The following is a 144179-nucleotide window of genomic DNA, read 5'->3' as shown; positions in this document are numbered from 1 at the left end:
AAACATTTTGTTCTGCCTTCCCCTTCTTTTTGAATCACTACATTTTGTGATACTGCCTACACTGAGACCCCTAATCTCTTCTTGCATCTCCCTACTGCTTTTATTTGTTCAGGCTTTTCTTACTATTTCCATTGTCTAGAACTGGGTGCTTTCATCTAATGTCTTTACATTATTTATCCATTTATCCTATGTCTACACTGAATTTGAAGATGTAATTGATGTACACAGAGGCATGCCCCTGCAGGCCTTAGTATACATGATTCTGTTATATTTCCCTTCAGTGCAAGCCTGCCAGTAACTTGAGTGAGCTCAAGATGTGAGTCTCTTCACCCTGAAAGCTGAGTCTGCTTCTCCCCTACACTGCTCCAAAATTACCTGGTTTAGTGCTACCCTAAAGTGTGCCAGTCATCTTAATTCTGGCAGCATAAATCCATTTATAGTGAACTTTAAACCCAGAGCAACATGTGTCATATTTCATTGGAATGGTTGTGTTCCTCACCCAGAGAATAATTTTTCTCTGTGTCCTGCTTCCACACAATTCCAGACTATGGTTTCTTTGTCTAAGATTTCCTCCACTTCCTATACACACTTCTGAAAAACCTTACTTTTGTAATTTGCTGACAAAATAAGGTTTATTTCTATTCTCAGAAGAAAGCAGGTAATGCACACTACTCACTGATGTCCCATGCTTCTGAGTTTCAAAGCATTTGGGAGCTGAAGACAGGTGTGAACTTAACCACTTCACCACTGCTGGGTTCACCACTGCTCTGATGAGTTCTGTAGACAGCAAGTTGTGCTCCACCTTCTCCCAGTTATTGGTATGGGAACAAGGGCATGGGAGTATTTTCATGCAGAAATGTAAAACAATAAATCAAAATAAATTTATATTTGATTTACTATAAGGGCTGATTTCCCAATGCAATGTGAAGTCTGAGAGACTAAGATTATGGGCTTTTTTTTTTTATTTCTACTAAACAAGTCATGCAGTATTGGTTTTGGACTTTTCTCCATTATATAACTCATATTCCCAGGGGCTCCAGCTCCTCCCAAGTGTTCTACATCCTTTCAGATATTTTAAATGATAATATTTACAGTAAATGACATACCATGGACTAGGAAGAATTTTCAGAGATGGATATAGGCTTCCAATGAACTAGCTGGGAACCACTTACATATGGAATGTTTTTGTACTCACTGATTTTAAGAATCCTTGTGAGCTTGTAAAATGGAAAAAACAATACGAAGAAACCCTTTCCATTTTCTCTAGGGGCAAAACTAGAGAAGAGTGAGAGTGCCAGTCTCCAAGACCCCCGCTAACTATTATTATCAAAATAATAGTTTGAGATATTTACTCCATTTTGGGTAATGCTTGCTTCCCATATAGACTGAAAGTCTTATGTATTTAGAGAGCTCCTCTGCGCTGAATATGGCTCATTTCTGTTGCTGCAAATGGTCTGCAGTTTTAAGCAGCAGTTTTCACACTGCTGAAAAGAGGATTGTGCTAATAGTCCCTTTGGAGTCATCTGTAGATAACTGAAATTGTTCTTCCCAGTGTTGTTCCTGACCACTGCTGCTTCCTCAAGGAACTTCTTCAGCTTCTTTTATTTTGTGGCAAGGCTTCCATTTAATGTTCACAGTCCAGAGCAGCATTCTCAGATCACTGTGCTGAGTAGATAGATTAGGTGCACTTCCTACAAGGTATATTACACTAAGGGATATTTGCTGAAGCAAAAGTATTACCAATGGCAACAGCTGTGCTCCCTGTTACTCCTAGGCTTTCTTCTCTTGGGGAGATCTTTGTCCTTTGTACACTTTGCTTTATAGAATTAGCCATGCAATACCCAGGCCTGTTTTGGTCATTATTATTTACAAGTACCACTTCTGGCAGCACACTCTTTTCTGTATCAGCGTGCAGCTTAAAATCATTTAATAACCTATTTCCTTCCAGTTTTTAATGGAGAATTTGACTGTGGTGTTATTGAGTATTCACAATTTTGCACATTTTATACAAGCCCTTGCAAACTCTTGCAAAATGATGTCACTACATTTCTTGCAAAATTTATATAGAAGCTGAGCTTTGTCTTGGCTCCAGGATCTTTCCGAGCAGTTGTTAGAGCTCTATCTTTCTAAATTAGGTTCATTTGCATGAGATAGTTCAGATTAATTTATTTATTTATTTAAATAATTCTTTTTGCTCTGGAGCAGTGCCCACATTTTATATACCTCGTCCTGGTCTGGACTATTTCAGATAACAGCCAAATTTCTTTGTCAAAATCAGACAAGGATTTTTGGGCTTTTCTTTCATTTCCTTTCCCCTCCCCCATTTCTTTTGTTCCATACCTAATCAAGGTTAGATCCTCTTTCTAGGATATTGATCATCTCTTAATACTTTAATAAAGTCATTGGGTTCTGCAGTTTCATTATTTTTAAATACAACACACCCAAAGTCTTTACTATTACAAGAAATTAAAAAAAATTCCTTGAACTTTTTCTGTGGCTTCAGCTAGCTTCCTGTTGAATTTAAGTGCTGTGTATCACAGTTAGACATTCAGTAGTAATATGATTAATAATCAAAATATATTTTGATTCTTGCAGACACAAAATGAAATACTGCAAATACCAGTAACACTTTTCTATCCTCTGTACCTCTATGGATTTTATGGCTATTGAGCTCTTCGGCCTTTTGTTCTGGCTCCATTTCATGGCCCTGTGGGATTCAGCAGCTGCACAGTGTTTCTAGCACTTAATCCTCTGTGGGCTAATCTTTAGGTCTGGAACCAGGATGACAATTCTGCACTCAAACCACCCAGTTTGAGTGCATTCCCCTTGCTGCTGTAGAAACTCTTACCTTTGAAGTGGTAGTGAAGAGCAAGCTACCATCTTCAGGCAGGGCTATCAACTGGTGCCACACCTATCTCAGTGCTGTGCACTAAAAGGTTCAGAAATTTCCCAGTATTCTTCCCTGCTGCATGTAACATAGAAGGATCTCACCTGGGACATCAGCAACCCACATCAGCTCATTCATAAGGAGAAAATGCATCCAACATATTTCTCTGCAGAGATGGTCTCTTTGGTATCTTGTACATTGGTTTTGGATACAAAATAAAAATTAACAGCTTTTAAAAAACAACCACATTAAACAACCATGATTAAATCAAAATAAATACAAATTGCCTGCTTCTTTACAGACTGGAAGCTGGAAGCTGGTAGGTAGGAAAACAATTACATATTATCTAGATCGCTGAATCAGCATAAAGATATATTCTTCCTCAAGAACCCTTTTTGACTCTGTTTCTGTATTTCAAATATTTGCAGAAATAAGAAAGAAGATATTTTTCTTGTCTAGAGTGAGTAATTACATAAAAAAAGATCCAGGGAATATTACCTCATTTATAAGATATGAGACAAGTTTGTCTATAAATTTCAAACTATAACTTAAATGTCAAGTTGAAATCAGTGAAATTTGATTGAGTATACCATGAGATCTTTTTTTAGTCACACTTATTTTGGGGCTTAGAGTGCCACTGACTCACTCTGCTACAGGAAATCCTTTACATAAGATAAAAAAAAAAAAGGTTAACATGTCCTTATCAGGCAATAGATCTGATCTTATAAAGTCCATGAGAAGTACCTACATTTTTGCTTCAGCAAATTTCTCTACATGTAAGAATATTTTTCTTTTTTTCTTTTTGTTCAAGCATATTATTTAAAGTAAAATATATCTTCTTTAAAAATAAGATTTTTACCTTCTTGCACAATATATTGGTAAAGTTTTAAAAAGTTAGGTTCTGATTTTAAAATCAGTTTCTACGAATTGGAGCAGAACATAAACCGATTTTCTGTTCAAACCTTAGAAAAAATAGCTCTTAATAAAAAATTATCACTTTTTATGTAAGTTAAGATGCAACCAGCCTCCGCCACATTCCTCCTACAAAATGTTTCGTTTAGATTTTGCCAATTACTTGCACTCTAATTTGAAGAATTCCATCTATGCACAGAAGAATCCCCCAGTTTTCAAGGCACTATTTTCAGCACAAACTGCACAACTACCAGCCAAAGCTGAGAAGTTTCTGGTATGGTTTTGCTTATAATTACATCTCCAAGTGTTTATACATATGTGCACAGAAAGGAATACTTTCTTATGTTTAGTGTTTTACATAAAGCCATTCATTATTCCATGAATTTGGGACTGGGGCTCACAGTCCTTTATTAAATGATTGACAAATAATTGAAGGATATGGAACAGAAACATTAATATAAAGACTAATCTCTTTCCCATAAAACTTCCATTTACAAGGTCTTCCCTTCTTCAAATAGTCTCCATGAATTCATTGTTTAATGTATAACCAGTCTTGAACTTGTTCTTCTCTTCCTAATGGGAAAATTAGAGTTAATTTTTTGTGCTTATGTTGAACATTTATCAAATGGTGATACTTTCAAAACCTGTACGGTACCTTCTCCCCAGAAGTATACAGAAGTTATCTTTATTTATAAGCATGCAGACTCCTACCCTGTTTCCTATGAATAGAAAAGCCCCAAACATCTCCATCAATATAAGATTTTTCCCTCATGTCTGTAGGAATTATGTTGTCATGTGCTTCATTAAAGTAGGCTAAAACATATCACTTAGCTTGGAAGGTCTACGCTTCTGGCAAAAAGGGATAGAAAACCACGAACAAAGGATTATTTTCCTGTAGAAGGCACACAGAAAGAACAGATGTAAAGGTCTGTGATCTGTTTATTTGCTACAGGAGTAACCAGGTAGCACAGTATCTATGCCATGCAGTTATTTGAAATGTGTCTGAACTATACCTCGAGGAATTTTGGGAATACATTACAAAATCACCCTTTGTTAGTGCCCTAGTTCAAGACCTACATTTTTCTAAGGGAATTTTGCTCTATAAAGGTGAGAAGGATAGAGTCATTCAGAATATAGTTGCAGCTTATGTATTTGACTTTCACTGACTTTCAACCAATTTTTAGTAAAAAGTTTAGCAAATACTAAGTTTAGAAGTTATATTTAGTATGCTGGAGCTGTAAAGCAAAATGAAGGGATAAATGTGAAAGTACTCATATAAACAATATCAAGTCTTTGTTATAAAATCAACTACACAGGAGCTGCAAATTCTCATCTACAGACAAATACAGATTGCTGATCATATGTAGAGTTATAACATAGCTGCTAAGACAGTGCCTAAGAAATACCATACATTCACACTATTGCACCAATTTTGACAGGATTTTTTTTCCCCAGACATGCCCTATCCATATCCCTCCAAGCCTACCAGGATCACTTCAGTCACTCATAGCATTTTTTTTTCATGCACCAATGCCATAGGTTTGTTTCACTTGATAAGGTGGAGAGGGAATTTGCCTCTCTCTCCTGTGCCACCTTTGTTTTGGGCCCCAAGGCATTGCAGAGTTCATGTGTCAGCAGAAGGATGGAAGAGATGAAGTTCTGTTCACTCAAGTTTACCCACAATATTATTCAAATGTTCTGAGAACTGGGCTTCTGATGTCCCAGTCTCTAATCTTGACTACTTTGTGGCAAGTAGGCAATTTCATTAACTATAATGGACTATATTTTGTGAATTTCCTCTCATTTGAAGAATAGAGAAGTGGCTTTTTTTCTCTTCCTTCTTTTGCTTTACTAGTGAAGATTTTTAGCAATTACTAACTGGTTATATTCAGTGTAGTTAAATCCCTTGACATGCATGCTCAAGCAGCATAGCAGTCTTGTGGCTTAACATACCACAAAGAAGCTTTTCTCATAATTTGGGGATAGAAAAGTAAGTATCAGTGTATAAACATCTATAATAGATGAAATTAAACAGCCTGGAAGTACACAATGTTAGTGAGCACTGGGAATTAATATGTGAACTTAAAAAAAATCATTGAGGAACTGCCTGAAAGGGAGATGGCAAGGAGCTCTGAAGAAAGAAGAGCTAGTATTCTGGAGAAAGGCAATTAGGAAATTTTTCAAGTATTGGTTTTAGAACTGATGGTATTTAAATATTTTCATCCATGACCTTGGCAAACAGAGAAGGAGTAGGCTGCTGCAATGTGCCAGTGCCATGTATTCCATGTTTTATCAGGTCATGGCTGCATTCCAGTTAAAATATATAAAAGGCCATATGGATGTCTTTCCATTGCATGATAATCTGCTACTGCCAAAACAGCTTGGCTTTTGGCCCACTCTACACCACTGTTCTTCCCAAGCATGTGGAAAGAGAGCGGGACAATTTTCAAAAAGTGAGAGAACACAAACCTGATGAGTGTTTTGGGAAGGCTGAGTGTATATCCTGGAAAAGCTGCAGCCTCTTCCCTGTTATTAGCTTTTCCATGGGGCTCTTGCTGTCCTCATATTGACATGACCAGGTGTCTGTACCATGTAAATAAGCTCAGTTGCTTAATTATTGCTGGTTACATACCAAACACACCAGTTAAGGAATGGGAGCATGCATGGATTCAGGACACGTGGGTTTAAAGAGCATAGGATTCCTGATTTATAACCTACAGACGGGCAAGGGAAAGATGTTCACGTCAAGGCAAAGGCAAAGGAAGAAATCCTGTGTTAGTCTGAACTGCCTCTGTTGCCAAGAATTAACTAAGTTAAGCTACCTAGTAAGACTTAAGGGGATACCTGAGGACCCAAGAAAAACATAGTGCATTTTTTCAGATGATTGTTTTCAAGTCTCCAAGTTTAAAATTATTAATAGTCAGAAACAGGAAGGGGAAAAAACAGTCGTTCCTTCTTTCAGGCATTAAAAATAAACACTTTCCCCCCCCCTGCATTTTTAGGCTTTTCATTTTCTTTACATCAAAGATTCAGAAGTATCTGGAGCAGTATCTTTGTTCTGCAAACTATTGTTTGTACTTATCCCAAACTTCAATGGCAGCTGAGTGAGGCTGACTGATATGATACACAATGTGGTTATACTACACCACTTCTCTTCTGCTTATAATTTTTTATCCATGTTTCTGAACTGCACCTATTTTCTTACAAGCACGATTTCAGTAGATTCTTGCCTGAGAATTATTCTGCATAGTTCTGGATAAATGGATGCTGTTGATAAGAATAGTCTTACAGTGGTCTGGGGAGAGAAATAAATTATTTACACCTTGTGTAAACAACTTTGAACAATAATTGATCAGATTGGTCAGATTTGGACTGTATGTGCTGTAACAGTGACCAATATATTATTTTTAACAAGAGTACAGGACCACTATTAAATAATCCCTACCTGAATTTACTCTCCTGTCTTCCAAAAACCTAAGGCTCAGGAATTCCCAGAACTGTGGATTTGCTCAGGTTCTTGTTTTTAACAGCCACCAGATTCCTTTCTGAATATGTCTGACATCTTTGTGAAAATATGTCATCTCTTTTTTTTTTTTTTGTTTGGTTTGGTTTTTTGGTAGTTTTTTTTTTTTTTTTTTGGTTGGTTGGGGTTTTTGCGGGTTTTTTTTGTTTGTTTGTTTGTTTTTGGGGGTTTTTTTGTGGGTTTTTTTTTGAGGTTTTTTTTTGTTTGTTTGTTTGTTTTGTTGGATTTTCTGTTTTTTTTTTTTATTGATTAGTCTCAGCTTTTCACTCTTTCCTCATATAGAAGCCATTCTAATCTTCTCTGTTCTGGACGCATTATTTTTTCTAGTTTTCGCATAATATCTGAAAGATTAAATAATTAGAACTATTGACAATATTCAATTCAGGGACAAAATGTTGATTTGTACAAATTCTCATTAATATTTTCTGGTATGTTTGATGTGGTTTGCTTTTGTTTTCCTTATCTCTCCTTCTACAAATATAGTCCAGTGCTGTGATTTTTTTCTTACCTGTTACTGAGCACTGAATCTGACATTTTCAGAGACAGGTACAATTTTTTTTTTTTCAGTAATAGCTACTTTACAGCCCATAATTTTATATACATATATAAGTTTCCATATTCTAAAATTAATTTCACAGTCCATTTGTCTTTTCTCTTGTGTATGTATTGCAACGCCTAAGCCTGAAAAGTATGATTGGTGCCAAAAGAACATAAACCCATAAAAATTAAAGAAAAAACTACAGTAGATATACATATCCAGAATTAAAGACATGTTCCTGAATAGAGGCATTTCCATCCTCTGCCCCTGAACTGAGAGGGACGTGCGAGCCACCCTGAGAAACACAGGGTACCTGGCACAGCCACTGTTTCCCTGGCCTCCCACCTCCTGCTCAATACCCTGGCTCTGGCAGTTGTGTGCAGGCTGACAGAGCACCTTCCCTGCATCTCTTTAAGCCAGTTGCTGCTTCCCCAATTTTGCATTCTGACCCCCCCAATCCCCAAAATGGCAGCGACCACATGGCCAGGGGCCAAGATGGCAACGGCCACGTGGCTGGCCCTCCCCCCTACCCTTCTTCTTCCCACAATCCCTTTTCTCCACTTATCCCCTCCCCCAACCCCCTCCGGATCCACAACCCCTTCCTTCCTTTGGACCCTCCCCGCCACTCCATGTTCCCGCCCTGCATGATGTCATCCTGCAACCTTGCCCCTGGTTCCCATGGTTGCTCCGCCTCCCTGCACAGCTCCACGCCCCTGCCCGTTCCTGTTTCCCACGCCTCCCTGTCCAGGTCCCACAGGGGTGGCAGGGGTGGGCCCCTGCCTGGCTCCCACAGGGATGTGGCTGGGGGAGGGGGTGGTCCCCCATGCGGTCACCACAGGGGGAGTAGTCCCTCTGCTGGGTCCCATGGGTGTGGGGCTGAAAGGGAAAACCCCAGGGGGGGGGAAGCAATTCCCTCAGGAGTTCCTGTCCTATATACTGGTGATAGAAGCAGCCCTAGAAACTATTAGCCCCTCTCCTACCAAACAAAGAGAGAATTGTGCAAAGCTCAGTTAGATTTCGGTAGACACAGTGAAATTTTTAGAAGTATGATAAGAGCTGCTTTAACACCCCTTGAGTTTGTTCCAACTGACCTCTGAGATATTTTCCAGTGCCTGCTTACCCAGTCAGAGTTTGATCTATGGGAAGGCTCCTGGAAGAGATCCCTGAAGGGACTCCTGGTAGAACTTCATCAAAGCACCCAGGGTGCAAAAGATTTAGAAAATAGAGACATCACATATGAATATCAATGTGGTGAGGGCACATGGGCTAACCCCAATGACCAAACTTGGGTGTTATCTAAATTCATCCTAGATAAAATCTCAAAAGCTGCAGAAAAGGCTTTTAACCAGCTACCAGCTGTTGAAGTTAGGGGTAGTTACCTTAACATTAAACAGTCTGCTTCAGAGAGTTTCTTTCAGTTTGTCGACCAGCTGCATGCGTAAGTTGAGAGACAAGTACAAGACCCCGTGACACAGGTGGACATAGTTAAAGAGATGGCGCAGAAAAATGCCAATGAGGTCTGCAGCAGGGTGCTCCTGGGACTGCCTCTCAACCCTCCACCTACACTGGCAGAGATGATCAAGGCGTGTGCTAGGAAGGCAGAGCTGTTTGCTGCACAGGAGGCGTGGGCAAGGCCGACAAACTCAAGGACAGTGGCAGCTGTGTCTCCAGGAGTGAGGAGGCAACAGATGTCACTTGGGCAGCCCCAACATGTCATCTGCTTCCACTGCAAAAAGCCAGAACATTTTGCCCGAGACTGCCCCCAAAGCCAGCAGCAGAAAAAGAAAACCATCAAACAAAAAAACTAGGACAGGAGTGTGAGCCCGCCCCGCGCCAAGACATAAATGCAGGGCTTCCCTAAGGGGAAAACCTCCCTCAAAACAGAAAAGGGGGAGGAAGGGAGGAGGGGTGCAGGACAACAAAAGAAATGTTTATGTGACAAAATCTGGTGGCCTCACAAGCACTTCAAGCTTGTGGCCACCAAAGCTTTTGTTTTCAGGTCTACCCAGTGGACAGTCATTGGAGTGGACCTGCCGAAGGACTCACAGGACTTGACATTAGATCACTGTCTTCGTTTGAAAAGACAGGAGTCTGTGAAAGAAGGCAAGGACCTCCCGTGAAATGGAAAAGGTAAACTCCCTCCCTCCAAATTACTACAATTTCAAAATAAAAAGGCTCTCAGGTAAAGATATGGGAATGGGAATAACAGTTCTTTACTAGGAAAAGAACTAAATTTAAAAAACAGAATAAATTTAATTAGTACAAATAAAACTACTGATAGAGTCAGAAACCTGACACCCTGAGGAGTCAGGGTGTTGGTGATAGTCCAGTTAAATGGTGGCTGCTCCTCCTGCTCCTGGAGTGGCAGATGAAATGCTGCTGAAGTGATGATCCAGTAGAAGGGTGTAGTTTTCTCTGAAGGTCTGGTGATAGAGTAGATGGGCCTGGTCTTCCTCTGGGAATCCAGTGAAGAGGCTGAGGCTGAGTTGCTGTCTCAAGAAATGCTGATTTTATGCAGGTAGGGATGCTTGGCTCCTCCCTCTGGGTGGAGCATCTTACAATGGGATGATATAACTTTCTCAGTCATGCAGTGAGCCATTCAATGGCGTATTAACAGAAGATATCTCCCCGGAGGGAGACATTGTTCTTGGAAAAGATAAGAAAACTGCCTAGAGGGCAAATAGAATATATGCTTATCTTACAAGCCAGGACAATTGCACAGGACTGGAGAGTGAGTACTTCGTTACTGGGGACACTGCACACACACCCATGGAAATTGAGGTGGCTCCCATGACCTTCACGCATTCTCCTGGTGTGCTGTCTTCAGCTACCCTTCTATTTGGCCAAGGGGCAAATCATCACCCAGGCCATTCCAGTTCCAGCAGAAATTCCAGTAGATGACAAATCACCAGGCGTCTGCTGGGCAGAAGTGGTTGGTGAGGACAAACCCATTATGGGGTGCAACCTAACGCGTGGAGCAGACCATCTCCATGTGGAAGGTTTGCTTGAGATGAGAGCAGATGTGACAATCATACTGTGGCTGTCACACTGGGATTTGCAACCCCTGGCTGACAAAATCCAAGATGTAGGAGGAGTCACAATGGCAAAGATCTCAAAGAGCATCGTGCAAATACAGGGGCCGGACAGAAAATTAGCCAGTGTCCGTCCGTTTGTCACCAGTTATTAAGCTCCCTTGTGGGGGGTCAAATTGATGTCCCAGTGGGGGGTCAAATTGATCATCCCTAAGACACCCCAGGATTTTTAGAAGTAGCCATTGTGGAGCGCCCTGCCCACATGTTAACATGGCTGGATGATAATCCAGTCTGGGTAAATCAGCAGCCATTCAGCAAAGAAAAGCTGAAGGTGCTCGAGGAGCTTGTAGAGGACCAGTTGGCTAAAGGTCACATTGAAGAGACAACCAGCCCTTGGAATTCCCCGGTCTTTGTAATAAAAAAAAACAGGGAAGGATAAGTAGCGGCTCCTCCATGATTTAAGAGAAATAAATAAGGTAATTGAGGACATGGGGTCACTGCAACCAGGGATGCCTTCCCCAATGATGCTTCCCCAAAACTGGCAATTGGCTTTCCTGGATATCAAGGACTATTTTTTCCTTATTGCCCTACACCTGGAAGATGCACCACAGTTTGCCTTCTCGGTTCCTACCATCAATTGAGAAGTCCCAGTGAAGCACTACCACTGGAGAGTATTGCCCCAGGGCATGAAATGCATTTCTTCTATCTGCCAGTGGTACGTGGCTTCATTGCTGTCCCCAGTGCGCACCCAGAAAAGGGAGGCAATCATCCTACACTACATGGATGATGTGCTTGTGTGTGCCCCTGATGACACAATACTCCAAGACACACTTAACCTAGTGGTTAAAGTTTTAACCTCTGCTGGATTCCAACTGCAGGAAGACAAGGTACAGAGGATGCCACCTTGGAAGTACCTGGGCTCGGAGATCACTGCACAGACCGTTGTTCTGCAGAAATTGTAAATCAAGAGTGATCCCAAAACCCTAGCAGATCTCCATTCACTGTGTGGGTCTTTGAACTGGGTCAGGCCTTGGCTAGGTCTCACCAATGAGGACCTCAATTTATTGAAAGGGGAGAGAGAACTGGCTTGTCCCAGAGAACTGAGCCCAGAGGCAAAAACCGCCATCCAAAAAGTGCAGAAAGCATTGGCCAAGAGGCAGGCTTATCGTTATCTGCCCGAGCTGCCTTTCAAATTCATTGTTTTGGGGAAGTTACCACACTTACATGGGTTGATATTCCAATGGATCAAAGGGCAGAAGGATTCACTCTTAATCATAGAGTGGGTTTTCCTCTTCCACCAGCAATCCAAAATCATCACACAGCCACAAGAGCTGATAGCTCATCTGGAAGGCCAGGGTGAGACTGTGTGAGCTGGCTGGTTGTGACTTTCAGCATATTCACCTCCCGGTCAAACTTTCTAAGGAGGGAAGGAAATGTTTGAGCACCTGCTCCAGGGCAGTGCCAGCCTCCAGCTATTTCTGGACAGCTACAGTGGACAAATATCAGTCCACACCCCATCACACAAGCTGTTTCATGAGGAATTCTACCTCATTCCTCATGAGAAAAGGAGTCGTAGGCCACTCAAGGCTCTTACAGTGTTCACTGATGTGTCTGGGGCATCCCACAAGTCAGTGATGACTTGGAGAAATCCCCAGACTCAGCATTGGGAAGCTGATGTTGAGTTTGTGGAGGGGTCGCCCCAGGTCGCTGAACTGGCTGCAGTCATGAGAGCCTTTGAGAAGTTCTTGGAGCCAATTAATTTGGTCACTGATTCAGCCTACGTGGTGGGAGTAGTGTCCAGGGCGGAGCAGGCAGTTTTCAAAGACATTGAGAACGAGCATCTCTTCAGGTTGCTCTCAAAACTAATTTATTTCGTTTCACAGTGGGAGCATCTATTCTATGTGATGCATGTGAGGTCACATACCAATTTGCCAGGCAAAATTGCAGAAGGTAATTGCAAAGCAGACTCCTTTGTTGCCCCAGCAATGGCATGGCTTCCAGACGTCTTCCAACAGGCAAAGCTAAGTCACCAGCAATACCATTAAAATGTGCCAGGTCTAATCCATCAGTTCCAACTCACATGGAGTCAGGCTTGAGCCATTGTGGCCACCTGTCCCAGCTGCCAGCTCCAGGCAGTGCCATCACTGGGGATTGGGGTTAACCCCTGAGGCCTTGGAAGCTGTGAAGTGTGGCAAACAGACATCACATACATTCCCAGTTTTGGTTGCCTGAAATATGTGCATGCAAGCATAGATACATATTCAGGTGCAGTTTATGCCTCTGCCCACGCACAAGAAAGGGCTGTGCATGCCAAACAACACCTGGTGCAAGCCTTTTCAGTGCTGGGGATCCCTAGGGAAATTAAGACTGACAGTGGCCCAGCGTATGCCTGCAAGGAGTTCGTAGATTTTGTCCAGCAGTGGAGGGTGGAGCCTAAGACCAGCATTCCCCACTCCCCCACAGGTCAAGCTGTGATTGAGCGTGCCCACCATACGCTCAAGCAAGTCCTGGCTAGGCAGAGCAGTTCAACAGCGTGGATGTCACCACAGCAAAAGCTCTGCAAAGCCCTGTTCACCATTAACTTTCTAAATTGTTCATTTGAAAACATGAGTCCTCCGGTGGTACCACATTTCGACAGTAACAATTGTTTCAAGTTGTCACAGCGTCCGCCAGTCCTCATTAAGGACACAGAAACTTGGGAAACCAAGGGTCCTTATGAGCTCATTACCTGGGGGCCTGGCTACGCATGTGTGTCCTCCCCCACAGGCCTGCGATGGATACCCCAAAAGTGGGTAAAACCTTTCGTCCCCAAAAATCCAGCTCCAGCAGATGGGGATGAGAAGCAAGCAGCCATCGCCTCAAAAAAAAGATGACGCTGAGAAGTGGAAGAAAATCTTCTCAAGAAATCTAGTTAAGTTCCAACAGAACCCTACCCTTTAATGCGCTTTAAAATGTTTGTTTTTCCTTTTAGAAAAGAAAATTACCTCCCTCTCAACCTCAGGATGAGCCCTGTCTGAGTTGTCATCCTGTTAGCGCTGAGCAGTCTGACAGCTGCGTGGATCATCCCTCAGCCACGTCAGAACATCTGGGTGACTCTGGCACAGACACCTCAGAAAGCCTGTCCACTGCAGCAGCAGGAGACCCTACTTCCTCCTGCTGCTGCATGGACATGAGTGCCAGGAATTTGAAGGACTTTGTTGCTTGAATTTAACGTCGAAAGCACCCAACATCCACGCAGCTCTCCAAGAAGTGGAAAGCCTGATCAGATAAGTCAAGCAAGAATCCGAGGTCTAGCTCAGCAGACTGTTCAGGGACTGGGGACTCTTTGGGGAGGGGGTGCATAGCTTATATGGTTAAAACAATCCTGTTGTTTTGTTATTTTACGCTTTTCTTTTAATTTTATTTTAATAGTTTATTCAATTATTGTTGTTTTGCACTGGGTGTTTGGTATCACATGGTCTCCCACCCCCCCTAAGCCTCAGGTGTGGTGGCCTCTCCCTAGTCTGCTCCTCCCCTCTCCCTCTCCTCACTGTATCCCAATGGATGTGGCCCCTTGGCTCTGCCCCCCTTTTCCCTGGGCTCAAAACCCCCCTGGATGACACCTTCAGTCTCTTTCCTTTCCTGGATGCCACCAGACGCCTCGGCCTCTGTTACCCCCTGAGGCGTCGCCTGGATCCAAGGTGGCTCTTAAATAAGCAAGATTTTGAGAAGGAGAAGAGGAGAAGAGCACCTTTCATCTCTTACTTTTGTCCTATGTAAGATCACACCTGCATTCAGGGGATCCAATTTTACACATGCCAATAGAGAAGACATGTTTGAGGGAAGATACTGAAGCATCAAGTCTACTAAAATTGTTGAAACATCAGTTGACGTCTGGACAAAGTGTTACAGCAAATGCCAGAATTATTTCACAGAAGAGACTATAGTCTCAAAGATATCCAAAGACTATGGAAATACCAATAGAATTTTAATCTTTGTGCAGGCCTGAAGCTACTGAACACCAAGAACATTTAAATAAGAATGATTCAATACCAGAGGAATAACACCAAATCAGAAAAAAGAGGGAAAGGTATTTTCATTTTCAAGACAATACAGAGAATTTCTTGTACCAGAAGAGCTAGTTTAAAAGAAAATCTTTCAAACAAGTTACAATCAGAAGGGATCAATTCCCTCAAACTTTAATCTGCATATAAGGAAGTAAGTGCACCATCATCAAAACCATTAACTTTGCAGTCTCTCTGTTGGTCAGGTGATTCAAATGTTGATATGAATTATGCAGGAAGCCTTCAGGAAAACTAATGAATGTTTCATATAATAAATAAGGTATTACCCTTTCTCTTCTTTCAGATCTTTTCCTGAGACTAATTGCTAGATAGATGCCTAAAAAAACATTAGCAGATATGTTTTGCTAGGTTATAGATCAGTCATAGACAAGTGCTTTTGCTTATTTATGACTCTAAAAGGATGAACTCAGAAATAACCAGTTATGAATCAAACAGAAATAGAACAACTCTGTAATAATTTCTGAATATGATTAATTTGGTACTAGGGTCTTTTCTTTTTTAATATACAGGTATTGTCTAATGATAAATAGACACAGATGTTGAAAGAAACAGGAGAAAAAGAAAAGGAAAAAAATCAAAATAACTTCTTCCCATCTCATTAGAAATAAGCAGTTAAGAGAAAATCTTATGAAAATCAAGGAGGAGGGGGGTGATAAAACAGAAGAGAAAGACTACCATAATTCTTTACGTTTTCTAAAAGAGAAGTTAACTGCTGTTAGTAGCTTTGATAACAGACTGGACGAATGAACAGACACCTCTTGGAGGATCTGAAGATAGTAAAAAATTACCAGGGAATAGGAGTATAGATGTATATACAAGTCTCTGTGCTTTGTCCTTACTGGTAAAATAAGCCAAACCTTGTATTTGTATCCCTTTATATACATTTGTGCTGTGGGTATAAGTGTAAAGATACTGTTGAGCAGAGAGTTTTACACTCCCATCCTGAAGCAATCCAAGCCTTCTGCTCTTATTTCCAATGTATATAGAACTTATTATAAATGAGTAGATTTCCCAATCACTTCCTCTCAGTCCAAGAAACTGGAGTTGGGACTCTGAAGAAGAAAGACAGATAAGTTATATACGTACATATTGTAAATATCTCTAAAGAGAGAGCAACAATTCTTTTTATTTTCTTGCTCTGAGTGATCATCTCTGGATGTATTCACATCAGGGAAGATCCCAGAAACTCCTAGGTAGAGCCCCCAGAAACTGATACTGGGGGATTATTTGTGGCAAAAAGACAGGCACCCTCTCTTCAACAGCTTGATCTTATTGATGATCTGATCTATTACAACAAGCTGTTGGCAAGTATAAAATTGAGAAAAAAAGAACTACTAAGAAATTTAAAAATTAGGAAAACCTGAAGAAAGCAAAAAAACGTATGGCATCTATTGCAGTACTGATGATAGAGTGAGTTTCAAACAAATATCTAAGGAAAACTAAAGGATGTCACAGTGCAAGGTCACAATTTTAAATTATGCATTCTCTGGCAAAAAAGGCAGGCCAGACATATAGGCAACTGATCCCACGCTGATATGCAGCAGCTAGCTTTTGGGTGTTAATCATGCCCCAACAAGTCAGGATCAACTGTGCTCAGTAGCAGCTCAGAGAAAGCCACTTGTAGAAGTCATCCACATTTGAGTGTATTAAAGAATAATTTTACACCACAACTCAAGCAGACTATCAGATCTAGCAACAAAGGTAAGTGTTGGGCACTGGGCCTCTCTGGGTGGAACCCCTTTGGCACCAGAGATTAGCAATATTTTGTCATTTTTACCTATAGAAAAACCCTACTCACCAGTCTAGTAGAAGGTAAATAAGAATTATCCATTATACATATCTTAATATACCATCATCAGATTCTGTCATTGTCTCAGACTCAAACATTCAAGAACCTGCAACACAAACATTCCAACTAAATTGGATAGTTGGAAAACAAGTGCAGATCTCAGCAATCCATGTAACATCAGCTAAAATCATAGTAAATATAGATGATAGCCAAGGGATACTTGGGGCTACTGAAGAGGATAGTCTTCTTGTACATTTATAAATTTATTTTAGCTGACATTCATTTTCTAAAATATATCCTACTTATTCTATTCCACCACCACCATCATGCTGGCCAGCACAAATTGTCATAGAACACAGTTTTTAATAGTATATTAATATCGAATAAAAAAGCCTTCCTGAGAGACATAAAGCTGGCTGCTATTTCCGTCCATGCTCATGTAATTTTTTGTATTTCATTGTTTTCAACAGCTGCAAGACAAAATGAAGTAAGGACATTGAGACATTATTTACATTTTTAAATTTTATATACTTTGATATTCAATCCCAGGAAAATAGTCTTGAAACAAGTATCTCTTTTGCATAATCATCTAGATGTAAGAAAATTTGCAAATATGGATCTCTGGCCCAGCCATTTGAGCCAGAATGCCTCCCACAGTTGTTCTACATCTGCACACATTTGTTTGTTATATTACCACCTTTCCCCTGCAAGCCTAAAACATTCCTGTGTATTCCCAGCTAAGGAACAGATGTGGTTTATCAACTACAACAGGCAATATTCTAACTTGAACTGATAAAAAATTAAGGCTCCACTGTCTAACAGCTTAATATTAATAGATATTATTTTAAAAGGGAGTAAGAAAAAAAAAACGACCCAAGGTTTGCAAGAGATGTCAAATACATCTGGTTCTACAAAGCCAAAAGCTACTCTATTTTGGAAAGTAGGATACTCCAAGAAAACGAGGAGTCAATTGAATCTCCAAAATCATCAGTACTTTCTAATTTCTGTGCAGTTGTTTTCTGGTACCAGACAGGCCAACAGAGGTGTTAGAACTTTGTATACTGGAATCGGAATGAAATTTTATTGATGTGTAGAGAGGAACCTTAACATTCACAGTCAAACAGCTTTTCTCCTAACACTGGAAACCGACTTCCTCTTAGTGTGGCATTTCTGTTATCTTGCTTATCTTAATGTAAATTAGTAGCTGTATAAGAATGTTTATTAGGTAATTATTATTACTTGTATCAACAATGAGTTCTTCATAAAATCTAAAAATATATTCTGAATCTAATGTATACCATAAAGATATTACTTCTTGCTAAAAAATATTCCTTTGGAAAACACTAAAGCAGTTTTATAGTGTGATTTCCTTTGGTTTTCATTAAGGAGATTAGCAGAATTAGGCTTACTGTAAAGCACACAGAAAAGCAGAATGAATTAAGAGAGAATTAAGTTAGTGAGACACCTAAACTGAATTGTAGGGTTTTACTGTTTATTTACCCCTACAGCCCTTAAAGTTAAGAGTGTCCACTTGTAAATCCCTAGAAATTCCATCAGGTATTTTGAGAGGAAATTAAATACCACATTTCTGTTTCAAGACCAATGCAGACAGTCTTGTCAGTCTGCAGCTAGAGAATCCTAAAATCACAAAGGATTTGTTGAAATAGGTGAACACTTTCAATTTATACTTACCACTGACTGACGTGAATATCAAACAGAAGAACCCCTCTGGAAAGTGACCTGATGCTTCTCACAAAAAACCCCAAACCACAGAGTGTATGCTTTTTAGGGTAAGGAAAAGCAGGCATATTCTCCTCAGACCACTTCCCTAATGACCCAACCCCACAGTCTAACCTCCTGCAGAGCTGTCAATGCCAGCACATGAACTTTACATAGCTTGAAAAGACAGTAATGGAGGCTGCACCATCATGAAAGACTGGGACCTGTAAGAGACAACAAATCTAAAATTAGGGAAAGCCAAGAAAACCTTAATGCTAAAAGAGCAAGGGTGTCAGCCTCTCATTTCTTTGAGGGACAGCATATTCCATTCCACAGTTTGTAATGGATCACATCAGACTTAATTTTGGAGAGAAAAGTATAACTAGCCATCCCAATATAACATTTTTCCAACACAGGAAATGACAGAACAGTTTGCAGGACACTGCATGAATGTGCCAAATGCTCCCAACTATCTTTGAACCGTAACTGACTCATTATAATGCAAGTAATGCAAGTGGATATGATCATAATGCACAGGGCCTTTCTGGCTTTATTGTGGCAAGCTATAGGTTTTAGTTATATTTTCACTTCTAGGCAATCAGATAAAGCAATATAAAAATGATTTGGAAGCCAGATTCTTCTGTTTCTGTTGGAAGTGAACAGAAAGTTAATGGCATTATTTTTACACTGCATATTCTCTCTCTGAATCCAGTGTCTCATGGTGATAGCTGCAAGAACTGATTAATAAATTCTCAAACAATTTCTAGTATTATTTATACCTAAACTAGGTGAAATTTTTTTACATAGATGGTTTAACATGTAAAACTTTCTTATGAAAGTTTTGGCAATTGTTAATAAAAAATTGGATAGTTGTCTTTGTTTGCTGGTAGAATAATTGGTAACAGACAAGATGTGGATGTGGTCCACAGCTGCAAGAATTGCCATTATTTGCTGCTGAAAGGTCACTAATAGTGTTACATGTACTGAATGCTATTATTGAGAAGAGACTCAGAGACTTCTACCAGTGAAATGTTACACCATTTGCTAAAAGGTAGAGGTCTCTGAAATAAAAAACTCTTCAGACAATAAAGAAGAAATGGTGACACTTTCTCTCCTAAACTTAAAATTGTATTTACAGCCTTGGAGTAAACAGCATGGAAATAATTTTGGACATGTTTTTTTTTCTGATGCAGTGATGATGCACTAAAAGATTGCTTGTGCAGAGGAACAGAGGTATTTAAAGAGTGAACAATGGAGAAAATTAGCTGCAATAGCAAATCTCTCTCTTGTCTGAAGTGACAAGACACTGACTTTAGAGCTTCAGGAATGTAAATGACATTTTATTTTGACCTGCTGTCTTCAGACACAAACCTCATCATGTCCAAAATTATGGTGAAAACTGTATCAAAATTCACCCATCCTCTTCTCAGCTGTATTAGTTTTCTTACAAAAGAAGAGATGTATAGTCAGACAAGCTTGACCATGTGTAGGCCTTTGCTTAAAGAAACTTTGAATTCATAACTTTCCCTCAATTGTATTTGAAGGCATACTTACAATCACACGTGTTTTCTTATCTTGTTTGTTGTTAGTCTTCTATTAGCCTTATCTTATCTTTCTTCATTTAAGGAATTTGGAGCAGCTGAGCATCAGGCTTGGAAAAAGAAAGCAAGCCCTTCCATGCAACAAAGAGGGACTAAAGCCATTGTCATGGCAACAGGAATCAGCTGTAAATGCTCTGGTTGCCTATATTCTAGTAAATAGGTAAAGATAGTATAAGTTGAGACTGAAAGTGCAATATTCCTTGATTCCAATTTTAAATTATAGATTAAGTAATATAAATTTCAAGGAAAAAACATTTAAACTGATTTGTGCACTAATTAATCTAAAGATCTTAAATCTTTCAAAAATTTGAAACACTACAGAAGTGTTATATAGAAATCCATATTTTAAATTTATGAACAGTTGTCTCACAATATTTTATGTTGAGAAAATATTCTATTTTCCAGAGAGTCTGTCCTAAATAAAATTATTTCCTGAAATTCAAAATATAAACCAAAAATATATTACCTTGCATCCTATAGCATGCAAACCCATAAATTGAAATAAGATCACTGCATTCACTAAATCAAAATGTACATGATTTGTAATTGTGTTTTCTCCATTTGTTATTATAAAAGAGGATTACATACATTTGAAAAGGCTTTGAGAAGAGCAGAGATTCAGTAGTCTTGTACTATAATCAATATCTGCAGAGCACATGAATATCATCCTTACTTGTACACCTGTGCATCAGCTGGGAAAGCATTGTGTGTAAACAAATGTATTGGAATTCTTACACACAGACTATCTTCTAGCATTGATCTTACAGCTGTTATTGACACTAAATTGTTAGATCACAACTTCCAAAATATATATTTTTGAATTTGCCTTTATATCCTGTTACATTTCTTTTAATTTAAATTCTTTTTTTTTTTAGACATCCTTTTGGCTCCAGGACTGCTGTGTAAAATCTGTTTGATGTCTTGATGTGAGATCATATTCCAATGATAAAGCTGAGCCCCAAATGGTTAATCTCCATATAAGCACCTTGGAAAGGGCTATGCAGGGAACGTTTCAGTGCACCTAAGAACACAATTCTCTGAGTCACTCTGAAGAGTTGTTTGCTCTCCTTGAACACAGAAAAACAACAGAAAAAGCCTCCTATGGCTACTGTTTCCCTTTCCACACTGGTTTGCATGTTTGCTGCCATTGACTATCCTCCTACATGAGATTATTGAATGCTTTTAATATTTCTGATTTTTTGACACAGTCTGCTAAAAACACATCCAAACACCAAATATTTCACCTTGCCAAGGAACTGTAGGTTCATATTTCTCCCTTGGTCTCTAACAGATGAAATATGTATTCACTATGAACTTTTCTTTATTCTTGTTAGTTTCAGTCCTCATACATGTATATATCTGTGTATTGTATATATCTGTGACATATCCAAGTCACAGATATGTTGACACTAATGTGCTTTGCTGTTCTCCCAGTAATCTCGTCTTGGCTAGATGCTCTTTCAGTCCCACTATTTGGACATTTCCCACTGCCAAATTTCCCTTTCCCCCTGTTTCATTCTATTTTACCTTGACTGAAGTTTCTAGAACTGTAAAATACCCACAAGTTTAAAATAATGAAATAATCTTAAGAGATTCCTCTGCCTGTGATGAGCAGTGGAGCCATGCTCTGATCATCGTGCATTTTTCTCTCCCCTGTCAAACATTTTTGACATTCAAGCATTCTCTGTGTGATCAGGAACAATTCATCATGAGTTTGAAAGTGAACAATATTTCTAGAATACATGATTTCCTATTGATTTTCCAATCCCATAAATCCACTTAGTTTTCTCTTTTCTTTAAAAAAATCATCTATCTTTGAGTGCAAGGCATCTTATAGCTTTTTACCATCAGTAGAAACTTAAATATTTATATTTCTTCTAATCAGTGGACCATAGACATAGATCTCCCAGAGCAAAGCAGTTCTTTTTCAGGAAATATGTTGCTGTTTTCCAAAGTAATTCAACAAAGACTGAATTGAAAATGAAAACAGCAGAATTTCAGATTTGCTGATTAGCAAATATTTACTTGTTCATTAGATTCATTAGAACCTAAAAACTCTGCTCTAACTGCAGACTTTCTCCCATAGTAACAGCAATACACACAATAGGGAAAATTACTATATACTTGATTCTCTCAATAAGTTCTTAAAATAAGTTCTGTGTCCTTAAACCTATGTCCAGTGTGAAAAAAAAAATAGGTAGATAAGTATATGAACAGCCACTGTAATTTTTCCAGCCTTGACCACTAGAATAAACATTGGTGTTTCTTCTAGAAAATTGGCAAATCCATAAGCAGGTGATGTATGAAGCAAAGTCCAACAAAACTCCTTTCATTTATGTCTCTCTGAAAAATTCTAGGGCTGTCTGCTTTCTCACTTCCGTTTCTGTCCATGGAAATTTCTCTTTGTGGATTTTAATTTTTAAAATATTACTCCCATTTCTTCCTATTTGCTCATACTGACAACCTTGTATTTTCACAGGTCAATAAAACTTCATTAATTCTTATTCAGACTGCAACATGCCAAGACAACGCCTTTCAGCAAACAAACAAGAGCCTTCAAACATGGTTTGAAGCATAATTTCAGGCAAGAGAAATCCCTTTGTTCTATCAAAGCTCTGTCATTATGACAAAATTGTTTTCCCTTTGCTCTTTGGATTCATCTCAATTTACCAGTATCTACTTTTAAAGCCAAGTTTAGAACATCAAATTAAACAAAACACTGGTGCCAAGTTACTATGCATCAATGCCAATTGTTAAAAATTCTTTTAATCTCAATTTTCAACTTGATCCATATGTAAGGCAGCATTACATTACTGATTGCTCTCACTTTTAGAGGAACTGTAAACTCACACCCTGACCACCCACAGTTCCACACCTCCCATCACAATACAGCCAGCATCTTTTCAACCTTGTTCCTTGGTGACCTGCATATCCAAAATACAGCCTGTCACCACAGTCACCAGGCTTTGGGCACATAATGCTTTAGGCAGCGCCATTGTGAAAACACTGTGACTAGAAAGCCCAATAAAACTTGTATTTTGATCACAGTTTGCAACAGAAAATTGAACTGGAATTATATAGACACTATGTTGCCAAACTCTAAAAGCCATGACAGAGATGACATGGCATTCTCAGAGTGTGGATGCATGTTGGGGGTGGTGAGATGGGGGCTTGTTTGGCGTTTTTAATTTTTTAATTGAAACAAGGGAAAATGAGGAGGGCTGCTGTAAGATTCCACACAGATTTTAACAAAGTTCTGTGGAATGAGATCTCAGTGCCTCTTCATTTCTTTAGCTGTTGATGCTTATTTAGATGGTGCTTCTGTCACACTTACCACTTACACCTCTACCAAACTCTCACTAGGTCAGTAAAAAACATACTTTTTTTTTTTCTTGGATTTCGAAGAATGCTCTTGAATCCTATCTTGGAAGAGCTGTTTTTTTCTCCCCAATTAAGTGTATATCATCATCAAGGAATGCTCTTCAGCATTCAAGGACAAAACACTTTTCCTTCTTGCCTAGCACATATTTGATTCACTGTTTCATATATTATGTATTAAAACCAAAATATCTTACCATCTGGGTAAGAGTTATAAAAAAAATTCAGAAAATGAACAGAGATCCATTTCGAATCTGCAGGAGCTTTAGTAACTAAAACTTTTCAAACTACAGTTTTCCCATTTCAGCTACACCTCATGTGTTCTCTCTGGAAAGCTACCAAGAGCTACAAATCATGAGTTTTGCATAGAGTGTATCTTTAAAAATGAACTTCCAAAAACTCAATACCTTTCCTATCAGCAATTACACATTGATTAGCTATTTTAAAACCCAACACAATGTAATTATTACCATCTTGACTTATCTTTCAAAGGCCCAATATTTAATTAATGAAAATTGCCAACTCATTTTGTGTATTTGAATTCCAATTAGGCTAAAAGGTTGTGAATCCCTGTGTCAAAACCCATTTGAATAAGTTTGCCATTTGAGCTTTAGCAGATTCTTTCCCATGTCTACTAGCCAAGTCAGTAGATTTCACTTACTAAGATACAAGAAAAAGCAATGAGACTGATTTGGTCACTGTCAAAACAAATTCCTTTTGCCATGCAAACCTTAATTCTTTATCTGGTTGAAGGACTTTCACTAACATGCTCCATTAAGAATGTTTGTAACAGCTGTATTCATTTTTTTGACACCATCACTATCAATCTGAATTGCTTCCATTAAACTCATATTGCTTGTTTTAGCTTGTAAAATAAAGGTTTAAATCATTCAAAACAAAAGAGAACACAGATAATGCATCTTTTCACTGTCACAGATATTAAAGTGTTCTGTGAAAATGGTCATCTTGTGTTTGCAAAGCTGTGTGTCTCTATACTACTGCAAGTGATTCTGACAGCACGGCTTACTTAGGATCTATTTTGTCTTCATTAGACATTTTTATCTGCAAGATAGTTAATTATTCATTTTGAAAATAAGCAGGACTTCTGGAAGGTAGGTTACAGGATGACCAAAAGGTCCTGAAATGGTGTGTTATATGATGAAATTCAGGAAGAGAAAAAGGGAGAATGGCACTGAAACTTGTTCAGATGGATTTGAGAAACAAAGATGTGTATTCCTGAGTAGCAGGCCAGTGATGCGAGGCAGTTCTGGAAAGCAAGTATGGCATGCACAGCACTAGCATGATCATTGATGTAGACTTAAAATATATAATTCTTGAAGAATCTATCACACCCCAGGCTCTGGCTGACACTGCAGATAGCCCAGCTCCAGAAAGTTCTATCATGTGCAATGGGCAGAGCTGGAAGGCTATGTGGAAGCTGGAGCCTACAAATGCCCATACCTTTAGCTGGCATGCCAAGAAAGGAGAAAAGACAAAAGGAGTAAGTTAAGATAGAAATAAAAATAGACTGGGGAGACCATGAGAGTTTGCAGGTCATGCTTTGAAAGGAACAAAGCCATTGTTCTTTGCTTTCCTGTATGATGGATGTCTCTGATGCAAAGGGAGTGGCAATGGTGGAGGTAAAACTGTGACTGAAGTCTCCAGTCTACTAATACCCATAATATGAATGATTTTTGTAGATGGGGCATCACATTAACAGGCACTGCATATGAGGAAGAATGTGCTATATTGAAAACCTGAAGCTCTGGAATGTGTAATTAAAAATGTCTTTGCCTTTACAGTCCAAATAGCACAATTTTATATAAATTATGGATATTTTAAAAAATCATTTATTTTCTTACTACTCTTAGTGCTATTAAATTATTTACCTAAAGGAAGTGGAGTAATGGAAATCATGCACTACTGATGCTCCACAGAAATTCTGGTGTACAAAGACTAGGTGATGCAATATAGATTTTAAATATCTATTAGTTCCTAAAATATGTATACTGAAAGACTTACGGTTCACAATTTAATATTTTAATTTATAGAGAAATTGGACACAGACAAATTTTTGTCAGGAACAGAACTGTCTGAAAAATCCTAATAATTCTCCATTCACCTGAGCTTATTCTAGACCATATATTATTTTTATGTTTCCTCTTTTAGAAGACAAAATTAATGCCTTTGAATGATTTTTGAAATATTATGACAGAATAGTTATCCTAAAATAACAACAGTCTATGACTGAATCCATGTTTTATATTTTATCACAGATATATATAACACATTACAAGTCAAATAACCCACTTAATCTGAGCAATAGTGTTACTATCAGTAAAGATGTATAGAGAGATCCTGCATGGTTTTTTTAAACACAATGTACAGGCATACATCAAATATAGTTAGTACATTTTCATATAGTAAAATAATATAATATTGATTACTGGAATTAATAGAATACGTTCTATCCACATGGGCATGCTGATATTAATTGATTCCAAAATAGGATGACCTTAAAATGGAGAAGGGCTTCTTTAAATTAGACCCATACCCATTGTTGCCTTTCAGGTTTTATCTGGAAAGATCAGCTTTGAAATTATGGATATTTACTTTGTGTGTGTGTATGCTTTCATATTTATAGTTAAGACTATACAGACGAACATCAAATAGCCTCAGGCATTGACTAAAATTTATACTTTATTGTCTTTGCAAGTCATTATGTTCAAGTTCCACCACCACTTTGGGAAGCAAACCCATAAAATATTTTGCTTGTTCAACTTGCCCTGTGCAATTACAGAACATTCTACTAGCGTTATATAATTTTTTTAAAAAGTGTTTATTTAGTCTAATTACAGTTGAACTGTTGTTTTGACTTGCTATGTTCTAATGGTGTGTTTGTTAATTTACAAGAACAGCTTCCATTTCATTGCTCCCAAATGCTTCAAAGATAAACATTAATTCAAGTAAAAAAAATTCTAGAATTTGAAAACTTCTAAAATGTTCTATTAAGTCAGTGCACAACTTCCTTTGCAAAAGAGCTGCCCATTTTCTTTCCATACAGTGCAATCTCACATGTTTACATCTCTGAAGTTACCATCTTATCTCCTCTTCTCTTTGGCAGCTGTGAAATAGATTGTACCTTTGATCTCACTGCAGATAACTGTCATTCCCAACAGATACTGACATATGAAGCTTTTCAAAGAAGTTATGTTTGTTGTTTCTCTCATTAAAAAGAAAAATTAAAATTTGTTAAAGCCAAGGCATTAATGACACTGACCACATCTCACAATAACATTACCTTTTATTAGAGATCTTATTTTACATATCCCCATAAGATATAAAACCTTCCAAGAGAAAATATCAAAAACCTTCAGCTGAAATCAGTTCGTTTCAGACAATATGAGCAAGTGAACCAAAGAAAATTAAGATAAAGGAATGTAAAAAAACCCCAAACCATAAAATCAGAACAGGTACAACTCTTGTATGGAAAGTAATTACAAGGTTTTAAACCATTTCTTACACAGCATTGTACTTAAAATCATACTGGCAAGGTAAAGATGCTTGCTTCTCTTAACCAATGGCTACAAACCCAGCAGCTATAAAAACAAGAAAAAAAACCCCCAAATTATAGAATTTAATTATATAGCCAATTCACAAAAAAAAAAAAAAAAAAAAAAAAAAAAAAAAAAAAAAAAAAAAAAAAACCATAAGAATTCATTAAGACTTGTGCAAAACAAAAATCCAACAAAAACCCAAACCAAGGAAAATACAACCTCATTGACAGCAACATACTGAACCAATTCAAGTAAAATTATTTTTGAGACTTTGACTGGAGTTTTGATTTAGTAAGGGATTTCAGGAAAGGATCTTGATTTGAAAGCTGTCATAACACACACAAAAAAAAGCAAAGGAACAAGGATTACATCTGCTGGTTAAGGAAGATTCAGGCACCATGATTGTACAGCTGATAATTTAAAGTAAAGAACCAATGCTATATGAAGAATCTTTCAAAGCAATTCCAAGAGGCAAAATACTTCAAAATTTTATTGCATCAAAATTTTCCTTTTCTGCCTAGCAAAACTGAAACAATATTTTGTATGTTTTCCTGCACAGAACACATAAAAGTATTTTAAATATTTTAATTTCGAAGAAGCAAAAAAAATAAGTGTTATGAGAAATTTCTGCTGACAAGTCTACTAAGCTTTGAGTTCCAACAAAAACCAGCATTTTCAAATACTTTTTCTAAGAAGTTACAGTACATGTTTATTGCATGAAAACATCCATTTATTGGATTTATCAGACTCTTCCATTTGTGGTTAGTGGTTCCTATATTCTTGATGTAACTTGCACCAGATCCTACTAAAGTATTCCCATTATTACAAAACACACAGTAGATTGAATTAAGAAAATCTACACAATCTCAACAGAGATCCAAGCTGTGACAATGCATAAAATCTAAATATGACTTTCACTTTCTTTTTAGATAGCCTGTAGCTACATGAAATAATTTCATAGACTTTGATATTTGATATAATTGTTGAACAACAATAACGAAATTAAATACAGGAGGCAATATTAGAGCTAGCACATCTTTTTACCAGTTATGATGACTTTTCATGCATTAGTATTGAGGATAAGCAACGGGGTATGGAAAAGTAGAGCATAAGCAAGAGATAGAAGAACAAGTTATGAAAATAAATGATGACTATAAAATGGGATCATATTCAAATGAATGTTTATGTATATTAACTGTAAACAGCAGCTCTACTTAGAGAAATACTTCCCACACTTGAATGACTTAAACACTAAATATGAATTAATATGGGAAAAAGCAAAGTCTCCATTCTTCAGTAACATGAACACTGGCAATATAAGTGAGGTTGCAAGTTTGTAAAATGTTGTTTAAAATATAGGCACATGATTTGGAATTAACAGGTCACCACAGTCCGTGACATGCAAGCACATGTTTTGATGGGTTTGCAAACTATACCTTGCTTACTATCAACTCTTTGCATCAAGTTGCAATTTTCTTGAAAGCAGCTGAATTTAGCTTCTACAGTAATTCTTTTTTTGTTGGTGTTTCACGTCATGACATCATATTAATACATTCAAATAGTCAAATTTTTCAGAATAAGGTAGCACAAACTTGGTGCAGGAGTACGTAGATCAGTGTGGCCAGCATTGTCAAATAGGAGATACACAGCTTAAGTATTATATAAACTACCTTTTCCCCAAAAACATTAACATAGACACCAAAATTGTAACAAGACATATCAAAAATAAGGCACATTTATTTTGATATGGTAATCTTGAAATAGAAAACTCATTTCAGAGAACACTGGTATCTAAATGAGTTTTATAAAAAATCTTGTATTCATGATAATTATGGACATTTCTCATCATGGTAATGGAATAATTGCACATATCCCAGTGTGTCAAGTAACAAAATGGGAGTTTTATTAAACGTTTCCATTTCAAAATTACTTTGTAGGTTCAGGTTTTTCTATTTACATAACTCAGGTGAATGGTAGAAGTATTAAAATCTACCATCACTTATCACAAGTACTGCAGGCTTTCATCTTACCACAATTAATAATCCCCGTTGTGTTTAATAAACTGAAATTAATTGCAGAATACATTGAGATTATTGTAGTTTATATAAATGATTGCAAATATTTGGACATTAGCTACTACACAGGAACATTTTATTCCATTTTATTTCCAAGCTGCATCAGGACTTTCTACACTGAGTTATTCACACATAAATCATCAAGAATCAGGAAAAGAAGGCTGTTTAAAATTTAATCCCCTGTTTATGAAAATTAAAACACCAGAAACATCATTAATTAGCATTGAACCTGAGATTTAATCTGTTGAGAGGTTAACATCCATAGAAATTTCTTGTTGTATTAACTGATAATGATGTTGCTATTTTATGGGGGGAAAATCTAAACAAAAAAAAAGTTGCTTGTAACATGGCTTTTCATTGTGTTGGTCAAAAAATAATTATAGAATGTATCTTTTTCTCACAGTATCCAGAAGCTGGAATAACATTAATGTGCCTCTTATTGCACATGAAACTCAGAGGAGATACAATTGCAGATTCTTTATCTGAGTATTAAAGCAGGATTTCATCTCAGCCGAATCCGGAACGTATTTATCTCCATAGAACTCATATTTATTTCACTTATATTTTGGACATCTGGAGGTGAATACATCAAAGATAAAGATGTGGGTGTAAGACTTTCCACTCTGAATTTGCTAAAGAGTTTATGCACCTTTATCTGGAGGGAAAAAAACAAAACAAAACAAAAAAAATACATTTAGAAAAAGCAGTAAATACCTCAAAATTGTACAGCTCCTTGCAAGAACCAGAAATTCTCATGATTTTGAATTATTTTTAAATAATATTTAAATAACCTTTTTAAATATCATAGATTAAATACTGTACAATAATTTAGATCTTTTTAGACTGTATTCACTCACTATGTTTCAATGTAATTTAATTAGTATATTCAAAATTACTAGAAATATTTGGATTTGAACTCTTCTTATTTCCAAATAAAATGGTATTTACTCTTCCACCCAAAAGAAAATCCCAAACCTATTTTAAATTTTATTTAAAAATTCCTACAGATTAATAACCATACCTTTCCCTGAGTGGTAGAACACAGCAGACCTGTGTCTCTGTTTGAAAATCTACAATCAAATCCCTTTCTGTGAAGAATCAGAGCAGCTTCATCAGATGGTTTGGTGTCTACCTACGAACAAACACTACAGAAGATTATTCACAAAGTATCAGTCAGGAAGACATTTTAGGGCACCAAAAATTATCCTTATCATACAGTGGATAGAGACATTTTCACCTTAGAAAATGTTTAGTCTAGATTGAACTGTTATGTCTTTTTGAAAATTTTTATAAAGCTAAACATAGAAAGAAGTAAATGGCAAAGAGTTGAAACATATAATGTACTACAGAATATAAATATAAGTCACTGAATTTAAAGGTCAACAGATGCACATGTACTCATGACTCAGGACTGAAGAGTAGCTATTGTACCTGTATTAAATGGTTTCCCACAAAAATTACATGGCAAATCAGAAAACAAACAAGAAATCATATGTTAACTGTAATACTCAGTTTTACATATTCAATGGCAATATATTGAACAAACTTTCATGTAGCAAAACTACTCTCTAACTCAGCTTAAGGTGTACAGAAAAATGTACACTGAAATACACATCTAAAATAAATATTATGTTTATCTCTAAGATATTCAATGCTTTTGAGCCTCAAGAGACATTAAAGAGTAAGCTGCTCCTCACTGGATTTGTGCTCCTGACCCTTCTCCAGATCCATTGCCCACCCCTGGACATGTTCCAGCCCCTCAATATCTTTCTTGTGGCCGCACACCTAGACTCACTGTAGTCACTTATGTAATATGATGCATTACTTTATTTCTTTATTTATTGTTGTTTTACATTCTTCAGCTCTTAATCTTATTATATATATAATAAGAGCATAAAAAAGATGGTTCTATCCAAAGCCATGCCAGTTCTTCAGGCTATTTTTCTCATTTATTTCTGGTTTTCTTGTTCTTATACTAATGCTTTTTCACAAAAGCATCTGCCATGAATTAGGTTCATTTCTGGTACTTCAGAATGTATATATTGCTTGGAGAAACCAGTGCCAACAAGCATTCGGCACTCTGTGATGCATTAGCTCTTGAAGGTGTACCAAACAAGAGGTCTTAATCTAACAGATCCAAATTTCTTTCCATAAAGGTGATCATGGATCAGCTTGTACCAGCTTCTTTGAAACCCAGCATGACAAAGATTCAAAGTACAATAAATTTATAGTATAAAGTATTCGTTCATGTAATAAAAAAATAAAAAAAACCAACTTTGTGGGCTTAGGTTCCTCACATAAAATAATAAAAATGGACTCAATAGTATTTGGAGTTGAATTTAGATACTTTTTTAGTAAAACACTAACAGTTAGAAACTTTGCATAGTTTACAAATCACAAATAAAACTCAGCTTGAAAAGATTTTGTGAACTATAGCTTATAACCACCTAAAATAAACTTTTTAATTTATGAATAGTGCCTACATTCAGCATATGAAGCCAAGTTTCCTGTATTTATTAACATTGATGGCTAAAGAAGTTCTTATCCTGTTCACTGGGACAGAAGTACCACTTTCTATATGAAGTAAGGTAATAGCTGTGATATTTTCCCCCTCCTACTATGAAACACCTGACTTGGTTTTCATTGTCACTGATCTGACAGTGTTGCACTTAAAAGTAGATATTTTTATGCACACAAAATAATACTGTCTGCTTAAACATCAGATTAGTGAAACATTAAAATTCATACTGAAAAAGCCCGACTTCCTATGGGGTAAATTAATGTTAGAAATGACAAGCCAGTAATGGGTATCAACACTTCCTCTAATTCACTTAAATTACCTTCTAGTAATCTGCATAAAAAAATGTATGCATTTCAAATGATGGCATGAATATTTCATCTCCCAATTTTTTTAGAATTAAATATTATCCTTATTAAGAGTCAAAAGATTTAAAACAGAAAGGTAACACACAATTAATGATACCCTGAGTAAAAGTGTTTTGGTCAGTATAAATATCTATGATTTAGTACTCCATCTTCTACCACACACATAGCAACCCTGTGTAAAAAAATAAAGCTGTTCTAACCCATTATCAAAGCAGGTGGAAGATTAAGTTGTCACAGCCGCCACATCTACTTTAATTTACCTGTTCTTATATAATCTCTAGGAAAATTAGATTAAATACATTTAAGGTTAATGAATGTCTTGAGCAAGGATGAACTTAATTTACACCAAATACACCTTCTAAACATGACCATGCTAACTGCATGAAAATCCGTAACAATCTCCTCAATTTTCCACAAGTTACAACATTCTTAACCTTGTGAAACTTCACAGCGCTATTATTCAACAGAAAAGCCCTAAACACTGTGCTATTAAATCTCTAACAAACTTTCTTAGAAGAGCTGCCAAAGTTTGATTTGATTTTGATCTCTGAGAATTAAAACACGACCTTATAAGAAAATTAAAAAAAAAAAATTGTTAGGCTTTCTCATAACCAGTATCCCAGGGCAATGCTGCTAAAATTTTGATGAGAAAGAAAAAACATTTAAACTCTTTTAAAATTCAATTACTGTAAGCTAATAGACATACAATGAAAAGTTTAGGTAATATGGCAAATTTATGTATTTATGCCCAGTATAAAGGGACAAATCTACTGTGTTCTAGATCTTCGTTTGCATAAAGTAAAATATGTGTCTTCTGAAAAACTGGAGTTCTGTTAAGGAAAAAAATCTTTAAATGTTGTAATCGTAATGGGTTGGACTCTTCCATGTCAAGATGAGATATCTTACAACAAAAACAATATTCTTTCTGATTTCTACCTTAAATCCTAACAATTATTTTAATTTGGTACCCTCTCATCTGTAACTGTAATGGATTTTGTAAAATCAACTTCAACAGTTTAAGCAATGGAGACGTGCAAATTTCTGAAAAAAAATACATTGTGTCATTTAGCCAGAATAATGTCACTTGTCATTCAAATTCTTGGAAGCGAGAGAAAGGAAGCAGAAAATTAGGAGATTTACACAATTATTTGCAAGGCATAGTACCATTTTTGCTGTGGGGAAGAACATTCTGCATCTCTAATAACAGTGTTCCTATCCTATGACTGCTGCAAGCTCTTACTTTCAAGTGGACACATTAATGCTGCAAGCTCAAGAGCTGTTGATCAGTAATCAATGAAACACACAGCTGTGGACAGGGAAGAGATCAGAGCCTCTAACAGTCCTGTATCACTTGGGACAGTTGGGCCTGAACAGCCCAGATAAAACCAGAGAATTCACTTAGAAGTAGTAACATTGAATTCAAAAAGCAGACACTGAACAAGCCTGTCTTCTCACAGTTTTCATACACGGATCCTACAAACAAGGGGATGGATTTACACCTCAAAAAGAGAGGGAAGATGTTCATGAAGGTCTGCCCCTGAACTTGATATGTTGAAGTAAACCTGTGATGCTGAGCTGGTTGAAGTAAACAAAAATATACACAATGAAGAATGAAATATTCACGTCATGTGAAGATTTAATTTTGTAACAGGGTCTTCCTAACTTTTCAAAGGCAGAAGACCCACAAAATCGAGACATTTTCCACTTTGAAATTCAAAATAAGAATCAGTCACAGCTGAAGGGGCATACACAAGATTGAACTATTTACAGAGAAAGCAAACATTGTTTAAATTTTAAAATACAGATTAAGACAGAATGAAGATCAGATTAAACAGAATATAATCTCATGTTAATACAGACAAGCCCAGCCATCATGGAGACTCTCGAGAAAAAGGGATAAATAGTTTCTATCTCAGTATGACAGAATTGAAAAGGCATTGCACTGTGGTAGCAGCACTGGTGAATTGCACTGCAATACAACATAAAGTTAACATAATCACATTTTAAAAGGAGCTGAAAAACTGAAAATAATTTATAGAACAGTTGGCAGGAAAAGAATGCAAAACGAGTTCCAATCCTTCAGTTAATCAAAGGGAAAATTAAATTCTGTCTGGTGGTTACATACCTTTCTATCCTTTGAAGGAGAAAAACACTGAGTACAGAAGAGACTTTTTTTGTTTGAATTTTTTGTTGGTATTTTGTTTGGTGTGTTTTGTTGTTTTTTTTTTTTTTTGGTGTTGGCTAGATGTTTGGGTTTTGTTTGGTTTAGTTTTGGTTTGCTTACCAGAGAATGCTTTCACAGGAACCAATCATGAGATGCTCTTAGAAAAACTAAATTAGATCTTGTAACTAAGCTTAAAAAACATTTTAACAATAAAATTTGGGTTTAAAACTCTATTTTTTATTAAAAACATACTCAGAACAAACCCTAATGACCTTAAACTTAATTCTTCTAGTGCAGAAAAGGCTGAGGTATATGAATGGTTCTCTCTTAAACTTTGGGAACCTATTGAAAGGTGCCCCCTCCAGAGACAGAATCTTGCATTATGCATACTAATACGTTGTGAAAAAACACAATCTCTTCATTTCTTGCTGCTCAGACACAAATCTCCAGTTCTTGCAAAATTAAGAAAAACTCATAATCATGCTGCAGTTTATCATATCATATAAACCTGCTCACAAAGTACTTTACAAGAATAAATTATTTTACTATATCAATAAGCTATATCATATGTTTGCAAAAACCAGTGGTTTGACCTTACCTTTGCTTGGATTGTCCTCATATTGACTATATGCATGTCACAAGGCATGGATGACATCAGTGGAGAAAAAATATTTATCAACTCTGGGACACCTGAATATGCGTTTGTTGTCATTGGAATTACAGGATGATTTAAGAAGAGAGAAGTCATATGGCTAAGAAGTGATGGAAAACTGACTGGTGCCTTCTCTTCATTCTGCAAAATACAAAAGAATGATTCAAGTTGATACACTATTATGTCTAAATTTTGAAACCCACTTACTTTATACATGATTCCAATAATTACATAGAAAAATTTAGTTTCTAGACTGCCCATTCAATTACTTTGGAAAATTTTGATCATCCACTAATTTTCTTCTATTGATAGGTATACTTCCTGTTTTTATAAACAATATTTCAAAATTATGATGACACCTAATTTTACAACATTCTTGTGTTTCTGTGTTAGCCCCTGATGTTTGAGCAATACAGGCTGGAAAAAAGAAATTAGTTACTACTTTAGCAAGTCGCTCCAATTTATTCAGGATGTCTTTTTATATGGAGAGGCAGACAGCCTTTTCCACATTAGGAAAGGCAGGCCTCCTTTTCCACATTTTTTTCTGACCTGTATTTCTTGCTTTCTCCAACCTGTATCCTAAATCCCTCTTTCTATTTTAAATCTATTTCTCTCAAACTATTCACTGGAAGAAATAGCAGCCAGCATCTTTGTCTTGGTCTGCATTGCAAAAGATTTCTTCCAGAAATTTTATTTCAATGTCATGGCAGCAGGAACTAAAGGCATTTTATCCCAATATTTTACAAATTCTGTACTTTACAAAGTTTCATGTTTGCAGTGTTTTTACTTGGCTACAGAGGCTGTCTTACAAACCTGACAAGACCGAATCCTACATATTCACAACAACCATTTAAAGCTCCAGAGAAGCCAAAAAAGAAAACAGAAGAATTTAAAAAGGCAATTTCTATTTTAGAATCTCAGTGAAGGTAAGAGTAGAAATGGAAATGAAAAGTTCTTTTGCTCTTATTTTTCCCTTTCATACTTAATCAGATAAATCCCTGCTTGTTGGTGATCTTTAGTGGAAACTTTACAGAAAGTTTATTGAAAATATAATATCTTAAGCACTGTTACATTACATTTGCATTTTATGGTAGGCCGGAAATACAGAAATAAAAAACAAATGGGAGACACTTAAAGCAAAGGGAAGATTATTTTTCAGCTTATAACAGAAAACCATAACAGGAATTTCTATCTTGGGGTGTGTTTGCATGTATGCATATTTATTTATATTTCTGCAGTAGCACGAAATACAGCTGACAGTGAAGAAACTGAAAATATTCCAGGCCTGAATCAATGAAAGATGGTAATTTCTGTTTTATTCTTGGTGCTTTCCTTAGTAATAAGTAACACTCTGGCTCTTTGGTATCTACTAAGCATTGAGGCTTAGTATCTTTAAGAATCTGTTATGACCCCCAAATGATAACAGTGGATCATTGTAAAGGATTGTTCCTCTATGTGTCTCATTGCATTTATTTCTATTGAATTCCATCTGTCAACTTATGGCATATTTAATCAGTATTGAGTCTACTAATCCCTCAACTTAGCTTTAATTTTTTTTTCATTACCTTGAAAAGTTCAGTATCACTGGTAGACTTCATTGCCATGATTTTCTTCTATTCTAATTAGAGTATGAGCAAGCTTGCTCTATGCACAGCTTAATATAAAAGTCTTCCATTCAAGTGCCTGAATACATGCTCTATACACAGGGAAAATGTGCAGATCCATGTTCTTTCAAAGAAGAGTTTATTTTTTCACTCCAAAAGGAACACTGTTCACTCTGTTGCCATAGAAGTACTAAAGTCAGTCAAAACATTTAATTGCCATTTATTTTCTCATCTTTCACCTTTTTTTTCCCCCGTGAAAAGTAAGTTGATTGCTTGCATCTGAGAACTTAAAATGAGGTCTTCTAAAATATCTTACAAATCACACATGAATCACAAAAATAATCCATTCATCCTTTTATACTGTTTTAAACAAAATATTGCAGGTAAGCACAGCCTTGAAGGACTGGCAAATGCTAGATCCAGAATTTATTCAACTTGGCTCATTTTTGCTCTCACTGTGTCTAAATGTGGTATCACAGGCAGGAACATTGTCCTTATGCATTATCCACCTTGGAACTAAGACTTAGGGGGAGAATTTATATTGAATCTTGCATTCCCACATCTGGAACGACAGTCAATTCTGGATGATTGCACCAGCAGAAAAAGTGCAGTCATTCCCTGAGTGTGTGTAACAGCAATGGGAATGGAGCATAAAGAAGATGTTAAAAACTGACAGGAGACTAAGGGAAAAAGGGTTTTGCAAGCATGGTGAAGATAATGCTTCCACAGAAGACTGAGAAGGGACTCGTCAAATCACACTCTCCCCTAGGTACATCACAATCATGCAAGGGTTGGAGTATGTCTTTTCCCTCAAGTCTAGCGATCCAGAATTTAAAGAGGACTCTCTGGAAAGAGAGACGAAAAGGGCTTGCACACAAACAATGTAATGGGAAGAATATTTACTCTATGCACAACTTCACCATGTGGATGGCTTTCAGCAGTACCCTGCTCATGCTGCATCAGAAGATGTAGTCCCACAGTCTCAATCTAATTAAAGTATTGCTCTCTCAAAAGTGACATCATTTCCTCAATTTCCATGGCAGTATTTATCACTCCAAGTGTGAGTGGAGCTCCTCTGGCTGCCTTTCAAAAATTAAGTACTGGCAAGAATCCGATGAATGCCAGATGATGATGTGCTGGCTTAATGAGCTCAAATCAAAGCAAATCCTGCCTTTTTAACCATCTTACAGTACATCCACATACAGTTATCCAATTGGAAACTGCGTTGAAACACAACCCCTTGAATGACTGTGCAGTAAACGTAAGTGGAGCCTCATTTAGGATCTTCCCTTGTCAAAAGTAAGGTGAATAATTCTAAATTTTCAGTTTTGAGGAGACACAAAGCATAATCCAATATAATATTAGAGCACAATTTGCAACAAGTTTTCAGAATAGCTTCATCTGTAAAAAGTGCCTTTATATCAGAAATTAGCTATTTTATTGATACTCACAGAAATAATTGAAAGGCTTGGGTTGGAAAGGAACTCAATAGTCAACTTGTTCCAACACCTCTGCCACAGGCAGGGATGTCACCCACCACAACAGGTTACTCAGGGTTCTATCCAACTTGGCCTTGAACACTTTCAGGGATGGGGGACTGGGACAAATCTGATTTTAAATTATGCCTGTATGTGTTATATATATATGAATTGAAGGATTCCTATGGGGATGGCAGCCCTGTCCCCGGGGAGGCTTTTCCTGGCAGCTGGTCAGAGGAGAGAAGCTTCCATGACTGGGCTATGAGCAGTCCCTCACCACTTGCCAGTGGGGCAGATGCCCATAAGTCTGGGAAAAAAACACTTGGGAAATCAGGCTGTGGGAGCAACTTCAGCGCATAAAAGCAGGCAATGCAACATAAGGGGACACTGGACTTCTTGGAGGGATCAGGGGTTTGCTCAGAGGGTCACGTTGACCACCTCCCCTTCCTCGCCTTTTCCTCCCTGTCAATGGCTTCCCTGCCCGCACCTTCTCTGCCCTGCTTCACCATTCCTGCAAACCAGCTCGGTGCTGCGGCCGCTGGGTGTCCGTGGTTCCCTGACACCGCCACTCCATGTCCTGCGCTGCCCACTGCCTCTGGGAAAAGTCACTCTGCCTCCAAGACTCAGAGAGTTTTCTGGTAAGAGTTTAAATTAAGTAACTAAGGTCCTTAATTAGAGGGGGGAAATGCTAATTAGACTCTTCAGAAATTGCTTAGTAATTGAGCAGAAGAAATCAATGGCAAATTCTGTAGAGAAGAAAGTAAAGCTGAAGGAGTTGATAACTGAACACCAATTTAGCTAATGGAGAATGAATTAACTTTTCAACACAGACAAGTAATCTAAAATTTCCCATATAAAACCAAGGAAAGGAAACTGAGGCAGTTTATCAAATCACATTATCACTATTTTCTCCTTCTCCAGAGTCTTCTCTGCAGTGACAACATCACCAAAAAAAAAACCTTAATCATTACAGTAAAACTTCACTGGCATCCACACTACCTAATCTAACATGCTGAAATGCAGATGCTGGCTCAGTGTGTAAGAACAATCAAATAAAATCTAGAAACAGGTATAATTCTGGTCTCCATCCCTGCTAAATCAAGGGATGGAGACTAAAATAGTCTGATACCAAACCACTTGCATTATTGCTGGAAATAAAAAGTTTCTCATTCTCTTTCATGTTGTGTCAGGAAACAGTTTTTATCAACTTTCTCTTTGACAGGTTCAGAAAATCAACGGGCAGCACTCTTCAAAGGAGAATGTTTCTGGACTGAAAAATCTTATCTGTGGAGCAAAAACACTTTCCAGAGCATCTTTATCACCAAAGCATATGGAGAAAATATTTTTAAGTATCTTAACCATCTTAATCTTATCATAGTGATATCTGCTAATTTTCAGGCATTGGAACTTTGCTTCTCATGCAAAGTTCTTGCTACTGGTGGAAACTTGCATCTGCAAGGAAATTATTCCTAGAGAGTCATTTCATTTGAGAGTATAAGAAGAGGCTGGACTTGTACACTTTCACCCCACTTTAGGAAGGATTCTGCCCTACAGTCATATCTTGCAGCAGGAATTAACCCTTCCTAGAAGTGATGATACAGAAAGGTTTAAATTTCAGACCTCAAACTGTACTAGCTCAGATAAGCTCACAAAAGACAATAAAGAGGCCTACCCTCATCCTTTGATGAATTATATGAGCTAGAAGTGGAGAGACCAAGGTTTTATACTATGCATAATACTGAGGTAAAATTCTTTCTAACAAGAACCAGCAGACAGGTACACGCAAATGAAGACAGATAAAACCAAACCAAGGAAAGTAATTCACTGTTGAGATGTACATAATTACATGAAAAAGAACACAAAAGAGACATAGCTGTATGTGCAGAGCCCAGAGGAAGGCAGTCCTCTGTACTATTTGCTCAACCCAGGAGTCGGGTACAAGTGGCTGCTGCCCTATTACAGGATGAGAATGTTTCATAACAGGAACAGAGGGATAGATCTTGCAGACAAAGCAGTTTTATTTAAAAGCTTCCTGCAAAACATCTTCGTCACTGTATCATGAAAAAAAATTTGAATGAAATTAAGCTCTAAGGTGTCCTGAAATAAAAACAATGACCGTGCTTGCCTGAAAACAGATGTTATTTGTAGATAAATAAGAGATGGAGACATTATTCTTGATTGGCAAACACAAAGTTCCTCCATAAGAAGTACAGTATAAACTATACAGTAGTATGAGAAATAATGAATTAAAAGTAGTGTTTTAAACAAAACTGGAAAGTAACATGTACCTGAATATCTCTTCAAATTAAATACAAAATTAGTGTTCACTCCTTACTAAATATATGTGGTAAGGCTCTAAAGAAGATGCATTGTATATTGTGTGAAAACAAGACGAAATGTCTTTTTTTTTCCTTCTGTGGCAACCATAAACCCCCAAAACCCTAAGAATTTTATGCATACTTGACGAGTTCACTGTGGCACTTACAATTAAAAATTATATTAGAGTATCTGAACTTGTCACACATGGGCTTGAAAAAGCTTCTAATTATTAATAATTAAGCCAATGTCAAGTTTCTGCTTTTTTAAAACATCAAGTTAATTATGAGTTAATTAAAAGTTTCTAAGGTATGGCTACATGTAGCAGAGCAATGCACAGTATAATATATAGCTACAGTGAGAAACACTCACATGCATGATAAATAAGCACATCAATAAGGAGCAAATGCAACACAATAATCAGACAAAAATGGCTGTGTATCACCAGCCATAAATTTTCAGAGAAAGTGGGTACTTATAGAGATTTAGTAAGAAAAAAGAGTAGTTGTACATGGTGGAAGAAAGGGAGTTTGATTATCTCCGGCACATTTGTGATTTTATTAACACTATTATTGTTCCTCTAAGCAACCTCACCCAAAAGTAACAGGCATTTGAACCACTGAATCCTCAAGTCTAGTCTATAAATCCAGTTATACAAATTAATTAAGTCAAGACAAAGTATGAAATAGCAATCTGAAGAAGGAAGTGTTTGCCTGGCATAGCATCTTTTCTCCAGCTACATCTTTGATGAAATAATATATTACTACTTCCTATAAATCCTATTTCTTTCACTTCTATACTCATATAATGTGCTGGGATTCAGAAAATCAAAGGGTATTAATGCTTATTTTTCCAAAACTTACAATAAATATAAAGTAGTCTGTATTTTCAAAAAGACACAAACATTTACTGTTTTGACAAGTATTAATAAACTGTATTCAGTTTCATTCTCAGCTAAATATTAATCCCTTCAATTTAAAAATTACATCAGTTCTTGGTTAAAATCTGAACAAAGAGAAGATACTCTTAGAAGATGATTCAAAGAGATAGTCAAGCTGAAAATGCTTGCAAGGAGAAAATGAACATATAAGAAGGATTAGTTACATCTAGTAGAATAAAAAGATGTACATAGAAATTATATCAAAAATACAGTAAAAAATCTGAAGCCTGAGGAACATAGCTATCAATAAATGAGATGAGTATAACAAAGGGAAATGAGATTTGCCCAGCTCTTACTATAAACACAGCTCACTTAACAAACAATACTGTCATTGTGAATAAACATTTAGTATCCATCTTAGGGGAAAAAAAAAACAAAACAACACCCAACAACAACCAAACAGAAAATATAAACACAAACCTCCCCCCCTAAGTCTCTTCCTTCCCCACAAACATCAAAAAAGCTTCAGCAAAACACATCAACCTGAAGTCTTTTTCAGAGACAATGTCTGAATTAGTATTTATGACTTATTAGGTGAGCTAGAATTCAAGAGCCAAAACTCAGGTAGTGTTAGGATTAAGAACCTATTAGAATACAGACTGAGTATTCCAATGTTTATTAAGAATTATTAAGAATTTCACTCTATCCACCCACTGCACATATGCAGTACACACTGCACACTTACACTTCTGGGCATTCATGTGATGTGACCCTGCCATTAAAATTTACTGTTCAGGGTGGGGTTAGGGAAGGAAAGAAGTATTTTAGAAATATAAATGAAAAGAAACTTTTGGTAGATGCTGTGATAACAAAAACTCTCCACAGTAATTTCACCAGTCATGCACAATTATTTTAATTCTTTTTAAAGAACTGCACATGTGACACTTCACATACTGCCCTTTTATGGGGAAGTTTCACATGGAGCAGCAAGCATCCTGCTCTTCAGAACTGTTTTTGAGAAAAGATAGAAAGAAATGTTTTGGAACATACATTAGGAAAAGCTTGTAATGCCAAAGATGTCAAATGGTCAAAACTTTCTCCTCCAGTGGCTCCTGAAGTAAGTAATAAAATAGGATTTGACAACAAAATCAGGGTCAATGTATGAGTCACATGGTAGCTGATAACATATATAAACTGCATATAATTTCATTACAATTTTTTCTGACATGGTTATTTTTAAGCTATTATAACAACTACGTTCTGAGTAACTGAGATTAAAAAAAAGTATGATTGTACATCTAAGAAACAGAAACACCCTTACTTTAACACTCAAATAGTAACATGAATCAGAAAATGTTACGAATGTTCGGATAAATTTTGAAAAACAAAATTCTTGAACATTCTAAATCTATAGAAGGGGAAATCCAGATACAATGACAGAAAGAAAATGTTTCCTTAAAAGATCTTGCTTGGCTTCTGGGGCTTGTGTACATTCGATCAGCACATCTTGGACTGTGCCTACTCTCCCAGAGTTAACGATGCCACTTATTATGAAGTCCCTTCAAGACTGTATAAGAACCAATTGCCTTTAAAGTCCTCTGCAGCCATTTAAAACCACTATAAGCTCAGCAGGAAGAGTTATAGGGAAAGAAAGATGCTGGAGCACAGGTTTCCAAAACACCTCAGAAATTTTTGATTGTAATAGGTAACTGCCCCTTCTCCTTTGAAAGATTCTCAGTAACTTGTACAGAAACTTTCAAATCTGTAGGAAAGATGATTTTAACAAAGAAAGGGAATTACACTGTTATTCTGCTGAGATGATACTTGACTTGTATCACAAACAAGTTGGCAAACATATGCAAAGACACACGTAAATGCTGCACTAACTAGAAAATCCCAGAGTTGTTTAGGCTGCCTTTATTCTAATTGAGGTAACTTCAAAATGTTTTCCAATTGAGTGGTTTGGTCTGAAGCAGCAGCTGTTCTGAAATTGAACTTGTGGCCAATGCCAGTCAAGGGGGAACTGTGTAACTTTGCAGAGCAATCTCAGTGTGTGTGGACCAGTTTCCTTTTAGAAGGAAGTTACCAAGGAGCTCCCCTGGAGGTATGGCACCAAACAAGCCCTAACCCATCACATCTTGATTATGGTCAGAATGGATGACTAACCTTTTATGTCTGTTCTGACACAAAAATAGACTGCATTGAGCAGGGACTAGACTGGAAGTGTTCCAGAGGTGCCTTTTAGTGAGTTGTTTTATCGTTTTATAGAAAGCACCAAGACTGCACACAATGTCACTACAAGCATTATGGCAGTAACTGATTTGACCTGCTTCTGTTGTTTCAAATTATTTTCTAATGTAAACGTAGATTTCCATGTCCAATAATTCTTACTTACCAGGTCCACATTCTAATTTAATACAACACAAATTACCCTGGGTACTAAGGAATTTTTGGGAGGCAGTATAGATTCCTCTGCAGGTTTCCTCTTGCAAGGATGGATAAACCTGTGCAATGCTTCTTGTTGTCACAGTCAGACTGCTGCTGACCTCAGGTTAGCTTGGGTAGCTGCACATCACACTGACAAATGCAGTTAATATGCAGCCTGCATTACACGTGATGAGGAACTAGAAAATCATAATGACATGTACAACCTGAAAAAAAACCCCACTGTCAATCATTAAATGGTGAAAATGATGATATTATCATCCTCTCACAGTGGTTAATGATAGCCATTATAAACCAGAATTAATTCCAATTTATCTGCATATTCATTAGGAGCTTGGTATACAACCTTTCATTTTTAGCTATGCAATGGTTTTAAAATATACTCAGTGCTGTCATCATAATTCTACTGCCTCAGTATGAAGATGTACTTCTGATTTTGTCCTTCTCAAAATTGATTATAAAAAGAGAAAATAGAAAAAGAGGAAAGAAAATTAGGCTATTCAAAAGACTAGGATACAAAAAGGCAAACAGAGATATGTGCAAATAAAAAAAAACACTTACAGCAAAATAGTCTCAACTTCCCTAGAATCATAATGAAATCAAAAGGCTTTTATGTCTGGCATCTAAATATTCCCACTTCAATCTTATTCTTTAAGAAAATTATATTTATAGGAGGTTTTCTCTTTCTACCCATTCAACTTAAATTATTTGTCAAACTTTGTTTAGACTCAGTTAACATTGTTAAGAAGCAGAACTTACACTAATTAGCAGTTTTTTAAAGCTTGTTCAGTAAAAAAGTAATTAAAAAAGAAAAAAGAGACTTCCACAATGGTATCCCACTCATATGTTGAAGTGTGAGTGAGGAAGTAGGTACTGCAGGATTTATTTGAGGAATAGTGAGAGATGGAGTCTTTACAATCAGAATATGAAAGCAAGATGACAAAACTCCCTTGGAAGCTACATTCCCGTAATTCTACAGCTCATGGAATAATTTCTTTACTGAGTTCTTTCCTGCTGCAACAGAAATTAATATTTACATCTTAACTGGCATAAAAATCCCAGACAGTGAATCCTACCACATCTGTTCCATGTCTTCTTTCCAACAGCAGTCGGAAGACATTAGCTGTAATCTTGTTATCTTGAACACCTTGTCCAAGGCCACGGTTGTCATCCTGCATAAGCCGACGATCCATGATCACTTCCAGCTGACCTGAAAGAGCAACATGAGGATTATACCAGTATCAAGAATAGGTAAGGGTTCTATTAAACATAAGAAACATGCCCTAAAATGTAACTTATTTTTAAAAAATCATAATATTTCTCTTGAGTTTGGAAGAGTTAGGGCTGATCAATAGTGTCAGGACTGATTACAAAAACAGTTCATACCAGTGGACTGTGGCTGTTTATAACCTTTGAAAAATTGTCACAAGCCTTTCTGCAGAATGTCTAGCAATTTTTACTTTCAGAGTTTATACTAAAGTTTAATATGAAAAATTATTACTATTAACTACTATTTGCAACAAGGATTCTTGGCAATCAATCATCCAAGACAAGAATCACTCCCAGGCAGGACAGACCTTCTGAAGAGGAACTATCTTCACCTTGTACTCCATTCTTTTGCTTCGCATTTGAAGCCAGAGGGAAAAAAGGTATCAACAGGAGTATCTAAATACTCACAATCACTTCTTGTATGGAAAACTTCACTTGTGGGAATAGGAAAGAACTCTGCACTGCATAAGCACTGAGCATGAAATTCTGAGTTTATACTGAACTGCAGCACAGTCACTCAAAATAGCTCTTTAAGCATGATGTTAAATTATATACAACCTGGACAATGAAGTTCACGTTTTTTTCATGTGTCTATCTCCAGAAGGAAACTAGATTGGGGCACGTAATTAAGGCTGTTATGTTTTTGCAGACTCAATCTTCAAACAAGTGTACGTTTCCTAAATAAAACTGAAGACCGAAGTGCTTGTATCCTGAATAAGAAGTTCACAATTTAAGCTTCTAGAAAAGGCTGCTTACTAAGGCAGTCTTTTTTATAGTTCCGTGTTCTACAAACACTTACCCAATTTTCTCAAATACTTGTTCCTCCCTTCCCTTGAGTACAAACAGTTTTTGTTTATCCAGGACAGAAATCAGCTGACAATAGTAAGAAAAAACCTGCTATTTTGATCTAAGGTATTGTTCATGTAACTTTCAGATGGTGGGTTATGCCTTCAGACACTTGTGTCTCACACACAGGCACATAGCTACTGAGGTTTGCTTGCCTAAACTGTAAGAGTTTTGAATTTTCTTCCAGGATCCCTCAGAGCTCCTGAAAAATCTTCAGAAAAAATGTAATGAAGCATATGATACTCAGCAACCACTGAACCTTCAGCTTAATTTTTGTTCTGTTTTGAGGAAGTCAACATGCTTTCAAGGACAAGGTAGCCAATTTAGAAATTTAATGAAATATTACTTAATGATAAAAAATAAGATTAATTCATTCTCCTTTTTCTCTTAGTGGGCACAGAGTAAATATTTGACATTGGTGAATCTTAAATAACATAATACAGTTTGTCAAAGGGTGAAACAGTAAAGAAATCAATGTCATGTAATGTATGGGATACATCTGTTGCTCTTTTATTTAACTGGAGTAGGTGAAAAGTCTATAATGTCCTCTGACAGATTTGAAACAATGCTCACAGAAAGTCAGTTTCTCCCTGATGCTTAACTGCTGTGGAGCCTTCCCCGTTCTGAAGACACTCCTCCCGTGGGACACCTGATAAAACCCCAGGGCCCTGGGTCTGCCTCCTCTCTCTGCTCCCAGCTCTGGGCTCTCTGGGTTTTGCTCAGGCACCCAGGCCTCTGCTCCCCTGCTCCCCCTGGCACAGGGGGAGGCAGGGGGGGAATAAAATGGACTCTCCTTCTAAACAACAGCCTTGTCTTGTCTGTTTTCCCTGTCGCCATTGTGGCCTCCCTAGATCATAATCATCACTCTAGCCACACGCTGCTACAAACTGCAAGATGTCGAACAGCGCTAGCCTTAACTTCCCCAATTTGATGGCAGAGAGTGGGAGTGTGTGTGGATTTAGATAGTGCATTATCTTGTGATGCAAAGACTAAGATTGTTAAAGACAAATACAGACACTATTATCAGGTAACGGAGCCTCTGCAGACTAATTTAGTCTCCAGTTCCCTTTTAATGAGTGCTTAACAACATCAGTGGTGTCAGGGTCATTCACAGGATCAGGCCAATAGGAGTTGGGGTTCCAGCAAGGGCAGGCATGAAAAAATGTGGTGAGTTTTGCATCTGCTAGGCTTGGAACAAAAGGCTGGTATTTTCCACTTTGGTTTTATTAAAGCATCACTGTAGAGGTCAGTGTTAATTCCTTGCCCTAAAGTGAATTAGGTTTGCTAATACTGCCACCAATCCAACATGGTATTCACCCTTTGTAAGAACAGAGTATTTATGACATTCTTCTTAAAAGAAACTATGAAGTAGATTTTGGTACAGTTTCTGATGGACTCTTTCTCTTCAGAGTATTCATTCCATTATTGCTCAAAACCATATAAATTTAAACGGACAACATATATTACAGCAAGGAATTATACATCTTAAGTTTAAATTATATAACGTATTTTGCCCACTACCTCTAGCTTTATTTGAATACCTCCCTCATTCTGATAGAATGAATAACTGTCCTCTGTTTCCTGTCCTTCAGGCCATTCATCATAGCCTCTTCTGCTCCAAGGAGCAAGACCATGTCTCTTTTGGAATTCTTAATACGAATTTATTTTTCTTGCCAACATATTCATCAGCTCTGTCAAACTACTCCATTAAATTTGTGAGGTATCATTTTGCTTCAGAAGTATGCTCACTCTTACCCAGGGTCATACTTATCCTTCATTTCACTAACACTAATCTTGAAAAAAGCTGCTGTTGTTTTTCCTTGACAGGGAAGTTAGGCTATGCTGTATATACCTTAAGACTAGTGCTTTAGTCTATACTAAAGCAAACAAACAGAGCAAAAACCATGATCAGCATCCTTCTTAAGTCCTCTCCTACTAGGGCAGTATGTACTGCTATTTCATTCCAGAGCTCCACTAGAGTTCTTGGGTGAAAAATAGCTGGGTCTGACCATTTATTGCTTCTTCTGTGCTTTTTGCAATCTTTTTGCAAACAGAGAGATCTGTCATTGAAAATAACAGGATCTCATGTGGGACCAACCTCTTCCTCCTCTGTTATACACATACTCGAAAACTTGTCAGAGTGGCAGAAACTTATTTCCTCTCTTCAAATGCTTGTAGGTAAGTATAGTAATCTCTGAATGAACTATTTCAAAATGCCATGAAGGAGAGACCTTTGTCATATCTTTCATCTTATATTTACCATTTTTCAAGCTAGCAACACCTAAAGACTGAGCTGAATGAAGTGTCAAACGAACACCAACATCTTGGATATAAGCCATGGTAGTCATAGGATAGATATTTGCTTGAAGAGGCAACTTGCTCATCGTCAGTCTAGGCTGGATCTGCAATATGAACACCAACTTCAAAAACATACATTCTTTTTATGCAATTAAATTTCAAAGACATTTTCAGACATTTATCCCATGTGCTTTGGAAGAACAACCATCATGAAAGCATTCATTCAATTGTATAATATTATTTAGCTTTTTTGAGATTTGTGGCTAAAATTACCATTTTGGAAATAGTAGCTTCAGTGTACTTTTAGATCAAAGAATATTAAAAAAAAAAAAAAAAAGTGAAAGATTCATCAAGGGAACCTACAAAAAGGGAACCTATAAAAAGGAATAATCACAGTTATAAAATGAGAGAAAAAAATTTCTCCTCTAGAGAGCAAGCAGTGAATAGATTTAAGGTAGCAGAAAAGGACTTGTTGGTTTATAATGGGAACTTATTGGAGTACTGTTGAAATTCTTGAATGGTACACGATAAATGAGTAGTAGTATTAAAATTATTTTCATATTGAAATATTCACTGTCTCCAGCAAAATGCAGTAGTACCAGTAACTGGAAAACCAGTAGTCTTTTGCTCAGGGAGTCATGGTCACCCTGTATTTGCAAAACTATTATTAGCAGAAAGGAAGGTAAGGAAAACCAATTTTTCTCTCTTTTGCGTGTGCTGCACAGTTCAAGTTACAACAATAGCCCTTTCTTCAAACATATTACCAATAGAAAAAGCATAATACATTCAAAAATACATCATTTATTTCCAACACAGCAGCAAGCAGCTGTTCACTAGGTGTGGTCCTTATACACTCTGTTATCCAATGGGTTTTAACTAAACAAACAAAGCAAAGGAAAAAAAGTCATGTATATATACAAGCAACTAACTACATGGTGACTTGTCATAACTTGTTGTATTTATAATTCTTCTCTTAAAAATAATTTAAAGGAATATTCAACAAACTCATTAAAAGCACACAGTTACTTCTCAGTCTGGTCCATGTCAAATTTTATAACAGGTACATTTTTAAAAAGCATTTCTCCCTTTAAATGATTAGTGCAGTTTAACATGAGAGTTTGTTTAATATAAGCTCTTTACATTTAGACAGTCAAAACCTGACACCCTAAGCTTTATAATTAAAAGATGTCAATTACCTGATATCCATTAAGATCAGTATAGAATCTATTTTGACTGTTTATATCGGATGAAATTCTCATTGCAAGTTCACGATTATATTCTCCTCTTATGTCCACAATATTGGAAACTTCAAGAGACTGAGCTTCCAAACCTACATGAAAAAGATGCATTTAAAATCTCTAAAAGTGATTGCCACATGTATGAGAGTGACTGTGCTCCCAGGACACACTGATCTAGATTTTATTTTCTCTTATACCTAACCAGATATTGGTAGACAGTTCAGTTATGCAACAGATGATAGAGCAATATTTCTAATTTGGTACAAATTGAACAGACAGTCTGAAAGAGAGCACTGAAGGGCAACAGGAGCAATACGTGGTAAGAGCCACAACTGTTAAGTGCTGTCTTTAAATAAATATGCTAGAGCAAGACCTGTCCAGTCACTTCTCCTCTTCACTCTTAAGCAGCTGTCCCCATTCCCAGACAAGAATGAAGTTATGATACTCTTGATAGAACTGTTCAACTGAGCAGGAAACTTTGAGCAGCTCCTTTAATCAAATGAGTGACTATCTTCCTTAAAGACAGTGAATTAAGACATTTGAATTGATACAACCACACACACGACACAAACTTTGTTGACAGGGAAAAGGTTCATATTTATTAAAAGATGGATTAGGTGTCCGAAAATTCAGACAAGCTGTTCAGTGAGGTGTTTTTTTTGTTTTTGTTTTTGTTTTTTTTTTTTTTTTTTTTTGTTGTTTTTTTGTTGTTTTTTTTTTTTTTTTTTCCATACAGTGCCTTGTACTGAAAATTAAATACCTTTAATAATAACCTGACCTTTTCAAACAGTTCAAGTCACAGTCTGGAGTGGAATTATACCATCATTCAGCTTCACCACTTCTACCCTTTCTGTAGTCTAATGGGACTAATGATTGCAAGAAGAATTGCGCCAAGCAGAACACAGATATGTATTTGTTTCTCCATCTATTTTAAAATCTAAATGCCACCTGCAGAAGTATAGCAACTGTTAAAATGTTAACATTTACCAATGGCTATTAAACTTCAGTGCTAAATGAAAAACATTTGGTTCAGTTAATTACTTCTATTTTCCCAAACCAAGTCTGGAAAATGTGGAAATATGATCCACTTTTGATGCTCCCAGTAATAGATTTTCCAAATATTTCAAGTATTTTTTCCAAATATTTAAAAGCATAAGTACATTAAAGAAGAATACAGTAATCTAGTTTAGACTGTCATAATTTTTGTACTGCATAATTTGAGATAATACAAAAATATAACTATTAAAAGTAATATAACTACTAAAAGATTAACAAAATCATGCTAATATCAAAAACAGATGTCAATGGCAGCAGAAGTTAAAAATCACTCAGTGGTCAATTACTGAACAGAGTTGTCAACTCCAGAGTATTAAACAGATAAAATAGAATTTTAAAGCCAAAAGTGGCAAAATCTATTTTTCCCAAAAATTACTGAAGATGTAGGAGTTGGGAGACTATCCAACAGCTGGATTAGCCACACAATCAGTCTTGCTACCCCTTGGCAAGTAGGTAGGTTACAACAGGGGATGAGGTCCTGATTTGAAATCAAAATGCATTTATACACATAGTGATTTTTTTTCCACATGCTTTGTTTCTGTACATATCTAGTAAGACTTCAAAATATCCTATTTGAATTGAAGTAATGCTATATAAATAATTCCCCTTACAAAGCAAGGAAATAGACCTCAGCAAAGCAACAATGCAAAGCTATCAAATTTTAAATTTTGAAAAAGTTTACTTAAAGAAATTTAGATAAAAACCCACCAAAGAGCAAACAGACAATATAGAAAATATATTTTGCATCATTTTTCCTTGTCAAAGCTAAATGTGTAGGACTTAACAATGTATACATTACATATGTAATGGTGTAAGTATTAAAACATTGTGATGAATTAAAAAATTGCCAGAAAGAACAAAGGAAAAAAGTACTCTCACAAGGAAAGATAAATTTAAGTGTTAGGAATTGGCAAGCAAGTGATTTTCACTGACAACTCATTTTTCTCTGAACTGTGAACTAAAATACTTCCAGCAAGCATTAAGTAGCAAATTAAAGAAAAAGGAGTACTACAGAACTACACTTTAAAATAACAACCTCACCCTAACAAAGGGGAAAAAAAAAGGCTTTTCAGGCTTTTTCCCTTGCTGAGAATTTTAGTTTACTAGAACTCACACAGGAACTTAACTTTATTTCCACATTCTTGGCAACCTGGTACCTCTTGACCTCAAAGTATCTTTTTTCATATAAGATGATTTTAACTATCTGTCACATAAAACAAAGAAACCATAGTCTTAGATATATGTTGTGTTTCCTTAGGTTCTTCAGCAATGAATGCAAACTCTTGGCTTGTGTTCCTAAGAAGTACAAGTTAAAGTTTGATCCAGAATTACTATATGAGTTGGGAACTGAATTCTGATTAGCTTTTGGCATATGTATAAACTCCAGCAACTTCAATGTACAAATGTCACAAAAATGAAACATCTGAATCAATTTTAGTTCTAGATTGAAATACACTAGAACTAAAACAAAACAAAAAAAACAAAAAAAAAAATCAAACAGATGATGCCATTATTATTTTTGAAACATAAAAGAAAGAAGAAGAGCAAGCAAGACTTTCAAAGTACTTATAACTTTTTTTTTCGAAGTTGTTTAGGAAAAATAATTAAATATGATAAATAGGATTTTAAAAACATAAAGACAATTTTGATTCCTACAGTAAAGTTGGTAATACAAAACATGTAAGTTCCTTCAACTGAAAACATTAATCAGTGCTTCTTTATTTCAGAATAATTCCAGTAAATATAAATAATGAATAACTGAAAATGTATGTTTCTTAATTACAGAAAGATACACTGAAGCATGTTAACTCCAGTTTCCATATGAAAATAACTGTATACAATCGCACCATGATTTCCACCTTCTTTTATATTTTTCAGTGGCTAATTCCAATCAAGTTTGGAAGGGTAGAGAGTTTCCAAAATTACTGTTTACTTAGAATTTCCTTGGAAATCAATAGCTGAACAGTAGAAAAACTTAAGAAGAAAAGCAACTTAAGAAGAAAACTGAAGGCAGCAAAGGAAAACTGGTATGATGTTATGTCCTAAGAGCCAAAACATTGACATTTGGTACTGGTGCCTCTCAACAGACACAGACAATTCTGTCATGAGCTCTGTCAAGCAGAAAAAGGACATACAAAGGGAGGTCATAAATAACTAAAGCCTGTTGTTGTGAAGTAAACCAGACTTCACTGTTAAGGTCACTGATATATATTGTACGTCCACCAGTAAATGTGAAACTATGAAACTAACTATATTCTTACATTCTTTCCAAAGTATTTAATTTTTTTTTTTTTTCTGATTGTCAAAATGTGTAGCTAGTTACAGCATTCAGATGAATCAGTAAAGTCTGGAGAGGTATTTCCAAAAAATCTGTTGAGTTTAAGTATACCACCTCAATGACTAGCATGATAGTCAGAGAGAAATCACAGTGCAAAGTGTAATGGGGTCAATAGAACCTCAGTCTCATGAACTCTGCACTAGTGCAGAGGTGCATTTAAACATTAAAAAGCCAGGTAGGATCCAAGATCAATGTGATGCAAAATAACTGCCAAGAGAGACAGAATTTCACAGCTCTTACCCTGGACTTTATACAGCCGTATCGTATGTGTCACGTGGTGAAAAAAACAAACAACTTCTGAGAAAATCGTTCCATGAGCAACTCTTATGGTAGGTGGGTCTGTAAAAATATAAGGCTACAAAAAGAAAACAGAAAGTCAGAGTGAGTATTTTGGAAGTTTTTCATAAATGTAGTGTCAAAAAATTAAAGTATTTAATAAATATTAAAATAGTGGTTTTTTTAAACCATTCTAGATCTAAACATTGGAGATTAAAATTTATTCCTAATCTGAAATTCAGCAACTTCTCTTCAGAGTCCTATATTCTCTTTAGCTAAATTTAGGTTAAGTCTCATTACACATCTCACAAGTATTTTATGTGGATTAAGGGATACAAAGTCTACAGACAAGCATATGAATGTATTGAAATTGTATCTGGATTGAGCTCTTTTGCTAGAAAAATTATAACTGCTAACCAGTAATTAAATACTGTACTTTCGAAATCTGGGGCAGGTGGTTTGACTGCCTCCCTCAGTGGTACACACTGCACAAGGGAAGCCTCCCCCTACTCTGCTGTGTAGATCAGTTTGCATATCCTTTGAAAATAGAAAAGAAAGCTTTTCCTTCATCAGAAGCAGACACCGTTGCCAGTGGGCTCTCTGGAATGCAGGGTAGGGCTGGGAATCATTACAAAATGTCAATAAGGACAGCAGCCTACCACTCATGGCTCCCACAGACAGGACAAACATTGCATATTCACAGTCAAACCAAAGAGATGAAGAAAATTATTTTTCCACGTAGTCACAGGATTTAGAGTTTTGGCTGGGTAAGCAGTGACATTTTTAAAAAAAACCTGTTGATCCCAACAGGTTTGCACCTGTGTGCACCAGATGGAAATAAGTGGATGGCTGCAAAGGTAAAAATGAGTTAAATATTGAGAGTGTACAAGTCAAAAATGAAAATACAACACATGCAACTACTTCAATAGGGAAACAGCTGTAAATAAAGACTTCACTCACAAAAAAAACATCCCAAATGCTTGAAAAACACATTATTCAGAGGGATCTAGGCAGAAAGCTCTCAGAGGGTGGCTGTCTTACTTCTGTATATAGTAACTCCATAAGGACAGAGCACGGTCTTTCTTGAAGCATTGATACCAAAGAACAAATGCATCTTGAAGAAGAGCAGAGATCAAGCTCACATACATACAGACAAAACACACTAGAGAAGAGCAAGTATAGGCAAATATCCAATATTCTTTGAGCATATAATAGGGAAGATTTCAAGAAGTATTGTCTAAAAGAAAAAACTGAAAGGGACTTTCAAGGGCAAAAAGCCCGCCTTTTCTATTCACTTACTTATTCTTAGAGCTTCAGAATACTCTTTAATAAAAGCTTTGCCAGAGCTACAAGAGGCAACTCTGCAGTCATCAGCTACAGGAATATTTTGTACAGGAGTTTGGAAGAGAAATCACAGTTACTTACACTTTGATAAGATTGTTTGGTTTAGGGAGAAAGGGCTTTTTCCTACTGAAAATCTTATCCCGTTAATCAGTAAAAAACCTCAAAATAGTGTTTTAGACTTCTTGATAGTCCACATGAAAAAATTATGGAATACTTCCATAGGCTCTCATCTTGTCAATAAGACAGACAAATGTTATCTTTACGCAAAATCCATTTGCTAGGTGAGAAATACAGAAGGAATATAGTATTCAGGGGGCATATTAGACAGATGAGCTAATATGCTCCGATAAAAGAAATTTGAAGACCAGATCTTAGGTTAAGACCTCCTATTTCCATGAAAAACTGACAATATCCGTAACTGTAGACTGAATTCTCCCCTTCTGGCAGAAGAGAATTATTTGCTGTTCTATCACATATAGGCAGAGAAGACAAACTAATTTCATTGGCCACTACCTGATTTCTAGAAGTTAAAAATCCCATAGAGGAGGAACTGGATGACCAAACAAAAGGTGGGGTGATCAAACCGTTCAAAATCCTCCCTGCAGGGCAGAGCAACATGAAGATACTCAAGCTAGCAAAGACAGACTCAAACAGCACCTAAAGGAACTCTCAGAAAAGGAACTGAGAAACTTGAGGTCATCAGGACAAGCCAATGACCTGTGGCCTAGGAGAATGTCACTTACACAGACAGCAGACTGCCAAATATATTCTGGTACCAAAGTAACACTGATCTTAAGGTCTTGTGTAGATTGTAAGAGTATTTTTTGCTCCGTCCTCGCTGGAGCTAGCCAGCAAAATGGAGAGATGCTGGGTGAGTGACAGGAATATAAAAGGTTGTGCACTTACTAGAAAAAAATTACATGAAGTAATTTCAAAAATCAAAAATTAAAAAAAAAAAAAATACTAGACCCAAACATTTGGAGGAACTCTTTTCCACTGAGTTTTTTAGTACAAAACATGAGTGTGATATTGACAACAGCTATCAAAATACACAGAAAGCTGAAATGAGATGGATATATCAGCTCTCAGATTCTAGGATATTGCCACAAATATTAAGTTCACACACCTGAGCCTCCGAGCTGCACATGTAGTCAAATCAGCTCCTCTTCTGAAAATAAATGCAACTTATTATACACTGTTCTGAACTAAAGAGAAAGATGAGCTGATGGAAAAGAAACTGTTATTTTGCAGATATTGCCTGAAACTAATAAATTTTAAAAGAATAGTAATTCTTCATTTTGCTAGGACATGCACTGAGTTTGCAAGCCTCCAATTCAGTCACAGTGCTAGAAAACGCACAAAAGGGGAAGGTGGCTTACAAAGGCAGATGCTATCACGTAGTCTTGGGGATCAGACAAGTTCTTTCTGATAGAAAGAGTGGCAATATGATGTATACTCAAGTTCTCAAGGATGACTGACGTTCCCTGATTATTGGGCAAGCAGGGAAAATGAAGTTAAAATATGGCAGTGACAAAACAGGGGAGCCTTCAAATACATATTTAGTGCCTAGAAAAGCACTAATCCTAGAACTTGATTTGTTGATAGTTACCAGGAGAAATACCAGGAGTTCAGAACCTATAGAGAGATAATTGCCCAGGTTTGCCTCACCAAAAACATTTCAATCTACTAAGCTTTTGCTTTTAAACAGGAAAATATCTTTATGCATTTAATATGCAATTAATTATTCTAGTATCATTGTAAAGATCCTTGGTGAGATGCACAGGTCTGTGAAAGGCTCCTGGTCCCGGATCTGAAATACAAAGGTACTTTTGATGTGAAAGGCAATGTGGAAAGAACAAACAGTGATAGATATTTGCAAAACTGATTTGACAACGTCCTTGTCTCAATTCAGTGTTAAGTCTGCTTTGTAAACAAGCATGGACTAAAGGACCTTCCAGCATGAAGCAATCTGTGATTACTCACACCTCAAACTGGAATAAAAATATGTTGCTTTCATATCCAATGGCTAGTCTGAAGACGTCACTTTCTAGAGAGTTAAAATAAATAGCTGTTGTAATATCTGTTCCCCTCAGCTCCAGTGGAATGAATTTCATTGTATAAGATCCAGCAGCCTAATGAGGCAGCTTCTGTTGAGCCTAGAAATCAGTATTTTTCAGAAACAGGACAACAGAACTATGGGTCAAAGGCTTCAGAAATCATCTTTCTGTACTCCTATTCAAGCGAAATAAGACAATCTTTTCCCTTTTTTTGAAAGATAGTGGGAAGGAGGCCTGGGGAGAAGCTAGCTAGGAATTTTAAGGGAGACTACCTGGAACAATGTAATACATCATGGATCCCTATGGTATATTAAAATACTCAAAATCAAAACAGGTGCCAAAGGGTGGAAATAACTGGAGGTACACCTTCACCAAAATATTTACTGGCTTGTATAGAAAATGGCATGGTATGTTGCAGCCTGGAGGCACGAAGTATGGGCAATTAACTTTTCTCTTGTAGACAAATAAAGCACTCCTAACCATTTTAGTGTGGCCAGGAAACTTCTGGTAGTGAAGCACACTGTTGGTCTGGGTGGCAAAAACTTGCCCAGGGGAAAGTTTTCAACAACACATGAAATGTTCTGCATTGGTCTAAAATTAAAAAAAAAAAAAAAAATCATAAGACAAAGCCTGCAGGAAAAGGTGCTTCTCAATAGCAGATTGCCCCTTATTTGTCAGGGTGTGAGGTTAGACTGAGCTAATATCCTGTATTTCAGCTCTAGCACTAGAGATCCTGCAAGGGGAAAAAAAAATCTGTTTTCTTATATATTCTGTTAGTACATAAGTACCTATGGAAACTAGTACATACACAGAATCACAGAACCAGCTGCCTGAGGGAGAATCAAAATTTCCTAGTCTGGGTGTACCAAAACCCATCACTTTGATACTGAAAAAACTTATTTGTAAAACAAAAAAATCAACTACTCACACTGATCCCACAAACATTTAGCATCTGATGCTTTGGAAAAAACTGCTTTGCTCTATTCCCTATTGATACCAAGCAGGGCTACTAAGAAGTCCTCACGTATTGACTTGTCTTGAATACACAGAGGAAAATACAGACATTTAACTGTTTCAAAGTTTATTGAATACTGTGGGTTTTTTTTTTCCCACAGATCTACAAAAAAAAAAAAAAAAAACCAAAAAAAACCAAGTTGGACATTCTTCACAAAATCACAGGAGTTAAAAAACATGTTTTGTCTTTATGAACTTTGTTATATTTATTGTGAGGCCCAAGGAAATCCGTTCCTTTCAAACTTTGTTAACATTATCAATCAGTTAGACTGCACTGCAATTAAAAAAAATTAAGACGCTGCCTTTTTCCCTGGTGCCTTGCTTTCTGTTTTAATTTTGCAGGAAAAACAAAGGCATGGTAGGGGAACTGTCCTATCTCTCTAGACCTGCAGGATGGAGCCCCCACTCTGTGCCTCTCTTCTGGACTTTGCACTGTTGTAGTTCAGCATTATGGTTAGACAAATGATTAAACAAGATGAAGAAAAATAATTTCTGAGTATTACAGAACTGAAAATAAAGAAACCAAAAAATTTATCAAACATAAAATTAATCAGTTAACAAAGGCAAAGAAAACATATAACTCTACTCATACCAAAGGAAAATAGTCCAAAATAAAAAGCAATTATTCTTTGCAAATTTTGCTGTAAAACATAGGGTAAAGGAGGTAAGAAAAAAATCAAAACAACAAAATACCTAGCCAAAAATCAAGAAAATTGCCTGCCATCTATCCTGCCAATTAACACAAGAACTTAGAAAGCTAGTCAATCCGCATTACACTAAGAACCCTGAACAGATGGCATTTCTTTTAAGACAGAAAGCATTAGCTCAAACTGGTTTAGAAACTACTATAGAATTACTCCGTTATTCCCAGTGGGACAATTTAATTAGTGTTATTAAAATGCAAGCCAAATCAGCCTTATGGTGAAGCAAAATATTAATGAAGCAGAATTTTCAGAAGCATAGCAATTTCATTTGTATTGTATAAAATGTTACAAAAGTTGAATAGCACCCTTTTAATGTTAACTTAAAATGTAGTTTAATTTCATTTTTCTTTTCTAATTGTGCTTGCAGACATGTGATAGACTTTTTCTGTTTTAACCATACCATTTTGCTACCTCAATTTGTCTAGATTATTTTCATAAAGCAAATTTCTTAAATGTATAGGTAAAATAACGTAACTGCTAGATTTAGCGATTATTTTTAAAAGCAAAAGATGAAATAGAATATAAAATGAAATTAGTTAAAGTGTGACCACACAGCTAGTGAAAAGTAAAAATTAAAAACCCTAAGTGATATTATTCAAGTATTCACAGACAAAAACACAATAAAATTAAGAAATATGAAATGGCTTTTAAAATTAGTGATAAGGAAACCCTGATGAACATGTCTGAAGTAAATTATTATGGGACTAAATATACTAAATAGTTCAAACCTGTCAAATCACAGACCTCAAAAGGTGTGCTTCTAGGAAAGACTGCCAAAAGAAAAGGAAAATGTTCTGTTTCCTTCCAGACTGATTTACACAGATAAAAGGGAGAAATAGGAAAAGAGAAAAAGAAAACAGAAAGAAAGAAAGCCAAACACCTTTCCCTCCCGCCAAAAAGCAGAATGATTACTCTTGCATATTTCCTAAAATGGTAAGAATACAGCTCATAGTTTGCCTTATGCATGCAACTTGAGTTTTCACAAGAGAAACTCAGAAGAAATATGCTGCCAACTAGCTAGCTTCATAAATGTTCATTATTTTATCTTTTGCCTTCTGAAATATCATCCTTCCAGTTCCAAAAGGGAAGTAGTAGACTCCATATGGTAATGAAGTCATTGTAAGAACACTGCCATCTCCTAATTTCCAATTTGAAAACTAATAGGACTATGCTGTTGCTCTCCAATAATTACACAGCTAAAAATACAGATAACCCTAGAGAACTAAATCAGAGCAGATCCTTACTACTCTGTCTTTATATTCACCAATTGGGACTCAGTATCTTAGTTACTATATTAAACTAAGTATGCTAATATCAGCTTAAAAAGTAGCTCTGAACCAGAAGCAACACATTCACAATTAAAAAAAATAAAAATCAGAAAAGTGAAGATGTAGAAATGAATCAGTACACATTTTCATCATAGAAAGTAAAAATGAACTTATTTCATCGATAATGAATGGTGACACCTCACTGAATTTCTGGCAAGGATCATATGTTAATTTTTTTGGGGGGGATCATAAATATTCTCCAGATTTTCACAAGTTCTATTTGTGTTCTTGTTCTGATGTAGGATTAGGAAGTATGAATTTCTGCCAATCATTTCAATAGCCCATATCATTTTGTCTAGCCACACACAGCTTTTATTTCAGTTTTGGGGATAACTAGCTCTTTCAATCTGTATTTGCCAAACACTTTAAGTTACTTCAAGATTAGAATTTCTTTGCAAACACAAAGTTTACCTTGGCATCTCCATCTGGTAAGAAGAGATAAGCTCCACTTTTGTCTCGGTTACTGGTAGTTCCATACCAAGCAAACTCCACCTTCATTTGATGACTTTTACCGTCTTCCTTGGTGTTTATTTTCTAAAAGGACAGAGATTCATGTTAGGTTTCCATAAAGCAGCACAAGAAAGTAAAATATAGTGCTTTGAAGTAAAATATAACATACCTCCAGTAATCCAGACATTCCAGAAAACCATAATTTCATGTATGCACTTTCCAAGATTATATTATCCACAGAATGCTGCATCTCTTTTATCTTGAAAACTCTATCTGGCTTCTCCTGCCTGCTATTCCTTACATATATGTTATAGTCAGCTAAAACTGCTTCTGAGCTTTCATCCTCCAGAAGCTGGTAAACTCCAATCCCAAGAGGTGGTAGATGTGCCACAAAAGACATCTGTTGGGAGCAAATAAGTAGCCATTACTAAAAATAGCAAAATATCAACTTTATACAGAATTTATGTTCAGAGTAATTCCTTTTGCTTGAATAATTTTAGGATGGCTGAGTTTTCCCATAGTCCATAAATAAATATGAAGAATTAACAAACAAAAATATCTGCATGACTAATTTGCTTAACATCCAGATTACCATTATATTTATGCAATAACAATTTTGAATCTTGTTAAGAATGTTAGTTGTGATATGCAGTTCTGCGTATATTTGCTTTTCATTGAAGATGCATGTGTATTGGATCAAGACTCACAGACTCACTTATCACAGACTCTACTTATCACTTGAATTTGAAATTTAAATTTAAAAATGCATTAATTTAAATAACTAAGTGTAAAGCAAATGTCTCATTTTCAGTCTCTGTTTTTTTAGGAACTATAATCTGCATAGCAGAGTCATACACAAGGTACATCTCCAACACAATTTGTTTAGAATTTGAAGTCCAGACAAGTAATTTCACTTCCTCTTCTTCAGGCACTAAAAGTACTAATTATTGTGCTGGTTTTGGCTGGGATAAACTTAAATTTCTTCATAATAGCACTTCTGGTGCTTGGTTTCAGTATTAACCACTTTGATAACACAGGGATAAATATCCCAGCTACAGCTGAGCAGGGCTTATGCAGCATCAGGGCCCTGTCTGGTGCTCCACTGGGAGGAGGCTGGGGATGCACAAGGAGTTGGGAGGGGACACAGCCAGGACAGCCAACCCCAACTGACCAGAGGCATATTCAAGACCACATGGCATGATGCTCAGCAATAAAAACTGTGAGAAGAAAAAGGAAGGGGGGATGTTCGGAGTGATGGTGTTTATTTTCCCAAGTCACTATTTCATGGGATGAAGCCATACTCTGCTAGGGATGGCTGAGCACCTCCTCAGCCTTGGGACACAGTGAATGAATTCCTTGTTTTGCTTTGCTTGTGTGCACAGCTTCAGCTTTACCCTCGAGCTTTCTCACCATTGCCCATCCAATTTTTTCCTCCACACCCACTGGGTCAGTGAGCAAGCAAGTACGTGGGGTTGAGCTACTTAGCAAGGTTTACTCACAATAATTATCCCTTTGGAACACAACTGAGAGATAGTTATTGAATTAGCTCCACAGAAATATTATCTTGAATTAAGTTCCTACATAAAAAGGAATCAAAACATAAGCCTGAAAGCAATTACTATTACAGTCATACACTATTACTATTTCATTAAAAATTTAATGAAATAAATTTCTGATATGTCACATGATCATTGAAGACAATTTTCTATAATGATGTACAACCCAAAAATTCTTAGAAGTTTTGCTTTAAACAAAAAACAGGAGGTGGGCTTGAAGATATCTGTCCAGCTTGAGTATCTGGAAGGGAAGAGGACATCTAAATGTAAATGCTTAAGCCATTTCATGTATAAGACCTTCCAGCTGGAGTGCTTGAGAACATACAGACGTGTTTGTCTGTGTGTACAGACTGGCACTTGAAGGATGAAGCAGCTCAATTGAGAAAGCGAGGGGAAAAGACACACATCCAGTATTTTCCAATCATGCAGCTGAAACTGATCCTTTAAATGTAGTAAATTATATCACAAAACTTTAACACCTTACCAGTTTAGGAGACATTAATGCTAAACACATGTATATTGACTTTTTAGGGGGTTCTTTGGTGGGTTTTTTTTTTTTGGTGTTTTTACTTACAGTAACTGAATAAATAGCACTGTCTCTGAAGAACAGAATGGCCAATATATGAAGTACACTTTTCATTTTATTCAACTATGAAGCTACAGTAGCTATCAAAAAACATATTTTAATGCTTTTTATATAAAGTAGGGTACCTGATAAGCTTCATGTGATACTGTAGTTGCTCCATCCCAAACAGCACTAATCTGGACAGTAACAGGTTTTCCCAAAGGACACAATAATTTAACTCTGGGTGAATTCACATTGACTGAAACCACTGAAAATCGCTCTTGTTCCGTAGGATTATGTATCAAAAGGTATCTGAAAAAAACATATTTACTAAATTATCTTCTGGCAACCGAGCTTCCTCCTTCAGGTTTAATGTAACTGCACATAAATTTTACATACAGAGGATTAAAACAATGTTAGAACAACAGGTACATACCACAACAAATAAATATACAAAACATAACCAAGAAACAATGGATATTTAACATCAATTATTTGCAGATCTTCTTTTCTTAAGGCTATTACTTGTCCAAGAAATTTTGAAAACTCCTTACAAAAAATACATCTAGTTCCCATTATAATTGCTAAAGAATTGCTATTCTTTAGCAATTGCTAAAGAATTCAGTTGCAAGCACAATCAAGATACTTAAGGGCATTGTAAATGTATTTTTCAGGCTGAACTATCAAATTCTCATCCACAATTGCCTCTTTTTAACACAGCTTAGAAAAAAGTGAGTGAAGAAAACTGGCTCTTCATATATATATTCACTAAAGGAAGTAGTTTCTCTCTCCTATAAGGGAAATATAAAACTATTTAAATTATAATTTAGCATCATTTACTATGGCAAATATTTGCATATCTTCTTAATAGGTACATATGGAAAAACCATTTTTTTCCATAGTCTTCCATTTGAACACAGATTATGTTATTAACCAAAAGAATCAGCCCTGAGCTGAAGACAGCTTTTATTAGTCTATATATTTTTTTATTATTATTCCAGGTTCATGTATTGTAAGGTATAGAAAAACATTTGTAGTATAGAAGGTATAGAACATTTGTGGTTCATACATCTGTAGGACTATCATTGTACTTCTTGCCTTTTCACTGACAAGCTCAAAGAATGGAGTATTTACAGCTGTTCCCTGAAGTTTCCCTCTGTTCATGTCATCCTTTTGAAGAAGTCTTTTACAACAAAAGCTGCTCTTGCCAAAACTTCTGGTATCTTCTTAACTATACACAGTAGAACCAATAATCTATCTTCAACCTCCTTAACACTCCACTGTTAAGCAATTTACTTCTTCATGGGATCTGATCTTACATCAGCTCCCATGAGATCCATTTCTTACTTATCAAATCACTCCTTCCACATTTCTTCTAAAAAGATTCTCCTTCTCTGCTCTGTGTTTTCTATGCAGATTCTTCAGGGTTTTGTCCATGGTTTCATTTCTTTTGCTTTCACATCTTAAACCTCAAATTCAATTACCCCCTTCATAGACCAAACCACTTCACCCAGAATTGTCTCCATCCACCCAACCTACAAATCTCATTCAGAATCCTGACCAGGTCACCATTTCCCCCTTATCTTCTTACTGGCTTCCTTTGTTTGCCTGCATCAAACTTGGCTAGTAAAATTCACAGCACTTCACTGCTACCCTATTATTTCACAATCAGTATGAAATGAAAGGTCAACTCCAACTTCTCATTAGTTAAATAAACAAAATCAGAGGCCTTATTAGCTTTTTAGATCAAGAACTTTTGGATTACTTGCCATATATCAAATGAGTTTCCCATTAAAAATATTTTCTTTTTAACTCCTTAAATTCCTGTGCTGAAGTATTGTTTAAATCATGACTTCAAACTATACCGATGATTTTCAATGTGCATTTGTGATCACAACCAAAAATGCTTTTGGATGCTTTCTTTTGCCCTGTTTCATGCTGAAGACTCCTAGATTACTAGACAATGTAATAGTTAACCATATTCTGGGTTAGCTTTCAGAGTCTTTAAGAATTTGTGCAAGACTTTCTGAGAACCTCCCCTAGACTTGGGTAGGGCAATTTACACTTCTGCTTATGTGGAGCTGTCTTCTTTCAGAGAAAGATTTTAATTTAAATGTTTTGGTTCATCTCAATAGGTGTTTTTGTTGGTTTGTTTTGGTGGGGTTTTTTTTATGACATCCGTGGAATCAAAAAACCTAGCTAAACCAACCCAGCCCTCAGTCTCAACCCATTACAAATTAGGAAGAGAAAAGAAATTATATCAAAATTTTTTAAGAACTCCTCATGTACTCTGAAAAAAGAGTGTTAGGAACTATGTCAGAAACAATACAGACTGAGAGATGATTGAACACCAAAGCTCAAAATAAATCCTCATTCTCATCCATCAACAGAACACCACATCTTTTTTTCTTTATTCTTCTTATACAATTGAATTTCTCAATTTTTATGCCTCCAAGTAAAAGGAGACCTTATGCATATAATAATTTTCAGTAATGCTACACATCCTCATTAAATTTAAATTATCTGCCAAGCAAAGAACATATTAGTGCAAAAAATATTTCCAGAAACTTTGTTCACCTTCCCATAGGTACAAACATATTTCACAACTTTAATTAGTTGCATGACAAATTTACTTATAACAAAAGACCTTATGAACTGCAGTATTATTATTATTATATTTCATCAGGCTATTTAAAAAAATTGTATTAGATTAAACAAATCTATTGTTGTATCAAAATGTATATATTTTTTAACTTCTTGAATCAATGTATTTTAAGTTCATTATGTGTGTGCAGAGTAATAAAATAGAGGAAGCTAGCAATGACAGGGCAGATTTTCAGCACTTAAAATGCAGGAGTTTTGACTAGACACTAATATCTTGTTTTGACATACTATTTCAGGAGGACTGTAGTAGTTATACAAAGCAAGACATAATTCGTGTGCATATACAAAAGCACCGACTAATGTAATTAAATCACATTACTTCTGAAGTACCATCCAACTCCCACCCTTAAATAATATCCCACTATAAAAATTGTAGATTTTATTTGAAAAAAAAAGAGCTACACCTTACTTAAGCTGTATCATTGCAAAGACTGTCACACAAAAAGCTGTGTACAATGGCTTAATGCACTGTGGTTGCATTACAGAGAGAAGCAACTTGATAATATTTAAAGGTTTTCTATTCCTTATCTTAAGGCATGAATATTACTGTCTTTCAAAAAAAGCCAGCAAATATTTTCTTTTCATTATTCAGTTAACTGGTCTTTAGCAACAACACCAAGAAAACTATTAAAGTTTACATATTTCATTCAGTTAAAGAGTGAAGGGCTATTGGTAAAATTAATATCAAAAATTATATCTGAAATATTTTACATTAGAGGCACCATTATGGCCAACAGTCAGCCATCATTTATTTTATTTATTCAAGAAATCTAAGAATCCTAAAACTATGTTAAAATAAACTGCATTGATATAAAAACCATGACTAAACCACTCACATGGAGACCACACATTTCATCACTGCACAGGGAGCAGGAGTTAACTGCTCCCAATCCATTCAAAAAAGAGAAGTTATTGTAGATTTGAGCTCTTAATCCTGAACTGGAAGCATCACAAATATTTGAAATTTAAGAAAAGCAAATCCTGACACCTTTTCAGACACTTTCAGAAAGATATACTGTGCATTCTTTTACCCCATACTTTTTTGGGTCTCTGAAACTCAGAACAGCATGAGCACTTTCCCTAGGTAATCTACTATTAATAACATTAATAAACTCTATTAAATATATACATACAAGAATATTTTGACCAGTCTTTCCTGTAGTACAAGATTTAACTCGTTGTGGAACATTTTCAGCAAGAGCTAGAACACACCCCTCCCCTCCCACCTCCCCACTTCTTACTTCAAATATTTTCATTATTAAATTAAGAAAATATGTAAAGTGCTGTAGCTTTATTTATAGACATGAATAAAGATGATTTGTTTAGCTCTCTAACAACTTTAATCTCTGTCTCCTAAAATAGTATTTTTCTTAAACAGAAGAGCTTTAGTATTTCAAAAGATCACTGTTTTCTGTTTCTCCAATGTGCATAAACATATAGGCATATATGTTGATACACACATTTACTGGTAACACCTGCAACACAATTACCATAATTACCATTTCCTTTTGAAGTTCATTCATCCTTCTTTCTCAAGGGATGCATTCAACTAAGATGAGAAACCACAACTCACTACTAGTAAATGTCAGAGCATCATCAGTGATAAGGGCTTATTCAAAAACCACCTTTCAAGGCACTTGGGATTTACAGTTCAAGACAACAGTGTTCATTGTTCAGCAGAATAATTTTATTCAAATACATCTGGAGAACCAATTCCTTGAGGACCTCTAGCTCAGATAGATCAATTTCACTAAATTTCTACAGCAAACCTTCTGAGATGGATTGGAGCATTTTCCGTTATAAATGGTTTCAGATTCAGTTCTTTGGACCCATAAGCACAGTTTTAATGCAAAGTTACATGAACAAAACTTTCAAAGCTGATTAGTTCCTTTCACTCTTCTCTTATAAAGGCCAAGGTAAAAACCACCTAAGTGGTAAAAAAAAAAAAATGCTGAAAACTGAGAAAAGATACAAGCCATGAAGCTAAATTATATACTGTATCAGTGGTCTTCCAGTGAAGAACAAAAGAGAACAGATGCGTGTGAGTTCTGAAAGAAACAAGAGAGGAGTAATGAAAACAGATTTAAATGCTTTACACTATAGAGAAAAGGAATTTAAGTAACTACATATGTTAATAGTCACCAGAGAGGCTGTTGGGTGAGAAACCACAATTCAGCTAGAAATGTATCCTGAGTTCTTGACTCCTGATGGACTTTGATAGACTAGGACTTTAAAATTGTAAACAAAACTGAAATTCTCTAAAAAAAAAATAACATCTCACTGGGTAATAGAATCAAAACTGTCTCACATCTTAAAATTACAAGGAAAAATTGCTTCAAAAGATGGCAGAAGAGTCAGTAGGTAGTAATGTTTAATTACAAAACACGGATGTATATGAGGTAGAAACAAACTAGGGCTTAATATTTAAACTACATAAAGCACTGCTTGCCATAGTAGCTTCCAAAAATACCATTAAAAATCAAAACTATGAGACTTCTGATGTCTTCTGATAATGAAATTTCAACAAAAAAAAAACCCAAAAGTCCAAGAAAATGACAATCCTAAGAAACTGTCATGAATTGCCATTACACATATGCATGTCTTTGGGGATGGAGGTACATGGAAGGAAAAGATTCAAGACCATCTACTTAAACCAGGCATGTATCTGTTCATTGTGCAAATATGTACAACCTCCCTTGAAGAAAAGACTTCTATGATGCTTGCATTGAAGCCCAAGAAAACATCAAGATACTTATTTTCCTCTTTTTTTTTAAAATACATAATAAAATCATAAGTAACTTGAGCACAAAAATTACTCCCCTGTTATTTAAAAAGCCCTCTTCTTGCTGTAGGGGGCCACGGGGAAAAACATAGACTAAAACCTAAATTAACAATTCCCTTTTCTTAAGAAGGAAAACTCTACTGAATATTTACTCAAACTGGTAGGTAAAAAAAAAAAAAAAAAGTTATGTCAAGTTACTTAGCTCTTTTCAAAACTCTAATGGTCCCTCATATAAGGGTCAAGGCCTCCTCAGTCAAGAGTACGAATAACATGACATTTTAAGTACAGGTCCCCTCATCCATTTTGTATGCTTTTCTGCTAGGAATTACTAAAGGTGACCTATAAAATATAATCATAGAGCCTATAAAATAATTGTTCTGAAAATAAATGCCATATATACAATCTTCAGGATATTATCTGTTCATAGTGCTCCTCTGGTTAATACAAAAATTAGACGTTTTCCAATATCTCAATCTATGTTGTGTTCTTAATATTCCTTTAGGAACAAAACTCATCAAAAGCCAACTGTGCAGGCTCATGATTGTGACACTGTCGTTGGCAGCAGATTAATGCTTTTCTCCTACAGCTCTTCTATCAGTTATTAAATTGGGCTTCAGAAGCTGTGTGTTTCACAGCATTTCAAGACACTTTCCAGTTCTATTCAAAATTCATTTTGTAAGAAATTTAGGCTACAGAGAAAGTTTTGGACAACATTACTCAAACCCTCATGCATGAAAGTCTTCTGACCAATGTCCTCCACTTTTTGAAAGTATTTGAGTCTGATTCATGCTAATTTCAAAGAAAATTTGACTCTGAAGGTATTTTAAACCAGCCTTATTACCCTGTCTGTGAAATGAATATTTATTTCTCAAATGTAAAATATTCTCATGATTTCACCCAAATTATACTTCTTCTACTGCATGTTATTGCAAATACTGAACTCTATGTCTCTGTGTACATCGAACTGTTATCAGTGACAACTGATCCACAACCTTCTTTCAATAGTGGGAAACTACTTAAAAAAAAAAAGAAACAAAAAGCATCAAAATCAATTTGTCAATTAATTTTGATATAAAACCCCATAAGCCCCGAGGAGCTACTTAATGTATTTTGGAACAAATATGCATGGATATTTGTCCAATAATATAAAAATAATATTCTTCCTAGTTCATATTTCAAAAGGGAACAAAATCAGCAATACCCATTAGACACATCAGAGGTTTTTCTGGGTTTTTTTCCAGAAGGGGAAGTGCACTTCCAATGTTAAATCATACTAACTTACAGAAATCTGACATTAAGGATTTAGGATATTTCTTTTAGAAACAGAATTTCTGGAGGATGAGGAGAGGGAGGGGTGTAGAGAGGCAAAGAGAAAATGCAGGATTTTCAAGTATGAGGAAATTTCTTGACCCTTTGCATTCCCACAGAGAACTGATCTGCTGCTGCCAATTTACACAGTTAGTACTAGTAGTTACTGCACTGCTCAATACTCCTCACCACATGTGAAACCCACCTATCTACAGTAATAGTAAAAAAAAAAAATCACCAAAAAAAGACCTCCACAACCCCCTCAAACATCACTCTGTAAACATTTAATGCATAAAACAGTTAAAATACCCAGCACTCAGACAATCTTTCATCAAAAGTGATACAAAAGCATCCAGCTTTTACAACAAATTTGCCAAGTGACAAAATAACATTTGTCAGAGGAAAAAACCTTTTTGTCCTGAACAGAAAAATCTGTTTTCCTGTACAATGAACAATAAATTGCTGTGCTTGTGCACAACAATTCCAAGCAGAGATATTCTCTCATTAGAGCTACCAGTTCTTATACAAACATCATGCAGCCTTTAAGATCACTGGAAGGTCTTACATGTCTTAAACCAATCCCTTTTTCTCTTTTATTCCACCTAGTCAAACAGAGGCCTATGCACAAAACAGACTGTTCTATAATCTTAGGTCATGTTGGGTATTACAAAATACCCCTTTTTTGCTATGATTTCCAAGCGTAAACTGAGGAGACAAAGGAAAATCTAGATATTAATAAAACCCCCCTGTAGACTAGGAGGTTGCTGTAGCTTGACCTCTTAGACAAAATGAGAAATCAGTAGGGCAAACTTTGAAAAATGCTACAATTGCAATTCTTGAAAATGTCCAAATCCGATGATATTATTCTGCAGCTCAAGTACCAGTTTTTCTAATATAAAATTAAATTTTTAATTATTTTAGACATTTCCTCCAATTATGTCTTCCTACTTTCTACTGTATGTATAATGACTGTAACAAACCTTGCAGGCATTTATAGACTTATCTTCCTTATTATCAGTCTTTTCAAACTAAACAGATGATGCTCTTTCAACATCTCTTTGGTTGCTTTCTATGACTTAGTGCTCTTGTTTTTCTATTAACCCTTTCCAGCTTCTCACTCCATACTTTTGATGAAGACTTCATCACTCTTGAGTATAGCACTTCAACACTCTTGAGTATTTCAGCTGCATTTTACAAAGAGCATTTCCACTTAAATCATCCCAGAGCAAAACTGCCTTTGACACCATACAAGTAACTCTCTCATTTCCATCTTCTGTTGTACCTAGTCTTCTTCTGCTTCACTAATGTCCATTTGGTCAGTCTACACACTATTCTTCCATGTGATGTGCAATACTTCCACTTGCCTGCTTCTTTGATTATGAAATAATGCCTCCAGTTTACCAAGAGAGTTTTAAATACTAATCCTATATAGAGAGGTTGTTGCCAGCATGACATCAACTTTTATAACCTATTTACATTCTATTGTGTTGGCATAACAGATAGAAAATAAAATAACTTTTGACTTTAATATCTTGCCTAAAGAAATCCTTACTTGTTTTTTGGCCATACTTTGCACAAAAAAATTCCACCCTACTCAGATTGATACCAAAGGATAAAATTTGAACAATACATGATATCCAACATTTACCAATGAACATTTATCAATGAACATTTAGAAAGCAGCTAGGCAACCAGCAAGTCTGTCTATTAACTGTGTGAAGGTAGCACAAAGCTAAGGAGCTAAAGTCAAAGCAACATATAAAACTACAGTGAATTGTGCTTAAACTGCATCAACACACCCAATTATATTAAAATAGTTTCAAGAGTTTCTAGAGATTTAACATACTTCCTCTGAGATACAGTACATCCTGAAGCCATTCACATTCATAACTACACAATCCTAGACATTTAATTAAATTGAGAAGTCTTTTGTTTATGATTAGGACCTATGCTCTCAGATATAGTGTCAGATGTAAACACAAAATCTGGGGCAGTAGGAATATGAGTCATTTATTAAAAATCAAGTTAAACTATCAGCTTTCTATTAAGTCAGAGAAAAGCAGGTTCTTCCCCAAGAGAAGATTCAATACCTTCGCCCAAGGGTCTTTTAATTGACTGGATAAAATCTAAGGAGATTTATCAGTTCACCTAACAATATAAAATAAATAATAGTAACATAGTTATCTATATCACATCCCGATAAGCATCTTATAAATTCATCAATACTTTCACAGATGTAACATGAAAACAAAATCAGTTTACATCAAAGCAGCAAATTATAATCCAATTAAACTGTTCATTCTAGAGTAGAATAATAATCTTGAATATATATAATAAAATGTTATCATATATGAAGAGAAATAATGGGATTTTCCCCTCTTCTTAAATAAGACATCTTTTGCAGTTTATGAATAATATCCTGCATAAGAGTTAGTAGGATGGTAATCTTAACCTCAAATTACCAGCACACAACATAAATTTGTGTTGCTTTCACAAGGTGTAAAAATGTGTAAACAGAACCTATTATCCAGGGATCAGCTTTTCATTATACTATTAAACTGGTGACATCAAGAAATAAAGAGACACTATCAATAAATAAGTAAATTCACAAGAATCTAGTTCAGTAGAGTTACAACTAACACAATACAATGCCATAATTATAATAGCATTTGAAAATAAATGTGTAGTTTAGATATAGAGCTATGCTTAAATTACATATTATTTCTAAGAATAGTAATGTCTGGCAGTTCTAGTTAACATACAAATAAATAAAACCAGTGATTCTGTGCTTATAAAAAAATAATCTTAGCTTGACATTTCAGAATCACTGCAGGATTACCCTTCCTAATGACAACCCCAAATCTGAACTTCTGACTCAGTAATAACGGTGAGAGAACATGCATTTCTATGAATTCTCTCTTTTGTAACTTTACAGAGAAATCTTTATAATATCCATTGCTCATGCAAAAGGCAGAATTAGGCAGACAATAGGCACATAATCCTCCACTCTCACAGGAAACATGACCTTTGTGTGGCTTTCTCAAGAACAAACCATGGAACACCCTCAAGAAAACACCATTCACAAAAATCACAGACAACGGCACAGCAAGATCTATATATTTTGAGAACACGAAGAAAATCAACATCAACCTAAGACAAGACTTTTAAATGTTATGTACCTACTACATATGCCAGATACACATACTTCCTATGATTTAGATGGATTGTAGTGGCACATATATCCTAATCTGGAGCACATAACTACTCTCCAATTAAGGATAAAAGGATTAAGTCCAAAGGCACTATTTTAATTTTTTCTTTTACCACAAAGTTGTGAGATGTTCAGAGGTCCAAGATGGGCTTGAAGCCCCCTGACTTTTTCAGGATCAGGAAGTACCTTCACTAAAATCCTTTCCTTGTTCCTCTTGTAGTGCAGGCTTTATAAATCTGCATTTAGAAGGGAAAAAAAATCTGGTTCAGAAGAGCAGAAAGACTTTTAAGTATTCCATATCACTTCAGTCTGTGCCTTGAGAGCCTTGGACTAACTACAATATTGCCTCAAGGTAACTCCAGTAAAAAGGCTGAAGGGGCCAGTGCCTGGAAAAAAAAGAAATAATACACAAATGTACTAATATACTTAAAATATGTATATCCTACTTCCAAAATGTCTTCACAAGTACATGCATATGATGCAGATCTTTCACCTGTATTCAATCATTCACTACCATATTTCTTCATAATGATCACTTTCTGTGCTTTGAAAACAAGCTCAGGGTTTTTCCTTCCCCTAGAGTACGTTTAGTTCACCTGTTCCTTCTGCATTTCATACTTCCACTACAGTGTTCTCAGAGGAAACCAGAAAATTATTGTAAGACCTAATTGTCATATTTTAGTTTAATGTTGCAATTTTTTATAGCTACTGAAGTATCAAACACCTTCACTGTCTGATTGCACGGGTACTGCAAACCCCAACAAAGGATGCTGATATTCTGTGCATTGAAATTAAAGGATTAATTTGTGCAATTTAGAAAAACAACAAAGATGCTATGAATGCTACAAATTATAAACTTATTTACAGGTTTAATTTTGCAATGGCAATTTCAAAGACAGCTGGTAGACAGAAACATTTAGAACAGACTGTCATTGGTTCATCCACAGTAAGAGACAAAAACTGAAAATAAGTTTGATGTATAAGAATTTTTATACACTAAAAATTAATTTTTATAAGTTTGAAATGTAACAACTTTTAGACTAACTTGAATTCAGAAGCATAGCATTCAAAAACTGAGTTAAAAAAAAAATAAAAATTAATTCCACAAAAAGCTTTAAAGTACAATTAATTGCAAATCAAAGTTGCTTTTTTCTTCTTCATAATGAAAATATATTGCACCTCAAAAAATGTTCCACCATTCAATTCTACAGCCCTTAAACAAAACCAGGCATTCATCTCATTGAGCTTATTTGTTGTTTTGTTTTTAGAATTCAAAGATAAACTTTTAAAGAGATGTCAATTACCAGTGCCTGGAGTCAGTTCTGAGATAAGCCCATATGAAGCACATTTTTAAATTATTTTTAACACAAAAACTAGAAAATTTGCACAGAAAATATGGAAACCTCTGAAAAACTATTATGACCTTACACAAAGAATGAGAATAAAGAGATCAAGGTGCTGTGAAACTCTTCCATACCCCTCACTTCCTGTCCCATTAGACATAGTCAATGGAGAGTTTGCTGGTTTGGTCATAAAGATAGTTGCACAGCTAAGTTCCACCTAAAAAACAGAATGAATGTATCACGCTTTTTTGTTCAATTTGAATGAACATCACTTTTACCAGAATGATTCTTACTGAAATAGTTATTTCAAGTTCACATTTAGTAACATTTCAAGATTCAGACGTCTGAGTTATCCTGAGTCAGCCAAGCATTTCATTGCCTCTGCAACAGCTCTTCCATCATGAAAACCAAGGAGAATGCTTTTTAAATATCCAATCAATTTAGCCAAAATGACCTTGAGTTTACTACAAACAAAACATGTTCCTGGCAGTTACAGGTCACCTGAAATCTAGTAAATTGATCAGGCAGCTGAACACTGAGATTAATGCTTTAAAGTAATTTTCAAAACACCATTAGGCTGTATCGAACCTAAGCAGCCAGCGTATTGGATACTAAAGTGCAGGCTCTTCATATATCACCTCTAAAGTATTTTCTAATTTTTCACCTCCTTGCACTACTGTGTGCTTAATAGAAGGGCTTAATTAAGTATTGTTTCCTAATAGAAGCAGTAAGTATTAGGGCTTGACTGAGTATTCATCCTGCCCACCTCCCTGAAAGATACTAATTCGGAGGTTTCACTTAAACACACAAGGCTGTACATTTTGCAATCACTATTTAATCCAATTAAAACTTAAAAGTATTGGTTTGCTTGTTCTTTCAGGATCTGTTTTCTTCTCTGGGGAACAGGTGTGTATATTAACAATGCATGAATTGCCACAAATATTTATATGAACACATCTTAAATGTTGCGGTATTCTTTTCTGTTTTCTTTAAACTTGTTTTTTTTTTTCTTCATTGAGATTTGAAAATACCTTTTCTTCCACTGTCCTTTTTTTTCCCAACAGTTTTGGAGTATAACTAGGAATACATATGCCTTTGATATCATGCAAGCATAAAAGGCATTTAAGATGTTTATTATTAAAATGTCAAATGCTGTTGGAGGGTCCTCTCCTTGTAACTACATTGGACTAAAGTTTAGATAGATTGTACCAAAACTGGCAACATAGGTATAAAGGGGGAAAAAAAGGAAACAAAAAAAAATCACCACAAAAGTTGCCAAATAAAGAGTATTATGGTGATCCAGTCACATTCTAAGCTCACAAAGACACAGTTACGGCAAGTGACTAACAAAGTTTCCTTCTCAAATTATTCTTGCTGTAGTCGTCCAACCAAATACAGTACTGCTCTGTCAAGAATTTATGACTTTGGTACATTATTCTCTATCACACATTAAAGTTAGCAATATAGCTTTAATTTCTGCATTAAAGTGCTGTGTTGGGAAAGCAGTGAATACTCTGCCAAGTAATTTTTGAAAAGACTATCAAATTGAAAAATTATAGAAGTAAATTGGGATTTTCTTCCTCAAAAAATACCACGCATTTTGGACCTAATGGTATAAACACAACTTATGCCAAAACTTTATTAAATACAACTTTATGCCAAAACCTGCTCAAGGATAACAAAGTAAGGATAATAGCCAAGATTATTTTGTATCCTCTGTTTGAAAAAAGGAAACATTCTTTTACAAGGTGGGTATCACTAAACAGCTTTGACAGATCTTTGAAGAAATAATTGATATCATCCTATCATTAATCCCCTAGGCAACCCAAATATTTCAGCTAGTGGAAATAGTGTCTGCTAAGCTATAAAACTGGCCTAATAAGAAGGTTATCATATCATATTGTTCCTCTAAGATTAGTTGACAAAAGTTATTTGTGGTTAAATTATAAGAATAGCTGGTCTAGCACAAAAAAAAAAAAATCCTAAATTGATGATTTTTAAAAATTTTTCAGTACCATAGGATCTTCAGTTCAGATAGGATAGAGTGCAGTGGAGCTCAGTATTGAAACTGCCCAGCTAGGTACATGAAGGTTCAGGAGTTAAAACAAGAAGGGGGAAGAAGAGATAAAACCTAATTGCCATTGTTAGGCCTTTTCACTAAGGTTCACCATACTGTGCCAAACAACACCAGTACAAGATCCAAGTTGGTGCAGACAGTCAATCCAGTCATTTGGTCGTGCAGCATGCCCCTGCAATGCTGTCTCCAGAAAACAGCACAGATAGAAATAGGTGGAAAACCCTTCCCTTCACAGTCAGTGTGCCCTTCATCTGCTGCTGACAGCCTAAACTGGATGACAGGAGGTTCAAACACACCCCCCACCCACCAAATCCAGTGAGGGCAAGCCTTTTGCCATTCAGAAAGTATGCTCTCTGGTAGACTGTTTCTGAAAACCTATTATTATACTAAATAGCTGGGCAGTAACAGAGTATGAGCCAGCATCCAATTTATCAGTGCACTCACTGGGCTTTGTCTCCAAGACATGCAGTAATTTTAAACTTTAGAACAAGACTGAAGTAGTTCCATATCCAGTTGGATAGTATCTTGTGAAAGCTCCATTTTTCAGCTAAATGAAATATTTTTTTAAAAAGCATGCAACTTCATTTATCAGTTAAAATGTATTTAGTGTAATTAAAGACTCCATAATTTCAGTATTCAAAAGCCTGATCATGAGACCATTTAGTCATCCTGAGGTCACAGAGTCACGTTAAGACCTAAAATACCCTGTACACCTATTTCACCAAAATTAACACATTACTTTAAAAATACAAACTTACAGATTCATAAAGATATCACAACAGCACTACAGAGAAGAGATGCTCAGGTGGGGGCAGAAACAACACCCAATAGGTTTCAGGTGGCAGCTGCTTAGAAGCAGTTTGAAAGACAATTCTCAGCTGCACAACAATATGGAGATACTTCACACTAGACCATTAAAAACTGAAAAATAGAGCTCTTCCTGCTTTGTCTTCCATGTAATAGAGTTGTCCTAGCTCTCCTGTACAGTCTGTCAGATCAGTTTTCACTACCGACTACAACTTTCATGAGCAGTGAAGAGAGCACTTAACTAAAATATACCCAAAAGGACGGATGGATGAAACAGGCAAGGAGCACACTACCAACCATGGTCCTGTAGAAAGCTGGTTATATTTGCAATCAGTAAAATAAGGAAAAAAAAAAATTAAAAGCCCTTACGAGTTTCCCATCAGCAGTGTCACTCCAAAAGCACAGGTGATATGAACCACACTTATGTAAGAATAACCAAGAGAGAATACAGGCATTTTTTTTTTAATTCTGACACAGAAGTGCAAAAATACAAAAAGCTAAATAGTAATCAAAGAAAAGTAACTTCTTGTCAGTTACACTGATTTAATTTCTATGCCATATATTGACATATTAGAACACACTAGCAGAAAGAAATCTAGAGATTCAATTACACACAGATTAATAATAAAGACTATTAAGAACAGAAGATAAACAAATAACAAAGTTTTGGTGAAAATAAGTTTTTAAAATCTGCTGATGCCCCAAAGTTTTAAATGGAAAAAAAGAGTTTCTGTCTTATAAGCTTTAAAGTTTGAAGTTTAAGCATAGTAATTCTTAATAATAGATTCATTGAGTTGAGTTTAAGCTTCTACTGAAAATAACATTTCTCATTAAATGCTACAAGAAAATTCAGACGCAATCATAATATTCACATACTGGATTTAACCAGTAGTTACAGTATCAGCTTACATACCATTTTTTCCAAAGGTAATAAAGTTAGTGGAGATTCAGGCTACAACCAGAGATAAAGTTAGAAGCCTAAACAGACTAAGCTAATTTTTATAAGCAAAAACAGTTTAACAAAGAGATATTCAAATAAAAGTTTTAACAAATAAAACATGAGGTACCGTACACTACTGCATTACTTTCAAAGTGTTTCCAAAAAAGGATGCAAAAAACCTCAGGGTTTAGTCAGTAATATCAACATTCTCTTATAATCTTTCTTTGCCCTTTCTGTCTCATTTTCCCCCTCTTCATTCTTTTTCCCATATTTCTGATTGTGGTCTTTGGAACATATATCACACCTTATATGAGTGCATGGCATCTTCACAATACCAGACAACATGAAGTTAGCTATTTTCTACTAGAACTATTTTCTTAGTAAGTTAAGACCAGTTTAGAGAATAGCAGCAGTAGTCTGCCAGAATAATACTATTGGTAATGGTAATGTCATGTATATCTATTTAATTTACAAGTCAGAGGGGGAAAAAAAAGGCAAATGTCTGGAATGAATTAAGATCAAAAAGGGAAAAACTTACTTAGCATATTATGGAGAGACAAAAGTGGAACACTGTATGCAAACAAAAGGTGTATTAGGAGATGAAAAGGGCACAGGGAAAATTTCAACCGCTAACCTAGGTAAGGAAAGCAAAGGCAATAAAGCTACCCTCAAATGCAGAGAAAATCTGCATCATTACTTGACTCCAACCAAGCGCTTATATACTACATATACAGTCTTAGCTAAGACATTTTAGTTAAATAAATAGGCACCTGAGTTCTTGGTCATTTTGGACAAGTTTAAGATAATCTATTAGCACCTATATAGCGCTCCAATAAGAGAAGTCCTATATTAAAAAAAAGCATTCTATAGAGAAAAGCATACACTAGACGGATTATGTATATTTAGTGCTGGAAGACTGAAGACAGCTTCCCCTAAAAGGTCACGAGAACTAAACTTTACTCATTTTTTCAAATACTTTACACTATATTTTTTTAACGGGAGCAGTTAGTCAGCTAAATAGCTGGACATTTGCATCAATTAGGCAAGTAAGTCTTATTAGCTTGCCACTAGAATTAGAGAAATAAGATACTGACATCAGCAAAAATAGAATTCACTGCTTTTTAAATGAATCTTAAATCTTCTGTTCTGTAAGCAAAAATCTTGCATTATTTGATTTACACAGACAGCAGTTCTCATACCCAGACATCTTATTCACTTTATTTGGATCAGCCACTTTAAATGAATGTGTACATTATTTCAGTTGGTATACTGAGTGTTCATGGGCATAGCAGGATGCCAATTTCAGCTGAATACCCTACAACTACACATAAATAAAAAATTAACTCCTCTTAATATTATGTGAAGTTGGAGTTAAGAGAGAACAGTATCCTAGTTTATCTTCTACTTGATTTTTAAAGACAATTCAGTATTTATAAACTGTGATTTTTAGGCCTTATAAAACTTAACATTTTGTCAACAGACTTAACTGAGGCACCTGTAATTCTGCTTTATTAGAATCTTCTATTGCTTCTCTCAAGCACAATCTATTTAGTATTACAATGTAGTAAAAGCACACAGAAACAGAACACTTACTTTAGCTGTGGTATGCGAGAAAGCCTATAGTTTTAACATGCTGTGTCCTCTTTCAAATAGACATAATAATATTAGCATAATCTCCCAGAATTTTCCCAGAATTAATTTTCTTTATTTTTTAAAAACTTTTAGCTCTATTTTGAGCAAAAATTTAAAAAAGAAAAGAAAGAAAAAAAAGAAAAAAAGAAAAACAGAAAAAAAGAAAAAAAGAAAAAAAGAAAAAATTAAAAAAGAAAAAAGTCAAAAGAAAAAAGAAAAAAAGAAAAAAGAAAAAAAGGAAAAAGAAAAAAGGAAAAAAAGAAAAAAGAAAAAAAAAAGGAAAAAAGGAAATGGCATAAAAAACTACTTACTAGATAGAGAAAACACATATATTGCTAAAAGAATCTCAGACGCTGAGTAATATATAAATTATTTACCTTGGTTGCAATGTCAGCTTTATAACTGTCTTGCGTGGCAAAGAATCTTGAGAAGCCTGAACATCATCCTACAAGAGAATGTCTTTGAATTTGCTTTTGAATACACTTCAATGGGTAATATATGAGCTTTGTCTATTATATGCATTTTGTGGAGTACAAAACCACATTAACAACACCGGAAACTAAATCTTATTTTAGCCCGTTACTGAGGATGACAAACCAAAAAATTTAATAAACTAGTACTTCACACTGACAAAAGAAAGACCTTTACTTTGACCAATTCACTGGGAAATATTTGTTTTCATTAAAGACCTTATTAGATTCCAATATCAAATTATTACACCTGTGTTTTCATTTTTGCATACAAGACTTCATAATCACCAACTTCCTTCAAATTTTGCAAATACTTATCACATACTTTTATTAAATTTCTCCTGCAATAAATTCACTCTGAAACAATTCATTCCTGTGCATTTACCACAAGGATTCACTGTGTAGTCTCCTGTGAGCTCTCATTGTTACCTTATATTGTATAAAATGAAAAATTTCTAAAAACATAATTTGGGGGGTGTGTGGTGTGGTACAGGGCTCACTTCCACTGAGGAAAGGTAGAGACAAGACATTGCTATCACTGTTGCATAGCCTAAGAGAACAGCCAAACTGCCAATTCACAGTGCGTTCCAGTCAGTTCTTACAATGGTGACCACCACAGACTTCGAAATTGAAGTGCAGAGTTCTCAGTTCCTCAAAATATCCTTAAAATCATGTTTTTCAAATCCAGCAATTGTCACTTACATTTAAATTTTCTTTCTGCACTGAAAGAACTAAGACTAATGTACAGGAACTGTGTAATGGCTGCAGCTTTATTTTTACAGTTTGAACCTCATCCATGATCCAACTAAACCTGGGTCATTCTGGGATCTTTAAGTGTCTTCTCGCTATCAGTGTATTGCCTTCCAAGTGGTTTTTTGTTTGTTTACTAGTGTAGAGTTTGTAAAACTTAACACAAGGAGCATAAAGTATTCAGTTACCAACTGAGAAAACCATGATGCTTTTGCATGCAACTAATAATTAAGAAGAGCACAAAAAGTGATGTCATTCCAGAGTTCTTCAATAGTGTCTTATTCCCAACCTCCTTTTTTCTGCCTCCAAGAAAGGGAACTTTTCCCTGGTTGTACCTGCTACCTGCTGCAATGCTGCTGCTATGGTCTTGTGGCCTGTTCCTCTAAGTGTTTTTGACTTCTTCACCCCTCAAAAACAACAGCCACTTTCAGTCTTGGAGTCTTCATCATTTGTCTTTCTCAAGTCTCTTGACATTCATTCTGGATGCCCATCTCTGAGCAATTCTTGATGTCAGCTTCCATCAGCCACCAAAATACCACAATCTGTACTACAAAATGAATGTCTTTGAACTTCCAACTTGCTCAAGGTTTGCAAAGGTGTTCTGCAAGCATCCCGAAGTTCTCCTGTTAGCAGTCTACAAATCCCATATTAAAAAGCTTTTGTTGCTATATCCAATGTATAGCAGAGAGACTAGATTAATGATATGCTGTAGATATTGTGTGGCATACAGATAGATCTTAATCTGCTTTAGTAATCACCTTGTTTTTTTGTTTTATATAGAAACAATAAATTCATTGAAATAACAACGTCCTTTTCAATATCTGCTTTCACAGTGGTAATAACATCTTATTAAATTAGTATGCTCCTAGGCAATATACAGTTTAAACAGCAATTAGTACTTCTACAATGCAGTGGTATTAATCCAGACTGATAAAGAACAGGAACAACAAAAGTTTAGTAAAATGTAACTTTGCAACATCTTCCAATATAATTCAGAGCAGAAGTAAAACCTTCATCCCATAAATGCCTTCAAAATATTCCTACCTTATGAAAGTGCACATTTATTTTCCAAAGAGGAGAAAAATTATATATTTGTGGCACAAAAGCACATAGCATACACATGCAGTAGATATATATATAGATATATATTTGTATTTGTATAAAAGCAATAAAAAGTATAAAGAACTATGTTAACAAAAATTTTTTACATATACATGTGACTGGAAGAGTAGTTCAAGATATGACACACCTGGCACAACTAAACCAGTAGAATGTATGTAATGTTTGTTATGTCAGAAGTGTGAGATAATCATATCATAAAGACTGTCTTAACCTTGCTGTGTTTATGCACAAAGAACTCAAAGCATCTCATTTTTTGTATCTTCAGGGTAAATGCACTAAGTAGACTTCCTAAAAATTCATAGCTGTCACAGAAGAGCATTTTTGTTCAGAAAGTGAAGAGACTAAGAATTCTGAAAGGAAGCAATATTAGCAAGTGTGTTTCTTCAAGGTGTTCTTCACTGCAAAATAGGTCTCAAAATGATACATGAGGATCCACTACTGACTTTATCATCCATTTCATTGAACATTCCTGTTTCAAATAATTTCAGCAAAGTAAAAAGAGCACAAGGTACTGTCTTGATCTAATCTTGCAAACTAAGATTAGACTTCTGTTAGGGATGGGAATTTTCTATCTTCCCACATTTCTTAAGTTCCTCTGTAAAGCAAAGTCAAATTTGCATGCAGTCAAAGTCAAACAGTCAAAGTCAAAGAGTATGCAGGACTGCATACTGTTATATATTCTTACATAGGTATGTCACTTAAGTCAAACAAATTTATGTCCACAAGAAATTTAGAATACCTGCTTTTACTATCTAACTCACAAAGGGGAACAAAATAAGTCCCTTTCCTTTAGCTGTGTGGGCTTTTTTCCAGCATCAACTACTGACATGTTTGCTTTTTAATTTCTATATCTTCAGTTAATGTGAAGAGTGGTAAGTAGCACATTTCTGAGAAGGTGTAAATTTAGTTCTGATGTTTCCCAGGGCTACTCAAACTGAATTCAAAAGACATAGTTCACGTTTCATTTTTGGAAAAAATCAAGGAAGAGAGCTCACCATCTTCAGGAGTGGAGTTGCTGTGTCATAAGCACTTTTGTCTTTTAGGATGAGAATATGAACAGAGTCAATTATTACTTTCTTCACATTCATTATTGAATGGAAAAGCCTGTTAAAACATTTAAAATCTTAGTTAGTTTTCAACTGGTTTTATTCAATGCTGTAACATTAAAATTTAAAAACATTAAGGAACTCAAAAATATGAGTTGCAGAAAAATAAATAAGAATTTTAGCATCAATATAGCATGAAATTAAGAACAGTTAGTTGCAATGGGTGGCCAGCCTGAAAAATGCAGAAATATTCTGAATTATATTCTTATCTTGCATACTGAAAGTGAGGTACATCTCCTCCTGTATGCTGTGCTACCAAAGGTGTATCCTCAGAATACCAAGTACTTTTTCAAAATGCTAATCTTAGGAAAGTTTGCAATTTGTATATTTGATTTTCAGTTTCTATAATGGAGACAAGCCTGAAACACTGGTTAGAAAGTCAAGACTGTGTTTATACAGGATTAAGAGAACAATCAGAAACACAAAAACTATAAACTACAAACTATATCAACTACCAAGATGTCCACAAATTTCTAAAGACAGAGAGCTAGATAATTTTATTTGTAAAGTGAAAAATGCCTTTATTTCACTCTCTCATAACTAAGTGCATTGTAAATACTTATGATTTAGTAGATTAAAAATATAGAATTTAAAAATAGTAGTCCTGAAATAGTTTTAAACAAGGAAGAGTATTTTAGATGCATTTAAAACAATTACCTATTTAATGAACGTGCTATATCTTCAATCTACCATCATCACTTCAATTAATCAAATTTACTAGTTCTTAACATTCCAATATGAAGTAATTTTCTGAACAAACCCATAATTAAAGCATGTGTCTACACAGCCATACATATATCATGCAATGTTCTTCAAAAAATTCTATGAAGATGCTGGCAGAATAATTTCTCAATACTGAGAAATATCCCCCAGATGAAACAATAAACAATGACAGACAAGTTAAATAGAAGATTTTCAACACGAAAAAGATTTTCCACTTTTAAGACAGGTAGGCTACAGAGGGTGTGGGATTTTCCAAGGAATATATGCTTAAATCTTTGATTATCTTTGATTATTGCTTATGACAGACAAATATAAAAAGTTCTCCTACTTCCTGCAGAAAAATTCTGTTATTAAGGAAATATCAGTAATGCATCTACCTTTTGAAACATCAAAAGTTTGTTTGGACACCAAATTCTCACTCAGAGGGTTAAAAAATACTGCATAAATGAAAACCATGGGTAATCAAATCTACTTCTCGTGTAGAGCACCTCTACACTTTCAGTGGAGTATGTTGCTGTATCAAATCTGTATGTCTGAAATAAACACTTCAATTTTAAAAATGCAAAAGGAGATTAAGATTTAAGTTTGTGTATTTATAATAACTTACCTGGTGCCATAATCCACAACTACCCAATCTTTGGCTGTTCCTGTAATAGCATCATGATGCTGGAAGAGTCCAAGGTTCCTCCTAGCTTCTGTCAGCAATTTATAGTTATCCACTGAAAGAAACACACTCATCTTCTCAGATTTACTGGACTGTACTAAAGCCAAGGAGTAGAGAATTTCAGCTGCCCTGGAATTGTAGAGAATAATCAAGTATTTATACAGGGTTAAAATGTAGAAAGCAATACACATTTTATCTAAAGAATAAATGGTAAATAGTTTCATAAGCTTGTTCTTGCACATTTTAGCCCATCTTCACACTGTAGCTTCCTGCTACATTATGACATTGCAAACTAAAATACACACTCATAAACCCCATAGCATGGATAGAGTGCCTTACAAGAAACATGTAATTCCCATTTCAAAAAACAACTTATTAATCAAATGAATTTGTTTTAAATAAATATACCAATCTGTATACTATTGAATGTCATTCTGCCATTTGCACTTAGAACAAACTAAATTCTTCTAAAGGCTTAACCATGTCATGCATCTGCTTACTACAAATTCACCTGAATGGAGAGAACAGTGGATTCCGTAATCCTAACATTGAACAGAACACAGAGCCTTTCTCGTCTCCATCTGCTGCAAAAGCCTAGCACTAAAATATTAGCACTAGATTCTCATTTGCTTTATAAGAATCTAAATTTATTTTACAAAAAATATCCCCATAATTGCCAGTTATTATGGATATCTAACGGAAAAAAAAAGCCTGCATAAATTCTGGGAAAACATCTGTTAACTTTTTTCATATCTTCTCCTAAAATGTTATAATTCTCTTTTTGCAAGTCTGAAAAGTGTAGCAGTCAGAGGCCCTGCAAGGCGGTCACTAGCCTAAGATAAGAAATGCAGAGTCATGATGAGTGGACCAGAGCTGCCCCTCTTCTGCACATCAGACCCCTGTTATCTCTCTGTAAGGCTATAGGTCGTATGCTCCCTGACCTCAGCCACAGGACAAATCCTGATCCCTCAATAGCCTATATAAACCCATACCATTGCCCAGTTCAGACGGAAGAGCTGTCACTGGAACCCTTTGCAGAAGCTGCCAATAAAGACATCTCCGCAGAACTCCACACAGCCTTCACCTCTCTCCATCCCTACGTCTGCTGAGGCACTTTGCGAGCACAGAGCTGAAATCACTAAGAGCTGAAATTACTAGAGCTGAAATCACTCCACAAGTGCTCGCTAAAGTCACCAGCGGCTCGGAGCTAGCCAGGGGCCCAGACAGGCTGTGCCTCATCAGCACAGCGCTATCCGGGACACCTACGGCGGCTGCTGGCCCAGGGGCCGGACGGACCCCCGGGACCCCAGGCCGCGATAGAAAAGTGTCAGATTATTTTTCAAAATTTATTAGAGGTTAATGAACATTTCTCAAGTACTTGAAGGAACAGAGATGATACAGGTTATAGACACAAAAAGCAAAGAAATCACAACAATATATTTTCTTGTAATGTTAACTTCTAGGCATGCAAGTAATAAACTAAAAAGAAAAGGAAAATAAGTTAACTCTTTTATTTACCCAAGTTGTCAGTGAGGGCATGTGTTCATTTTTAAACTACATAAAATCAAAAAATTAACAAAAAACCCTTCGTTTTCAAACTATGCATGGTATTAATAGTTAACATGAAAAATTCCTTTAGATTCAATTTTCTCTTCATCTTTATACAACACACATGTAACAATGATATAAAAAAATGCAACCACCATATACTCAAGTAAACTGAAAGGTGCACTGTACATGTAACAGCCTAAACTATTCTCATATTGTCAATATTTCATGAACAGGTGGAGATTTTGCTCTTACCAGTTAGGTAATTGCTCAGAAGCTACATACAAAATCAAGGTGTTAAAAAGTTATAAGTCCTATATTTAATTAGCAGTGCTAGATTAACCTTAATCACTGCAATTTAAATGTTGCTTAGTGCAAATTCCTACTTCTATGAATCCCTCCTACTTTGTCCTATTGTAGCTTAATTTGAAAGAAACATGAAAATATTTTAGTTGAAAAAAGGTCATCAGATGCTCATTCATCTAGTGAATAAACCCTGTCCCAAAGCATTTTATCTTTTTTTAAAAAATCAAGTTAGCCACTAAACACTGACCTAACTTAGCTATAAAAGAAGAGAACACAGCAAATTTTAGTCCTTCAAATAAGGTGATATTTTCTTCCCCACAACTAATTTTAATTTAATTTTCTTTCGTATTAATAGGGACATCTCTCAGATGCAGAATTTTCCTTTCACATCTCAATATTTTTCTAAACACTGAAAAGGTTCAATGGTCAATGATGAAAGACACTCAGAAATACAACACTGTATAAGAGAACACTTCAGCTTATAGGTAAGCTTCAGCTTATAGGTAAGCATCTAATACCTTTCCATAAAATCTCTATAAAGCCTTGGTTTTCTCACATCTGTTTCAAACTACTGCCTATGACCTAATAAAGTTTTCAGAAATTTTCCACTTCACTGTAATTTGTAGTATTTCTCCCTGATAGGACACTGCAAATAGATCAAAATTTGCTTCACTGATTTGTCAAGGCCTATACTAGCTTAGCTTACCTAGGTCCAGTTTATATTTAACCTAAATAAATAATTTTCCAAGAGATTTTGAACTCTCAAGAGGTAGTATTTTTTATATATCTGTATAGTTAGAATTATCACTGTAGTATTCACCTTCTAAATTACTTCAATTTTCTTTTTGCAGATTTACTGTAATTTTTCCCTGTTTACATCAGTAATTAATAAGACCAAAAATTGTGTCCCTAACTTGTCTCAAACTATGATGCTGTTCTTTGTATCTTTTCATTACATTAAATAAACTTCTGGTCACATATTTTATCACCCTTTAAACTACTTCAATCCATTCATGCATCTCTCACTTAGGATTAAAAAGTCAATAATTACTCAAATCACTGTCAATCTCCATTATAAAATCCTTAAGCTTTCTTACACCTCTTTACTACACAACCCCAAAAAACCATTCTTTTGAAATAGGAAAAACCTTAAACAATCAACTCTTTTTTTACTGAAATAGTTAATTTTCATATTGGGTTCTTAACACTATCTCCTGGCTATTATGTAACAGTGAAGCGCTGCTTAATTCTGGTACTGCTGTAAGTTAAAAACATCCATCCTTGGTAAAGAACACACACACACATGTATTTACCTTCTGTTCATGGCTCCTTTTCTCACAAATATGGACATACACCAGATAGATAGATGGATGTTAGCTCAAACATACTATGGAAATAATTATCATGAGTTTGAGGATTAAATATGATCCTACTGTATTTCCTTTGACTTTAAAGAAATAAAAAATAAAATATAAAAACCCTACTCCTGCTGTTCTCATAGCTAATGTGACCTTCACGAAGATTCTCATGGTTTCTGAAAACAAAACTGACAAAAAATCTGATATTCAAACAATGAGAGCACATCTATACACTTTTTTCTTACATGTTATTTACAGAGGATAATGAAAAACTAAAAACTTCCCAGGTACTTTTTAAAACTATACTTTAATATATAAGAACATTGACAGATTAGTATTTCTCCAGAGATTCTTTACCTATACCTTTTTCAGAAGTTGAAGGCAACTGAACATTTTAAATTAAGCAATCTCTTTAATAATGTAAAGTTTTAAATACTACAAACAAATTCATATGAAGTTTTCTCCAATCTACGTAATAAAAACCAGAAAAATAACAAATAAATAGCCACACCTAAAAATCTTGAAAAAATAGACTATGCTGAAGTTGAAGGAAATTAAATCCTTGGTGCACTTTAAGAAACAGAAAGGAAATTAATCCAAACTAAAAAAAAAACCAAAAAAATTAAGTAGATAATTCAATTTATGAGAATATTATCTGTCCTTCTTTTCCTGTTCTCTTGTGCATCTTGACTTCTCCAACAGCAGTATTAAACAACATTATTTTCACTGAAAATTAAAGATTCCTGCGATGAATCATCCACTTTACCACAGTACGAACTGGATTCCTTGGAAGAAATAAAACAAGTTCTGCTAGATACAGTTTCTCTTCTGAAAGGTACTTGTATCTGCCTCCAAAACACTAGTTCCAAGCTTGCTTAGAAATGCCACTTTCCACATTTCTCTTGACCAATCCACTACTGCAGCATCCATTACAGCAAAGAACTGTAATCCTTCAGGAAGACTACACGTGAAGTGTTCAGGAGTTACATTATATCCATCTACATTTCCTTCTGGAGCTCTATAACACAGTTAAATGATCTTACATCTGCTACAAGGGAGAACCACTTAAATACTCCATTACCAAAATTCAGCAACAATTTTTTTCCTTAAAGAAGATGCAGACAGTTTTAAGAAGAACAGTAGTCTTAGATCACCTGGTACCAAATATTCCTGGCTATTTCTCAGCTTCCTCTGAGAACGTTTTTACTTCTCTCTAAAAAAGTTCACACTACAGCCATAATTCCTTACTTTGTTTTTTCACATATGTGGCTTTTGCTTTCCTGATCAGACTGCCTTTGTCTCAATTCATGGGTTTTGTAGCTTTGACACTTCCAATTCTCCTCAAGATCCTGCTGGTGGGGGAGTGAGCAAGGGCCTGCCTGACGTTAAACCATGACAAATACTTACACAGTAATCTCTCCTGTGTGCCAAAAAACACATTATGAAAGTACTGGATGGCAGGATTTACCTGATGTAGGATTCCAAGACTCTGTCCAGGCGTTTATAAAAGGGTCGTGATGTAAAGTATCCACTCCAGTAATGATGATCTCTGTCTGCATAGGTGAAGAAGTCTCCACTTAAAACAGGAAAAAGTGAATTGCTGCTCTTTTCACCCAAATTGCTTTCTTTGAGCAGAGCTTCAAAGTAATCAGATAAAGTTCCAAACTGGGCCTGAATGAAAATTAAAATTACTGTAACAAAGTTCCATTTTCATTATGCAGAAAACACAATGAGTATGCTTGGCTCCATATACATTTCAGAAACACATCACTCTTCCAGCAGATTTATAGCAGAAAGCCTATCCAAAAATTTTTAAAGTTCCCCTGCACACTTTTCAGACAAGCTGGATAGCATTTCAAAACTCAATACAAGAAGTATTTTCAAAAAAGGCATATCAATTCAGTACAAGAAAGAGATGGATCTGTTGGAGCATGTCGAGAGCAGAGTCACAAAAGTGATCAAAGAAACACCTTCCCTATGAGGAAAGGCTGAGAGAGGTGTGTTTGTTCAGCCTGGAGGGGAAAAGGCTCTAGAGAGACCTTGTTGGAGCCTTTCAGTACAGAAAGGGGTCTTGCAAGAAAGACTTGGGACAGGCTTTTAGTTGGACCTCTTGTGCTAAAACAAAGAGGTTTTAAACTAAAAGATGATAGATTCAGATTAGATATAATGACAACTTTTAACACAAGGGAGGCGATATACCCAAGGCGTCCATGGAGGTTGTGGATGATCCATCTCTGGAAACATTCAAGGCTGGATTGGATGGGACTCTGGGGCAATCTTTAAAGATGTCTCTGCTCATTACAGGGCAGTTGGACAAGACAGTTTTAAAGGTCTCCTCCAACCAAAGCCATTCTACAACTCACAAAATATGATTTTTTACTATTATTATTTAAATAGATACCTAAAATATAATATCTAAATGTCAACAAACAAATGAAGCATTGTTTCAAATCTTACAAGTAAGTCAGAAATAAATGAGCTAAGTAACACCTCAATATTATCCAAGTAGCTGTCTGGGCTAAGGAAGAAATTTTTGTAAAGCAACAAAAACGTACTTCTCCTAATTCTGTGTTTTCAGAATTAGCTCTCTTGTGTTCCAGATCTTGCTTAACCCCAAAGATGAATGTTGATTAAAAAAAAAAATAAAAAAAAATCAGCATTTCTTTAAGCTCTGTACGAAGAAATTGCATTTAGAGATGTAACATGTGGAAGAAAAAAAAAAATTCATTCTCTTCTGGTCATTTTTTAAAATGCTTAGGCATGCTAACAGCAGATCCTTACAGGGTAGGTCAAAAACTGGTATTCTTAAGATTCAGGGGAACAAAAAAAGAAGAGAAAATAAATTATTAACGTCAGTGCTGTTAGTACTGAGAAATGTTGTTAAAGAAGCATAGGTAGCAAAATGGATTTTAAATGAAAGTGAAAAAAATTAATGGAAACTGGAACAGGATAGAAGACCACATTATGTTACTAGAAATATCCTCACCATAAACTATAATTATAATATCAAGTAACTTTGCTTCATATTATTTTGAGGTTTAACAAGAAGTATACAATGTAGCATGCTACAATTTACAACACCAAAACCAAGTTTTACTAAAAATCTTTTTTAAAAGTGACTTGGAATATAAGGACTATCAGACTATCATTGTAACAACAAATTCACACTTTTTAATCTTTTAAAAAACCCCAAACATTTTCACTTCAAAGTCATTCAGATCATCCAAGTATTTGTTAGGTGAAGACAATATAGTAACTTGCCACTTTAAATGGCAGTAAAGCAGAGAAATATAAATATTGACCCTGAAATCCCACCATTAGTAAACTTTGCCTTAGCAGGCACTTCTAGAATACTTGGTCTTCTCCTTCACTGTCACAGGTACCTACCGGTATAAAACAAAAAACAAAACCAACGCACCAAGACAAGATGCAGAGATGATCTCACTTTGCATTGAATCAGAGGAGTAAAACCTCGCCAGAGAAGCATCGAAGTCAGATGAATGGAAACAGTGGAATAACCTGGTGGATTTTTTGGCATACTAGAAGACTCAGCTTAATTTATGCATAATAGATGCAAAGGAAATCTATGAATGGGAGATGGAATTCCTCAAGAGCAAAATAGGTATGTTTTACAGTGATGTACACACACTTTTAGAACAGAAGAGTGGCTGACAGGAGAATCTCAATTCTAACAGACATGTCTGCCAGATAAACATCACTAAGAGCTGTCTGAAAGAGTAAATCTCCCTTCAGATCAGAAAGGCAGAGTAGGCCCTCCCTTGTGTAAGCAGTAATATCCTAGGCATCTCAGCATTTCAGGAAGAAATGTGAACCCTTCCTTCATATAATCTAGATTCTTACATAGCTGAGCATGTCCTGTTACATGCCTTTGGAGTAACTTTCCACTAGGGAAAGTGCAGAAGAGTGTGAAAGAAAGAAAACGTGTCTCCATTTAAGCTCATATTTTCAAGAATAAATGACATCAGTTTCAAACAAAACAAAAAATCAAACAAAACCAGAAAAACACAAAAAAAAAACCCCGAGAGAGAGGTAACAACTAAGAAAGAAGAAAAACAACAAAAACAGAGAGAGGAAAACCTAAGTATTTGAACAAAAAGGAAAGGAGAAATGCTCTGATGCCAACAGTGTTCCAGCTGATCAAAATACCCTAGGTATGAAGTGGCAGATCCAGAGGATTTTGTATCTTTTCATCTGGGTATTAAAAACCAGAAAAGGGGTCGGATACTTCCATAAGGGAGCCAAGGATTAACATGACTCCAGATGGGCAGACCCAGCCTAATGAAGTAGACTGCTAGAATCCTTGACAATGGGCTAAGCAGAACCTTTCAGAGGTCTCAGAACAGCACTGGTTCTTGAAGAATTACTTCAGAGCTAGAGCCTTCAGTTTTTGCCCCAGAGACAAAATCATCCAGCCCAGGTCAGTAAAAACTACAAAAAATATGTTGCTGCTAGTGTCCAAAGAGTAGCATACATTATTGACAGAAGTAAAGCTAGTGATAGCAGCAGGCTCCAGCAAGCTCCAGTTTTAAAAGATGGGCTTTAGTTTTAAGAAATTTGAAGAGTAATCTCCTGGTCTGTCTCCCTCCACTGAGATATAGTGGTCCTTCAGCATATATCATGTCACCCACATCCCATAGGAAACACATAAAATCCAGTTTTCAGATAAAATATAATCCCAAGAAATCATCTTATGCAGAATACAAGTCCAGAAGTCAGCAGAAAGTATTAACATTCTACAGACACTACTCAAAATGCACAGTTAGAAGAATCAGGGGAGGTCTCCGGAAAGATAAGGAAAAACAGATGCACACAAAAACCATATGAAAGATACCAGACCAAGGCTTTTAAAAAAAAGCCTAAATGTGAAATCAGGCAGAAGTGCACTCTCAGGTGACACTCAAAAAACCCAAGGTTGTGGCCCCCATTTGTTACTATCACACTGTCAGAATACAGAGAACATCTATAGTACAAGAGGTCCCTAGGGCCTTCTTGTACTACAAGAAGTACACATTAGAGCATATGAATTTGTGTTTTACCTCTCACACGTAATAGTTGATTTGAAGTGGTACCTCCTCTGATAATTGTGTTAATATACTCGGTCATTCTGTAGCCAGGTAAGTCACAGATTTTGTTGTATTCAACAACATGTGCCAGCAATGGCATCTCAAGATTTTTTTGGTTTGTTTTGGAATGTAAAACCAAGAGGACACAAATAAAGCAGCAAAATCTTCTTGAACTTCTAATAAGAAAATACAATAGTTTGAATTAACAAAGTCTATGAGTCCTAAGTAACAATGCCTGAAGCCTGTGTAAACAGACTAAGAAAACAATTAAACCTACTAGCTGTTCTCCAAATTAATCTAGTTTGGAAACTATAGCTTTCAAGCCCATATTATTAACAGCAAAGTTTTTGGTTTTGGGGGAGAGAAGGTAGTAAACTCAAAAAAAATGTAAGCTACCAAGACACATCAATCTGCCGTTAAATAATACATAAAGATTCACATTTGAAAAAAAACCCAAACCTAACCACAATTATTTTTTCCATTAAGAATCTTAGAATATTGGGAAATACTGTTTTCTCCACAAAACAGAAAATGTGTTGTAGTTACCTTAACATGCCACTCAGGACGAGAATTCATATAATCAAACAGCTTCTGGTAATTCTGGTACTGCTGGTCCCATTCGGAGCTCTCAGTGTAGCGGAAATCATCCCCAAGAGGAGCTAACAGGACTTTTGTACGGAAGAGCTTTGACTTCTTCCTGTATTGATCTAATATAATCCAAGCCCTTGAGGAGAGGAAAAAAGAAGAGCCATTCAGAAGACACAGGCGGAAAAAAGCCAGCATTTGGCAAGACAATTCTTACATACCAAGTTGTGCATTAAGATGACCCTAAACAAGACATACAAAACTCTTGTTATCTCACTTTGTAACAAAAAGCTGGATGCAATTTCTCCCACTGGGACACCACATTCAACCTACTACTATTGCAAACACCACGTTAATTAAATCCTTCAATAAGCTTATCAAGCTTCATCTCAGGCAGTAGGGCAGTCTGGATCAATTTGTGCCTGTGCCAAAACTAACCTCCAGTTCAAATTATGTTTACCTGCTTTATATTTAGATAACAATCCTAATCCTCTCCAGCTCCTATTTACAATAATAAGCAAGCTCTTTCCATCCCCTCTGGCACCTTCCTTTGATACTTTGCTTAAAAAAAAAAAAAAATGCAGGAGGAAGCTTGCTGCGAAAAATCACTGTTCTCCCTTCAGCCAGGTTCTTACATGTCTTAGAGCCATCTCTCTTGAATCTTTGAGTCCTGAAAAATTATACCCACTGCTTTTATGCTTTTGGACTTAAAATAAAAAAAGCAACCCTAACAACTCAGAAACAAAATACTCACAGATGCCAACAGAAAAAACTGCAGAATTATACTTTGGCACCTACTAATTCTAGGATGAGTAAACTATCAGTTCCACAGCAGCAATATATTAAGAATCACAAGCCTGGTATATAGGTTACTGAAAAAGTCCATTTTCAACTCTCCCCCTCCAAGTCACAATTATTATCAGCATCTTCAGATGCAAATACCTTCTACTTAAAATTTTGTACATAATTCTCATAGGAAATAAAAACCATAGTAACATATTTAAGAAAACAGAAATACAAATTCCAAGGATTTAAGACAAAATACCAGAAAATTTGGATTCTAATGAGGTTCTTTTGTTTCTTCATGTCTTTTAAATAGATGATCTAGCAAAATCACCTTTCAACTGACACTCTTGAAGAATTGCTATTTAAACATTTATGCAAATTTCTAGTCCAATATATTTGCAAGCCCTCTTTTCTTGAGCAGTGTGCCAGAGTTTACTTATTTATCTGATTGTAGAAGTAGTGCATAAACACAAGGTCTGACTGTATTCTGGAGGGAGAAAGGGGCCACAATATTAACTTTAGTTAAGGATCTACAGAGTTCTAACGAGACTAGAATTTACCCCGCTAGTGTCTTCCAACTGTCTCCTGTCTATTAGTGGATTTATAGTTCAGATTGCAAATCAATACTTTCCATGACTTTCAACAGGTTGTAAGATTTAAACACAGATGATTCCTCACCACACAGCTACCAGAACAATTGGCACAAGACTTGGCAATGCTTCCTTCTAAGGAGCCTGGCTAACTCAAATTTTCCACATTTAGGCTATGGTTGAAAACATACTTTAGTGTTGAATCTCTTGAAAAATACAGGTTACATTTAATAGGATATTTAGTTTCAGCATCTCTCTTCAAAGTCCTCCTCTGGTTTCTTTCCAAATATCCAGCAAAATTCATCAGTATTGCTGCTCTCCCTTTCTTAAAGTACTGATAACTGTGGGATTATTATGTGTTTTTAAGGGAACAGCAAGATTTTCCTGCATTGCAAACCACTTTTAATTGTAAAAACACTGAAGAACACAAATTCAGGTATATCCTTCTAAGTTTCTCTCAAATAATTTCCTGTATCATTAATTCATACAGGATTGTGAAAGTGCCAGCAGAAAGCTCCAGACAGAGCACAGTGAAGACAAAAAGATACCTCTGGAGAAAAAAAAAAAAAGATTCCATCGAGTCTATCATTTTTTTCCCCTTTACTGTTCCCCAGTTAAGCAGAATTAGGTACATTTTGATATGTTTATCCTACCTACCTGAATAAAAATCTGAAAATCACAAAGGAGATAAGCCATGATAAACTTTTTGTTTTCAAGCTTTCAGATTATTACTGAATGTTTGAGACATTTCACAAATAAAGAAAATATTTTCATACCACAACTTATTTTAGTACAAAAAACAAAGTATTTGAGTAAAGAATAACAAAACAATAAACATGGCTGGTTTTGATCCTTTCTATGTCAAAGAAAGAGGAGCAATAGCCACTTGAGGTAGGCAATCACAAACATTAACCACCACATGACCATACAGATAAAAAAGCTAAAGGGCAAAACTGGGCTTTTGAACAGTAGCTGGTGAAGAGGAAAGTCCATTCTCTACTTCTTCTCTGAAGCACATAACTTGCAGCAAAGATTCTCTCCTATTTCATGCTTGGGAGAACGAGAAACAAAATGTGCTTCTGCTAACAACTCATTTCCGTTCAAGGAAAAAAAAACAACCCAGAAAAAGATACAAAAAACGAAACACCAAACAAACAAACAAACAAAAAAAAAACCCCAACAACAACAACAGCTGCTTTTTTTCCTAGTGTGAAAAGCTTCACACTTCAGCATTCACACATATGGATAAGAATGCAGCTGCAAATCAGAGCAAATCCAGTAGTAGTCTTTATAACCTAAGCTTTTATGAAGAGTAATTTAAAAAGTACAGGTTTTCAATTAGGTTGCTGCTTTATTTCTTCTTACTAGGTCACAACTTAAGTGGCAAGGCAATGAAAAATCCAACTACTAGCCTGAAGTTTTCAATTCAGCATCTCTGTAATATATATGTAAGGCCAAAATACTATTGAAATCAAAAGCAACAGTCCCAGTTGAGTATTCAAGATCTGGGTTTTATTATTTTTGTTTTAGCTTTGGCATGAAAGAAGGTCAGTGATCTAAACCTGGTCTCTAAATTAATAAACTTTTTTCCAATCCTTGAACGTCCTTTATTTTTCTAGTCTTAAAGCAAACACAGATAAGAGGCAGATTAATTAGAGTGCTGCAAACCTATAACCTTGGAAAACTTATGATGTAAAGATAGACTTTTCAATTCTGGAACTCATACATCTCCTCATCATAACAACTGTGAAACATGTAATTACAGAGGTCAGATCAATAACATTTTTGGTTGTCTACAGAACTCCAGCTTTTTCAAAATAACACACATAGCATGTTTTAGCATTCTCCATCAAAACATTACTTCCCGTGTTTTAGTGGATTTATTTGAAACTAGACACTAAAAGTGTGGTTCGAGTGTTCCAAATGTAAATAATCCAGGCTTCCAACTCAAAGACCATGTGTTAGCTTTACTTTTCCCATAGGTACCATACAGCATACTGATGTTTCAACTCCCAGTTAGACATCAAAACTACTTTTATCTGAAACAAGCTGATGCAAAATATTAAGTTTCAGAGAACGTATTGAGACAATAATCACTACAACTTATATGTTCACTACATCCCTGCCCCATTTATCTCATTCTTAAATATCCTTTGACATGTGAAAACCCTTTTTTTTTTTACAAGATCTAATTTAGATTGTTATGCAAAGGTTGCATCTAGGAAGTACAGGGATTAAGAATAATTGAAAACCAAGACCCTTAAAAAGACTATTTCAAGCAGACACTCTAAAATATATTTATAGCCTCTATGTTCCAGGTATTTGTTATACAAGCTGTTGCTTTTCTGCAAATATTTGTCTCAGCTAATTGAGATATATAGTCAAGATTTTTCTTTTTTACAACTGTGATTTAATGACATATGAATTTTCCTTCACGTGCAATTGGCACTGGGTGTGTCACAATTTCTCTACTTTTCTCATGTCACCATCATCTTTCTTTTCTCTACTTTATTAAAACCCCCTTTTTCCTATCATCATTCCAATTGCTACCTTTAAATGCAGCAGTTATAACACATTCTGTTTAATTTTGGTTTTATCTTCAGTAATATTTTGTAACTGAATTTTGTTTATGTGATGTTTGTCAGAATTTATACTCAGGAAAAAAGTGATCCATACTTGACATGTAGACAAGCAGTGCATCATAATCACATCATCACTTTAAAACTTCAGCATCAAGGACCAAAAAGTCACCCTGCTCTCCTTAATACATTTGTTACGCTCAGCAATTTGCACAAATAATAAACAGCTGCCTCAACTTTTAACTCTGGAAACCTGGTGTAGCGTGAAGCCTGAAGATAGCAACAGGACCACAGAATACAACTATTTTCTCGAAACACCTTTGGCAGTTTAACTCACTTCCTTTTCTTCTGTTTTTTTTCTTTTTTTTTTTTTTGTTTCTTTACTCTCCCTCCCCAACACCCTCCTACCTCCAACTCCCAAAACTGAGAAGCAGCTTTGCAGAAGTGTAAATTTGATTCTTAACTGTGCCAAAACAATTCAGTGTTTCTGTTTGAAAAGTAAAACTGTGGTTAATAGTAATTTCCACCCTGGGCACAAAGAAACAGGAATTTTCACTTTGGGCACAAAGAAACAGGAATCAGATTAACTTTTACACTTCAGGTTCAAGAAACTCAGGCCACAGGATGCCAATTTTTTCAAGGATATACCACAGGAAATATCCCACTGTTTGTAGTTACAGCACACTACATCGTGCTGCCCCTGAAGTGTTCCACTTTCAGGGGACAGACTACTGTCCATAAAATTCACAAAAACCACAGTAAACCAGTAACATGAGTCCAACCAGATGACTGTGTTCTAACTGTCATTCAGAGATGGACTCATGTATCATGAACAGATAATTTTTAAAAATGCCCCTTCCTTAACTATAATTTTGCCTCTAATTTCACTGACAGTTATGTTCCCAACTAAGAAGCAAACACTAGGTTATGTAATAGGTATTGTTTACCCATGACAAGCTTATTTTAAAAACTTGACCTGGTTTTGGCTGGGGTAGAGTCACAGTGGCCAGTATGGGGGTGTGATCTGGATTTGCTCCGATGACAGGCTTGACAACAGAGAGATGATTTTGTTATTTCTGAGCAGGGCTTGCACAGAGCCGAGGCCTCTCCTGCATCTCAACCCATGAGTTTTCTTATTTTACTCTTCTGATTCTCTTCCCCATCCCACCAGGGCACCAGTGAGCTTAGTGGAGCTGATCTGCTCACTGGGGTTGAACCACAACAGAACTAAATTCACCAAGCTATGCCAGATGTCATCTTTGACCAGCATAATTACATTTTTTTTAAGGTCATTCCCTTGAGGGGTATGTAAAAACTGTACCTGTGTTGAACATTTCCAGCATGAATGGCTTCTGGTGGGACTCTCCAAGGGCAACTTATTCTTCCTCCAGGAAGTCTTTTGAAATCAAACTGGCAGCAGATTTTTGGATCTGGGCCACAAGTATGAGGAACATCATAACTATAGAAAGGCATCATATGACAAAGAATATCTGTACTGGATCCCAAATCTGGAATTAAATAGAGTAAAACTTTAAAATAAACCCTTTCAGGTTTGCCAAAAGTAAATCACTCCTATGTTCTCAGTCCAAGGATTGTACTGGAAAGATACCACCAAGACAATTTCTTATTTTGAATATCCATAGCTTGAGTCTATTTTTGTATGTACCTTACATGTATAAAGAGGATAAAACAGAGTTACAACCAAGATTGGAATATTCTAGTGAAGCACCAACTGATTGGGAAAGACAGGAACAAATGTTAGGTCTGTTTTACCCAGATAAAACTTGTGATTTTCAGAATTTTAGAAATAATAAAACACAATAATAATAAACACCTTTTAAACTTTGAGTGGATTAAAACAACAACTTAAAAAAACCAAACATCAAAACAAAGCAAAGAAAAAACCAAACCAAAAGCCAATCACCCTCCTGTCATTGCCTCATTAGCACAATATTTGAATCAGTTGAAATGTTCCTCCTCCTACACTTTATTTCCACATAGTAGGAAATAATGGAGTAGGAGGAAGAAGAAAAGTAAAAACAAGTAAAAGAATTTTTCACCCCTTTTACTTTTGCAAGGAATATGAGAGAATGGAAAAAATAAGAGAAGGTAAAAGCAAAAATAAAAGTGAAAACAAAGGAAGATCAGAGGAACAATGGCAGTTATATGAGTTTTACATTTAGTGCCTTTCCTGACTCACAAATATTCTCATTTCCCCTTCTATTATTCAGAGGGGGGAAAAAGAAAAAAAAAAATCTCATAAATTTAAAGTAGATGAAAGGCGCTTTTTTAACAGAATTGCAAGTTTAAAATTTTCAGGTCTAGACAAACTCTGCTAAATCTTGTCTGTAAGTATTTCCACAGTACTTATTCAAGTTCTCTTCATATTCTACCTGTGTAAATTAACACAATAAATTGACATAAAAGAAAGAACGCATACCCCAGTTCTGTCTCCAAAAAAATTCTAGTGTCTTTTGTGTTGCAAAATGTTTTTTAATTGAATAATGAACTCTCTGAATAAGCATTTTGGAAAATCCTGTGCGCTTCAGAAGATAGGCCATTGTTGGTGAATGCCCAAATGGATCAATTGCCCACGCAGACTTTGGTTTTACTCCTGTTGACAAAAGAAAAAGCTTTACTTTTCACTTAAAGAAAGTTATTCCAATAATTCAAATGAGAGTACTAAAGATAACATTTCCAAGATGATATATCCAGTTAACTGTTACACCTCCCTGAAATTAAAAAACTAGAATTAAACAGTTAAACAAACAAACAAACAAAATATCATATAAGTAAGGCATTCTAAAAAAATTAAAAACTTTAAAATAGTACTTGTTGCTACACTGTTTCAAATTTACATCAAACAACTTTATTTGGAATCATTAATTGATACACATCCTCTCATTTAAAGTAGTTTAGAGATATTACAATTAAAAAAGAAAGTCGAAAGAAAATGAATGGATGTGGATAGATAAATGCAATAGCTTGTTGAAATTTCACTGTTATTTAAATACTGTTAATCTTTTTTGGCTTCAGAACTATTTTTTTTTTAATTTATTAGTTTGTTGATCAAGAGAATCATGTTTATTAATACTCTTTTTTCTCTGAACTTCATGCTAGTAAATAAAGAAGCTACATCTAACTCTTGTTAATTCATCAACATGGTTCCTTTGGCACTACTGTCTTTCCAAAAAGAGCACAGCAAGGAATGCATTACCATTTTATTAGGCCTTCCCTTCCCCCTCCAATTATGTCAAGCTGTGTTTATGGAAATTGCAATCTAAGAACAACAGTGAAACAGCTTTCCAAAATAATTTCAGTTAATTGGGTGAAATAATGTCAATTTATTATTAAAATCACTGTACAAATATTTTCAATATAAAAAGGTTTCTGTCCTCTTATGGAACTAAACAAAAGAACATCCCAAAGGCAGAAAAACAGTTCAGCCAACGTAACTGCAGTCAGTAATTCCTCAGTTCTAACATTACTATGGGTTTGGGCTTCATAACTACTACTACTGCTGCTACATATAATTTTTTTTTTTGTTTTGAAATCCTTACAGAAGAGAATCTAATGAACACACAATGAACACAGAGCAGGCAGAATAGATTCAAACACATAAAAGCAGTATCAATTTTTAAGTAGTTTTAAGAATTTTGTCATGATATTCAAAAGACAGAAACGGCAATTAAAGACTGTTTAGACCAGACATGGGATCTAAAATTCAGCATGATCTAGTGTTACTATTTGGTTAAGCCAATATTATATGCATGTCTTACACTGATCAAGACAAAATGCTGTGGCATAAAATTGTTCAAATATACTTTGTCCAGGAACTTTTATCTGCAAACATGAATGGCAAATATCAGACTTGATCCAGCTTCCTATAAGTGGTCTAATTTAATGTTTCAGGAAAGCTGAGTAAAAAGAGCCTTCTAGGCACCTCAGAAATTTAACAAAAAAGTATTTTCTTACTGACTTCTTGTATTTATATAGTTAAATTTTAGATTAATGTACATACCAAGGTTCTTTTCTAGCCACTGGTGTCCTTCTATCAGTTGGTCAATTAAAGCAAAATAATGAGAAGATGCTTCATCAGGCATGACCCATCCTCCTGTTACTATTTCAAATTGTCCATCTTTTATTAACCTGAAAAATACATAATCATATTCAGAATCTTCCATATGGAAAACACACTCTTAAAATCAATTTCTGTATACTCAACAGGCAATCACCAGCAATGTTATTCTAAAATCTAAATTGTTTTTGCTACTTCCATCACTGGTCTATATTTCTTTAATCAAACAGGGAAAAAAATGAACTGCTGAACAGTGAAGTATTTCATGTCCTTGTGCAAAGAAAACCAGTTCTACTGCATGTGCTATATTAGATTTTTTTAAAAAAATCAGGAAGAAAGCTGTTTCCTGCACAGATTACAAAAATAGAATAAATGTACCACAGCACTGAAGGCCAACTGAGCAAGATGCTTAGACACTGCACATTTCAAGCACTGCTTGAAATATCTCCCCACCTTTGATCTTATATTCTTTTTAGAGTTTTAGAGAGCTGATAGATTGGAAGTTTGTGTTTATAAACGCTTCAGAACATCTCACTCATCAAAATGCCTTATTGAAACAGGTCACAGGACACCCCAGCCTCTCTATTGTCAGTGAACACAAAGATCACACTCCCAGCACCAGGTTGTCCCTACAGTTTCAGCATTTACATTGTTGACCAGTGTGGAAGTGTTTAATGAATTCAAGAAAAAAAACCACAGTGAACTCAGCAAAACTTAGTCCCAGCACAGATGATATCAATAGGAGTAATGAAAATCATGCAACAAAAATAATATCCAGTGCAGCTTCTCCATGTCTTCTCCAGTCTCAAGCGAAGCTTAACCCAACTCCTCTGAAGAGAAGACATAGTTCCCTAGTGACTGTCATTTACTGTTTACTGTGTTCCAAGAGATATTTTTAATGCCAAAAAAACCCACAAATCTGTGATTTAATAGTCACCCCCACTGCAGATTTTTTTTTTAGTAAGTAGCTTTTTTACCTAGATCCCAAAATTTCCACCTTTACCTAACCTTTGAGTCTGTGAAGGTCTCACAGACTTATTGCATACTGCAACACATGCATCTCAAAGAGAGGCATGAGAAGAAGGCTATCACAAGGATGAGCTAAGAACTGTCAAGTAAAAATAAGAAAATAAGTCCCCACTTTTTGAAAACTCCAAACTAGATCCATACTGCAAGCTTATCCAAACAGCCTGCTTCCTTGTCTCAATGCCTAGGCAAACCTTTTACTTCTAGATTCCATTTTGTCTTATGATTTTAAAAATTACTAAGAAGAGCAAGAGTGTAGAGTATGTACTACTTTACCATTAAAGCAGCTGCATGTTTATAAAAACCCTTTGTACTTAAACACAAAAGAAACTCACAAATTTTTATTCAAACAAAAATCGCATAAAATCTTCATGTGTGTTACAACAAGAAAAAAATACCATATATCAATAGCTAGTTTGAAAGATGTATTTATTTTATTGCCAATTCCTTAGTGTGATTTCAAATAAAGATTATAATTGATACTCCCTTACAATTTTAATGACATGTTCATGGTTGTACATGGGAACTTTAAGTTAAATTTTTAGGCAACTAAGTAATTTGACTCTAATTTGTCTCCACTTCCTTGAGTAGATTCCTATTTTGCAACTGGGAGAAAACCAAACCAATCCCAAAAAGTCGGAACCAAAGCAGTTAATCCATTATTCTAGCAATTCCACATCACAACTGAAATCTCAAGTTTACAGTGTAGCCAAATACACAAAATCTCAAAACAAGATACACAGAATAAAAGTTCAGTACTCAAACCTTTTAACAGCGTCTTTTTTTTGGCTATCTATTCCATCCCACCATTTTGAAAAGTAGGAAATCTCAGACCATATGAATTTCCTTCGTTTGTCTTCTTGCAGTTTTATAACCATGTTATTTAAAATATGCTGTGTCTGATCTCTGAAGTAATCATCAAAAGTCTTCAGCCAACCTACAAAAAAGAAAATATAAATGAAGCCTGTTTAGAGAACTGGCTTCTTAGTCTCTTTAGAGAACAGTCCCTGAGAGAACTGGCTCCTTCTCACTCCCCAGAAAAAGCTAAGTAAAGACTGTTCTTAAAAAGCTTTACGTGTCATGGACAGCTTGAAGTGCTAAATTTCCAAGGAATTTCTTTTTACAAAAGATTACATGTTCTATTTTCTAAATGTATAAACAAAAGGAAATTATTAGACTTTTCACTTTCTAGTTTTTCTATGCTTTGCATAGTAGAAAATTTGATTAACAGAATACATAGACTCAAATAATTGTGCTTAAGTGAGATGCAAAGGAAAAAGAAATTTTAACCACATTTTCAGACTTTACAGTCTTACATAAATTTTTTTAATCTCTTCATAATACCTTGCATTAGAGAGTACATGCATCTTTCTTCACAGAACCTGTAACTATAGCTGAAAAAATTAAGTCTGTCTACTTACTACTTACTCTATAGTGTCACATTCCTACTTCTATCAGCTTTTGTCACATATGCCCATTTTAAGATTTTGTGAAAGCTTCCACACTATGTGAAGACAGCACTGCAGATAAATATTACACTAGTAATTCCACTCTGATTTACCAATTCAGTTCTGCAGAGCCACTGCCTTTCTAATGGTGCCAGTCTGACTACAGGATACAGGATTAGGCTGTTATGCAATGACATTTTATTGTTTCAAGGAAGTTACATAAATGTAAAAACTTTTATCACTAAAAATAATTTAGTTTAGTTTAAAAAATAATTTATAATTAAACAAAGTCTGACTATTGACTCAGAAAGGATGTATTATACTTTCTTTTAGGGATACAAAAACCCAAACATTCCTCTTAGATGCAGTGATACTGTTTTTAATTCACAAAAGAAGAAATAAAACTGTGACACTCCAGAGGAAAAGTTCTAGGTCACTCTTTTTTTCTTTTACAGATTTTTAGCATCTAGAGGACTCATCATTTTGACATAAGTTTCTGTACAGATAGACAAGTGAGGTCTAATCTGTCTTAAAAGGGGAAAATGCATTTTGTCAAGGTAGTTAATATGAGGGCTTAAAGCAAAAAATTGAAACATACTTTCTTTAGAGGAATGGAAATAGCTTCATACAAAAAAACAGTTGACAGTAAATTACTGCTACGCAATAGTTTAAAGGGTGAAAAAAAACGTGATGAACAATCTGAATTTGTAATCAAATTTCTTTCTGACCTCTTCCCACTTCAGTCTGGTTGGTTTTTTTTTAATAGACGCTTCTGCTCAAAAAATTGAGATCACAGAGCATATTATTCTTTCTCAATTCTCATTTACTTTTCAACAAATCAAAGGAATATTTTACTGATAATTACATTAAAAATATCCACATGTATTAGACTACCAGTTTATAGCTTCATATCAGAAATTTCTTCTGCAAGAGACAGTATCATCCTAGCACACAACTAAAGGAGGATAAATTCAAGCCATCCTATGATTTTTCTGCACAGAAATATATCATCATAATAAACTACTATAAAATATTTTATATTGAAGCAATAGAAGCAAATTTACATTAGTCTTCTGAAACATTCTTAAAAAACATTATAAAACCAGCCTAACTGAAACATTGATTTAAATGTCAAAGTAGCTGACAAAAGAATACAGTATGATGTAGGGAAAAGAGTGTTATAATGAAATGATTGTTTTGTTTTAACATAGTCAGTTTATTAAGCTAAGGAAGATTGTAACGTGGTTAACACACTGAACTGAATACACTCCAGAGTGTCCTAGGAAAGTTTTAGAGGTATTCAAAGATTTAGCTGAAAGCCAACAGAAAGCCCTCTGAAATGTAATTACCATACATCTACTTATTTATGAATTGAACAGAACATTCTGCATTGAAAAGGGCCTATAATGATCACCTAGTCCCATAGCCTGACCACTTCCAGGCTGACCAAAGAAAATATTGTTAAGACCTTTATCCAACTGCTTCTGAAACAACCTCCCCAGGAAGCTGCAGACAGCAGTGAGGTCACTCCTCAGCCTCCTTTTCTTCAAAATGGACAAACCCCAACTCCTCAGAGCCCATCACAGGACAGCCCTTCCACCAGTTCCACTGCCCTCCTCTGGGTGCACCCCAGTGCCTTCACATCCCTCCTGAAGTGTGCTGCTCTAAACCAAATGACTTACAGAGACTCTTCAATTTTGCATGGAGACATACACTAAAAATATAAAAAACTAATCAAAAGCTAAACAAAATAATGGCTAAATCAATGTATAATTGCTAGCTAGAGTATTATTTCACACCTCAGTCCCTAATAGAAGATAAAAATTTACAACTCAAGTTTATTCTTGTGCTTATCCACAAACTAAGAATTTGTTCCCAGGCTGAAAGAAAAGGTTTACCATTTTGAACAGGAAACTTTCAACACAAAGGCAGTTTACATGTGGAAAAATTGCAATGGTTTAAAGCTGCAATTATCAAGACTAAATATGTTATTAACAGGAAAATAACGCTTGGTGGTTTAAATGTACATAAAGCCTTTTGTCAACATAAAAATCACAAGATAACAGAATCATTGAGGTTGTAAAAGACCTCTGAAATGATCAAGTCCAACCTCTGACTAACCACCACCTTATAAATCATACCATGACACTGAGTGCCACGTGCAGTTTTTCCTTTAACACCTCCAGGGATGGTGACTCCACCATTCCAATGTTTAACAACCCTGTAAACAAGAGAAAAAATTGTACTGTCTTTCATATTATTATGCTAGGCTTAACTTAATACATATTAAGGACTTTGCCAGGTATTTTCATTTTCTGCCAGCCTATGTGATAACAACAGAGGCTATACACTGCTGAGACGCTTGCCTTTTGATTCTCTCTCTCATGCTTGTCCTCAAAAGTGTGGAAACTTGCTATCTCCCCCCACCTCTGAGATTTATCATCCTTATGAAGCTGTTTGTTTAACCGATTTTTCCCCCACTGTAATGTAAATTTACTTGGCTTGACAGCAGACTCCAAGAATCATGTCTGAATATCAACACAACTCATTGCTCTGCAAAAATCCTGAAACATTTTATTAACTGATTTGCCACTATTCCTGTCTACACTTTCAAGCTCAAAATCTTTCTTGAAGCTCTATCAGCTCCTTGCACTAGAGAAAGGCACTCTTGTGTCTTAGCATGGTAGACACAGATGAAGAGATACAAGGAAACTTTCAGGACAAAATGAGAACAGAAGCTGACAAATTGGTGTTATTCAAAAAGTAACTTTATTAAGCAAAAGCACTTAATAATTTGATCATGACAAGGATCACAAGTCCATTTCTAGCAAAAGTATTTAGGTATGGCTTACATATACCTGCAAGACTCTTGGGGTGGTTTTTTACATTTGCATTTTTGTCTTTTGGTTTAAAATAATTGATGAAATAAAACAAAATAGGCTTTTCAATTGCTTACTTCCACAAGTCACCCTTGAATGTTTAAGAGGAAATGTGCCTTTAAAAAAAATTTCTTGTTTCTGACAGAGTCTGTTTTAATGAAGAGGCAGATCACCTCATAAATTTCTGAAATATTATGCCAATATATAGTGGATTAATGTGTTTTTGATAGAAGTTTGCATCTCTGATTCACTTTTCAGGAGATATAATTAATTTCACTGAGTCTAAAATTCACCCATCAGTGACGCTTCTTACAACACAATTTGCAAAATTACAATTTTATTTATTTTATGTCAGTATTAAATAAAACTGTTACATTTCAGCTAGCACTGTACAGCTTTCTAGAAAATAAAAGCATCCTCTTTGCAAATATATTAGTGGAACTTCAGTTCTTGGTCTTTAAAATGTACACCCCAGTTTGTAAAGATTATCAGTAATTTTATTTATTTGCATTTATGCTTGATTCTCAAATAACTACTTCCTGTGAGAAGACACAGAAGACTGTTTTGATAGCTGAGGAAGTAAAAAAAGCATCATAAATTGTGAGGATATCTTTGTTCTTAATCACATCCAAGGCCCACAAAATGCAAGAGTAAAAAGTTTTCATAAAACAAAACAAACAAAAAAACCACAAACAAAAGGACATGTAGCCATGACTTCTTACCTCTAAAAGAAGAGCTCTAAAGAACTTAAGCATGGTGTGCATGCGTGTTTAATTGATCATATTCAGGCAATAACAATAAGGCAAATACCAGAAATAAATCCAAAAGCTAAGTTTTAACTTACATCTTAGTAAGTATGATTACACATGAAGATAATTTGGCATTAGCTCCTTTGTAGATTTAGCATTTTAAAAAGTCCCTTATTTTAAAGTAGAGAATATATCACACATAATTATTTTTAATACACCTATTTTTTTTTAATTTAGAAGTACTGCATCATTCTATGATGTAAAATATAGAACTGGCATACAAGTTAATATTTTATGGATGTTTCTGACATAACATTTCAGTGCTAATTTCACCAAAAAGTATCTTTTCAACAAAGATGAATGACTCATAGCCAGGACTGTGAAAAACCCAGTGGTAAGGCAATCTCAAATTAAAACAAAAAGCTGTAAAAGATTGCTTCTCATTTTTCTGTTTCACATAGTCAAATCAGAGAAAGAAAGTCCCCCGAAACACTCCTGTGTTAGAGCATTCATTCTGATTCAAAAGGAATTAGATAGATGAGCTTCTTGTTCCTGCAAAATATGTACTAAAATAAAATAATTTAGGTAGATGAAAATACACGGAAATTAAAAAAGCATGACAGCGCATTTACTTTTTCAACTGCATACCTTAACTTGTAAAAGATCTCTGCTCAAGGTAAAACAAGAATGGTTTGCTTTATCTTAATTTCATAAGCATAACTAAAAATTTGAATGATTGCACATTTCACAAAAAGTAAAATCTGCCATGATCTGTGAGGTACAACCAAAATTATAATTAGACGTCTTACATTTTAAGTCCTATGCAAGACTTATTTTTGCTTTTGGACATATCAAATCTGCTGCCATCATAGCTAAGACGGAAAGGAAATTTCTACTGATGAGCAGTCAAAAGTGTCCTTTCTGTAACAGCTCTGTTGATTTTCCAAGGAACTGCACCTCTTCTGCAAACACAGAAATACTGAAAAATAAGCCACGAATAAAGCTCCAATTTCCCTCATTCAGCGTGTCAAGAAAAACTTATGAGCTCCCCATTTCTTTTATTTTGGTGGGTCAGACAACAGCTTAAGCAATCTCTGTTATGGTGAAGAAGTCCCCAGAAAAACATATCCAGACTCAGCTAACAGAAAGCATACACGAAACTCCATGGTGTATTAACAGCACCAAGTTTTATGGTTAGGTTTTCTTATATCTTAACACTGATTTAGGTCTATATAGATTTTCTCCTGAGAAATGGAGACTGTCTTAAATAACAAAAGGTGATTAATGCGAGTGGTAGTAAGGCAAATTACCAATGTCATAGATAATTGATGAAGTGTTAAAAAGTAGTGTTTAGTTCTGACCTTTGTGCCCATACATTTCCATGTGGGTTGAGAAGCAAGAGAAAAATCTACTTCAGTCACTTTCAATTCCACTTAAGTGCTGCTTATACTAGGTCTGTAACCACCACATTCAGCAGTGGGACACTGGTACACACATATTTTAGAAAGCTCACAAGTCTCAATTCTTAAATAATTTAATGAGTAGTCATTACCAAAATTATTACAGATCAAGAGATAGTAGAGGTGTCTTTCTATCTCTCCAGTCATATCCAAACCTCATCCTTCAAGTCCATCTGTGCTGGCTGACACTCTTGCCAGCCCTGATCCAAGCTCTCCCCTTTGCATTTCAGCTGCCTCCTCCACTTCAGGCAGCCACAAAACACCACAGCTGAAGCAGGTGAGAGCCAATATAAGGGCTCTGCCAGCACAGCAGGTCATATACTCATTCTTAATCTGCTCCTGATGGAACTGCCACCTATCTGTGATAGCTATAATCTCACACAACAACCAAATTTCTCTCCATGGTTTAAGATTAGGACATGCTACTGAGGTGCTCAAATCTTTATCAACTGCCAGCAACTAAAACAATTGTGCCACCACTAATCAAAAGTCTGAAGGAGACCCACTCTCAACCCATTTCCCAAAAGAGAAACACTTTAGCTACTGCAGAGAGAAGCACAAAGACCCCAAGTTTGCAAGTCACGGTTAAATTCACACAGAAGCAGTTAACCCAGATTTAGCAACACAAACTGTTTCAGAGCACCAGCACATTCAGTCATCCCTCCAAAAAAGAAGGTGGAACTTAAACCCACCACCTCCCCAATTGACTGTGTTTCACAGATTCACAGAGTGACATGGATTGGAAGGGACCATGCAATCTCTAGCCCCACACCATGGGCAGGGATGCCACCCCCTAGACAAAGTTGTTTTAAGTCCTTTTCTGTGCCTTTGAGCTACACATTCTCACTAGCATACTTGGTTATATGAAAAGTTAAAGAGGAAGCAGCCTCAGATGAGAAAAGATAAAATGTAATGAGAACTTAAAGCTTCTGCAGCTGATACAGCTATAACTTTACTGATCCCATTTCTTGCTAAATATCTTTCATGTACATTGAAATTACTAGAACCTGCAGAAAAAGTACCTCATTACTTGAATAGACACTGGTGAAATTATCAGCAAATCTCTTCACAGCTTACCTCAGGACATTCCCCTGCAGCTCCTAAGCCTCATGTGCCTGAGAAGTTACCTCAGCCTACACTGTGCACAGGGTGTTTGCTCAACTCAGGTAAAGACATTCCTGGAGGGCGGATGTGTCACCAAGCAACTGGCCTCTAGTGGACTGCCAACAGTCCTGCACCAGTTAGAATATGATCCCAACAGCTTCAGCAGAAAAAGGGAGACAGATAAACTCCACACCCCATTCTAGTAGACCCAAAAGAATGGTAAGTTCTGTATATTGCTTTAGGATTGCTTTGATTCATTATGTGCCTGTACAAAGTTGCTTTTTTCTAGGGAAGTCTTTAGGAGAACTACAACCAGAGCAGAAATAAATGGACACAGGTACAAAGACAGTTCAATAAATAGGCAGATCTAGGTCTATACTGTGATTATTTGCTCTGAATATTTTTATCATATCCATACTGCCATAATTTACCTGCCATAACTGGACAGTAATATAGTAATTCCACATTCCAACATTCATTTTCTTTAAGAATGCTACATGCTTGAAAACAAAAGCCATTTATGTTCCAACTACCATACCTTCACTCAGAGCCACAGTACTTCATGCAACAAATTAAATTTTAGAGAGATATACAGGACTAAAATTTAATATCACTTAAATTGTGGCTCTCTATGACAACAACCACTGCTACCAGCCTCCCATGGTCAATGAACATGTACCAGGACCACAGCATAGCAGTATAATTTGCTTCTTGGTAAATTTTACCAAGAAGTCATTCCAAAATAAAGGAACAGTTCTCCATTCTGTTTATTACACTGTAAACCCACTTGGGTGGAAATGAAATTAGGTAGGTATACCTAGATTTCTGTTTAAATCTAGACTTTCCAGTATCCCACTATAGGTTGGGGCATGCAAAAAAAAAGTGAAGAAGGTGTCAAAAACTTCAGATTTCCCATTGTCACATCTAAAAGTACATTTCTTTAGCACAGGCTAAAGATTAAATATCTATGCCAGTCCAAAAAATCAGAATAAGAATTCATGTTATTTAATGCAGCAATGTATAAACTGAACACGTTACGAGAAATCCATCATTTTTCAATTTCAACACTGAAGTTCTGTTCCAGTTAATAAATTCAGTAGACATACAACTTGTATCATAACAGTTGTCATTGGAAGTCAACAGCACTTAAATCATACATCTGTTTCACTGCCTTGCTAGACTTAAATCTAACATATTAACTAGTATGCTTCAAAAGAACCCAAATCTTAACAGAAATAGCAATGCATTTCCAAATCCAAAAGCCTCTAGATCCTCAAATCAATTCAGTTAACATATTACCTGGATCATTATGTGAGTGAGGCACAACAAAAACTTGAAGTGGCTCATTGTCCCATTCATTTTCATTGTATGTGATATCAAATCCTTGTTTCCAAACGCCACCATCTGGATTATCAAAAGGAAGAATGTCATAGACATCCAGCATCTAAAAAAGAAAAATTAAAGGAATATAAAACATGAATTCACAGAAGCAGTTCTGCTATTAAAAAACAAAGCTGTTTTCACCTAAAATGGATCCACTTGTTCATTACAGAGGGAAGGATGATGTGCCAAATTAATAGAAAACTGACAAATGAGAGCAAGTTTCAAATCACACTAGGACACCAAAGACACAGCTGACAGGAAGAGGAGAATTTGGCAGGCTCTGTACTGAGGAAACTGACATTGATTAGATAAACAGTAGGATTAAGAGCCTTAAGTCACAAAAATTATGGCAGCTCACAATGGCATTGGGCAGAAGGGTATGAAGAGGATTATACAAAATAACACAGTACACTAAACAGGGGAATGAAGGAAATGAAGGAAATAAACTGAGCAAGAAGGAATGACAGCATGAGAGAGATAGAGGCAAACATCAAAATCACACAAAGGAACTGAAAGAAGCTATCAACAAAAATGTTGATAACTATAGCCAATTGCTATAACAAAGCCTCTTGCACATTTCCTGTTCCCCAATACACTAATTGTACAAGGAAAGACATATGTCACTTGTCAATGCAAATAAAAAGGTCACAGATAAATAAAGCAACTCGAGAATTACTCAAACAATTTCCTATGAAACTTAGGGAACACTATATAGCTTCAAAGAGAGTCTACTAATATGAGACTCAAGAAAATTGTTTTTGTAAGGCTCTTGTTTGCTTTTAAGAAAGAAAACAACGTACAAACATGAATTGACATCAGACAAGCAATTCCCGACACTCTAGTTTAATAACTAAACTTTAATCAGTTCCAAACCCATGTTAGAATACAATTGTACACCTGATAAACTTTCTACAAAAACCAATTAATTTACACAAAAAAAGGACTCCTATTGCAGTCATTCGGTACTTGAACACCACAAGAGTTATACCTTCCCAGTGGTAAGGTGCTTTCTGTCCTCCTAGGAAAACTTAAAAGAACTACAGACATCTGAAACAAATATCTGACTAAAGAAATTAAGGCCTAGTTGCAATAGTTGACTTTGGCCTCCACCCAGCTGGTCTCTCATTTTTCCTCATCAACAGAACATAGGGAGAAATATAAACTATTATGGGTGAAGATAAAAACAGGGAGGTCACTTACCAATTTTCATTACAGGAAAAACAGACCTGACTTTGGGAACATTAAATTAATCTGTTGCCAATTGAAATAGAGTTGGGTAGTGAGATAAGTCCATAATGTTTCCTCTCTGTCATTCTCTCCTCCTCACATGTTTTGCCTGCTCCAGCGTGAGAGCCACAAGACACAGCACGTCAGGAACTCCTCCAGTGTGGATCCCCCACAGGTTCCAGTTCCTCCTGAAAATATCCACCTACTCTGGCATGAGGTCCTGTCACAGGTTTCAGGGAAACACTTCCTCCACTGTGGTCTTCTCAACCTGCTCCAGTGACTAGAATGCTTTCTCTGCTTCCTTCATTAAGGACCATGGTTTCTCCCCTGTTTTTAGCCTTTAGACTGTCAGGCAGCATTTCACCCTTTCTTAAAACCCATTCTGCCAGAGGTACTGACACGCTTTGAGGCTGTACCCTGTGGTGGGTCTGGAGATGTGTCTGGCATAGGGCAGGACTGGCCTCTCCTCACAGATACTGGAGACCCTCACTGCCAACACCTGGACATCTGAGCATTCCACCCTCACCTCTGTGAAACACTTACTTAAGAACAGACAATAAAATATATATTCATCACATACTCCTTACAAACTTCATTTACATAAACAAAAAATCCCCAACATTTCCCATACTAAAATCAAAGTGACATAAAAGTCCTGAGAAAGGGAATTTTTTACACACACCCACATACAAGGTAAATCTCCACTCTTTGCCCTTTCACCTCATAAGAACAACAAAAGAATCCCCATAGTTATTTCACTCTGGCAGTGTTCAGTCCAAATTTTGGCTATACCACTCCTTATCTCTTAATCCTTAAGACACAGATTCTGGTGCTTAAAGGAAGAGCAGTGGGTCGACCTTGGATGGGTTGGAATCTGACAGCCAGAAAAGGTCAATCCACCACAGGCCCTTAGCTTGAGGTATGAAGGAAACTAAGTAATTTAAGAAGGGAATACAACACAGTAATCCTACATCTAGCAGAGCCTCAGCTGGGCCCGCAACGTGCACTAGATATCTATAGCCTCAGAGATTCCATGTACACCAGGCACCTATGCCCTGTGTGAGATGATCTTGTACATCACTTGTCCCCCATGATTGCTTCAATCTTTGGACAATATTGATTAGTGGAAAACACAGATGCAATACTTGAAGATATGTTCATTCTGTACTGTCAGCTTGAAGGGCCCAAATAAGGTTTATACTGAAGTTGGCTGGCCTAATAGCATATATTCTAGATACACTATTAGGCTAATTTATATACTAGATAAATAATACATGTTTTATATAATAAATAATATAGATAATATTTTATTATTTCATATTTTCTAAATATGGTATTTCTAAAACCTGAGTTTGAAGCACTGTATTTTTTTCTCTGCAATACAATGTTCTGAAGAAAATGTAAGGGAATACCTTGTAAATTTGCCACTTAACAATGAATGGCCTTAAAACTGATAAGCTCTTTGGACATTCCAACCATGAAAATATTATTTGGTTAAAAAGTAGTAATTAATGGAATTCTACACATTCCTATGAGTTTTTCTTATGGATGTAGTCTGAATTTGACAAGCAACTTTCGGCACTCTTCAAGATACTAAATTTCACAGTCATAACACTCATAATTTTTTCCCTGACATCCACAACTTTACAGCTATACCAAACCAAGCTGATATGACTATGAGCTCAAGAGACAGAAACTGCAATTCGGGAAAGAGGTCTTGGAGTCCCTGACTAATCATCCAGAGATGTTTGCTGCCTTACAAAGGCCTGAATCCTGGGCATTGCAGAGGAACTGCTGAAGCTTGTCCAACTCAATGGCTATGAGGAAGTATCCCTCATTGTACTTCCATGTGGGTATCACTGATACTGCCAGAGGCAGCACAGACTGCATCAAAACTGACTGCAGAATTCCACAGGTAATCAAGGTCATAGATGGATCCTCTTCTATCCACCAGTGAGGGGGAAAAAAGTGTGAGAGAAGGACACTGTTAGTATAGATCAATACTGGCCTCAGAGTTGGTGTTCGGGGTTCTCTGACCCTGTTTTCACATCTGTGCCTGCTTGGGAGAGAGGAGATCCAGCTGAGGGCAGCAGAGGTACCTTTGCCAGGAAGATAGCTGAACTATTAAGGAGCTTCTGGCTAAGAATAAAAGGGGATGGAGAGAATCAACAGCAGCCCTGTGAGGGAGTAGCGGTCAGGAATGATGTCATATGGAAGGATTTTTTAAACAAATAAAGGAAATTAGTAAAACTGGCTCACCTCCAACATTAGTAGACAAGCAAGGAAGTACAAACAAGGCACAAGCACACAGAAATCCCCAAAATCCTTCCTGGGAAATTAGCATGCTGGGGTGCCTCTCTGAAGGCTTCCTGGCCTTTATCAGAGACAATGTGGCCAGAACAAACAGATTGTCTCTTCTTGAAACAGGGCCAGCTCAAGGAATACCTAAACCAATGAGACATATCTAAGTCCATGGGCCCTGGTGGGATGCACCCATGAGTGCTGGCTGTTGTCACTGCAAGGCCACACTTAAAAAGCTTTGAATGACCATGACAATTAGAAGTGCCCAAAGACTGGAGGAAAGCAACGTCACTCCTGTCTTCAAGAACGGCTAGAATGAGCACCCAGGAAATCAAAGGCAGAGAGTGCAGAGAAGGTGGAGCCAGTGTCTTTGCAGTAGTGCCCAGAGACAGGATCAGAGGTGATGGGCACACACTGAAGGTTCCTCCTGAATATCAGGAAAAGCTTTTTCCTTCTGAGGGTGACCAAGCACTGGCACAGGTTGCCCAGTCAGGCTGTGCAATCACCATCCTTAGAGATACCAAAAAGTCACCTGGACATGATCCACGACACCTGACTCTTGGTAGCCCTGTTTGAGCAGGTGGTTGGACCAGATGACACCCAGAGTTCCCTGGCAACCTCAACCATTCAGATGCACAGGTTAATTAGAAGCAGTTTAAAAAAAAGACAAGGGAAAAAAATTAAAAACTTCCACTGAAATCAACTAGAGCCAGATCAGGCTGAAATCCCTACATTTACGAAAAGAAATCTAAAAGCCAGAAGTTAAATCTTTTTTCTCTTTCATACAACACCATCCTCAGTAGGAATTGTGCAAAGGATTAATTAGAAATTGCATCATCACTTGAACAAGTTACATGATTGCAAATGAAGAATAAATTCCAAGCCAGTTAGTAAAAGGCAAAAGAGGTTAAAGAAAGTATTTCACAGAGATATTTTAGATTCACATCTAAGTATAAAATACTGATAGAGCAATAAAGGACTTTTTATAAACAGTAGACATTCAATAAGGATGCTGCCTGTCTTCATTGTGGCTGCTTCAGAAGACAGCCATGTTGCTACAAGCTTTTTATTAAAACATTGGGAAGGTCATCAGTTATCTTTTTTCTATATGGGCTTATTCTTTCTCTATACTGAAGGACTCAAACTGCTGAAATTATATAAGTCATGAAAACATTGTAACATCTTAACAGTGAATACTAAACTACTGCTCAAAAGAAATAAAAGCTTATATTGTACCTCTTCAAGCAACCTTTTCAAAGAGTGATTCATGTCTCATTTTCAAAAAGAGTAACATTACTGAGCCTGATGTTAGATGCTTCAGTAGTTGAAATGGACAAAAGGAGGAAACATCTCAGTGTATTATTTAAAAGACCCTCCAGCTCAGCATGATTACTATTGAGATTTCCATCTTCTCTGAGCACAAATGCCAGATACTTCTTGAACTACTACACTGAAAAAGCATCAGGTCATATCCATATTTAATCCAATCACCTTCATTTTTTGGGTTTATTACCTGTCTCTATTATTTATCTTTTGGGAAAAAAGTACACACTAGTCTTTTACGTGACTAAAATTATAGCATTTTCAAGTCAGCTTTATTTTCAGCTTCCAGCTCTGTTACAGTTTTCTACCTACTTACAAACAGCACAAGTCGTAAGTAAACAATTTCTTGATTTATAATTCCTCCATGAAAAAAACATTCTTCAGCTGTCCCATGTGAGAATCTTTTGGTCCCATGTTGTTAGCAACTTGGTTTTTCTATATTATGAAATCACAAGTCTTTGAGTAGCAAATCTAGCAATATTTCTCACTGTACCATCACAAGGTTTCTTAATCCATATTTGAATACCTTCTTACAATGGTTTCTTCATTATGGGAGACTATAATCAACTTTCATGATTTAATCAGTGAAGACTCTTTTGCCTTCATTCTGTAAAGTTGCTTTTTTATCCAAATACTTAATCTCACCTATATTAGCTCTTACTACTTTCTAGTCTCTCATACACCCTCCTGAGAGACAAACATGGGAGAAGTAATGTAAAATCTGTGGGTTTAAGTTAATGTTTACAAACAGCAGCAATTAACACATATTTCTTTCAAAAAGTGCTCAAAATAATTATTGAAAATGTCTCAAATAAATTGATCATGCAGAATACATCAGGGTTGGTAGAGTATTAAATAGTAAAACTGTTTTTAGTTTTACCATTGCGATCACTGATTTAGATCAGCTTGTTAATGCTTGTGGTGTTAGAGGAATTTTACTAAAGTCAAGGCCTTAGATTCCATAACTGAAATGCAGTTCAGACTCACAGGAAGGGAAACTAACTGTGTATAGTAGCACTATTAACGTGACTTAATGATGGCAGTGAATAACCTGCTGAGCAGAGGGTGCAATGCAATGACACAGAGAACATAAAAGCCCTCCTCCCTGCACAGGAAAGAAAGGAAAGTGTGAGTAGGGAAACAGTATGTTTGCTTCTTATGTACATGCAAATGTTCATAAAAGTAAAGAAAATTATCCAAAATCAGTTTAGCTACAATAGACTCCCTTTAGGTAGGCAGTAGGTAGTTGGGTGATATAGTTATAGCCTGCAATATATATAGTTATATTCACTATATATTATATAGTGAAGCAAAAAACAAACAGCAGTTTTAGAAAATATGCTTTACCTTCCATTCATAACATGCCCAAGAATTTAAGACAACATATTTTATCTCAAAACTAATTTACTAGAACTTATTTTTAATGCACATAAAAAAGTAGATCGCCTAACAAGGTAACAGATTGTACAGTGAATAACCTGTTAATAATCCACTAACTTGTAAACTGTAACTACTGGTCCAGATGTTTCACTTCCCTGCACAGAAGTCTTAATGCATATCAGACACACAAAGTGGTGCTCAGATATTGCCTTTAAAAAGTCTACTTTCTCTATAAAAAACATTAAGGTAGTACCTATCCCTGAAGAGTTTAAAGGTATGATAAAGGTATGATTAAGCATGATACATCAGAGGTTGCAATTATTCTAATGACTGTATTTATTTGGCTGAAGTCCATTGTCTTTTTCCTGCAATAGAAATACTTCAAATTCTGAAATGAGAAAGCTGGACTTCAAATTTAATCTTTGCTTTAGAGTACTATGAATATTTATAGTACTCCCACAAGACTCACAGAAACAGTACAGATCACAAACTTCACAGAGTATTCTCAGTGCTCCTGAATCACTCCATTAAAACTGAATATATAAGAGTCCATGAACTCACAAGCATCACCAGAAAGCAAAATAAATTCAACTTGAAGTGTTTGACTTTAAAAACTTCAACCTCCGCAGTTTATGCCAACCAGTCAACATGTTATATGTTCCCCTTTTCTGATCAAAGTGCCTATACAAACTGGAGACACTCAGGAATGCTGAAATACAGAAATGACATTCAAAAGGACCCAAGATTTTTTTGAAATTACTTGATTTGAAATCAAGCTTCATCTACACATATGCCCCTAAAAGTAAAATCTATTTAAACCAAGCCTACCCACAATTTCCAGGTTATTTTTCATCAGTTTTAGAAGAGTTTGGGGAAACTCAAAGAGATTCTCAAATAAATTGTTTCCAAAGAACTGGTGGGGCAATAATCACCATGGGGATTTTTTAATTGTTTAAAAAAAAAACTTTTAAGCTTTCTCAAATGTTGGCTCTTCATAATCATTATTAAATTTCCAGAGAACTTCAAAAAAAGATATAAAGGAACAGTTTCATAGCATCTGTTAAACACAGCAGTCACTTCAACAATTCTATTATCTCTTAGTACTAAGATTTTAGCAGCAACTTGACATTTTCAGAATTAAACACATACTGACAGCTAAAACTCCAGCAGAATCAGAGAGAAAGACATACTGCTTACCTGTACACCTGAACTGTGACTTCCACTTTTCAAAGCAAACAAACAATCCTCAGAATCAACTGCAAGCAAAACTGAAGCAGAAGGGAGCAGCTCAGAAACAGATCCTTGACCGAAGTTTACAGCCTCTGGATTTTTTTGTCCATCCTTTACTGTTTCACTCAGATTGATCACAGAATCTCGTATGTTTGAAATAATCTCATTATTTTCTGCCAGCAGGCGTTCTAAATGATCTATTTTTTCTTGCAATATTGAAAGCTGGCCCTAGGGGAGAGGAAAAAAAAAGAAGTAAAGTTTAATTATTTCTCAGGAAAATTCTTGACAGACCCAAAAAAACCCCAATGACAAAAAATTCACAATAGTATGTGACCACAAAGAAAATTCAAATATGTTTTTATATTTTACATAAAGACAAACTAATAAGGAACTGATGCAACACACGGAAGTTCCTCCTTCCAGTACAAGAGAAAATAGCAAAAGATACATTTTTCCTCTGTGAATTTGAATTCAGAGCACAAGATTTAATCAGTGATACAAAGATATTCTCTAAAATCTCAGTGTCAAGTAGCAATTATATCTAATTCAACTTTTTTCACATCTTTCATTTCCAAAAATCTGATCTTTTCATTTATCAGAACATCAAACAGAAAGCAATTTTTTACAAGTCAGTCACATCATGATGGGATTAAGAGGATATTGTAAACATTTGAGGTTTTTCCCATACATGCAAAATATAAATACCACTTTTCTGATTTTCAGTGAAAGTTGGAGAGAAATTAACAAAAGAACTTCATAGGCATAAGAGATCCCTTAACAGCCTGATCACAGGAATAATCTGTATAATTGGACTATTACAATCAAGAAAATCCTGTAAAAGAGAGATCAAGCTAATGGCATTTTCAGTCAGAAGGTCATCTCCAATTGCCAAACAACAGGATTTTCTAGATATTCTAGAGAGTTCCACAAGAGGAAGGCTGCAGAACAACACCAGTGTGAATTGAAAGAAGTCAACACATCTTCCAATGCAACTTGGAAGGAAAAAACAGATCCCACAAAGCAATTTAATAGTATCTAATCACTGTATTGTTGGAATGCAGGAGGGAACACAGCCAATCAAGACATCCCAAAATGCTACCACCCTCTCATGTACTAGCCACTCCTTCCAAATTATTTGAGGGATGCTTCTTATCAGGTATGAAAGTGCTAGCTTTTACAGAATCAAAAAGGCCAGATTATTTAATATGACCTTAGGGATATCCTTCATCATGTACAGAAATTTATTTATTTCCTCCAAATTACTTTAATGTAACAAGAAGTGACAAGATAAGAAAAAAAAAAAAAAACCAAAAAAACAGTCACTTTCTATTATTAACATTGAAATCAGATCCGAAAATATACAACACATAATTAGATATTTTTGCAAGCAGCTGTCATAACAGCAAAACCTGCTTCAGTTTCAGGCATCTACATTTTACCATTACATTCAACACAAATACCATTGATTCAGTACACAGCTACTCTGTGACTTATGATTTTAATGACTTTTTCCCAGCACCACTGCCTTATTTTCTTAGGACTGTAGTATAATATTAGAAACAACATCTGTACATGACACTTTTTTCCCTTTCAACAGCAAAATACTTGAAATATTCGCCTTTTTCTCTTCAGCAACTGTGGTTTGCAAAGGATTAGGTCTCCTTTCTAAATTGATGTGTACATTCTTTCAAATTCTCTTGGCTTTGCAAAGTCCTCAGGAAAAATAAAATAAAATAAAATAAAATAAAATAAAATAAAATAAAATAAAATAAAATAAAATAAAATAAAATAAAATAAAATAAAATAAAATAAAATAAAATAAAATAAAATAAAATAAAATAAAATAAAATAAAATAAAATAAAATAAAATAAAACCAAATCTTTACCAAGAGTTACCAATCATGTTTTTGGATTCTAAACTGTCATTACTATAATTCTACCTTTATGGAAATTCTTCGTAATTTTCAGACAGTATTAGTATTAGTATTTCTTTAATGCTACTGGTTTGTCTCTGTGTTTTATGGGCTGTGAAAGGTGCTGATCCACTGCTTGTTATTTCTGTTTCTGAGATTAATACATCCTGAAAACAGTAACAGATTTTAAAATGCAACACAGGCAGACAGCTACTGTTTCCAAAAAAGACAAAAATATATTTTGATGACAGAACCAGATTAAGCTAAATGAGATGTAGGAGCAACATCATAAAATCCCAACAGTTTAAAGACAAATTCTAGAAATTTATTAAACTGATGAACTGAAAACAAGAAGAAATCAATATGCAGATGATGGAATACTGGAAAGAAAGAAAAAAAAAAAAATAAACAGACTGTAGTCCTATGCCACCTGGTGGCACCAAAGAAACAATCAGACTAAAAACTTTCAAATGCTATGTTAAAGATAATGTACATATTTCTATGTAAAATTAGTGTTTTCCCCTTGAAATACCTGTAATGTTTTGAAAGTAAGAAAGGCTTCTCTACACGAAGCCCAATAGCCTATTATGCCAGTCAATCTAAAAATAACATATATAAAACAATACTTAGATAGGGGCTTTACAGGCTGCCCAACAGAGGCTCTGACCTTCAGATTCCCAGGAAGTCACAGTACAGCTGCCATCCATACAAATCATTCCCGGCTTCACTGCATATGACTACAGTTCAGAGTTATCAAGTGTGCAAGCAGCTAAAGCCCTGCTCGCACCTATCCCACCACTACTGACACTGTCTCTACAACTGTAAAATCAGACAAATGTTTTAAATTTTTATTCTCATTCATGTATGCTGTAGAAATGTTTTACACCTTCTTCCACAAAAAGAGTTTCACATTGCTTAGCAATAGCCTGTGAACTACGTGGTCACAGAACACACCACCAATCTGGTTTATATCATCTAGCCAATTATATGCCCTTCCAGGACAACAATAGACACAGTGGAAAAAAACAAAAAGGAAATACATAAAAACCTCATAGAATACATGTTTGATTGATCCCTCCACCAGCATATAATGCCAGTCTCTAGAAGACAGATATAAACTTCCTCCAAATTTGGAGGTCATTTCATATCTCATATCCTTAAGACATACCTTTCATTTAACTTATTATACGTTAAACCTTGAAAAATCTGTAACAATTCTACCAGTTTACTGTTTATTATGTGACAAAATATTTTTCTTTGTAAACCAAGTTCTCCATCTACAAATAGCAATTTTTTACCAGATGACCTTCAAACATCAACAACTTCATATGTTGCTACATACACCCAGCACTAATCTGTAAGCTGCAAGATTTCAGCCTACCTAGGACACTTACTTTCAAAAGTCTGTTAAAGCATGTTACTTTAACTTTGGGGGTAGATCTTCTGTTATTTGGAGAAAGATATTCTTATGAAGACCTCCCACTGTGCAACCTAACAGAGGGCACTAATACAGAAAAGTCTGCTTTCTTTTCTGGAGACTGAGAGATACATCATGCCTCTCTTCCAAAGGTTTTAAACATGCCATGTGCCAACTCAACTTGAATGCAAAACATGAAATAGAAAACTATGGTTAAGAACACGTAACCAAGACCTCATGCAATACCTGAGTTAAAACTGCAGGAAATCAAATGTTTGAGATCATCAAAATGTTTTTGCTTTTTGTTGTGAAATGTCAGATCCATGAGAATTAACTTTAAGAAACAACAGTGTCTGAGACTAGAAATGGATCCCAGCCTTCATTCAGTATGAAAATAATTAACGTCAGGAATCCATTCTCAAGGTGAAAATTTCACATGGATCCCAATTATGCAAAAGCTAGGTCTATTTTCATTGTGCATTCACCTTTTCTTCTTATTCATTTTAAATAGATAATGCCTGTTCAATAGTAAAATCATTTTAAAATATGAGTGGAATATGGAAAACACTGCAAACTCCTCAAAACAATTAATTTAACAGATGAAAATAAATTCCGTTTCAACATTTTTAAAGGAAGGCAACTGACTTCAAATATCAAGGCCAAACAGTACCAAACCGAAGTTACTCTAAAGCTGTTTAATCTTATTAATTGCTAGTAATAGACCTTGTCTTACCAGAAAAACAATTTAGAAGCATGTTACAGGGAACAGTAAATAGGTCTCATTAAAAGACAAAACATAGAGATCCTCGCTGTTACTAAAACCATAATCCAACTGTATTCTTTTAAATTAAAATTTCAATTTTTCCACACATTAGAGGGTTGGCAGGGAGATTTTTTTATTTTTTTTAATCTGAGCTGAGATGTACCAATTTTACATTAACAAATTCTGTCTGAAATGTTCGGTTCTGCATGGCTTTGTAGACACTGAATAGCAAAACTTTAGTAGGTACACAAGTCACAAATGTTAGCAAAACTATCCCTGACTTCACAATATCAAGTCTTCTCAGAAAAGAAGTAACCTTGATCCAAGACTTTGAGAAATGCCTAACTGCACCAAAAATTGGAGATACACAAAGTATATCCTAATACAAGTGAACAGCACTAAAGGATGCTCTGTTAATCTACATACTTGTTTTAGCATAAGGAAACTAAAAGTAATGTGGATCAATCACTGGCCTACACAACCAGTTAAAAAGTTTCTAATAACTTTGGTGTAAGTTTCTTTCTTTCTTTCTTTCATTTCCCTCTGTCTTTATATATTGATGAATGTGTAATTTTTTTTTTTTTTTTAAAAAGCAATAAAGCCAATCCCTGTTACTTCACAGCATAGGAAGCACTTCTACAAGAAGTGCAAAGTGCCAATAAATCTACCAAAAGTAGCTACAGCTGCTTTGGTAGGAGAATGGCATCACATGAGCAGCACACCTGTTCACCACCCCTGTGATTACACAGGATTGGACTTAACCAACAAAATTTTCTCAATTTTCTTGCATTCTGTGACGACAACACAGATCCACACACCTTCCTTCCATCTGGAACAAGAAGTGTCCACACCTGTTAGCTGCCTGAGAAACCTGCCACTATCAACACATGAATCAGCTACACAAACAGCTCATGCTTCAGTCACTCTAAACCCTTCAGCAGTTTTCATGCCCCAAATCCTCCAGAGCAGTCTGCTTTCCCACTGCCCTCTGCTTGTGCTTCTCTGTTTACTCTTGACACCAGTCTGATTTGCAGCAAGGACTCTCCAGAAAGGGGCACAGTGACACCCAACACGTGGAGGGAAGCCAAGTAACGCAATGATAGTTCAATGTGTTTCATTCTGAGGAAGTAGATAGTGTTCAGTTTCTCCTGTCTAAACACTGTACAATGCAGAAAAGATGCTAGTTGGAATTTCCATTTTCTGAGTGAAAATGAAAACTCCTTCTCTAAAATGCAGTGGCTTTCAACAGACAAGTAGTGATCACTTCATCAGGAAAAAGACATCTAGCTCAAATAATTGAAGAGGGAGTAGGACAGGGCCACAGATGAGATCTCATAGAAACAGGTAGGCAGAGGAAAAATCCAGATTAGAGACTTCTGATGTTATGTCAGCTGGAATTTGGTTATTTGCATCCAGACTCAGCCAGCAACCACCGAGTGCTGGGATCAAAACAAGCCAGAACCCATTCCCTTTCTCACCCACACAAAGAAAAAGGAGACCACAAAGGAGCTGTCACTGTCCTGCATTAGAGGCTCTGGTGTACCAAAGAACTGTGGTGTAGAAAATGGAGCACCACAATGGACAGAGCTCTCCAAAGGATGTGTAATTTGAGGTCATTGCCTATACACATTCGCTACAGTAAGCAATGAGGAAGCTGGAGTCAAAGTCTCATTTTCTGGCTGCACTGAATGGCAGTCATCATAACAGTTTTCTGTACCAGTTTTGCCAGTGACTATCCAGGTAAATCTCTAGAAATCATGAGCTATCTTTGCCAAAATCTTGATATAAACTCTGATGAGATGCCAGCTTATCAAGATGGTAACAGCAGGAGGCATTCTTTGTTCACTATCAGAGAACTGTACAGTGAACAGAACATACTAAATATGCAATTAAATGTTAACCTCCTGCACAGAAAAAACAAGCAGGTAAAAGATAAAAATACAACCCAATGTACCATCAAAGCTTAATATTAGAGTACACTGTTTCAGCACGTATTCTCTTTGCAAGACAGGATACAGAACAAAAAACAAGCATACAATGTATCAATTAAAGGACAAATCAAGGTTTGAAGGCTTTGCTGATCTGTGCAGAGGGCTTATGTGCATTTGTGACAACGAAAAGAACATAAGAAACCTTGTTAGTAATTTCCTACCGTTAAAGTAACTTACCGTTAAAGAAAGCTCACTTTACAGAGGCACTGGAAATCTTCTGAATTAAATAACTACAAAAGTCTGTTCAAATGATAAATTTCTGATACAAAGATTCAACAGCCTGACAAATAGACTTTAAGAAGTTGATAGACTTTCACATTTTGCTTTATCACCAGAGGCAGCAATAACGAGAATGTTTAAAGTACTATTACACTGGACTTAGGTTTCACGGCATGTACAGAGACAAATATAAGGCATGCTGTTTGGGACTAGTTTTGACACCATCATCAGTGACCTGAAGGCAAGGAAAAAGAAATCCAGAAATACTCAGTTTAAAGGCAATTAAACTGAAAAATATTCACTACTACTGTAACTGATACATTTTGTGTTCATCTCCTTGCTGATTCTCCTCCCTACCCTACGCTGAATGTTTATTTAAATGTCTAGCAGTACAAAAGTGAAGAACAACTTATCTGCCATTAAGAGTAGGAACTTTAATAATGGTTATTGTCATTCGAACAAGTCAAAACTTAATGTGTTAGACCAAGAAAAGCTAAAGTAAGAACAAACTAGAAAACCTCCCTTTGTTTAGTTTATACAGTTAAATTAGGCAATGACTCTAGGTAGCAGAAGGATGTGCTCAATTATAGTTAAGAGTTACTGTTTTGTAGACTATGTATTCTGTAAAATACATTTTGCTCAACATTTCACCAGATTTAAAGACTATAATTGAAGGAGGCTAATAGCTTCTGCTTGACTGCTGCTTAGCCAGAACTCTACACACAATGTGCAAGCAACAAAAACAAACACATTCTGTGAACATTAGGAAAACAAAGAATTGTCACTGACCTGTAATTATGTTCACAAAGGCAGCTGCTCCTCCTTTGCAAAGTACTAGAAACTCAGCAGAAGTAATCCTAGATTTTCAATATTTGCACTCAGGATCATTTCCATGACATTCAAAGGCTTTTAGATTGTGAAGTTACTAAGTGTTGTTAATAGGAATTTTTTGTTTTTAAATAAGTCAACATGTTTCAAACCAGAAAAATTGATTCCTTCTATGGATTTCTTCACTCAGCTCTCAATCTCCTCTGATGTAAAACTCATACAAATGCTAGTAAAGGTCACTGTGCCCACGGTTTTTCAGTGCTCAGAGGTCAAAAAAATGAGTACTTCAAAATGATGCACAACCTTAATTACCACTATTCACATTTTAGACAGACTAACATTTCCTAAAATACCTAACCAAGCTGCTTCCAATACTTTGACAAACAGAAGTCCTGTTCCTTGTTGTATAACAAAGGTCAGAAAGCTCCCAAATGAGCTCATGAAAACACACTAGTTACTAAGAACATGCAGCATCAAAACACATGTATTCAGACTGCACGTGACTAATTGATTTCAGGTACTTCACTATGGCACATGCAGCAAAGCTGTAGCTGGAAGAGGTGTGTATCTGTGGGGCATGGCACCTACCAAGCCCACAGCCCAGTGGGGACTCAGAGCTGACAGAAGGCAGAGTTGCCTTACAGTAGGGGAGAGGCTACTTCAACAGACCCTGGAGCAAAGCTCACCACACAGATCAAAGAACTCTGGTGTTTCTGCCATGTATTTGGTCCTAATCTCCTGCCACTACTGCTCCGCCCTATTGTGATTCCTATTTTGGCCAAGTGGTACTACTGTCAAATTATTGGCTAACTCAGATGAAATAATATCCCATACAGGAAAAAACACCACTTGTGGTATTTATGCTGGAGTATCTGATGCATTGTGTAGATGTCTTGAAAGCAAGAATCCAACAAGAACCTTTAGCAGTACCAACTGCCAGGACACTTAATGATTTGCTGGAAGGACATAGGAACCAAAAAAAAAAAAAAAAAAAAATCAAGCCAACTACTTATAGAGGAACTGTACTCTATCACCTCTCTTTGATGCAGTGCAGTTGCTAAGTTCATAAAAGCAGTTAACACACATGAGATGAGAGCATGCTTCAAATAATGGTGGTCAAAGAGAGAGGTGGGGAAAAAACACAGAGGGGGCAAGGAAATCTTATTAAAGTAACAGTTGTTTAGGAGTAAGAAAATGGTAAGCATGGTAGTTGCTGTGTGTTTCTGCTTTGCCTTTTAATAAAGTTAAAATAAAAGAATAAAGGCAAAATGAAGCATTCCTTGGTGCTGGTCCATTTACCTACCAAAATCATAGCAGTCTTGACTTTCAAACATGTATTTCCACAAACAACATTTAACACAGTGCAGAGATATTGTCCTATAAAAGCTAAACCAAATCTTGTGAAAAAAATATTTAGAGGAAAAAGCTCAAGTTCAAAGCATTACCTGTCAGATAGTGACAGAGGATGATTCAATGTGATGCTGTTTGCCCCTTGCTTAGCCATAAAATTCACTCAAAATTAACTTTCATCATAAGACTACATAACGAGCATATATTTCTGATGTAACACACTATTACAAACAAACCCTCCACCTTTTTTTTTAAGTGGACTTCTAGTGTGTGCCATGCATGCTTTGGTGAGACTCTAGAATCAAAATAAACAGCCCACAAAGCCTCTACACTATTTTATTCTTCTATGTGAATCCAAAATCCAGAATATATTCATATGGGTTTATCAGTATTTGTTATTCATCTGTATACAATAACACAAGTTCTATAAGGTAAGCAGCTTATGGATGTCTTCTCAGACTTGAGTTGAATGTAGCTTTCACTTAGTAGTTATCAATTTAGCCCACACCTCATACATGACACTTGCTGCACAAGCAATGTCATAGAACTAAATATCTCTTTGAAACTTTCTCAACTCTGCAGTCACACAAGATTTCCAAAAGAATATTGTATTATTGCTATCAAAAACAATACACTCAACCCTTTTTCCACTATATTAAATTAGAAGAATCTTACCCAATGATGTGTACAGACAACTGCTACTATAATAACCTAAAAATGCACCTAAGGCTCTCCCTGCACCTTGAGCTCATCTCTGCACAATGTTGTAACATACTTCCTAGCCTTGAGACAAGACACTAGGGCTCACCATATTCTGATATGTGACCTGAGACAGGAGCATCCCATGGCTAGGAACAGGCTCAAATAACAATTGTGATACAGTCATCACCAGAATAATGTACACCTGACAAACACGCAGGATCCACAAAGATACCTGCAGGAATTACAGAGGAGAGGTCAATAAGCCTTGATCTACGCGTATTATAGGTTCCTATTTTTCCCCAAATTAAGAGTGGTTTCCATTCTATGGCAACATAGAGATCTTCTGCTATTAAGATTTAAATGCACCACTAATGATGACAAGGCTATAAATCACTTTCACTAAAGTTTTATTACAGTTGCCTTGATGCCACTCTAGCATAGATAGACATGGCAAAAACTCACAGTGAAACTGACTACTGACGCCCGCTTTTGCAACACAAACACCAAAAAAGACACAAAGTTACTGCTGTGTCCCAAGCCTGGTTTTGTTTAGTACCACAGCAAAAAGCATTTAAATATTTGGTCAAAGAGAACATAAAGCCATATGTCTATGGATATTGATCCATCTTGGGAGTTCTTGTCCACAAATTATTTCTGCAAGACATTTTTGTTTGTGTCCTGAGCTCTCAAACTAGTAAGCAAGTTCTGTGAGGGCATTCTCTTGACCCCACTGCCCTACACTGAGAAGCCTAAAAGAGGACTAAGTCTGATGCAACCTACCTTGAGACCACGCAAAGAGAAGGCAGCTTGCTTTGGAAAAAATGTGGTAATGAAAATGGAGCAGCAGTTCTAATAACTTATTTTACTACTGGCACTAGTTACCATGACACTTTAGGTAAATACAGCTAAACAGGCACTATCAGCTGAAAAATCCCATCTCTTGTTCTGGTAGAATTCAAACAGAATACCTAGATAGCAAATGCTTGTAAGCTAAACATGGGACTGCTTCCAGAAGTACCCACTTCTGTGAGCTACTTGTAAGCCACGTAGGTCAGAAAGAACAAACTAATCAATGTGCAACTTCCGGGACATGAAAGGTGACGTGTGCTGTAACCAGAGCTGCACAGAGAAACAGCAAAGCACGTTGCCAAATCAGAGAGGTATGAAGTGAATCAAACCAATAACATTTGAAAGAAAAAAAAAAAAAATCTTAACACCTTTTCCAAAACTAACAAATTCTGACCTTTGTTATCAGAAAAGAAAATGTATTCTTAAATTGACAATCTGCTACCATAGTTTTTTTCAACCAAAAACAGCCTGAAGGTTTTACATCTGTGGCTAGTTTCACTTAAGAGTACTTTGAGCTCTGGCAACACTGCACTGACACAAACAACTTTTTGTCAGCTGAGGTAGTAGTATTAAAGTGTTTCTTTCATATATTTCTAGAGGCTTCTATTCCACTCTTTATCTTTTGCATTTATTTCAAACTGATGTTATAAAACTCTGAAAGCATTTACTAGGTGTCAGAGGTTTCACAGTTGTAACAAAGTGAAACATTTGAATTTCATCTTTAACTTCCTCAAAAGACAAAGCAGTAAGAAAGGAAAAGGTAACGGTTTTATCCAAAGGAAGGACCAGTAAAAGGCAGAAGTTTCTCCAGTGAGAATCAGAAGCTTCAAAGAAATCTAGGCATGGAAAAGACAAACAGAATAAACACTGAAGGACTGTTCTAGAAGACCAAGGGGAGGGAGAAGGATGAAAGGAGAAAAATTTGTCTCTAGCTGACTGCATCACCTGGAATGAATAGGCCTGAAAATAGATTAAGGTACCAAACCCATGGTCGCAAGAGGTAAGACCATGTTACACCTCTGACCAGGATTACACTGTAGGACAGGAACAGACAACTGCAAGACACTGACAATGGAAGAGAAAACACGTGTCATAAATCTTCCTTGTTCACTCAAGTATTTCAACCCAAAATCTAACACTAAAAATAAAAAACAACACCCATGGATGAGTTTTCCTGTTCATTACTTTAATACATACCTGTATTAAACCCAGTTGGCAGAATAATAATACATTAAGTGATTTCTTCACATAAGATACTGCCCATATCCCCAAAGCAGCACTTGTACTTAGCTGTTACAAGAGTGGCATGTGGCATTACCCTCCTGTTAGAGTTACACATTGAACAGACACAACTGCTCTAAACAGCCTTGTCTTGCTCCTCTTCTCTTCCTCTTGTTCTGTTCCTTCCTGCAAAAACTGAAGGCTGACCCCTGAACTGTAACGTGAAAGAATAAATGCAGAACAGATCCGCTCTCTGTCTTTACATTTGAGGCCTTTGTCTTTACTATTAAAAAACTATAGCAATTATTACTTTTGCATTGAATGAAACAAGAGTTTCCAACACAGAGGAACTTTTTAACTAAGTTTTTAGAGTTCTTTTATTCACTTGAAGTCTCATTCCAGTATTAAAATATACTTTCATTCTGTTTGTTTCCAATAAAAAAAAAAAAATAAGTACCGTACAAGCATAATTAGGTTATAACTTTGTATTCTGTGTTGTGGGGTTTTGCTAGATTTTTTGTCTGTAAGAACACACAGCTGTGTATAGCCAGCAGTATTGTGCCGTTCTGCACAGCACACCACGTCCTCTCTGAAATTCATGTTTCTTCTCAGGGGCAAACATTCCTTATTAGAACACAGCCACGACACACAGCTTTTAAACTTCTCTGCCACGCAGTGAACACAGGAAAGTGAAGAACTGAAGTACTGCGTCCATGAGGAGCAGTCGGGTCAGCCACCTACGGCTCCAAAGCACGGCTCAGCGGAAAGGAAAGCAGCGACCAAGTCAGCATTTCTCTAAATCTACCTGTTGTTGACACGGCTGAGGTCCCGAGCTGTCAGCTCTCCCCGTCCTGCCCGCGCACGCCCCGCACCCCGCTCTGCCACCCGCGGAGCCGCCACAGCCGCAGCGCGGCCCCGTCCCGTCCCGCCGGGCGAGCCCCGCCAGACCCCGCGCCCGGCTGTGCCCGCTCCCGCCGCGGCCCCGCGCCGGGCCGGCGGCAGCGCCGCCCGCAGGCGGTCCCGCTCGGCCCCCGCCCCGCCAGCCCCGCAGCCGCCGCGCCTCGTCCCCGCCGCGCCTCGGCGCTCCGGCAGCGGCACGTCCAGGGGCCGGTGGCGGCGGCACGGCCGCTCTCCCCTCCACCTCCGCCCGCCGCACCCCGGCCGCCGCCCCGCTCACCTTGGGGAAGGTGCCCTCCCGCCGGGGGCTCTTCGGGTGGTCGAAGTGGCCGCGGTCCAGCATCAGGTACAGGGAGAAGATCACCACGCAGAAGACCGCACTACCGAACACCGTGAACTGCCGGCTCAGCTTCATCTCCGCGACTGCCGGGCCGGCGCCGCCGCCGCGCTGCTCCCGCCGCGGCCGGCGCACCTGGGCCCCTCTCGCCGCCCCGCAATCGGAGGCGAAAGTTCTGCCGCCGCCGCGGAGCCCGCAGGCGCTGCCGCCGCCGGAGCGGGGCGGCCCAAATCCTTCTCCGGAGAAGTGCGAGAAGTTGCCCCCCGCCCGCCTCGCCGGGGCCGAGAGCCGTGTCGAGAGCCCGTCGGCGGGACTGAGAAGAGAGCCGAGTTTCCGGGAGCGGATCGAGTTCGCGGGCAGGAGAGCGCCCAGCGGGGAAGTGGAGGCGAGCAGCACCGCCGGGCCGACCAAGCGGCGCTGCTCCCCGCTCCCTTCCTCCTCCTCCTGCGGCCGCCTCAGCAGCCGCTCCGCTCCCCCTCGTTGTCCGCACGCGACGCCGGAGTCTGGCACCTCCTTCCCCGGCCGGAGCGCCGCTGCTGCCGCCGCCGGAGCTCTTGGGGCCGCAGCGCACAAGCTCCGCGCCGCGAGAGCCCCCGCCCGTCCGCCGCCGCCGCCGGCCCCGCCGCCGCCGCCGGAGCGCCGCGTCACGGGCGCGGCTCCGCCCCCGCCGGCCGCACCGCCCCGGCGTTCGAGACCCGGGACGAGCCGCGGCCGCCGCCCCTCCGTTCTCCGCAGGCAGGGGCAGCCCCGCTGCCCGCCCCCGGCTCGGCGCGGCGGGAGCAGCCCCGCGGCCGCTCGGAGGCGCCGCGCGCCGATGTCCCCGCTGCTGCCGCCGCCGCCGCCCCGTCGGCGGTCGGTGTGTGGCAGCCTCCGCCGTGGAAGCGAGGAGGCTGGAGGAGGAAACGAGAGGAAGGCAGGGAGGGCTGCCTGGGGACTCCGCCGTTCTGCCCGCGCCTCGCGGCGGCAGGGCACTGGAGGAGAGGGATTGTGGGGCGTGGGGAGACCTCCGGTTTCGAGCGACTCCGGCATCCGCGTTGTTCGGCAGAGCCCTCGTCCCCTCCTCTGTGGGATCGCTGTTGCCCGCTAGCCCGTTTGTGAGCCGCTGCGAAGCTCCACCTTGGGTCAGGCTTTTCTAGTATGAAGAAGTAGAATGTTCCGCCGTGCTTTCATGCAAAGTAGCGCGTGTTCCTACAGGAATGAGTCACAGCTGAAATGGCTGGTTCATGGAAGGCCATTCAGGTTGTGCCCGCTGTTTGGTAGCTTCTAGCTCCTAATTTTTACAGATTTAATCTGCTCGGTCTGAAAAAGTGCATCCCTAGTGTCTGCATCTACCCAATATTTCGAGGAACTACTTGAGATGGATTTGCTGCCACTGAGAATTAGGCATATCCTGGGAACGTGTTCTACCATTGTGAGTGCTTCTTTATAAATGACTGTCATTGAGACATACACCTATGCCTTAAAATCAAGATGTATGTATTAGCATCACTATTTTCTTTTGCCAAGAATATCGTCCCCTTTCCTACCCTACCTGTTTCCAATAGTTAAAACTGTAATAGTGCACAAAAATTTGGCCAATATATTTCAGTGGATCTTTGCAGGAGCCAAGAGGCTTGTATCATTGCTAAGTTTTCCCATGTTTAGAGCTTTTTCTAATATCTTAGAGAACACATTTCAAAGTTTGATTATTCATGATTTTCCATTTCTCCCACTAGACAAAAAATTGAAGTGTTGGATTCCATCTTTGAAGAGCAGTAAGGACTGCTGCAGTCACTGGGTATGGATGTTAAGAGCTACTGTAATTGCTGAGGGGAGGGGAACCTCAGTCTGTCCATCCCTTACTATTTTGATGCCACGGCTAACAAGGGATTCTCAGAGCCTAGAAAGGGATGGCAGGTCAGTAAGAAAGCTCCTGAAGGGCAGCACAAAAGAATTCCAGCCACTCTGGCCTGTAAATTAACTTCTGGTGGTGGAGAGGGCAACTTAAATGCCTCTGTGTACACAACTGTCTTGTGCTATTGGAATGCATTCAAGTCCACCTGGGGATGGATGAGGAGCCAACCAAAGACTTATAGGTCAGGATTAAAGGGAGGGCAGGGGTAGGTGACATTACAAAGGGGTTCTGCAACAGGCTGCCTGACCAGGAAGACCAAGGAGATGAGTCCCTCGACAGACAGAGAGGAGGGACTCCTCATGTTCACAAGCCCTGGTCCTCACAGGGGGTTTCAACCAGCCCAACATCTGTTGGAGGAACAACACAGCAGAGCACAGGCAATCCGGGAGTTCCTGGAATGCCTTGATGAATACTTCCTTCTCAAAGTCATAGAGGAGCCAGTGAGGAGAGGTGCTATGGTAAACCTTATTTGCACCTCAACCTCAACAAGAAGAAGGCTGGTGGGGAATGTGAAGCTCAAGGCCTTCAATGACCATGAAATGGTGGAGTCCAAGATGCTTCAGGCAATGAGGAGGGAGCACAGCAAGTCCACTACCATGAACTTCAGGATAGCTGACTTGGCCTGTTCAGCTTTATCATGGGATAAAGCCCTGGAGAGGGGCATGGGGAAGCTGGTTAATTGTCAGGGACCACCTCTTCCAAGCAATGCATCCCAACAGAAAGGAAGTCAGGCAAGCCCACAGGAGACCTGCATGGATGAACAAGGGGTTTCTGGAAACTCAAATACTAAAAGGAAGCCTATAGAGGGTGGAAGTAAAGACAGGTATTCTAGGAGAAATACAGAGACCTAGTCTGAGTAACCAGGGGTCAGCTAGGGAAGATAAAGCACTGTTAGTATTAAACTTAGCCAGGGACAAAAGGGCAAAAACAAAAGCTTCTACAGGTACATCAGTGGTAAAATAAAGAATAGGAAAAATGTGGAGGCCTCTCCAGAGGCCTGTCTACCTCCAGAGGCATGTCTACCTGGGACATAGAGAAAGCTGAGGTACTTCATGACTTTTTTGCCTCAGTCTTTATTGGCAAATGACTCCAGCCTCCCTGCCCAAGTCGCAGTAGGCAAAGGCGGGGATATGTAAAATGAAGAACCACCCACTGTAGGAGAAGATCAGATTCAAGAACATCTAAGGAAACTGGATGTGCACAATTCCATGGGTTCTGATGAGATGTATCCCCAGGTCCTGAGGGAACTGGTGGAGAAAGAGGCTAAGCCACTGTATTTGAGAAGTCATGATGGTCAGATGGACTTCCCATGACTGCAAAAGGGGAAATATCAATCTCATTTTTAAAAGGAGAAATAAGGAAGACTCAGGGAACTACAGGCCAGTGAGTGTCACCTCAGCACCCAACAAGATCACAGAGCAGACCTGTCTCAAAACTATGGTAAGGTACATAGAAAATAAGGAGATGACTGACAGCCAACATGTCTTCATTAAGAGCAGCTCTGGGAAGAACTTGGAGTGTTGGTGGATGAGAAGCTTGTCATTACCCAGCAATGTGAACTTGCTGCCCAGAAAGCCAAACATGTCCTGGGCTACACTGAAAGAGTAGCCAGCAGGTCTAAGGAGGTGATTCTTCCCCTGTGCTCAGCTATCATGAGACCTCACCTGGAGCACTCAGTGCTGGGACCCCCAGCGTAAGAACATGGACCTCCTGGAGCTGTCAAGGGATGGCCACAAAGGGCTGGAGATCTCACTTATGAAGTCAGGCTGAGAGAGGTGGCGCTGTTCTGCCTGGAAAAGGCTCCAGGGAGACCTTATAGCACCTTCCAGTACCTAAAAGTGGGGCTACAAGAGAGCTGGAGAGGGACTGTTCACAAGGTCTTATAAAGATAGGACAAGGGGACATATCTTTAGGCTGACAGAGTGTACCACACAGTTGTCATGTGGCTAAGAGAACAAATGTTATATCCACAGGCCTTTTGAACACTTCCAGACAGTCAATTCCACCTGTTCCCTGGGCAGCCGGTTCCAACACCTGACTGCCATTTCAGGGAAGAAATTATCCTTTATATATAATGTAAACCTCTGGCACAATTGAGGCTGCTTTTTCTTGTCCTGTCACTTGCCAGGGAGAAGACACTGGCCACCATCCGGCCACAACCTCCTTACAGGGAGTTGAAAAGGGTGATAAGGTCCCTCCTGAGCCTCCTTTTCTCCAGGCTGAACAGCCCCAAATGTCCCAGCTGCTCCTTATCAAACCTGTGCTCCAGACCCTTTATCAGTTCCATTGCCCTTGTACTGGATCCTTCCTGTCCTAGTTTGCTTTTTTCACCAATGCTAAGCATATATATTCTTAGGAATCTGATTTGATACAAATGGACCTAGGGAGAGACAATTCTTAGTTTCATTTTCTTAAGGAATCTAGCTCATCTGAGCATACACTCCTTTTTTGTTTTCTGCTTCAGTAGCTTTTCAAATTCTGGATTCAATAACCTACATTTGACAAAGATGTAATATTAAAAACACTTAATTTTGATGCTTCCTCAATGTCAGATCAATCATTTTTATTTAAATACAAATGAAAAATCAACCAGGAAATTGTTTAGCAGTGTCTCATTGCCTACTATTAGTATCAGGCTGCAATACTTGCCAGTCTTTGCATTTATTGAAGGTATGAGGTTCCAGACTTCAAAAACCAATCCACTTTCAAAGCAGCCAGGTCATTCTTCCCTAAAGTATTTGGAACTAGTGAAGGAAAATAAGACATTGCTTTCACCTACATTGAATTTACTTGCTTGTTTTTTTTATATAAGTTAATGTTAAATGCTCATGGCTTAAGAATTAGACTGCATTGACCTAAAGTACATTTTAAAACATTCTGATGTATATTGATCTTGAAACACTATATAATAGGGTGGAGTATCAGGCAATTAGCAAAGCTTCTTGCATTTTCAGAACTGAAGTGCTGCAGCAATTTGATTTTTATAAGGTGCTTGTACATAGATATATATGCACCTAAATATATATATATATATATATATATATATATATATATATATTCTTTTGCATACAGAACTTGTCTCCAGGTGCATTTAGAGTGCATTGTTTTAAATGTATGTTTAGTTAATGTCTTTGTTTAACAATACATCATTTAGAAAGGGAAAAGTGGTGTGGGGCTGTTGCATCCCGGAGTTTGGGTTTAGATTAGGGTTTTTAATTTATGTTAAAATAAGTCAAGTTCTGTAATCCCGCGTTTCCCCCGTGTTGTTCCCTCCCCGCGGTTTCTGGCCCCATGTTGCCTGCTGCCGGATCCTTACCCCTGTGCCGCTCCTGTAAGCACCCTGCCGTCCGGCCCCGGGAAACCCCGTGCTGGCCACCCCAAGCCATACAATGCTGCTCAGCCCGCTCTGGCTCGGCGCCCGCCCCTGCGGGGTTTTCTGGTTGGTCGCTGTTGCTGGCGTCACCGCCACGGCAGCCGCCCCTATTGGCCGGCAGGCCGTGGATCCTCTCGCCCCGCCCCTCCATAAAGCCCTATCCCGCCGGCACCCAGGCGCCATTTTCTCCCATGCGAGTGCCGGGAGCGGTCGCGTCTTTCCATCGAACTGCGCCATACGTGACCAATAAACCGTTCCTGCCAAGCACGGAGTAAATGGACAAATTCCTTCCTCTTTGCCGGGTCCCTAGCGCACGGTAACAGTGGCTGGCCAGCCCACGCGCCCGAGACACGGAGCCGTGTCCGGGAACCCGCGGCAGCAAACCCCGGCAGCACGTGGAAGCTACGCCACAGCCGGGCTCCCAAGAGCCGTGTGCAGCCGGGGAGAGCGAAAACCCACGCCGCATGGGGCTTCTCTTTTAAAATCAGAATGCTGAAATTACATATCTGCAGAAAAGTTAACACAGAAGCTGACAATCAATTACTTCTGTTATCCTGATAGTCTAAGTAACTCAATCATTATATTAATCTATTATTGTTGCACTAAACTACAAAAGCATATAATAAAACAGTGCAGAATGCATGTCTGTGAAAATTCACAAATCTCTCTTTCAAACCCACGGAAGACCTTTTGTGTTTCTACAAACAGTGCTAACCATACTTACAATCCATTCAGAGCTGTATGATCCCCCTCACCAAGGGCTGACACATTTTCATTTTTTTCATGAACCAAATGTCTTAACCTGTGGAAAGGAGGTTTTCCTTGAGTGCTGAATTAATTTTTCCTAATGGATGGCCAGCTTGCCCACCAACTGTAGAAAAGCCCTTTTCTATTAGAACTTTGAATTGAACAGTCCTGCCTAAATCTTGGATGGGTTGAAGCACCTGGATTCCAAGGGGCAGAGAGCTCCACAACTCGTGTTAATTTATTGAGCATGGCATGACAAAAATCAGAAAGTTACCTTAAAAGATCTTAGAAGTAATATGTAACAAGCCACATGTTGTTAAGACTGGCTAAATGTGTGTTATGAAAGCTTCCTGAAGTTATTACAGATTAATAATATGCCATTCTATAACAAAGAATGCTCAAATCAAAATGTTAAATACCAAAAAGCAAAAAAAAAAAAAAACTGGACAAGGCTGTTCATTCATGATGAATCTCATCATTATGCGATCTATCAATGTATTTTTACAAAGTGAAAGAATGCTTTCTTTCTTTGCTGAACTACTGGATATGTGGTTTCTATTTGTACACTCAGTCATGTCTTTAATTATTTGGCCACTCCCTGAGAAAATGAGGATAAATACACAAGAAAAAAAAAAAGAAAGAACAAAGTATCTGCTATACATGTGTTTTATTCTCAAAATAAAAGCTGGTTCAGCACAAAGCAGAGATGACGCACAGACAGAAGCTCCTGTAAACAGCGCAGCACTGGCTTTAAGAGTAAAGCATAGGCTGAGCTAAGGAAAGAAATTCTGAATAATTTGGAGGAGGGGGTTCTTTCAGAGTCATTCCATTCTTAAGAAATACAGTCATCACTGCTGTTATGTAATACTAGATTTGCACCCCCAAAACAGGTATAGTCAGTTTTCTGCACCTCTAAGTATCCCAAAAGTGTTCTAGAAAGCATAACAGAAGGGAAGTATTTAATTAGAGAATATAGCATTATTCTAATTATTCTCCAAATTATTCACAACTGGGAAACCATTCTGGGAACTGCAAATACTTAAATGCAGATATAGTCTAAGGAGAATAAAGCAACAACAAATGAGTGGGGATGAAGTTCTGTTTAACAACATCAAAGCAAAGAGCAATGTCTCAGATATGTCATATAAAGTTAGATAGAAATAACAGTTTAGTTTTCTAATTAACTAATATTAATGAATATTAAAAAGAAAAAAATAACAAAAATCCTCATCAGGGCAGCAAAAATACTTTAAAAAAAAGCCAGTTCTAAGTATAAAATTAGTAGTATCTACTTCAGTAGTATCTACTATTTTGTCTTTGTAAGCCTAGTAAGAGAAATAAGTGTCAACCAAACTTAGCTTATGTTTCACTGTGATATATTTGTTTAAAATACAGACTTGAACATCTGTCTAAGCCTCTAAAGCATAAAAAATTTATATTAGAGATGTTTTGATCTTTTTCAGGACTTACCTTGGGGGTAAAAAAAAAATCTAACTATTATGGAACGTCATTACTGCTCTTACACATTTTTTCAGTCCACAAGTTTGAAACCGTGTGCTCGAAGGAAGAAGCCAGGCATATCCACAATTCTCTCTCACATTGTGCAGCAATGGCCAAAGCAGCCGGGATGGTCCAGAATTACATTTGACAATGAATATTTTATCATGTTTGGAAATGATGCCTTGGAGTATATGTGAGTATATGGGAATGTGCACTTTCATGACCCACTTTAATAGAAAATACCTGTTCTAGGACTACTGTAGGTAGTCCTACCTACTGTAGGTAGTCCTTTATTTGAAGAGATAACTCACTGTAACTTCAAAAGCAAACAACTCTAAGAATATGGTAGATATTTCTAACGTTTAGTATACAAACTAATTGAATCACAGCATAGATACAAACATACTTTTCCTGGAATAATGTTGACAATATGGAACAAAATTTGCACATGTCTGTTGTTGCTTCCTGCCTATTGAAAATAAAGCTTCAAATTGCAGAAAAAAAGTATGGTGTATTTTCAGATGATATTCTGGTTCTTATTTTTTCCTTTGATCTCTTACCAATTCAACTGAAAATTATATTGTGAAAAGAATATTACAAATCAGCTTTACTTTTTGAGAAATACCTTTTTCTCTTTGTCAATACAGTTGACTATTAGAAAAGAGGTTATGAAAAATTGTCATTAATGTTTGAGGTCTGTGCAAGATAACAAAAAAAAATTCTGTAGGCAGCCCAACTATAAAGAAATGATATTATTAGTAGTAAAAGACACGTGAAAGTGGGAAAACCCCCAAAACATTATGGCAGATTGTACTAGCTGTTTTTATTCTGATCAATCTAATCCTTCTTGTCTTCCTAAGTTACCCTAGTAATTCCTAAAATATCTAGCTTTTATGATGCCCTCACATGTATCTCACAAACATGCTAAAGATTAAGCCTGACTAAACAACTAACAATATTACACTAAGCAAAGTGATAAACAGCATATCCCCATCTTCCGCAAGCCCCCCCTATAGAAGGGGAGCGCTTTCCACACCTTGTGGCTGCTGCTTTGGGCTGTTTGGGGTTGAAGGAGGCATTGGCAGCCTTAATGCTGCTTAGCTGGCTGAGATTTCAGTGGAAACTTTTGCAGTAAATGTGTGCATTTTTGTGGGCACTATAAAGTAGTGAATACCTGAACAGTAATACAGAAAAATATAAACTGTATCAAGATGAGGATAGTGTAATAAAGCATAAAACAGAAAGAGTGCCTATTACTGTGTCGAGTACCTTGCAACTTCCCATCAGCCTGTTTTTGAGTTTAAACTGATTTGTCATATATCCAGCTCTGGCAGCAGGGTTACTGGGCAGCAGTGCCCCTGTGCAAGGTCTCTGGAGGATGCTGATGTGCTACCTTGCAAAGGATCAAAACCCCCAAACCAACAACTTTACAATCTGGAACGTGAACAAGGGTTGAAGCTCCTGGTGCTTCAGGGTCGTATGACCCCATGCAGAACATGATCTACATTTTAGGGAGGCACAAGACATGGTTGCATTACTCCACTATTTCATGTTACAATTTAGAAAGAAAAACAAAGATTCCAGCATTATTTATGCAGTTCTGCTGAAGATGGCCCCACAATTCCTGTGGGAGTTGCATGAAGGAGGAATTTTGTCACATGGTGTCCCACAGTTACAGCATTTTAGAAGTTTAGTTTGAAAGCCAAAAAGGAAAGGAGAAAGAGCAGACGTTCTGTTGACAGCAGAACAAGACATTGTTTCCTATAATTTTGATCCTTCTTTGATTTCAAGTAATTTAAAAAAAGGAGAAGCACCATCTTTCACAGTGGTGGGCATTTATTAACCTATATTTCCCTTGGGAAAAGGTATTTTAATAATGTTAAGCAAACTGTGAAAGAGAAGGGCATGAATTAGATGTCTGTCTTCTACCTGGTTACCCATTTTTATTAATTCTGCAAGACCACAGCTTATTTATCACTGTTTTTCTCTAACATGTGATTGATATTTGCAAGTTGTTTTAAAAGTTATAGAAGAAACAGGACATATGAGCATTCTTATTACTGAATTTTATTTTTCCTCACTAAATAAGGAATGGTGCTGAGATTTTTGAGAAAATATTGACCTTTGTCAGGTAAAGATTTATTAAGTGTCGTGTCCTTCACCACCACAGCAGATAATGCTGGAAACAAATACTCATAGAAATGTGTGCTATCAAGTATCACAACTATCCTCAACTCAAGTGGTCCTCAGATTATTAAGAAATGGCATTAAGCAGGAATCACTAAGTAGTTATGATAGCATCCTGACATTGTATCTTTGTTTTTCTTTTGGTGATGTCGCCTTTCTTCAGTCAGCGATCTACTGGCTCCTTAGCCCTTTCATCGCTTTCCTTCTTTTGTGAGGAAAGAGACATCAACAAAGGGGAGGAAATTATCTCCTATTCTCCTCTCTGCTGGAGACAACGGTGAGAGGATTGACTTCTACAGCTTTTTTCTTCACAGCATACAAACTTCATCACAAGCAATCACATGCTTGTCAAGATGACAGTGTCTGCTCCATTGCCAGCGTTAGCAAGGCACTAAACTCTTCTGGGCCTCCATGTGGTGGCAACAAGAAATACCGGTGTCTGACCTGCATACAGAAATTCACATTGTATCGTTTTCTCTTGCATTTGTAAGAAATGGGTATAATTTGCCTGCTCATTGTTGCCATCACAGAAGGAAGACATTCAAGTATTTCCATTGCAGTAACATGCTGCATCTTTGACTTCATAATTATTAGGACCAATGTCTCCCTTTCAGAAAGGAAGCCATTTTTGAGGTTTCTGTGCTAATTTTGTGTTTCATAGCTTTCTTTATTTGATTTCTAGAAACCACCAGCAGAAACTTTGAAGACTTAAGAGACAGAGAAAATGGACATAAAAAATCTTAAAGTAGTGCAGCAACTGAAAAGGAGCAGATGAGAATGAATATATAGATCTGGTAGACCAGGACTTCAGAGAAAGGTGGGACAACTGAATGACAGAGTTTTAAAATGATCAGGCATGGGCTCAGAACTTTGTAATGAAGAAAAGTAAATTATGAGACATTTTTATGAGGAGCTTGATGAGTGCTTTAGAGACATGAGGCTCCTACATGAGCAAGGCTTGTATGGTAAAGGTCTTGAAGGCCCTGCTCTATGTACTGACAAACAAGACTTCAGATCAGACAGGTGCTAGAAAATTCTAGGTGGTGTAGGGTAACCACTAGTAAGTGGTTCATATCTGCTCTACTTTCAGGAAACATTTAAACCTTTTGCTGCCTTTCAGGTGAAGCTTTATTTTGATGCATATAAAGTGGATAAGAAATAATTTAATTATATACCAATAGCAAGAGAAGGTACCTTCAACAACTTCTACAACATTTCAAGCTTGAATGAGAATACGTTGTAAGGTATTGTGGAGTTTTGTGATAGAATTGCAGATTAAGATAATATTCACACTTCTGCATTTGAACTGTAGAGCAAAAACACCGAGACTGAATTATGGTCTTCTGTAGAGTATTTTTCTGCTTCCAGTTTCAGCAAAATTGTGCATATTATGAGCTGTGGCTACTGCCTTCTATTTCATGTGTAGCTTATTGATGTCCTATAAAACCATCTCTTTGCCATTGATGATATTCTTTGATGTCATGAAACTGAACACTTGATAACTTGATGAAAATATACGGTAATTTTCGAGATGATAATAATATAAATAATTAATGTATTGTTTATCTTTAGCAGATTTTATATGATGTAAATTACACAACAAACTATTCACTTATAAATATGAGTATTTTGTAGTAATAGAATTAGTGATAATTCTGGAATTAACTTTGGATTTAAATAAAAATTCTTATTAAGATTTAAAGTAGACTTAAACTGTTACTTCAGTTACACAAACACTAATCTTAAAGGCAAACATTTGAAAACTGCTCTGAAGTTACTAAATCAAATGACAGTTTTTTCTGCTTTAGGAAACCATACATGATCTGTTACTGTCATATACTTAATAGTATAGCAGTAGTCTTCTGTGGAGGAAAGAGGGCAGTCATGGCAATTGCTGAACATTTTTGGTATTTAGGATGATGGAGAGCAGTGATTCTGGACTTCAAACCAGATGTAGAAGGAAGAACCTTGCTTTTTATTTTCTTCACAAAAGGTTTGTTAGGGGCTACTCCTCAGAACAGTTTTTGAGATGAGAAAGGATATCTTTATTCTAGAACTGATTTCAGTGTTCAGATGAGGCGGCAAATTTCTGGCTAGATAATATGTTTCTCAACAGAATAATTCTCTTTCCCTGTGTTTTAAGACAGCCTGCTTTTTGTGTGTGTTTTGTTTCTATTGCTGCAAATGCTTATCAATATGATAAGCATTATCATAACTGATATTCAATGATTAGCCTTTCCACCTTCACATAATTTCAAAAGAATGATAATTGGGGTTTACTGAATCACAGCTTACACGGAGTGGGAATTCAGACCTTTAATGGTACAGTGTAAATTTACCTTATTTGTCACTAATGCTAACAGAGCCAGTCTTATGTTTGCACGGCTCCTGAATTCACATCACCTGCCCCATGCTGCAGCATTTGAGGTCATGATGTTTCACGGTCAGTGCAATCAGGCAACCAATGAAGCTGATACCTAAGGAAATAAAAAAATAATCCGTATTGAGCCAGCTGAGTTTCTGAATCCAACTGTCCCTTTTATTGCAGAAATGTGCTGGCAGAAGCAAGAGAGCATAAGTTTGTATTGGTTTAAGATGAATGTTAAAACAACGCCTTTTGTTGTAAAGCAGTTCAGTGGCAAATAAAAGTACATTTACTTACAGTTTTAACCCAGGGATGCAGTGATATAAATTTCACACATATTTGGATTGTGTGTAAGAATCAAACATGCAATACTTAAATACATTACCAGTTCCTGGATTTGTGTGACAAATGAAAAGCTACCAATAATTCTTTGAATGTATCCTGCCTCTACAGAGCTTTTGGGACACTTCTCCAGGACCAAAAAGGGAAGCAATGTGAAATTTGGACTCAAACTGTCATAACAGATAAACATAGCATTATATTTTCTGGAGCTGTATTATTTCTTTGAAAGAAATACAGTATATTGGAAAGTGTCCACAATAAATTGAAGGAAGCTGAGTAATGGACAACAGAATTGTTCTCATCACTCAGGATTGTTTTACTCATGCAGTTTATAAATCATCTGTCTAAGTATCCAAAAGGTACATAACTTCATGAAACTGAATGAAATTAGATAATCTATTTTAAAACAACTTGAGTTGTAAGCAAAAATAGAGGAAAAGAATGTGTACTTCAATAGCTAAGAACCATTGACAATTAGAAAGCTATACATTCAAACACAGGTTAGAACAGCCTTGCCTTTACTTTCCTTAATGTTGATAATGGCAAATGTAGCAAAAGGGAATAACAGTAAGTAGAAAAACACAGTCTAAACAGATGAGTAGATTATCAATAATTTTTAAAAGAATTAATCTATTGTTACTCTGTGCAGAGCTTTTCTGGACCTATCTTTGCTCAGTAAGACTGTAATTCATAGTTCTCTTACATTTCTGCAGTGAATTATTTAAAATGTGTAATCTTGCAACTTGTCTGTGATTAAAACAAAGCAAAACCAAGTATTTGCTCATCATGGTTGGCATGCTTGCTCAAAGCCTTAGCAGAATTAAAGATTATGGAATCCAAATGATATTTCCTAGTGTTTACCATTGGTCTGATCATTACTACAAAGATTTATCAATGGCACTTGGCTTCTTTTATCACAATCTGTCTGTATGCATAAAGTTGTTTATGTAATTCTCATTCATTTACCAGCAGATATAAACCTGTTCCTCAAAAAAAAAAAAAAAAAAAAAAGAGCTCTGTTAGTATATTTGCATTTATCATTTATGCAGTGCCTAAACAGACAGAGAATGATATCACAGTTTAAACAGTTCTCCCAATGCAAGCCAACAATACAGCTCTTCCAGCAGAAGTAGCTTTACAATGTTTTAATTCTTCTTCATGGAGCAAAGCACAGGGGAGAGCCTGGCTGTCAAATCCCAGCACGTCTTTCTGAGAATGTTGCCTACTCTGCCTCACATTTATGCTCTTAAATGCTGAGGGAAAAGTCTTCTAGTTCTTTAAAACACTGATATTTTATATACATGTTGTATCAGCAAGAGTGTGGATGTTTTGTTGGATTGGGAGGTAGGGAAGCCCAGAGGTACAAGAGGACAAGGTCTATGCCAATTAAGGAGAAATTAAATGCGCCATGTTTAGCAGGAT

General features: G+C 36.6%; 1 protein-coding gene across 1 annotated transcript; it reads right to left on the bottom strand.

Moving 5' to 3' along the window:
• Positions 1–26729: 26729 nt before the first annotated feature.
• MAN2A1 (mannosidase alpha class 2A member 1) lies at positions 26730–130947 on the bottom strand. The gene is made up of 22 exons (XM_054003373.1): positions 130293–130947; positions 117830–118090; positions 110318–110462; positions 102144–102315; positions 100296–100423; positions 98715–98888; positions 97596–97782; positions 92281–92458; positions 88119–88321; positions 83382–83567; positions 81941–82049; positions 78981–79048; positions 61986–62151; positions 59888–60118; positions 59680–59802; positions 52786–52900; positions 49110–49243; positions 47876–48017; positions 44577–44710; positions 34724–34918; positions 30097–30207; positions 26730–29730 (listed from the first exon to the last, which is right to left on the bottom strand). Exons 1-22 carry the CDS (start codon positions 130425–130427, stop codon positions 29578–29580), a joined length of 3450 nt encoding a protein of 1149 aa, XP_053859348.1. The 5' UTR covers positions 130428–130947; the 3' UTR covers positions 26730–29577.
• Positions 130948–144179: the final 13232 nt, after the last annotated feature.

Source organism: Vidua macroura, chromosome Z, assembly GCF_024509145.1.
Source record: "Vidua macroura isolate BioBank_ID:100142 chromosome Z, ASM2450914v1, whole genome shotgun sequence".
NCBI classification, from domain to species: Eukaryota; Metazoa; Chordata; class Aves; order Passeriformes; family Viduidae; genus Vidua; species Vidua macroura.
Note: the sequence above shows the minus strand (reverse complement) of the source record. Positions and strands in the feature narration are given on the sequence as shown.

Bases quoted from the DNA above. Each gene is read 5' to 3' on its own strand.
- MAN2A1 (XM_054003373.1), bottom strand. From the start codon at position 130,427: ATGAAGCTGAGCCGGCAGTTCACGGTGTTCGGTAGTGCGGTCTTCTGC. The intron at 97,783-98,714 runs GTATGCGTTCTT...ATTTAATTCCAG, and splicing joins TTTTTGGAGACAGAACTGGG to ATTTGGGATCCAGTACAGAT. The intron at 62,152-78,980 runs GTAAATAATTTA...TGTTTTTTTCAG, and splicing joins AAGCTGACATTGCAACCAAG to ATACCTTTTGATACATAATC.